General features: G+C 42.0%; 5 protein-coding genes across 9 annotated transcripts; 3 read left to right on the top strand and 2 right to left on the bottom strand.

Annotated features, from left to right (window-relative positions):
* Positions 1 to 5,667: 5,667 nt before the first annotated feature.
* On the top strand, positions 5,668 to 29,815 carry LOC117674590 (tropomodulin-2). Of its 3 annotated transcripts, none has more exons than XM_087878239.1 (10): positions 5,668 to 5,820; positions 11,823 to 12,011; positions 13,406 to 13,562; positions 20,925 to 21,047; positions 22,721 to 22,804; positions 23,656 to 23,786; positions 24,530 to 24,637; positions 24,789 to 24,932; positions 25,592 to 25,736; positions 26,602 to 29,815. In XM_087878239.1, exons 2-10 carry the CDS (start codon positions 11,886 to 11,888, stop codon positions 26,631 to 26,633), a joined length of 1,050 nt encoding a protein of 349 aa, XP_087734365.1. In that variant the 5' UTR covers positions 5,668 to 5,820; positions 11,823 to 11,885; the 3' UTR covers positions 26,634 to 29,815. The 3 variants fall into 3 exon arrangements, with proteins under 3 accessions (XP_087734365.1, XP_034288564.2, XP_087734366.1); XM_034432673.3 differs by lacking the exon at positions 5,668 to 5,820 and adding an exon at positions 6,618 to 6,635; XM_087878240.1 differs by lacking the exon at positions 5,668 to 5,820 and adding an exon at positions 10,008 to 10,150.
* Positions 29,816 to 32,482: 2,667 nt separating this feature from the next.
* LYSMD2 (LysM domain containing 2) lies at positions 32,483 to 38,224 on the top strand. The gene is made up of 3 exons (XM_034432676.3): positions 32,483 to 32,874; positions 37,046 to 37,380; positions 38,040 to 38,224. Exons 1-3 carry the CDS (start codon positions 32,647 to 32,649, stop codon positions 38,086 to 38,088), a joined length of 612 nt encoding a protein of 203 aa, XP_034288567.1. The 5' UTR covers positions 32,483 to 32,646; the 3' UTR covers positions 38,089 to 38,224.
* Positions 38,225 to 39,929: 1,705 nt separating this feature from the next.
* On the bottom strand, positions 39,930 to 67,170 carry SCG3 (secretogranin III). Of its 2 annotated transcripts, XM_034432674.3 has the most exons (12): positions 66,926 to 67,170; positions 66,106 to 66,158; positions 63,715 to 63,760; positions 63,205 to 63,429; positions 59,516 to 59,658; positions 57,983 to 58,144; positions 56,474 to 56,627; positions 54,040 to 54,156; positions 45,654 to 45,728; positions 45,275 to 45,400; positions 44,730 to 44,810; positions 39,930 to 43,435 (listed from the first exon to the last, which is right to left on the bottom strand). In XM_034432674.3, exons 1-12 carry the CDS (start codon positions 67,017 to 67,019, stop codon positions 43,317 to 43,319), a joined length of 1,395 nt encoding a protein of 464 aa, XP_034288565.2. In that variant the 5' UTR covers positions 67,020 to 67,170; the 3' UTR covers positions 39,930 to 43,316. The 2 variants fall into 2 exon arrangements, with proteins under 2 accessions (XP_034288565.2, XP_034288566.2); XM_034432675.3 differs by lacking the exon at positions 63,205 to 63,429.
* Positions 67,171 to 75,347: 8,177 nt separating this feature from the next.
* On the top strand, positions 75,348 to 100,486 carry AP4E1 (adaptor related protein complex 4 subunit epsilon 1). The gene is made up of 21 exons (XM_087878238.1): positions 75,348 to 75,824; positions 77,476 to 77,547; positions 78,801 to 78,924; positions 79,177 to 79,250; positions 81,276 to 81,397; positions 82,046 to 82,205; positions 83,490 to 83,656; positions 84,635 to 84,708; positions 85,319 to 85,441; positions 85,551 to 85,660; positions 86,203 to 86,346; positions 87,208 to 87,316; positions 87,427 to 87,545; positions 88,882 to 89,181; positions 90,470 to 90,584; positions 91,401 to 91,527; positions 92,839 to 93,100; positions 94,798 to 95,370; positions 95,478 to 95,662; positions 96,504 to 96,661; positions 98,176 to 100,486. Exons 1-21 carry the CDS (start codon positions 75,483 to 75,485, stop codon positions 98,334 to 98,336), a joined length of 3,621 nt encoding a protein of 1,206 aa, XP_087734364.1. The 5' UTR covers positions 75,348 to 75,482; the 3' UTR covers positions 98,337 to 100,486.
* A 1,385-nt stretch (positions 100,487 to 101,871) lies between these two features.
* On the bottom strand, positions 101,872 to 130,032 carry TIPE3 (TNF alpha induced protein 8 like 3). 2 transcript variants are annotated; one of them, XM_034432680.3, is made up of 2 exons: positions 129,721 to 130,032; positions 101,872 to 105,258 (listed from the first exon to the last, which is right to left on the bottom strand). In XM_034432680.3, the coding sequence occupies exons 1-2, from the start codon at positions 129,770 to 129,772 to the stop codon at positions 104,696 to 104,698; spliced, it is 615 nt and encodes a 204-aa protein (XP_034288571.1). In that variant the 5' UTR covers positions 129,773 to 130,032; the 3' UTR covers positions 101,872 to 104,695. The 2 variants fall into 2 exon arrangements, with proteins under 2 accessions (XP_034288571.1, XP_034288572.1); XM_034432681.3 differs by having other exon boundaries at positions 129,930 to 129,991.
* Between the last annotated feature and the right edge of the window lie 13,493 nt (positions 130,033 to 143,525).

Here is a 143,525-nt window from a genome sequence, read left to right as displayed (position 1 = left end):
CCATGGCCACGCCCACCCAGCAACCCGGCAGAGAACCCCTTGCTAAAATTTTTGAAGCCCACCCCTGCTATAGCACATGGGATCTGCAACAAAGTGATGCAGGTTGTGAATGCTGCAGGATGTGAAATGCTCAGGATTAGACCAATGCGTGGAGCATATCCTAACTATAGATCTACAGTAAAGTAGACAGTAAATATTTGGTTATTGATCACAAATGGGGGGGGGGGTCGGTCCTGGAAAGCATATGACTCACTACAGAAAATAAAGACGTGTCTTCCTCTGGCTTGATTCACGCAGCTGTCTGCAGGTAAAATTGATTTTAGAAAGGAGTTTCTTTTACTGTTAGCTATAAAATTCCATCTTAAAATGATTTCCATCCAGGAAGGAGACAGGAATAAATCAATTGCTGGAACAGGCACACAGACTCATTTATCAGGCATAATGTTTGAGAAATGAGCCCCTCCTCTTTCGACGAGCAATCACAGAAACACGGTGGGAATTCAAACGTTGCACTAAAGTACGGATTCCTTAAAACATGATGGTAGCTTCTTTATTTAGACAGACAGGGAGCTGTGCATAGGTGCTATTTAGTCAGCAGGAACCCAGAGCTCTGAACTGAATGTATTTCAAGGTTCAAAGTGGACCAGTGGAGCTCAATTAAACCTAGCCTTTGATGACTGTGCGGTTTTGCAGAGGGGACAGAAATAAGAGGAGCATCTTAGCATTTATCTTAGATGACGTATTGCAGAATGCATCTTATAATTAGCTTATTTATAATGTTCTAAAAAGGCGCCCTCTGTTTAATTAAATAAACGCATGGCTCATTATACTTCAATGATAGTGGAAGATCTTGCTTGATGTTTACTGGACTGGTTTTATGTATGATTATAGTTCCGGAAACAGAAAGCAGTTAAGAGCTGGGCTTATCTTTGATCTGTCCAAAATGCCTTTGAATGTTGCTGTCCTGCTAGACTGGGAAAGATTGCCATATGCATTTAAGAGATTGTTTCAAGGAATAGACAGAGGAGGCGACAGTTGGCTTCCTTCTGTGATTCGGATTGGTAGTAATAGACTTAGCTAAACATACATTCTGACTATCTGGTGTAGTACTCTAAAATCAAAGTAGCCCATGCCAACTGGGGAACAGGAATTTGTCACCATCTGCACGGCTCTTGTGTGCTTTAGATGGTACTGTATTAGTAAAAACAAAGTATAAAATCTCCTTTGAATTGAGCTTAACTCCTGGTGACTGGGGTTATATTCCTGTTGCTTTTAGAAATAGTTTGCCATTGTTTTGAGGGGGGTTGTTTTCAATTTTTTCAGGATGACAGTTATGGGATTTCCCAAGTACTAACCAGTTCCAACTCAAATCAGTTTTTTAGAGAACGGTCAAAGTCAGCTAAATGTTGCTTTTTCATTTCACATGTTAGAAAGCCTACTCCACTGTGTTAACCAATGCTCTTGTATGTTCTGCTCAACCCTTGTCCTGAACATAATCCTGCCATGCTTATGCGTGTGATTGATGAGCCTTGCACAAACTTCAGAATTCTGTTGACTGTGAGACGTATAAAAATGCTTTGGGGGAAAAACTGTTTTTGCGCATCGGTTAATCTTTAATCCAACAGAGGCTAAGACCTGTCATCTTTTTTCTCCTGGAGGTATGAAAGCCTGGTCCAATGAAACTTTTGGTGAGCATTCTATTTTATGGACTAGCTCTGGGGAAGCCCAGGGGCTCATAGCAAAATTTGTTTATTGTAATATAACTGCAGTTTTGCTGTGCAACCTTCAGTCTACATTATTGTTGTAATGATTTAATTTTAATCATGCATCTCCATCTTCCTTTAGGTTCAGACCTAGAATCTATTTTCTGTGCCAAGTGAGGGTTGGGATAGGCATCTGAAGATGTGTGAGATGCCTGTTTACTCTTTTATTGCCTTTAAGGCTTTTGTATTACAGTAAAAGCTTTTATTGATGGGTGTTTCATTTCATCAGATTCATACACTGTTACTCAGTGCAGAGTTTTATGCTGTACTATTGTGAGTTCAGAAAGAAAGAAAGAAAGAAAGAGAGAGAGAGAGAGAGAGAGAGAGAGAGAGAGAGAGAGAAAGAAAGAAAGAAAGAAAGAAAGAAAGAAAGAAAGAAAGAAAGAAAGAAAGAAAGAAAGAAAGAAAGAAAGAAAGAAAGCCATGAGATCAGAGCCAAATAAAAAAAGCTGTAGACCAGGTCCATTCAAAGGACTAAATCGCAGTTTCTTTAACAATAATCTGTGAACCCATTATAGGCAGACGAATTTGTGTAACACCCAAAACAAAAACCATACAAGTCACATTATAAAAGAAGTATGAATACGCAGATTCTCATTGTTGTATTAAAGGTTAAATGTGTAACGGAAACTGACCAGGCATCAATTACTATTAATTGTAGTCAAGTAATTTAAGATTAACAAAGAAGACTTCTAAAGTCAATAGGAATGGATTGGTAAAGTAAGAACATTTTCACTTTAGCTACTTGAAAGCAATAGGATCTTTACAGAATCTAGTTTCATGACACAGGTAAAGCTGGGCAAAAGTATTGCTTGAATGTTCCTTCTAATTAAGGAAACCTGACATGTTTTCACTCTAATTGATAAGGAATAACTGCAAAGGGAAAGGTAATATGTTTCCTGAGTGGCCCCATCTGCCTCCCTTGACCTATTTTCTGCAATCTGTCGTATATAAATCATTGCTTCTGAGTTTGCCCTGGGGATGTTCCCTTGGTGCAAACTCAGCTGTAGTCATTACTTCAGGATTTAGCTGCCTCCCGGGGGCTCTCTAAATTAAATCTCAGTCTGAGGAATGGGGATGATGGATCTCATTTGCATATGACCATAACACCATATAATTCTTGCATGCCAAATTCACTAACCCCTCCATTATCAGGAACGTAGGCGTCAGAGTTCACCCTCCAGATCAAGGGCCAACATGTTCTTGGCATATAATGATGTTCTTGCACCGTTTTATTTTTGTTGCGATTCTGTCTACTTGTAATGTTTATTATAAAACATTAAATAAAAGAAAGATGTTAGTGGGACGGCTAATTAGAAAAACAGAAAGAATAGCAGTTCATTAGACTGGTGTTTCTTAAGCTTTGTACCTTAAGTTCCACCAATCGGTCTATCAAAGAACTTGTATCCCATCACAATAGATAGAGAAAGCCTAGGGGACTTTTTCTGGGGATATTTATTGTATTTGCAAGCACTGTTTATCATTTATACTAAGTTTTAGGGACTTAAATGTTCATGACTCACCACCTAACTGCTTCAGAATGTTATCTGTGATAGGCACATCGCCAATTGAGAAACAATGGTGAATTTCAACTTGACACTCTCGTTTAACTTTCAAAGCCCTGGTAATTTTGTCTAGTAGTTAGGCATCAGGTTGGAAACTGGGAGACCATGTCCTCCTTAGGCATGAAAGTCAATTGGGTAACCTTGGGCCAGTCACTTTCCCTCAGCCCAACTCACTTCACAGGATGGTTGTTGTGGGATAGGAGGAAGAAGATGGGTTGAGTTCACTGCCTTTGAGTTATAAAATAATGGAAGATAAGGCAAATAAAACCAATAGTAATAAAAAAAAGACAAAAGAGGGTAGGGAAATGGTGTGTGCCAGGATGAAATACTTGGATGAAAGGCATTTTAACTCCTGAACTCAATATTTATTTGGGGAGAAAGGGGACAAAGGATTATATTTTAGAAGACCAGGGTTTTGGTTTTTTTCGTAATGCACTTTCAAATCCACTAAACTGAGATTTACTCAGTTAAATTTAACTTTAAAGTTAAAGTTACCTGAGATAACAGACTTCAGAGGATCATTAAAACTGCAGAAAAAACAATTACTACCAACCTGCCTTCCATCGAGGACCTGTATACTGCAGGAGTCAAAAAGAGGGCTGTGAAAATATTTACAGACCCCTCACATCCTGGAAATAAACTGTTTCAACTCCTACCCTCAAAACGACGCTATAGAGCACTGCACACCAAGACAACTAGACACAAGGACAGTTTTTTCCCCAATGCCATTACTCTGCTAAACAAATAATTCCCTCAACACTGTCAAACTATTCATTAAGTCTGCATTACCATTAATCTTCTCATCGTTCCTATCACCCATCTCCTCCCACTTATGACTGTATGACTGTAACCTTATCCTTAAGTGTATGACTGTTTCCCTATGACTATCATTAAGTGTTGTACCTTATGATTCTCGACGAATGTATCTTTTATGTACACAGAGAGCGTATGCACCAAGATAAATGCCTTGTGTGTCCAATTATACTTGGCCAATAAAGAATTCTATTCTATTCTATTCTATTCTATTCTATTCTATTCTATTCTATTCTATTCTATTCTAGTCCAGTCCAGTCCAGTCCAGTCCAGTCCAGTCCAGTCCAGTCCAGTCCAGTCCAGTCTAGTCTATTCTCATGGTTCTACTCTACTCTACTCTATTCCTGTTCTATTCTATTCTATTCTATTCTATTCTATTCTATTCTATTCTATTCTATTCTATTCTATTCTATTCCATTCCATTCCATTCCATTCCATTCCATTCTATTCTATTCCAGTCCAGTCCAGTCCAGTCCAGTCCAGTCCAGTCTAGTCTATTCTCATGGTTCTACTCTACTCTACTCTATTCCTGTTCTATTCTATTCTATTCTATTCTATTCTATTCTATTCTATTCTATTCTATTCTATTATTCTATTCTATTCTATTCTATTCTATTCTATTCTATTCTATTCTATTCTATTCCATTCCATTCCATTCCATTCCATTCCATTCCATTCTATTCTATTCCATTCCATTCTATTCTATTCTATTCCATTCCAGCCCATTCCATATATTCTATTCTATTCTATTCTATTCTATTCTATTCTATTCTATTCTATTCTATTCTATTCTATTCCATTCCATTCCATTCCATTCCATTCTATTCTATTCCATTCCAGCCCATTCCATATATTCTATTCTATTCTATTCTATTCTATTCTATTCTATTCTATTCTATTCTATTCTATTCTATTCTATTCTATTCTATTCTATTATTTCTGTCCTCCCAACTCCAGCTCTCTCTCTCTCTCTCTCTCTCTCTCTCTCTCTCTCTCACACACACACACACACACACACACACACACACACACACACACAGAGGAGCAGGGGATGCTTCTCACAAGAAACCCCAACAGGTGCCAGCGCCCTGCATCCCGCGGGAGAGGGACGGCTGCATCCCGGGAACTACCCAGCAAGGCCCGGCCCACCCTCTGGTCTGTGCAGGACAGAAGGTGGGCGCGAACGGCTCCCCACCCCGCCTCAACACTCCAGAAGCGTCACCATGGCAGCCGCCTCGAACTACGCGCCCCATAGTGCCCGGCGGCGCGACTGAGGCTGCGCGGCGGCGGCGGCTGGTTTGGGCAAAGCGCCCTGCGCCTCTTTTGACAGCGCTTTGGGTTGGTTCGGCTGGAAGGCGCGGAGAAAGGAGCGGGGCGAGGTGCGGGGGCTGCCAGTCGGGCGAGAGGGCCCCGGCCAGGGGGAGGAGGAGGAGGAGGAGGAGGAGGAGGAGGAGGAGGAGGAGGAGGTAAGCCCCCCGCGATCGCCCCTTTTCCTTCCCCGGTTTCCCAGGGTCGCTTGGCTCTTTGCCTGCCGCCGCCCTCCGCCTCTCCTACAGCAAGGATGCTGCTGCTGCTGCTGCTGCTTCTGCTGGGAAGAAGGCGAGGCGAGGGCATCCCGTGCCAGCCGGCCCGGAGAGCTCTTGCAAGACTCCGGCTGCTGCCCAACAACTGCCTTGAGGGTTTATTTATTTATTTATTTATTTATTGCTGGATGCTCCGGTGCCCGAGCCGTTGTGTGCTGTTGCCCGGAGATGGGAGGACGAGTGATGGGTGGGTGGGGAAACGTATCGGAGGATCCGCCCCGATTCTTGGCAAGAATCGCCAAATGTTGTGAAAAGGAGCTTTTTTTAAAAAAAAAAAATAAAAAATCGCCGGGGGTATCTTAGTTACAAGTTCCTGAATGGTATATTGAAGGGAAGGGATGGGAAGAGAAGAAGGATGGTCTCCTTTCAGTGCAGACTTCTTCTTTTTTTTAAAAAATTTGATTTATATGCCGCCCTTCTCCAGAGACTCAGGGTGGCTTACAATGGGTTAAGCAATAGCCTTCATTCTTTTGTATATTTATACAAAGTCAGCTTATTGCCCCCACAGTCTGGGTCCTCATTTCACCTACCTTAGAAAGGATGGAAGGCTGAGTCAACCTTGAGCCTTGGCGAGATTCGAACCCTGCAGTAATTGCAGGCAGCCCCCTCCTATGCGGCTTCCTGGGTGGCTATTTTGGGGTGGGGGAAAGAAAGGAGCCTCTGGTTTTAGTTGCAGGGACCTAGGTTTGGCCAATGGCTTCGATCCACCTTGATGGCCATTCTCCGGGAAACGAGTGTGGAAGGCAGGAAAGAAATCCTTCCCATCATCCCCAATCCCTTGGGTGGGAGGGGGGAGGAAGGGGGGGGAGAGAAATCAAGTTTATTTTACCCCCAATTGATCATTTGGTGATGGATCTATCTCTCCTTGCAGCAGATGCTCCCATTGCAGGAAACGTCTCCCTTTCTGCAGGGTATGTAAAAAAAAAAAAAAATTGTGAAAACCCTGTGGTTTTCAAAGGTTTTTTTTGCTTCCTAGAAATCAGGGCTAAGATGGCAGCCTTGTCTTCTGGGTTGGTTTCAGCAGATGGACAGAGCCCAAGTTAGCCTGTCTCTCAACCACGAGACTCAACCCTTAGAAATCAGGAACTGGAGTGAGTGAAGTGACTTCATGTGCCAATCAGTAGCATCTGGTTACCAGAGGAGGTCATGGAGCTAAGTCGGAGTGAATTTAATATTCCATTGCCCCATTCAGACTATGAGAATGCGTTTTTCTCCACCACCACCCCAGGATTGCTCCCAAGTTGCGTCTTGGCTTGTGATTTAACCCAGATGCTTTCCTCGGAATCTCCTCTCTTTTACGTTCGGAGTTCACACCACTTGCTGACCCCAACGTGACTTGTTTGCTTTCGGTTCGACCGTGGGCGTGCTTGTAAAATAAGGACTATTTATTGTGGTTAATTAAGTCACTTTGAAACAATCTGTGGCCGAGGACAGTGGAGGATCCTAGTTTCTGTATAGAGAATGGAGGCGAAAAGGGCTCGTTGATATATGTAATTCTCTATAAATCGGGGTGTCCTTAAAAAAAAAAATCAATTTTCTTTTTTTAAATACTTCGTATTTAAAATATGAAGTATTTAGTTAAATACTAAATACTTCGTGTTTCGTATTTAACAAACCAGAGAATTCAGTTAAAATGCTTGTTTTAAAACACAAAAGGTTCAAAGGGACTCACTTGTTGGAAAATTGGGTTGTCTTTCTTGTGCCGTCTCCTTTCTAAATCCACAGATGACACCACCTCCTTGTGATCCAGCTGCAGTTGTGTAATCAGTACATTTTAAGAGCAAGGCAAGTGGCCATGCCAGATGTGTCTGCCAAAATAAACGTGTCCGAAGAAAACTTTAAAAGCTTAAATTAAACGAGATTAAAAAGAAAAACTAAATCTTGGGAATCTGGACCGGGAAACATACACTGCCTGCATTGCTGGTTATTAAGCTCATTTTGGTTGAATAAGGCCCAATAGGAGCTTGTATTGATTAATCTATCAATCATACCTCTGAGTTTCATGGAATTGATTGGAAGGTGGATTGATGTGGCCGTTTTGTGAGCAATGGATATGCTTCCAAACACATCATCTTCCCTATTAATTGCTCTGCTTGCTGTCCTTATTTCCTAACTTAGTTAGGAAATAAGTTACAATGGCACAGAAAAAAGTGACTTACGATCATTTTTCACACTTATGACTGTCACAGCATCCCCATGGTCATGTGATTTACATTCGGATCAGAGGTGGGTTTCAGCAGGTTCTGACCAGTTCTGGAGAACCGGTAGCTGAAATTTTGAGTAGTTCAGCGAACCAGTAGTAAAAATTCTGACTGGCCCCGCCCCCATCTATTCTCTGCCTCCCAAGTCTCAGCTGATTGGGAGGAAATGGGGATTTTGCAGTAACCTTCCCCTGGAGTGGGGTGGGAATGGAGATTTTACAGTATCCTTCCCCTGCCACGCCCACCAAGCCACACCCACAGAACCCATAGTAAAAAATTTTGAAACCCACCACTGATTCGGATGCTTGACAACTGACTCACATTTATGATGATTGCAGGATCCCGGGATCATGGGATCTCCTTTTGCGACCTCCTGACAAGCAAAGTCCATGGGGAAGCCAGATTCACGACACAACGGTGTTACTAACTTAACAATTGCAGTGATTGGAAACAAAAGTCGTAAAATGGGGCAAAACTCACTTAACATATTTCTCACTTAGCAACATAAAAGTTGGGCTCCGTTGTGGTCGTTAGTTGTAGACTACCTGTACTTATTTTATTTATGTGTATCACGCATGAGAAATAGGCAAAGCTTCAACTGCATCATTGCAGCCATCATCCTGACTTTTCTCACCACAACCTGCAAATAATACCAAATGTCCATCAGTTATGGCGAAAGAACTAATGCTGTGTTTTCAGCATTTTTTTATGAGCATGCCCGTGGTTGAATTTTTCTGAATTTTGTGGGATGAAAGCTGTATTTGGATATGTTAAGCTCACATTTTGTCTGCTCATCTAGGATACAGATAATTTCTGGCACGCTGCTTTCTTCTTGGCGGATGGGTAGTTAATTTTATCATTGTGAAAAAATTTAAATGTTGCTCCAGGGGAAAGGACTAGAGACTAGAGACAATGGCTTGGAATTGGAAAAATGACTACTTTACCTAAATAGTAGAAAAATGTGGTCAAAATCCAAATTTTTTTACTACTGGTTATGTGGGCGTGGCTTGGTGGGCATGGTGTGGCTTGGTGGGTGTGGCTTGGTGAGCATGGCAGGGGAAGGATACTGCAAAATCCCCATTCCCTCCCCACTCCTGGGGGAAGGATATTGCAAAATCTCTATTCCCACCCCACTCTGGGGCCAGCCAGAGGTAGTATTTGCCAGTTCTCCAAACTACTCAAAATTCCCGCTACCGGTTCTCCAGAACCTGTCAGAACCTGCTGGATTTCATCCCTGGGTCAAAGAGTAAAAATAGTTCAGTGCAGAAATGGGGAACACTCTACCCAAATAGTTGGGAGGTAATTAAGCAGAATTTATCTTTCAATACAAAAAGCCACTGCAGTAAGATTTCTGCGTAGCAGTGAATAAGATTAGACAACCTTTAAAATCTCTTCCCATTCTAGAATTGGGTTGTGTGAGTGTGTGTGTGTGTGTGTGTGTGTGTGTGTGTGTGTGTGTAGCGAATCACAACTATTAGTGCCCTATATTCTGCAAGATGTGTCTTTTCATTTTTATAGAGCCACTCTTGGTTCCCATGAAATGTTATCTCTGAAAGAAAGAAAGAAATGTATCCAAAACAGCAAGATGGAGAGTTTCTCCTGGAAGGATTCAAAGAAGTGATTATCGGTTTATGACCTTAGTCAAAGTGTAGAGTTTGCTGCTTACTGAAACAGTAATTCTTTCCGAAGAGAAACATTTTATGGAAGGAGCATCTAGGAGAGAAAAACCTGAAAAGACCAATTTATGTGGGGCAGAATAATTTGCTTTGCGTGAAATATTAAGTATGCTCTCCCAAATAGTTTCTCTTGGTTTCTTTCTTTACAACAACTCTGTAAGGCAAGCGATCAAAAATAAGTGATTGATCCAAAGTTATTCAGTGAGTGAGGATTTGAATCTATGCAAGCAGCCCAGTTGTGATCCAGCTTTAACCCAGCTTCCCAACTCTGGCTTGAGAGAGAGTTTGGAACCCCCAGTTTTCTGAATTAGCCTGCAGACATATGTGGAAGAGGAATCATCAAGACAGAGAAAGCTAGTTTGATTATCAGTCCGCTCTTACTTTCTTCATATTCTTTGCTCTAAAGTTTTCAGAGGATGCTAAACAGAACTCCCTGCACCTGCTGGCCAGGTCACCTGTGATTTGCAGTTGGGGTTTATCTAGAAGGCCACATTATCCACCTGTAATCTGGTTGGATGACTTCTGATGTTGGGATACCAATTCTGGGAGGTTCGTAGAGAAAACCTTGCTTTCTTTTGGTTATATTTCCAGATTTCCATAAAGAGACTAGTCCTCATTGCAACTGGGCTAAAGCAATGAGTAAATGAAGGTTGTTTCTGTTGACAGACCACACCCATTAAATGTTATTCTTGTCTAGTTCTGTTGTTCCTCTTTTTTTGGCACAGCAAAGTGAGATATTTTCCTTCTTTCCTCCACTATGAAACTCTTTAATCTTCTCTAGATCAAAGCAAGAGTGAGCTTGATGTACATAAACAGCTGCACAATTACATCAAAGGACCAGAAAAGCATCTATTGAACATGACAACAAGGATCGAGGCCCAGTTCGATTGGTTTCTTTTAATGGAATAGAGAGTCTTCATGTTTAAACAATTTTTAGTGAGAAGAAAAAAAATTAAGCCCAATAAAATTGTTTTTCAAAAAAGAGAATTGATGCATCCCATCAGGAACTTTTCAAATTGAGCAGCAAGAGTAGTTCTTTCAGCCAATTTTTAACTCCCACCAAGGAGGGTTGATATATTAATTGTTCTCAGGATGACACTATGACAGAAGCATTGTGGGAATTCTAAAGTCTGTCTTTATTTTGAGTCATCTACGTTTCTTGGGAGTGTTGAGATGTTGAAAACAAAATATTGGTAAGAAAGAAGTCACATGGGTGAGCTCTGACATATTGTTGAGGTTCAAGAAGTAGTCCAAGAATGACATATAGTACAACGGGATCTCCATGTAATTTAAGAATCATGTGCTCTAACCAGTACAATCACATTACTAGATGAGATCATGAAGCGAAGTCAGAGTGAAGGTAATATTTCATACTTTTATTTAGAATATAAGAATGTTTTTTTTCCTTCTGGGTGGAAAACATGTTTGAGAAGCAAGGATAAGTAAGCAACCAAAAATTTTGAAGCAATTGATCCCAATTATAAACACGACTTTCTGTCTCACATGAATTGATAATACTTCTTGTCTCACTGTAAGGATTTAGAAATTAATCAATAACCTTGTGTGTCATTCTGTGTGCAGATCTTAATAAATGAATCCAATGGGTAAACAGTGCTGTAAACTTGAACGCACAAACTGAAAATAGTTTCCAAGTCAGCAAATATTTCCTATCTTTTGCTGGAATAGAGAAACTAACCTTGAGAAAAGTGTGGGAAGAAATTCTCCTGGGTAAATCTCATTCTTTCCAGTTCCACACAGGCAGGCATTGCATAGGAGATGGAAGATCCTTCGTCTCCGTGAATGGTTGTGATTGAGCCATGGGACAACCCAGCACCAAGTCATGCCAAGTCAAAGCACAAGCAAAGAGGCAGTGCCAGAAAAAAAAAATCAAAGATAAAGAATATATCTGAACACAGACAGGCCATATTGATAAAATAAATGCTCCTTTGCTTTGACAATGCAAATGACAATGCTCAAGTGGGTAGAGTTAGCTTATGACTTGTGAGAACTTCATGAGATGCAGCTAATAATTCTTAGAGGCGTGTTAGAAGAATTACAACGAATTGATATATGTGATGTAGATTTAGTAGTTGAAAGAACCAAGCAGATATTAAGATTAGGTTTTGTATTATAAATCATATCATGTAAAACGCTGCCAATAAACCATTTCTGCAATGTTTGTAAATTATCAGAGAGAACTGACCATCTTCCTTCCTTCCAGGGATCCGGAAGACTGTCTTGTGAATGATTGACAGGTAAACGTCAACGGACGCGATTGAGAGACATGTCAGTGCCATTCCGGAAAGAGTTGGAGAAATACAAAAACATCAACGAAGATGAAATTCTGAACAAACTCTCTGAGGATGAACTAAAACAGCTAGAGAATGTCCTTGATGACCTAGATCCAGAGGTACGTTCTAAGCAATGAAACCATATTTCCAATGTTCAAAATTAGCCCCTTAAATGTTTATAATGCCTGAAGGTATAAAGATACAAGCTAGATTCATGGTTAGTTTGGTTTAACTGTATCCACAATGTCTATCACAGTGAACCATAATCCCTTGTACATACTGTAATGCCCAAGTTCACAAGACTAGGATAAACAATCCAAATGGGATGTCTTCAGTTCCATCAATGTGACCTGTGACAATAGATTATGGAATTTGCAATCATTCAGAAGGAACAAAGAGGTCTATTGCTAATGTTTGAAGGGACTCATGAAGCAGGAGAAGAGGATAGCCAAATAGACATACTGAGAGGATGATGGTGGGTTGGGGATGCAGTTTAATGTCTACTAGATCTGCGTGTGCTTTGAAAATGATTCAGAAGTGCTTTGTAAGGTATGAGCCATGGTGGCGCAGTGGTTAAGAGTGCAGTACTGCAGGCTACTTCTGCTGACTGCCGGCTGACTGCAATTTAGCACTTCAAATCTCACCAGGTTCAAGGTTGACTCAGCCTTCTGTCCTTCCGAGATGGGTAAAACGAGGATCCAAAATTCTTGGGGGCAATTATGCTGACTCTGTAAACTGTTTAGAGAGGGCTGTAAAACACTGTAAAGTGGTATATACAGTAAGTCCAAGTGCTATTGCTATAGAGAGAAGCACCTTTCTGCTAGTCATTCAACAAACCTAATTTTTTTCAGACTTCTGCTCAAGTCTGAAAAAATGGTGGTGTTTTAAGGAATAGCTCCCTTCAGCTCTGAAGCACTTTTCCCAAATCAGCTTTGTAGCGTGTACAACATTTTTCAAATGCAATGCAATTTCTGAGAAAAAAAAAAAAGATCCCTCTGGCAGCTCTATGTGTTGAGTTAGGTAGGGGATGCTGCAATGGTTGTAAATGCGAGGACAGGTTGTAAATCACTTTTTTGAGTGCCATGGTAAGTTTGAAGGGTCGCTAAACAAATGTTTTATGTCGAGGACGATCTGCATCCTTTTTGGGTGGTGCGGTGGCCTAGAGGTGGAGTTCTTACTTCGCAATCAGGAGGCTGTGAGTTCGATCCTAGGTAGAGGCAGATATTTCTCTCTCTGGGCACAATGAGAATACATCTGCTGAATAAAACTCCCCATTGGCGACAGGAAGGGCATCCGGCCAGTAAACGCTCAGCTCCATTCAGTTGCCCAGACTCCACCCCACAAGGGATTACGGGGTCGTTAAAAAAGGATGACTATCTGTATCCTTTTTCAATTCTGCTTGCTCTGAAACAGACGTGCGCATGAGCTAGATGTCACATTAAAAGAAGTTGTGGAAATGTTCAACTCCTCCTGACCGAATAATTCCTTCTGTTTCTCACACTCCCTGTGGCAGAATGCCCTTCTACCAGCTGGCTTTCGACAGAAAGATCAGACCAGTAAACCTGCCACGGGACCTTTCGATAGAGAACGACTATTGTCCTACTTGGAGAAAGAAGCATTGGAGCACCAAGACAGACCAGATATTGTACCCTTTACTGGAGAAAAGAAAGGTACGTCCCAGACTGCAACGAATAAAGAAAGGGAGATTTTGTGGCAAGACACCCCCCCTCCCCACAACACAGCGAACAAACATCTATGCAAATTGCAAGGGTTTAAATTGCAATTTGTGTAAACACCTTCTCTTATCCTAAATTATTATCATTATATAATCGAGTTCAATATGAAAAATTATGTAACAATTAAGTTTATATGTCACCTGTCTTCCAACAACTCCGGGCAGTTTATGATTGTTAAAAGCATTTAAAAACAAAAATCAATACAAAGAAAAAAAAAATCACAAGAGGAACAAGTTGCTGGTTTTACAACTTGCTGATTTTCCTCGTGGACTATCTTGGACCTCAAAATCTTTTTTTTTGTCCTTGTTTCCTGAATTCTACTTTAATATTCAATAGCAGGCTTGGATACCGTGACTCACAAGGCATATATGACTGTGACTCTGTCCATATTGGCTTGCTAGGATTTAATAAATTTGCCAGTTGGCTTCTCAAGGTATTTCTGTAATTTTTAATCTTAAGAGTCATGTTGCTCTGATCCATATTTTTCAACTTTCATGGTTCTCATTCAGGAAAAGGATGTAATTCCTAGCCAAAAGCTAGGAATTTTGGGACCTGTAGTATCAGTCCAGTTGCAAAACATCTGGTTGAAGAAGGGTGACAATACAGGATTTGTCTCACTCAAGAGTTAAATGGGAACTTTCTTTGTCTCTTTCCACTGAAAAGAGAACAGCAACAGGAAACTCCACCCAGAATTAACTCACCCCAACAGCATGTAGTAATTAGTTGCTAAATGATTTAATGGCACTGATCAGAAAATGGTAGGCACGGACTTGAGAAATATCACTTCTACAAAAGGAAATGGTGTTGGGTGTTTTAAAATTCCAAATATGTTTTGTTGTGGTTTTAATATATGTATATTTTGCATTGACCTTAATGAGTATTAAGCATAGACATTTATTTGCATTTCAGCTGAAGTTGGTAGAAAGCTTTGACTATGTTGGGAGACAAGATATACTCCATTGAATTTAGCGGAAAGGCGCATATGTTTGCATTTTACAATAGTAGTAATGTATTAGCAGCAGCGTAACGAGGTTGAGAAATGCTAATTGCCTGTAAGTGAATGGCCAAATACTACTTAGCTTAAATATTCTGGCTCCTATCTGCCTAGGAAAGTTGTTTCCATCAGCTTTTTTCCCCAGGATTACAGTATTCATTTTATTAACATGGAAGGTCTCTAGCAAAAAGGAGGGTATCAACTACTCTTCAACTAATTCTGAAGCTGGGCAACCTTGAAAGGGTTCAAGAAATAAAAGTTAAACTTTCCTCCTGCTTTGTGGTTCATTCTACAGCCCCCCTCTCCCCCCCAATAAGGGACACTCCAAATTAGACGAAATCAGGCAGCTGCCTAAATCTTGGCTAAAAGGAAGCCTCCTTGGTAGAAACAGAACAAATGTTCCTAGATTCATCTGAAGTGTCCTTCAAATTAGAGGGATCCCAGATAAAACAAGGGCATCTTCACACACGTATTTACTTCCCCAAGTCTCTGAAGCAGTTTGAAAGCTATCTGTAATTGTCTTTATTTCCACTATTCTGCATCTTTGTATTCTCATAATGTCAGCATTGCTGGGGAGCTGATTTATTTTCAGCTCAGCAGAGGTGTATTTGCAACAGCTAGGTTGTGGGTTTTTTTTAAGACACTAGGGTTTTATTTCCACATTAGAGGGAACTCTAACCTTCCACCACAATTAACAGCTTCTAAGCTTCGTGTCTTTGAAAGGGGGAACATTGGCTTGATGGCCTTGCAGCTCCTCAGACAACCAAGCGGAGTAACTGAAAGTCAAATGGATGAAATGCTGCCAAGATTAATTTTGTCTGCAACGTCTTAAAACTGTCCTGTAAAGTGCCAAATTGGGGTCCACCCCCCCTTTTCATCTTCTCCCTTTTGTGTACCGTAGCTTTGAAAGGATTTTTGCTCTGCGTGACAGAGCAATGATGCAGTCCGTGTCCCCAGTATTTCATGTTGACAAAACTCTGGGGGAGTGAAAAGAATTAGCAGTGAGAGCAAGAAGCAAGATATGATAGCCAGACTTGCAGTAGGTCCTGCGGCAATAAATCTCCTTACGTTCTCTCCATTTCACATGAAAAGAATGAATAGGAAAACAACAACCCCACCAATAACTTGACACGATGCCATGGAGTTGTCCCTGTGGAAGAAAGTACAGTACAGTGGAGGGAAACTGACAAAATGTTAGCCAATTTCACCCGTTCCTCCTTTTGCCTTTGGACTACAGGGGGGAAGCTGTCAGTTATCCAGCCAATACATTCTTTGCAGAAACTGAAGCCAGAGGGAGAGGCAAAGCAAGAGTTCCTTTTAATGGGGAGAGTAAGCCATGGCATCTGAAAACAAGTCAGCTCTAGCTCTGTAATGCTTTCAATAACCCAGTAGCTGAGCTACATCAACTTGAGTTCTCCAGTCTTGCTGATCTCATGGAGACAGAGAAAACCAGATCTGGTTACCAACTAGCACAGAATCCTTTTGTTGAAGTAAGGTAAAGGTTCTCCTCGCATATATGTGCTAGTCGTTCCCGACTCTAGGGGGCAGTGCTCATCTCCGTTTCAAAGCTGAAGAGCCAGCGCTGTCCGAAGACGTCTCCGTGGTCATGTGGCCGGCATGACTCAACGCCAAAGGCGCACGGAACGCTGTTACCGTCCCACCAAAGGTGGTCCCTATTTTTCTACTTGCATTTTTTACGTGCTTTCGAACTGCTAGGTTGGCAGAAGCTGGGAAAAGTAACGGAAGCTCACCCTGTTATGCGCCACTAGGGATTAAAACTGCCGACCTTTCAATCGACAAGCTCAGCGTCTTAGCCACTGAGGCACCGCATCCCTTACATTTGTCGAAGTACCCCGAAGGAAATAATATCTAGCTTATTTATCCCTGGTGATCAGAGTTTTCCCCCTGCAATATTTGTCTTCCTAATCCAACCTGGAGAAGCCTGTTTTCAAGTTTTTGAGAGTCCAAGGATAGTGTTCCAATATTTGAGGGGCTGCCACAAAGAAGGGGGGGGTTTTCAACCTGTTCTCCAGAGTACCTGAAGGCAGGACAAAAAGCGAGGGATGGAAACTAATCAAGGAAAGAACCAACCTAGGACTAAGGAAAATTTCCTGACTGTTAGAACAATAATTCAGTGGAATGACATGCCTCCAGGAGTTGTGGGTGCTCCAAACACTGGAGATGGGGACAGCAACTTGTCTGAAATGGCATAGTGTTTCTTGTTCGAGCATGGGGTTGGACTAGAAGACCTCCAAGGTTCCTCCCAGTTCTGTTATTCTCACAGGCATTGTAAAACTGGGATCCTGCAAAACTCGGATAACCCTTTGCAGCCCCCAGTGAGCCTGGATGCAAAACTGCCAAGCCGTTATGTAAGATGAGCTTGCTTGATTTAAAGCTGGCAAAACTCATTGAGATACTTGCATAAGAATAAGTCATGATCCTTCTTGGCAGGACATCCAAGACATGTGGTGTTTCTGACCACTGCCTTTATTTAATTTTTTTATTTTTAATTTTGGCAGGCCTTGCAGTAAAAAAATGGCTGGGGAGTGATCATTTGTAAAGCTTAACAGGCTTGATTCTCCTTGGAACTGAGCTGCTTGGGAAGTACTGGCTGAAATAAAGCAGAAACAGTCTTTCTAAGCAAAGAGACACAAAACCTAACAATGCCCAACCCAGTGGAAAAATCAGGTGGTAAATAGTAATCGGGAACAGGCAACCGAGGTGAACATAAGCATCTGATAAAAGGGATGCTGCCCAGGAACATGTATGTCATCATACACGTGAGTCTTAAGAATATCACTCATCATGGAGCCCACAGACTGATCTTAAATCATGGATTGAATAAACCATGGTTGAAGTTTCCTATCAAGCTAAGCTGTAAACAGAGTGACTGGATTTACATGTCATGCCCAGCCACAAATAAGCAAATGACATTATGCCTCAGTGGGATATGTAAAACGAGTAGCTAATGTTGCTATCTTTACGGAAAAGGAGCATTTACCTATCTGCAACCCATATTTCCACATCAAGAATCTCTGAAAATTTTAGCTCGGCTCTGGGTTTTCTGCTTCTTAATATAGTGAGCTAAATGACTTCATGACATGGGCACTTCCTTCTAGCACTGGCAGATAGTAGAATTTGTTTTTTCTCATTCAATCATTAAAATATTTTCACTTTTCACTATTGCAGATTTAACTGGCAGCTTCGGCACCACTCTTGGGCTGTATGTATGGGGATCAGCAAGAGAGAATGTGGCATGAGCATCCTATTGGTTTATGTGTAACGCAAAGGTGTGATAATATATATTTGTTGGCCTTTAAAAAAAGTGCCATCTCGTATATGAACGTGTATAACAGAATACCAGAATTGGAAGGGATCTTTTAGTCCAACCTTTTGCTCAAGCAGGAAACCCTATACCATTTCAGACAAGTGGTTGTCCAATCTCTTCTTAAAAACTTCCAGTGTTGGAGCACTCACAATTTCTGGAGGCAAGGAGTTCCCCTGATTAATTGTTGCAAGTTGGAATCTAGTGTTAAAAGCCAATTCTAGTGTATCTGAGTCCCCCCCCCCAACCTCCTTTTCCAGCCCACCTTTATTCTTTGTTTGGAATAGACCAGTCCACTAGGGAAGTCTTGGACAAAATAAATTATCCCACACTCCGTTGCTTGTGGAGTTCCAGTAGATATATTAAAGCTTTCCATCTGGTTTCATTTACTCTGTGGAAGGACAGTAGGGTGGGGGGAAATGGTGGGAGGTGGGAGAGCAGAGGCAATTTGATCACTTTTCTAGCAAATATTCATATCTGCCTAGGGAGACCCATTTCACACATCTGGAGCGCTGTGGCTTTATAGATCAAAAGTATCTTGAACAGGCTGAGTTTGCACAGTATTCTAAGCTGTGGTTTCTTTAACTACAGTTGGCTGAACAATCGTTGGGGCCTACTTCTCATATAACATTAAACAACAGAAATGGGATGGATCTATGCAACGCATTAAGTCAAAATCAAACACATTATGGCTTGGCACAAAAGAACGAACATGATCTGGAGAACCCCCTCCTCATACAGCATTGATCCTGCGTCACAAAAATCACATAAATTATTCTTCTTGGACCATAGAGCCATTTTTTTTTTCTTTTTCAGCTGCAGCACAGCTCAAATGACAAAATTTTATTTTTAAGTTTTGACACTGGAATGCAAGAGCAACTTATAGGCAGGGCGAACTTGGCCCCCTCTAACAGATTTCACAGGCAGTCCTATCAGCAATCCCAATATAATCTTTCCAGTCAGTTTTATAGCTCCTGTAAAAAATTGCTAGCTTGATTTTCCTGCTTGTATAAACAGTGCGCAGCGAACCCCTGCTTCACCTTGACTCACCTCCCAATCTTTGGCCTCAAGTGAGTCATTCTTCTCTTCCCCTCAAACATGTGAATGTTCTATAATGCGACTCAGATTGTAGTTCTTGGGAAAGATGTCTGGCCCCAAACGGATCACATTGTGCCATCATCAAAACTTTCCATTCGGGAGGAATGACATATTGTCAGCAATGAGCTTTCCTCATATTTTAACCACTCAGATGTTTTCACAAAGTGGCCAAACGCATGCAGGGTGTGTTGACAAATGGGGATGGGAGTTAGCTGCTCAATTTTTTTAAAACCCCTTTTGTAATTCTAGAAGTTTCTGTAGCTCATGTAGAGGGCAATATCTGTATGGTAATTTTTGCATTCGCCTATTGTTGGTGGGACGCGGTGGCTCAGTGGCTAAGATGCTGAGCTTGTCGATCAGAAGATCGGCAGCTCAGCGGTTCGAATCCCTAGCACCGCGTAATGGGGTGAGCTCCCGTAACTTGTCCCAGCTTCTGCCAACCTAGCAGTTCAAAAGCAGGTAAAAAATGCAAGTAGAAAAATAGGGACCACCTTTGGTGGGAAGGTAATAGCATTCCGTGTACCTTTGGCATTTAGTCATGCCGCCATATGACCACGGAGACATCTTCGGACAGCCGCTGGCTCTTTGGCTTTGAAACAGAGATGAGCACTGCCCTCTAGAGTCGGGAACGACTAGCACATATGTGCGAGGGGAATCTTTACCTTTTTACCTTTTGTTGTTGGTGGAGGTGCTTGTTCTCAGTGATCTGAGTTGAGCAGGAATGGAGATTGATTACGTTCCTAGCTTCAAAATGGTTTTGGAAGACTGGGGAAGTAGAAATAGCATTATGGGAAAATGCCTTAAAACTGGTTTTATTATAATCAAGAAAAACAAGCTTCCTACTGCAGATATTCCAGCAGGACAGGTTACAAGGCTGGAGATAGGGATTGGACCATCGGCTGGAGATAAAGAGTGGACTGTTACGTGATGTTGAGCCTGTGCATGAAAGAGAAGAGTGAGGAGAAACAAGGGCTTTGGAGAACAGTTGTGGTATGGCTTGGATGGCCTCTATTCAAACCTCACCTCTGCCATAAATTCATACAGTGGATGTAAGCAGTCACAGCCTTATTCTTGTTCTCACTCCCATGATCAACAGAGAAATTCCATTGATGGTTTTTCTTACCAAGCCATTGCTTCGTAAGTAGGTGGAGTGCTTTTGGCTCTCAAAAAATACAACACATGATTATTATATATATATTTTTTCTTTTGTGAATCATTCCCCCCCCCCTTTATAAGTGGAGAACCAACATAGAACTATAAAGCTTGTCTTGGGATAGCCAGTCTCTTAACCCGGTCTATCGGACATGCACTTGACCTAAATTCTTCAGAAGAATGTGAGGATAACAACATCATGTATAAAATAATGAAAACAGGACAACCCTATGGCTGAGCAATGAAGATATGTCATTTTATCCATCAGTCTGCATGATGGGATTGAGTCAGGAAAGGTTAAATGCATGAGACCTTCAAGAGCTGATGCATTCCTTTGAAAATTATTACCTTATTGCCAGTTTTTAAATTTGGAAATTATGAATCATTTTCCTAAAAATAATACCAGCAGTTAAATGTTTGCTTTTGTTGGCTTTTACTGTGTGAACAGGCTCGACGGCTGTCCAGTAGGAGGCCTGTAGTTGCATTTTAAATTACACAGGCTTTGCTGAGTAGGACTTGACCCCAATAATCCCATTTAGGACTGGATCCTAGGATATAGTCAGTATTCATTCATCCGCTGAATTTTGGTCATTTCCCTGGGTTGCCTATAATCCATAAATGTTCTTTCTCTGAACTCATTCTCAGTAGAGTAGACGCTTAGGATGAACTTCCCTAAGCTCGCAACCATCATGCTCTTCAATTGATTCAGTTCATTTCTGTCTTGAAGGAAAAGCGTTTGTGCCTAAGGAGAGACCAATAGAGACCCACACAGAAAAGAAGGTGACTCTGGATCCAGAATTAGAAGAAGCCCTGGCCAGCGCCTCTGATACTGAGCTGTATGATCTAGCAGGTGTGTGGCAAGATTGTTTATTTGTTTGCTTCATAGCAGGGTCAGTCTTTCAGTCACTACTGTTGTTGTCAACAGTACATAAATATGGCTAGGTTTGGTGAGACGGATGTGTATATGAATATTCCCTTACCGCAAATGGAAGCCTTACTCTTAAGTGAATCCCACAAATGCACTAACAGCACTCCTTTGATTGAGAAACCAAAGAACAGGAACTCTAGAACTGGGTTTAATGGCAGTGTTGATTAGTCAAAGATTTCAACATTCAGATATGCTGAATATTCAACGTTCTAAAATGGTATACAGGGAGGTTTGAACAGAACTCAAAGCATATGCGTAAGTATTTTCCAACACAGAGAACTGTTAACCACATGCAAATGTTTGCTCAGGGCTATTATAGAAGAGTATAGGTATTATATAAGAGTGTAGGTATGCAGCCAGCCAGTACAGATTTCTGACATTCACACTTATTGAAATATATGCGCATGATGGGTAAGTCTTCACATCTTTTCCAAAATGGAAGGGTTATTCCATTTAAGAAATGTATTATGGATGAAATAGCTAATAGAATGCTGTTAGTATATCATGAAGGAGCTTAATGGGTCAGCAGTTAAAAAGCACTGGAGAGCTGTCAGCCCGGATTCGAGACCTGAACTCTGTGCAATGGGGTGAGGTCCCGTTCCTCACCCCAGCTCCTGCCCAGATAGCAGTTCAAAAGCATGAAAATACAAGTAGATCAGTGGTGGGATTCAAATTTTTTTACTACCGGTTCTGGGGGGCATAGATTGGTGGCGTAGCAGGGGAAGGATCCCCATTCCCACCCCACTCCAGGGGAAGGATACTGTAAAATTTCCATTCCCAGGGGAAGATTACAGCAAAATCCCCATTTCCTCCCGATCAGCTGGGACTCGGGAGGCAGAGAATAGATGGGGGCGGGGCCAGTCAGAGCTGGTATTTACCAGTTCTCCGAACTACTCAAAATTTCCGCTACCGGTTCTCCAGAACTGGTCAGAACCTGCTGAATACCACCTCTGAAGTAGATAAAGAGATACCACTTGAGTTGGAAGGTACCAGCTTTTCATGCACCTATGGCATATAGTCATGCTGGACACATGACCATGGAAATCGTCTTCGGACAATGGTGGCTTCCTCAACCAAGAAACGGAGATAAGCCCTAGATTCGGATATGACTGACAGAGAAACCTTTACCTTTAGTATATCATATGGCTCAGTTGAATAGGTACTGAACTCATCGCTGCCCTTTTTCTAGATAGTTTTATCTGCTCTACTTTTTATCTCAATTAAACTGCTATATATTAAACTCATTATTCCCATCTGCTTTCATATAAATGATAAGCCCATTTCCATTTTTAAAACCGGATTTTTAATTTTTGTGGTTACATTCCAGGTTTTATTGGGTTACACTTTGCATTTTCAATTATGTAAAATGTTACCTGGTAAGCTTCTTTGAAGAGGCAATTTTTCCTAAACAGCAGTATAAAATAATTTAAATAAATCATCCTGAATGAAAAAAACAATCCACCCGATTAGACGCCTCTTGATATATTAGCTACTGATGGGTAACATGGAAGAATTCTAGGAGAAAAGCAGGAGATTCTAGATGAAGGCCATGTCTTTTCAAGCCATTTTATTGCTGGTATTTCTGGTACTTCTAGCTGTCCTCGGAGTTCATAACTTGGTCAACAACCCTAAGTTTGATGAAGGAACCACCGGTCAAGATGGCAAAGGAATTGTGAAAAGTAAGTAGAGATGTTCCCCTGCATCCCATCTCGCAAAGGAAGAGGACAATGTTCTGCAACCATCAAACTACTTATGCTGCTATCTTTTTCCCACTGTGATGGTTATAATTGTTGCAAAGATCCAATTAGCAATTGGTCAACGTGGCAGGTCTCCTAAACTGCATTCCCATCGTGAATGAGGTAATTAGGAATTTGCTCTGTCAGGCACTTTTGTTCCAAAAATAATATTTTCCCCCTTAGGCAGTAGTATTTGTTAAAATATATAATTAAAATAGCTAGTGAAGAATCTATTTTAGGAGTTTCTACGAACTGAGTTATATAACTGAAAATGTAGCTGGCTATGAGAAGTTAAACATGAGCTTAACCTATGCCCTGGTTTAAACATGGTTTATTGAACAAATCAAAATTGGCTTTGTTTACATAATCAGCGAAGCCAAAACCATATTTAATTATCATGATATATGAAAATTTATGAATGCTTATGCCTAGTTATCTGCAAGAAAAAGGAAGAGAACTTGACAGCCTTGTCTGAAAGCCTTCTGTTGAGTAAACAAAGTCTTGAATAAGGGATAAAGTGTTTGCAAAATCAAAATTTATAGCCATGCCTGCTAGGCAGCCTGACATCGCAGTCAATTGTTAGAAGTGGACAAAAGTTTAAAACAAGAGAAAGGACAAAGATGACTTTGTAGAAACGAGAAAGCCAAAACTGTTATAAAATAATCCATCAGATTATAATTGGTGGCTTAGAATGCCTATGTCACTTTACTGAAAACAGTATTTCTAAAGAAAATTTCGCATTAATGGTATATGGACGGAAGGGTGGCATTAGTGCTTTTTTCTCTCCCCCCCAGATGTTGTTAAAGGTGAAAAGGTCAAGCCTGTTTTTGAAGAACCGCCTAACCCAACAAATGTTGAAGCCTGTTTGCAAAGAATTAAGGCAAATGATCCCACTCTCCAAGAAGTCAATCTCAACAACATAAAGGTACTTCTATCAAAGTCAAATTCAGTTGTTTTATTGTTCCAGTCTTAACTTGTAAAATACAGTATGTTGAGATGGGCTTTATTTTTTCTTGTCTAGATTATAGCTTCATCCATCAAAGATGTTATGAAGCAGATATTAAAGTTCATGTCAGTATTCAAATTGAAATTTTAAAAAAGACTATATATTTGCATTCTTTACAAACATGAAAGTCACCAGGGTAAATGATACTTCAGAGGATGATGAATTGCAATTTCATTCCCTTCAGAAAGATATGCTGAAACATTTAAAAGACCAATGATCAGTCTTATAAACACAACATTTTTGAGTGAGATAGAAACGACTATGTGTGTGCTCTCTGTTGCGGAACTGTTGCTTGTGCCTCTTCCTTTTTTAAAGCTTCTTTACATTATCTAGTTAGATAAAATGTCTTTGTCTTTTATTAGCTTTAGATTGATCCTAATTTATTTGCCTGACCTTGTTTTATTTGAAATATTTTGTTAGTTGTCTTGATGCTATTTTATAGAAAGGTGGGATACAAGTTTTATTATTAAATGTGTGTAATCCAAATTAAAATTAGGGACCTGCTCAGAAAGTTGGTTCATTTACAATTTGGGATACTGTGCTGTCCAACACAGTTTTGACTTAGTACCACTTTGACAGAACCAGGTCACTCACTATATGACTATCCTGGAATCTATTAAATTCAAGTAATTACAATAAAGCTTTTTTTAAATCTTATACAGAACATCCCAATTCCAACTCTTAAAGAGTTTGCAAAGGCTCTGGAAACCAATAACCACGTGAAAAAATTCAGCCTGGCAGCTACTCGAAGCAACGACCCTGTTGCAATGGTGAGGTTTTCTTGGGGAAAATTGCATATTCTATTTTAATACTGGGTTGATAAAAAGTATTAGAAAATAATGCAGAATAAATAAATACGCATAATAAATATGTAATATTTCTTAAGGCAAACAGAAACAAAACTGCTGTGTTTCTTTTCAGGCTTTTGCAGATACGCTAAAAGTAAACAAGACACTGAAAAGTCTAAATATAGAATCCAATTTTATCACTGGGACAGGCATCCTTGCTTTGGTTGATGCTCTGAAAGGAAATGAAGTACTGACAGAAATCAAAATTGACAATCAGGTAAGGAAAGGGTGGAACTTCGGATTGGCTGGACTCTAAAAATTGCTGTTTCGCGATAAGGCTTGTTTGGGATCTTGTAATAAGACAGAGCTCAAAGTGGCAGGATAAGCCTGATTTAATGTATATATTTGATTTTTCTTAGTATGTTAAAATTCAATCATGCAGGAACCTTCAGTCTGAAAATATTAATGTTTCTTTTACACTCAGAAATAGGTTACTGTAAGAGATTAGAATTTCCCTAGTCTAGCATTTTCCCTCTTACAGTGATAAAGCTAGGAAATTATTTCAGGGGGGAGGGATTAGTATCTGGTTTGTTCAAAATGCAAGTCCCTGCTTGACTTTCTATAGGAAGTCCTCAACTGAGCCCAAAATTTATGTTGCTAAGTGAGAAATCTGTTAAGTGAGTTTTCTTGCCACAGTTGTTATCACTGCAGCTGTTAAATTAATAACACAGTTAATTTTTTGACTATGATAAGCTCTACCACCCCACACCAAATATTAAATCTAGTTTAGCCCTTAGAGACTTGAGTTTTGTGCACGAAGTCGCATTGATGATGATGATATGATATCAATTTAGGTTGAAAGTTGTCTAAAGAGAGACGCTGCTGTGAATCAGCAACGATATTTTCCATTTGATTCGATCTTGGTTGCTTTCTCAGAGACAACAGCTTGGTACAGCAGTGGAGATGGAGATTGCTCAGATGTTGGAGGAGAATTCGCAGATTCTCAAATTTGGGTACCAGTTTACAAAGCAAGGCCCAAGAACCAGGGTAGCAGCTGCCATCACTAAAAATAATGATCTAGGTAAGATACCAACCCTTCAAATTGATGAAAGCTCAGGAGCATCCTTACCGGAGAAAATACTGAATTCAATTCAGACTAGGAAAAATAGAAAATGCCCAGTCTTGTTTGGGCCATTACAAAATGACACATCTGATACACAAGGATCACCAAGGCTCTCTTAACACAAAACGAAATTGATGAAGCAAGAGTGGATTAAAAGGGGTGACCATCATTGTAAAAATAAACAGATCTTCTTTCTCAATGGTCAGAAAGGTTTGTCTCTTGAGAAACAAGGCTAATTAGGAGTTTGTCTACTGATAAAGAGAGAAAGTTTTTCTTTACATTTTGAGGGTATGGTGAGAGGGTTACAAACATAACTGTACCAGAAGCTTTCTTACCAGGTTAGCTAGTCACTTGGAAACTTCTGTTTTTACCCTATAGTGAAATAATATAATAAAACAATGATGGCTGAACCCCATATATAAAAGAAAAATACTGATGAAAAGGAATTAATATCCCACCTTGTTGTTATTTAAGTAACACTTTATTCTTTATGTTGGATTTCCAAACAATACAAGTTGTACTGTGTAAAACAAAGCTTGTAAATAAACAACACAGGAACCCAAAATATGCATATTTAGGTTTAGGTTAAATAATAAACAGAAATGATTTGCTGCCCGAATTTACTGTAGATTTACTACGGTGCAAAATTAAAGGATAACAAATGATACTCGTCCCGTGGTGGAAGGGGTGAACACAAGTGTAGACATAAATAAACTTGTTTATTAATCACCTTTACAAAAAAAGTTACAAAATTAGAAAAAATATTTTGTGACACTTACAAAGCAATGTTTGTCCCTCTTCCTTTCTCTTTTTCTTTCTCTAGTTCGCAAGAAACGAGTGGAAGAACGCCATTAGCCTTGTCTCTGAGGATGTGAAGGAAGAGAAGGATTTCATCAAAATCTCATAAAATTTACTGATTTAAAGGGAAGATACTGGAAAGGCTTTAGAACGAGACTGCTCATGTTCCATTACCTCAATTCATCCTTTCTTGTTATTTCAACACCATAATCCAGCCTAATTTTCTTTTTCCCAGCAATCAACAATCATGCTCTGAATTCAAGATGTTCTGAATGGAAGACCAGCCGAAACTTGGTGTCAAAACGGGGAGAGCTGCAAGTTAGTCTTTTCTCTCCCTTCCATGAGTGATTAGGAAATATTCCTGCAGGTCCACTGAAACAAGTGGGAATTGTTTAGTGGATTGTCCTTTCTATTTTGTACAAATCACCACCTTGTCTTGACTCATAGTAAGCCTAGGTTTGCTCTCTGTTTCCTGTTATCTTTGTACGGCTATGTGCAAATTGTAAAGAAAGGGACCAAGGTCATTTTAAAACAACTTGTCATGCCAAGGTGGAACTGTTCTCATACCAGCACACTCTGCCAAACAAATCAATCTTCAAATTCCACAAGACTACAATGTGCCATAAGCTAGACAGTAGATATATTGCAAAATATTGCTTCTGGAGCAGATAACTCGAGACAAATCTCACAATAGGCTTTGTTAATACCAAATTATAATTTTCAATAACCTTATCTTAGAGCACACTGTAGGATCTAACGGTCAGGACGGATTCACATAAAATGAACACCATAATGTAATTTTCTTAGTACTCATTTCGTACATGTGTAAACATGCCCAGTATAACATAGTGTTATGTGTGAACGAAGCCAGTAAGGACTCATTTGACAAACCACGGATTAAAAATTCTGAATTAACACTATGCCTAAATGCAATGCCAGACAAAATTGGAACTGCAATACGTTAGCATTCTTTTTTCTTTATATTTAGCAACTCATGCTTTAGCTGTACTTAACTTTCAACATTGACTGGATCCTTCTAAACGTAGAACAAATCCTCTAAGGAAAATATGCTAATTTATCCATGGCACAGAATAATAATTAGCACAACCCACAGCTTGAAAATCTTTCTCAGTCATGGCTTCTGATTTTAGCTTTCTGGCTGAGTGTAAATCATTACTTAGTTAAATTAGTCCTAGCCATGCTTTGCCTTGATATGAACTGAGATATTAAACTACATACTGTATAGGGTGAACAAACTCATTCTCCAAAATAAGGAGTCATCAAGGGAATCATTATGTTTCCTGTACATAAATATGAAGACACTGGCTATAAGTTAAATCCCTTCTCAGTGGAGGGATATTAAACTGAAAGCAATTCCATGTCACCATTCCAGGCATGAGAAAGCCTCATGAATCCATCTTGCATGATTGCAAGGACTGTTGACTATGTGCTCACATATGTTACTATTAGGTGAGCCAGTTTCCTAATATAATTTGCCAACTTAAAATAGCTTCAGATGACCTTTTAAGTTATTTGTTGATGTGTGTATATGTATTAATAGGAGGCCAAAATAATTACCGACAACCCATTTGATGTATATAAATGTTCTAATAATAATGTTGTGTTTGTCAAATTGCTTTTAAGGTGGTTTTAATTTCTGAAACTAGACATTTGTTATTACTATTGGCCACTGGATTCAGTGATTCTTAGATAGTGAAGATTAAACTCATCAGTCACTACGGGAGATTGGTGAGAGAGACATTTCATATCCATGTCACCTAGGAAACAAAGTCTTTGAAATGGATTTATTCTCAGGTCAGAAAACCCCACATTCCAACTTTAGTTATCAGGTTACAAAAGAAAACCATTAGTGAACAATGGATAGCACAAAAGGAAAAGGGAATTCCTCACTACAGTTTCCTGAATAAGACAACAGAATGCCATTAATGGGACTCCCTTCTATAGATTTTGAGATCTGCTCTTTTGGTTAAAAATGGTTAAAAATATTTAATGCCATACATGTATTAGACTGGGGAAAAATAGATGGGAAAAAAGTGACTCTCACTGTGCAGAAATTTAACAATAGTTATTATTAAATAATAATAGTAATGATTGATGTGAAAATCCCACAGAACGTGAAAAAAGCCTTGAGAACCTCTGCATAAATGCAGTGTTAGCATTTAGTTCCACAAGATCTTCCTTGTGCTTTTAAAATTCACTGCAACTGAAATGCATCACAGTATTAAAGAGCAACTGGGAGAATAACCAGTAAGTGACTCACTATTGTGTCTGTAATAGTTGGAAAGAAGTACTTAACTAAGATTACCACTAATTTAAATAATTTTTTGTTTTTATTTTCCTCAGTATAATGCCATTTGGATGTCTTTTCCAAACCCCAGTAAACGCTTGACTATCTCTATAGCCGGGCATAAAAATACATTTTAAAATAAAATGCATTGTTATTTATAGCTATGTAAATTAGCTTTAAAAAAAGAAACTACAGATTTTCTGCCTGCAAATTTCCACCCAATGTATGGCAAAAATAATTGGAAAATAGCTGTTTGCACAAGTTGAATCATTAGTAAAAGGGTATGTGTATACTACTACATTAAAAACATACCTATTCAGAAAGCACAACTTCTAAAAAATGTTCCCAAATCCCATTTTCATATAGTCCAACCCAAAGATTTCCAAGAATGTCATCTGAAATCATTTTTAGAATCATTTTAAAAATACTGCATGGAAAATTAGGTCTCAAATCATTTGATAATGACATACTTAAAGATGGATGTTCCCAAGACCATAACACATTCTTTTCTTTCTTTCCCAGCTTTGACAGATTTTTCCACATCATAATTTAAATGTCTGTTCATTGATGTTTCTTCATTTCAGAAAAAAAACCAACATCAAAATCATTTTATTAATTCAACTTGCAGCCTTATTAATCCTTCTACCCTAGAGTTGTCTGTCTTTAAATGTCTAAATAATATAGATATGACTGCCATAAAAAAGAGGCATTCACTGGGTTGCATGAGAAGATAAGAATGTCCTTGTCTTGAATAATATCTGCTTCAACATACATGTGCATCCTTTGAAAACAAAGTTGGGTTTTTTTTCTTGGGAAGTATTTATCATATGTAACTTCCATCATACCATCATCACTCATGCAAATATTACTGATCAGTCACAGCTTTAGAACAGAGTACTGTAACTACTAATAAATTAGAAAGTTATTTTAATGTGTTTGTGCAGTTACTTGAAAAGTCAGATTTGATACACAGTGTAGCACCTGCTAATAGAATAAATTTTATCATAGTCTATCACATTCAACTAGTTAAGAAACAGAAGCTTTATACATTTAGTTTTGAAAAGTTATCTTGATAAGAAGCTGCCTATCTTTATTCTATGTCATTTATTCAGGAGGATAGATTTCAATTGCTACAAAAGACTGGTATTTAAAATGCTCTTTTTGTTTGATCATATTCTATTACAACTGAATAATAGGTCAATCTTTAGAAGTAAAACAGGTGAAAAAAAGGATTGATAAGAAATAGGTTCCAACGATTGAAAAAAAACTGGATGTAAAATATGACTAATATAAATTCCTATATTGGGTGAAAAAACATAATAGGAATCAAATTAGGCATTTTAAGGTCTTATGTTATGCTTCAATCACGTGCAACCTCTTACCTGTAAAGCTTCAGTCATTAGCCTAGTAGAAATATTTTAATTATACATAAGCTAATACGTCAGTGTAAAGGCTTCATACAATATTAAAGTTACATGATGGTCAGCATGGATTATATCTAAATTTAACTACTAATTAACCAATTGTGAGAAATTTCAGACAATTGCTTTATACATAGATTGTAACCATCCGATGTTACGACCAGGTTTGTGACGGTGGCTCAGAATTAAAACTTTCTTTGACTCTTATTTTTTAACACCCAAATTTGGCATGCTTTATTCAAATTAAAAAAAGGAGTGGGGAATCAAACTTAGGTTTTCCCAAGAACCCTAAAAGTTTTCAGGTAATATATCACAGATCAGAAGAAGTCTGGTAAAACCTTTTAAGACAAACATATTTTATATAAAGTGCTTTTATTTAAAAAAAAGGGAAAAAAAGAACTAAGTAAAACATGTTTATACTGTATAAAGTGTTTTTTTAAAAAAAGAAACTGTAAAACATTTTATATAAAGTGTTTTTATTAAAAAATAGTAAAGAAAGAACTAAGTAAAACATGTTTATACTATATAAGCTTTTTTTAAAAAAGAAAAAAGAACTAAAACATATTTTATATAAAGTGTTTTTATTAAAAAATAGAAAAGAAAAAAAGTATAGTACAGCAACCGTGCCGTTGTTTTCCACTAGAGGGAAGAAGAGCACATCAAATGCATTTAACAAAAGTTTCCAATTTGGAAATTATTGTCTTTGATCTTCTAATAACAGGAGAGGAAGTTTGTATAGAACCAAAAATAAATATTTCCCTACTTCTCAAAAAAAACAAAACACAACAACTGGTCTACATTAACAATGAAGGCGACAAAAAAAGCTACCCTCCGCAACTCCCTGGGAAGAACACGTGTAGACCAACTAACTGCCCCTGTTCCCACAACTCCCTTAACCCGGGTACAGACTCCTTTTGACCAAGAGAGGAGAATATTTGTAGACTCTCCCCCCCCAAAGTCCTTTTTTCTGGGTTTATAGAATTAAGGAACAATTTCTACTAAGAAATGCAGAAGTATTATAATAAGAGGCAACTGGAGTTCCTTGGTTTTTCTTTTTCTTTGAAGACATTTCACTTCTCATCCAAGAAGCTTCTTCAGTTCTGACGGGATGGTGGGGGGAATGGAAGAGTTTCTACCCCTTGCAGACAGATGGTCATTTGCATCCTTCTAGAAAGTCACCGAGGCCGCTTGGAGGTTTGTTTATTTGTTTATTTATTTATTATTTATTTTCTATCTATCTATCTATCTATCTATCTATCTATCTATCTATCTATCTATCTATCTATCTATCTATCTATCTATCTATCTATCTATCTATCTATCTATCAAATTTCTATACCGCCCTACTCCCGAAGGACTCAGGGCGGTGAACAGCCAAGATAAAATACAGATAATACAAATATTAAAAGTCCCTTAAAATTATTAAATATTTTGGCCGAAACACAGATTAAAACACCCAATTTATAAGATCAAACAAATTAAAAATTTAAAAGAGGAGAGTTAGGCCAGGCCAGCCTGCTGAAATAAAAAAGTTTTGAGAGCACGACGGAACGCTTAATACTGCGTCCTCAAGGAATATAAATCCTTCCATTCCCCACCATTCAGTCAGAACTGAAGAAGCTTCTTGGATGAGAAGCGAAACGTCTTCAAAGAAAAAAAAAAAACCAAGGAAGTCCAGTGGCCTCTTGTGGGGGGGGGGGGGAAAGCACCTTTGGGACAACCATGACCCGGATGACTGAGAATCCCCACAGATATAATTATTATAATACTTTTTCCCCCAAAAAAACTCTGGTTCGCAGTTCTTTTACAGCACCTTCAACCCTTTAAATAAGGCAGCTGGCTAAGCTGTACCCCCAAATCCACACATTACTACCGTTAAACGGGAACTCCCATTTTTTTGAGGGGGAAGGTGGCGTCCGGATCTCCCGAGGCCCTTCACTCACTGACCTTAGACAAAAAAAAAAGGCGTCGTGTGAACGCGGTTGCGGGTCACGGATGGGGGTTGGTGGGGGATGGGACGCAGGTCGCCCGAGGACAAAACTTTCTCCCCTCAGCAGGGCGCTCGGCGCATGCTCCGAGCCTGGGCGCAGGCGCAGAAAGGGGCGGTCTGGCCGGAGGCGCGAGTCTTTCCCCTCCCCTCCCCTCCCCTCGCGTGCCGCCGGCGTCTCTAGCGCGCAGGCGCACGAGGACGCCGCTCGCTTCCCGCCTTTCGCGCCTCAGGGCTCTCGCTTTTTTTTTTCTCTCTCTCTCTCTCTTCGCTTCGCGGTCTCCTGAGGGAACGGAAGGCTCCCTTTGCCCGCCGCTATGGCCTCGACCTGCCGCTGAGCGCTTACACCCCGCCATGGCGGAGTCTTTACCCCTGCCCGGGTTGTCGCTTCGGGAGGAACCGCTGCCCGGTCCCGGCGCCGCTGAAGGGGAGGCCGAGCTGTCGCTGAGCTTGGCTCGCACCAAAACGCGGTCCTACGGCAGCACGGCCACGGTGGTCGCCCCCTTGGCGGAGCGGTACGTGGAGCACCGCCTCAGCCCCGGAGACACCTTGCCGGGCCTGGCGCTCAAGTACGGCGTGACGGTAAGCGGGGGCGGGGTGGGGGGGCTGGCGCAGGGGCCCCTGGAGGCCACGGCCTGGGCTCCGAGGATGTGGCCCCGTGGGGAGTCGCGCCGTTCGGCCAGGTGGGGACGACGACACGCATGTCTGTGTTAGGAGGACAGCCCACCCCCACTCCACGAGCAAAGGCACAGGACCCCCCCTCTCTCCATCCGCATTATTTACCAAAAAATTTATTTACCAAAAATATCTGCATGGGCAAAGGGCATTGCCCCTAATACGAGGAAGGGCAGAGGGACCCATACACACATACACGTATATGGGCAAAGGGCATTGCCCCCCTCCCTGAGAGAGGGCACAGGGTCCCCCTTTTCTCTACAACCAAGGGATCAGGGAAACCCCCTCCACGAGCAAGGGCACAGGACCCCCCCCTCTCCATCCGCATGGGCAAAGGGCATTGCCCCCAATACGAGGAAGGCAGAGGGACCCCCCCCCCCACACACACATGTGTACGGGCAAAGGGCATTGGTCCTAATACAAGGAAGGGTACAGGGAACACCCCCCCCCCACACACACACAGGTATTTGGGCAAAGGGCATTGCCCCCCTCCCTGAGAGAGGGCACAGGGTCCCCCTTTTCTCTACAACCAAGGGATCAGGGAAACCCCCTCCACGAGCAAGGGCACAGGACCCCCCCCTCTCCATCCGCATGGGCAAAGGGCATTGCCCCCAATACGAGGAAGGCAGAGGGACCCCCACACACACACACACATGTGTACGGGCAAAGGGCATTGGTCCTAATACAAGGAAGGGTACAGGGAACACCCCCCCACACACACACACAGGTATTTGGGCAAAGGGCATTGCCCCCCTCCCTGAGAGAGGGCAGAGGGTCTCCCTACCATGAGGGCACAGGGTCCCCCTTTTCTCTATAACCAAGGGATCAGGGAAGCCCTCTTCATGAAAGAGAGCACAGGGTCCCCCCTCCACCAGTAAGGGCACAGGATCCCCCCCTCCATCAGCATGGGCAAAGGGCATTGCCCCCAATATGAGGAAGAGCAGAGGGAGCCCCCCACACACACACATGTATGGGCAAAGAGCATTGCCCCCCTCCCTGAGAGGGCAGAGGGTCTCCCTACCACGAGGGTACATGGCCCCCTTTCTCTACAACCAAGAGATCAGGGAAACAGTCTCCATGAGAGAGGACACAGGGTCCCCCTTCCACGAGCAAGGGCACAGGACTCCCTCCTCTCCATCAGCATGGGCAAAGGGCATTGCCCCCAATACGAGGAAGAGCAGAGGGAGCCCCCCCCACACATGTGTATAGGCAAAGGGCATTGCCCCCCTCCCTGAGAGAGGGCAGAGGGTCTCCCTTCCACGAGGGTATACGGCCCCCTTTATCTACAACCAAGGGATCGGACCCCTCTCTGAGACCGAGTGGAGCAAGTGGCTAGTTTTAAGTTTCTGGGTGTTATCCTAAAAGAGGACCTGGCCTGGGGCCGCTCACACTGCAGCCCTGGTCAAAAGGGCCCAGCAGAGATTATACTACCTGAGACGTCTCACGTCTGAGACTGAACAACTGAATGAGAAACTGCTAGTGGCCTTCTACCGCTGCACCCTAGAGAGTATTTTCACTAACTGCACCTGTGTATGGTTTGCCAATTGCACAGTGGCGGATAGGACAGCGCTCCAGAGGGTCAACGTCATTGCCCAGAGGATCGTTGGTTGCCCTCTCCCCTCTTTGGAAGAGCTTTATAGCTCCCGCTGCCTTAAGAAAGTTCAAAACATTCATAAAGATCCATCTCATCCTGGGCACCCTTTTTTTTTTAACTATTACCATCTGGCAGGAGGTACAGGTCAATAAAAATAAGGACAAATAGGCTGAAAAACAGCTTCTATCCCAGGGCAATAACCATATTGAATTCTACGGTATAGTGCAATATTGGGTTTTCAATTTCAATTATATAGAATGTAAAGGATGTATGTTTGTGTTTTTTTTTTATAGTTATAATGTACACTGAAGATGGCATTTAATTTCCTTGTACCATGTGCAATGACAATAAAGTAAACTAAATTAAACTCCCTCCACCAGTATGGGCAGAGCTCACCACCCCCAACAGGAGGAAGGGCACAGGGTCCCCCTTCCATAGGCAAGGGCATGGGACCCCCCTCCCTCCACCAGCACGGACAGAGGGCACCTCCAACACAAGGGCACCTACCCTCTGAGCATAGCCAAAGGGCAGCCCCTCTCCAGGAGAGAAGGCAGAGGATCTTCCTTCCATGAGCAAGGGTACAAGGCACTCTTCTTTCCCTCCACCAGTACAGGCAAAGATCATTCCACCGCCAACACAAAGAAGGACACAAAGAGCCCCCCCCTGCCAGTATGGGCAAAAGGACCCCCCTCCATGAGAGAGGGCACAGAGTCCCCCCTTCATAAACAAGGGCAGAGGGGAGCCTCCCTCAGCATGTGCAGAGGGCAACCCCAACAGGAGCAAGGACATAGGGAGCCCCTCGTCCATGAAAATGGGAAAAGGGACCCCTCCATGAGCATGGGCAGGGGGTTCCCTTCCACAGGAATGTGTACTGTTTGGTGGCACCGTTATTCACCCTCCTTTGGGACTGGGACTCAGCAGCTGAAACAAGAGAATAAGAACTTTTCTGGAGGCTCCAGTCCAGTAATTCCGACTAGACTCGGTCAGTCTCAGATTGGAAAGTTTCTGGGTGAAAAACTGCATGTTTCTTTTTTTTCCCGCTTCTCAAAAATATGGAAGAGTTTGCTGGAGGAGGAGGAGAGCGCTTCTGTCCTCGTGCAGAGTGCTTTCCAACTGGAATAGTTGCAACCGACCTGGCGTGTCTCTTTGAGTCAAGGCACTTTACATACTTTTGCTTTTCTCCTCATTGTAAACCACATCTGAGGCCAATATGGCTATTATTAAGGGGATGCATCTTAGCCTGTGTGCAGGGAACGGGTAGCAAGTTTCAGACAAACAGCCCTTTCATAGGAAAGGGGATTTGGAGGGCATCAGATGTTGACTGCAACTGTAGAGTTACTGCAGTGAGTGCATCACACATTCTGGATGTGGTGGAGTTTCTAACAGAGACTTAAATCTGGAATGTTCCTTTAAGGGTGACTGAGCCTCTGATAGGAAAGTTTGAAGGGTGAAAATGAAAGTCAGTCTTTGAACAAAAAGTGTGCATTATAGAGTTGCTATTCTTTCCTGTCCTCTTTAAGCTGTGGTGTTTTGAATATAAATCATTTAATAGATTGCCAAACTGAAATGATGGTTGGATTTGTTGAATAGCAATGTTGGCACAATCAAGATTTGTAATAAATCACCATTAATGAGAAAAGGTTGAAGTGTGTTTGTATTGCTGGAACATGAATTCAAAGTCAACTTAGGTATACATGCTCATTCTGAGACACATTCCTTTAACTACATTGAAAACACAATCCCTCAAAATTGAAACAGTTTTCAGTAGAGACTGTAGATCAATATTTAAGACTAAAACAGTTTGTAATCCTGGTAGGTAAATACTTTTATTATAGTTGGTTTCAAATGTTGGCCTGTGAGAGTATTGTAATAGGTCTATAATGCCAAATCTAAATTAAAAAGTTTCTGGGGAAAAAGTGTGAGAGTTTATAAGATTCTTCTAAAGTCTAAACCTTATGCTGTTCAATCATTAAATTGCTGAATGAACATAGAAAAGTAGTCTTTAACATGAGGTTATGGGGAGAAAGTGTAAACGTTTTAGTTACATAATAGCTTTAGGTACATTATTTATTAAACTGCAAAGAATAGCAACTAGAACATCAGGTTGCTAGTTCTTTGTCAAAACAAATGCCTGAGGAAACATTTGTTATTATATTTATAGTTAATGTATGAAAATGACATCAAGAACAGAAGCATTAATCCTTGCTATAAAAGTTCAAAGGAAGAAATTTAGTTTCCATTATTAATTTGTTCAGTTAGAGGTGTAAATTACTTTCCAAAGGGTTTTTCCTCCCAACTTTTGCCTCATATGTCTGAACAAAAGATCTGGTATTGCAATTGTGACAATACCAGTCCCCAATTGGAAGGATAGCCAAAATTAATTGCATTAAAATACATCTTCAGAAATAAATTTATGTAATAGGTAGCTGCAGGCTATTTTAATACTTGCTTCACTTGGATTGTAAATATAACTTTCTGTTTCAGATGGAGCAAATAAAAAGAGCAAATAAACTTTTTACAAATGACTGCATATTTCTTAGAAAAACATTAAATATCCCAGTTATACTGGAAAAGGCTTTGCTGTTTAATGGATGTAACTCACTGGAGTCTCCAGAGGATGATACTGACAATCCCACTTCTTGTGAAGAAAGTCCCATGACAGTTCAGGAAGACAACTCTTCCCCCAGTCCTCAAGAATCTGACAATCAACTTCCTCCCCCACCTGAAGAACTCTCTGCCAAAGATTTTCTGCATAGAATGGATGTGCGGATTAAATTATCCAAACAAGCAGCTAAGAAATTAAAATCTGAAGATAACGGGTAAAATATTATTATTATCCACATCTTTATCTAAAATATGTTTTTATTTTAAACTGCTGAGAAATTTTAATAGATGGTAATATAACAAATAGTAGTAGTAATAGAAAATACTATATAAAACTGTTTTTAAGACAGCTACTTAATTTCCAATAGCATAATTGCAAATGATGCTAAAGCAAAAGTTTGGACTGTGTCTAGAATTACCTTGTCTTTCCATATTGAATTGATTAGGGAAATTTTAGGTGTATGTGTGTGTACACAGAGACACACATATATGACACACCCCAAATCAATCTGGTAGAAATAAATAGAAGGGAATTTATTAGATACACAGGAGACTGCAGACCTAGAGCTGGACCAAGAATATTTCTAATTAAATTACTGAAGGCTTAATCCAGAAGAGATGAGGGCAGAGTGGAGAGAAGGGAGATGGTGCAACAGAATGTCAAGGACAGCTATCTAATAACAACACATTACAAGTTTTCTCACTTGCTTTAAAGTTTTTGCATGATACATTTGCTGCTCAGAAGAATAACATTTCTGCAGCAGTCTTCAAATGGCTTAATTTGAAATAATCCTATTAAAATTGGATAAACTTCTGAGGAGTAAATTATAAATAACTCAGCATATTTTCATAAGTTTCCTTTTTTCCTCAACAGGGAATATGGTGAGGAAAATTCCTATGCAATTTCTTCCTATCAGCAGTAGAAAATGAATAAAGAGCTGGAATGAAAGCAGTTCTTAAAGAACTAAATATTTGAAGATTCAGAAGACCTTTTGGATTGATATATTGTACTTGTTACAAATCATATATAAAAATTCCACTGACTGTTGCTCTAAAAGTACGGTATTTGACTGTTTACCCTCTATAGGTCAATATTCTTTTACTATTCATTAATAAAGGAAGTGCTTCTCCAAATATTGCCTTTATATTTCTGCTAAAAATGGCACACTAGCAACAATATATTCCTAAGAGAACTTCAATGCAGATTTTTTTGTTTTTGTATACATATATATATATATATATAAGATAATATTAAAGGAACAATCATTTATTTTAAAAAAAAGTCCTGTGAAGTCTTGACTCAGATATGTTTGTAATGCAAATTTTGTGAACTTGATGCTGATGGATGCACCATGATTAAGTTGTATGTTTATGCACATCTGTATGTGTCTCTGTGTTAACATATATAAAGACAATGCTCTTAAAGTGAATCAGTTTTAGCCAACTTTAGGGAAAAAGTTGGGCTTTTAAAATATGTATGGTAAATTATTTTGTTTGGAAAATAAGGGACCAAGCAGAGTAAATAGTATTTTTTTCTTTGTGAAAAGGTGGAACATATTTTCTTGTTAGTACATATACATAGTTTCATGTATTGAATATAAAATGCACTTTAAAGAGTTACTGCCTTTGTTGTTTGGCGTATCTGATGCTTTGCAACTATTGTACATTTCAGATATGATTTGTTTCATATGCTATATTAAAATTTCTTAAGTTATAGTGTCTTTGCTCCTTTTTCCAACTATATTATCTTTATTTGAAATCAGAATAGTTTGAATACAATTTGTCAGTATGTGTCTTGTAATTCTCAGAAGGGGAATATTAATATTCCATCTGAGGAAGACAAGATCACAGGATGTATAACTTCATCCTGTTTTGGTAATGAGAACAATTTATTGCATACTTGAGTGGAACTGTTCAGTCTAAAACCAGTTTTATATAACTTGTTTAAAGAAAAAACTGTTGTGTGCAAATAAAACTGGAGCTTTTTATTTTAGACTTGAAGAAACCCTCAAAAGAAATAAATAAAATGGATACTGAAAGAAATCTATCTCCAGAAATTTTGATGTCCATTGTTAGAAAAACTGATGAATAGTTGATTGAAGCTATATAAAGCAATGTAGTTTTTGTAGACTGGCAATCTAAAAATACTCTAGCAAATACTGTATTCTCTGGCTTTACTTTAAACATCAAATGAAACTTGGCCTATGACACATTTCCTGTTTAATTATTTCTCCTTTTATTCAAACAGTGAAGTGTGTTTTCCAATGGGCTGAAACTTTCAAGTTCATCCTGTAGATTTACTGTCAGCTTTCTATCTTTAGCTATTTTGAAAGAAGAGCCATTGATACACTTTAAAGTATCATTTAAGCATTTTGATGTTTGAAGGAAACTATTTTGAATCTCAATGTAAGAATGATCATAACTTGTCCGATCTCTGGTTTAAAGACATCTATATGTAGAATTGTATTGGGAATACAGTGAATTTATAAGTGACAAATCTGTCAATTGGGGAAATGTCATTTTCAACTATTATTTTACAGAAACAGACTCTTAAAACACATTTTTCTAATTCTATGTGTTCTATTTCTGTTCTTAGCAGTATTTAATCATAACTCACCTTGAAAATGTTCAGTACATTTTGCATTGCAACAACATTTCTTGCTAGGTGCGTTTCTGTAAACTTCAGTAGTAAGATCCCCAGTTTATTATTTTTAAAGTAATAATTTAAAGTGGTACCACATGAAGACAAAACCAAGAATCTGCATTACTTTGTCTTGTAGCAAAGCATTTAATAAAGTACAGTATCAGAAACAGGATTCTATTAGAAAAGTGTATTTTGAATGCAATATATGTGATAATTTGTTACATTTTTCCCAACAATGTTTTTTTTTAAAGGTAAAAAGGTGTAAAGAGCATCTAAAAGATGTTAAGGTTATTTAAAAAGGATTGGTGAGATTAGAACTAGGGAAGTGCAGGATACTTTTATTTCCCACTGCTGGGATAGAGATAATAACAAATGTGTCTAGCAATCGGTTTTATATGCTAAAATGGCAAAAATATCAAGTCTGCATTATACCTTTAAATACTATGTTACTGCATTGCTTGCACTGCTTTTAAAAACTGATCGCTCCATTCTGTACACGCCATGGCCAGGAGGGTGATGCACAAGGTTGTTGTTTTCTGGTTGCTTTTATCATATGATGTTACCAAATGCTGTAACCGGTAGTATGTCCCATAGTATGCTAGCAGTCAGTCCTCAATTCCCAGCAGGGGAAAATCGACATAAATAATACACTGGTATGAAAAACATGGCATTGAATCTGAATTATAACACAGTTTAAAAAACCCTTAAAAATTCACTAGCCTTAGGACTGATCATCTGTCAATTGTCCTTAGGTCTATTTAATTACAGGTAATCCTCAACTTATAACTATTCAGCGCTGAATTATACTATAAAGTGACTTGTGATCATTTTTCACGCTTAACCGTTGCAGCATCCCCCGTGGTCATGTGATCAAAATTCGGCAACTTGACAACTGGCATGTGTTTATGACAATTGCATTCTGGGATCACCATTTGTAACCCGCGGATTATGTATGTAGGCTGTCACTTGAACAACAGATTTATAAATCATCGACACCCATGTTTTTATCCTGTTTCAAAGTTTAAGCGAGTGCATGTCCATTCAGAAGAAGTAATATTCCCTGTTGAGTAAATACGCTTTGGGCTGCATTCTTAATTTCTCTGCTGTACTCTTTCCCATCTCATATAAATGCAAATTCTTTTAATGACTGTTTAAAATGTACTGAGGAATACGAGACTAGTATGTCTGCAGAGTACATTAAGATTCTCTTTTAGAGCTTTTATTATCCAGATGGTGCTAAAAGGATGTTTTCTGAGTTAGAAGCTGCACAAAAAATTAACCAAATACTTCTATCTAAAACATCCATTTATGAAGGAGGCTGGCAATTGTAACTGAATTTCAGCACCGGTCTTGCCTCCTTATTCAACTTTTCTGCCATGATATTGCAACAGAAGACATGGGGCTGTTCCACTAGTCTCAGCCAATGAAAGTCAGTCTTCATGGCTTATATACCCCCTCATATTTGGGGGGATTCTCCCCCATAATACATAGCTTTGTCAGTGTCAACTTCCAGCGGGACAGTGAAGATTTATTTATTCAAAATTTATTTTGCATTTGCTAGTTGTAGTCCGAATTGCTTCTAAACCATTTTATCGCTGCAACTTATCAGGGCAGTTTATGGGGAAAAAGAAAATAAGTAAACATATAGGTGGTCCTCATTGAATGGCCACTCACTCAGTGACCATTTCAACTTGTAACAATGTTGAGCTTATAACCAGTCCTCGAAGTTCTGCCCAATGCATGCGCCAATAATCGTGATTGTGGCAGTATCCCGTGTGACATTATCACAATTTGCGATCTCCTGTCGGCTTCCCACAAACAAAATCAGTGGGGAAGCCAGCAGGATCTCAGACATCGTAGTCATGAGAAGACCTTGCTAGGTGACCATGGTCTTCACTTAATGACGGTAACTGAGAACTACCATAACTGTTGTCACTAAGCAGTGCAGTCACCTGACGTCATGCTTTACAACTGCACTGCTTAGCACCAGAAAATCTATTTCCAATTATTGTTAATGGAGAAATTAAGCAGAATCAGCCCATCTTCTGACTGGAATGCTCACTGCATGTTACTGTTCATAAATTTGTAATCTCAAAAGAAAAATAAATTGATTATTACAAGACAAACAGAAGTCTCCTCATGTCACATTCAGAATGAGAACTTAAATGCAGGATATACTTTTCTCAAGAATTATTCAATGTGCAAGCAACATTTACTATGGAGGGGATGCAATATTCTGTGAACGTAGCCATTCTAATTTTTGAACTGTGATTTATGCCTCGCTGCACTGTATGAAGCCCATCCAATTACGGCTTAATCCACAAACCGTGGTTGATCAAACTAAACCAGCATTGTGGATTGTGACTTATGGCTTAGCATGTTGCTTTAACCCAATAGTGCCTTAGTTAAAATAAAATAAAATGTGTAAACGCATACCTCTTTAAATAGAAAAGGAGCATGGATCTTCAGTGTAAATTCAGGCTAAACCGAAAGTTTACAAAAACTAGACATTTATGAAACCTGGGGTTGCTAAACGATACTGCATTCCCTCAATCCTAGCATATCACTCGTCCTATATAGATAAATGTCTGATCCTAAGCACACCTCTAAAGCTCAAGGACCTTGCTTCACCTCCTTTTTTACCCTTAGAAATGGTTATTCACATATTAAGCTACTCACATCAAGAACTGTTCTTTATACATGCAGAGAAATAACACTTAACCAAGAACGATGGAGGATGTGAAGGACAACCGTTGCTACTGTACCTGACCGTAGCAATACGGTGACAATACAGTTTTTTTCTCCCTGTTAAAGATTTATTTTGAAGGCCGAGGCAGGGTTAAACACACAGCCATGACTCGATGGCACACGGATTGGGAGGGGGGCGTGGGGAGAACAGAGCGGAATGCGCAAACAGCAAGAAAATGAATATATTACAGCATTCCAACAATACTTTCTGGGACACAAAACAGAAGAGGTGCCACAAAAGAGAATTGCAAAGGTGAGATTTCTTCGCAAGAAATGCAAAATTGAGCTAAACTGAGTTAATTCATTTGGGTTGCCCCTAGTAATGCCCTTTATCATATATATATATTTTTTCCCCAGAACAGTATCTTTTAAAAGCCATTTCACGATGAAACAAACTGGCTCTTTTTTCCAAAGCATATTATCTGAATAAATTATTCAGCTGGATAAATTAACGGGGACAATGATGTAAGCAGCTGTTTTACCCTGTTAGCTATAAAGTGGGCAGCTCGTTTACTTTAAAGTGGGGGGGGGCAATCAAAGTTGAGAAGAAACAAATATGCAATTATAGGGTGTGGTGGTTGGTTTTTTGTTTTTTTTAAACCTGGATAAAATTCAGTACAATGGAGACAGAATACTTTCTAATCACCTCTTTTTCCTGGGATGATGTGGGGAGAAACAAACTTGTAGGTCGTAGAACTAGATGTGGGTGGAGAAGCTAGACTAGAATTCCATACAGTCTTCAGGAGGTTTCCTTTTTCTCTACAGGCTGCCGTAGATACGCTTAATTACCTCTGCCTCTTCTTTATCCAGGATGCCCTTGTCCACGTAAACATCGGCTTGTTGGTCTATGAAATCACGCAGTTTAGAAAGATCGTAATCTGAAATAGAAAGGATTACGGGGGAGTGTGAAGCTTCCTTCTCCGAGCTTGTGGGTTGAGTTTCCGAACGTTTCGTTACCAAGCTAGGTAACATCTTCAGTGGAGTTTAGGGGAAAGGATTTATATAGGCAGGTTCTCCTTGAAAGACTATCTATCTATCTATCTATCTATCTATCTATCTATCTATCTATCTATCTATCTATCTATCTATCTATCTATCTATTCTAATTAATCTAATCCTATCTATCTATCTATCTATCTATCTATCTATCTATCTATCTATCTATCTATCTATCTATCTATCTATCCTAATTAATCCTATTATCTATCTATCTATCTATCTATCTATAAATCAGTTTCCCTCTAGAAGGAACTTCCAATATTTTTGGACTCGAAAGCTGCCATTCTCTTTTGAATGGAATATTCTCATCTACGTTCCAAAGGAGAAAGCAAGCTCTGGACAATTACCTGTTATTTAACAATTTACACGTACTCCCCACTTGAACAATCGCAACCAGAATTTCCATCATAAGACATAGTTGTTGGGGGGGGGGGAACGACTGTTTTTATGACAGTCATAAAGTGAGTCATTGCAATAGTTCAGGGAATCACATAGTTGTTAAGGGAACCATGCAGTTGTTAAGTTAATCCATTCTTCCAAATGGACATTTTTTGCCATTCTGCATATTATGAATTGGGTGGATACATTTAATGGTCCTGTGCTCGTTAATAATAAGCAAAGCCCAATACCAATTGCTGATAAATTCTGTAGAAAATGTTAGAGAACCAATATCACTTCCCATCTATGCCCATCTATATTTATTTATTTTATTTTTATTATTCAAACTTCCATACCGCCCTTCTCCTTTCGGACTCAGGGCGGTGAACAGCCAAAATAAAAACATTTATACATAACATTACAATTAAAAATAGATTTAAAATAATTAATAAATTTGGCCCGTAATTTAAAACTTGTCAATTTAAAATCAGTATATCTTCCATACCTATATATATATATCCATCTGTATGCAGTGGTGGGATTCAGCCAATTCGCACCACTTCGGGAGAACCAGTTGTTAACTTTCTGAGCAATTTGGCAAACTGGTTGTTGGAAGAAATCATTAGGGCAGAGAACCGGTTATTAAATTACTTGAATCCCACCACTGTCTGTATGTCTTTCCATATATTCCATCTTCTCAAAGACTACATGATCAAGCTTTTTATTTAGCAGAATTCAAAAATATATTCTCAGGATTAGTCCTGTCCATACCACAGTCCACTTTTCCAATCTTACCATCTTTCTTTCCCTGTGTGTTATGTTTCTTCAGCCACTCTATATTCTTTCGGATGGCTTCCAAATAGGCCTCGGCTTTTCCTTCAAAGGTAACATGAAAAAAAGCTGAATTAAATACCAGGAGTTAAAATATTCTTCAGGGGATAAATCTGGTCTATTGTAGAGAGAATAAAACAACGAAAGGCTCTTATATCTCTGGAGATTCTCAGTCATCCAGGTCATGGCTATCCCAAAACTTCTCATCCAAGAAGCTTTTAGAGTCAAAGGCTACAATTATACTTTGGATGGAATATTGTCATCTACTTTCCAAAGGGTACGCAAGGTCTGAAAAAAATATTGTTATTTAACATTTAATTTACACGTACTCCTCATTTACCAGCCACAGCTGGGCCTGAGAATTTCCAGAGTCAGAACCTCTGGGACCAGGATTGTTGGGGGGCAACGTGCTAACTCTATAAACCACTTAGAAAGGGCTGTAAAGCACTATAAAGCGGCATATAAGTCTAAATGCTATTGCTATCTTACATACACATTCAACTACTTACCTTTGGGTTCTTCGTTGTTTCCTGCATTTTCTTCCTCGGCTTTTGTGGAATCTTTCAAGGCTTCGTATTCTTTTTCCATTTCAGCTGTGCCTGTTTTTGTGCTGTCGGCTTCCTCGGTGCTCTTGTCTGCAGGGATCGCAAGAGGAACAATTTTTACATCGTCTGAACCCATAGCACATTCCCACAGACACTTGGGCCTATAAAGAACTTTGGATGCTGTAAGGGTTATGGCAAAACTAGAGTCAAACCTAAATAGGTTTGCTGTTTTGATTGCTATTTAAATCAATTCAAACAACTGCCAAATTATAATTCAGGGTAAATCCACAGGAAAAACTAACTGGAAAAATGATGCAATGACACGTTAATCACAAAATTATACCTGATAGCTTGTTCTGGGAACTGGATTTTTCAAGTTTCTTTCTTGTCTGCAGGGCGATCATGGCATCTAGATTTTCTGGAAGGCAGAAAAAACATAAAAATACTCATTCTTGAGCTCCTGTGTAGAATCAAGCACTGTTAGATTATTACAGATTACAGATTAACAGAGTTGGAAGGGACCTTGTAGGTCATCTAGTCCAACCCCCACCCAAGAAGGAGACCTTAAACCATTTCTGAAAATAAGAAATATCAATAAGAAAGCTCCAATCCCCCCCCAAAAAATCCCTCTGGCGAAAAAACAAAACTGGCTATGTAGCTAACTTTAAAAGCCGCTACAAAACTACATGCCACCAAATAAAAGACTGAAAGCACCAATTACCACACCAAACAAGAAGAGGACCTCCTGCGCACAAAATCCAACTGCGCCTTCTATAATTTTGTAAACAACAAAGGACCTTGAAGTACTCATATCTAATGATCTAAGCGCCAAAGCCCACTGTAACAACATCGCCAAAAAGGCATTAAGAGCAGTAAACCTAATCTTGCGTAGCTTCTTCTCCGGTAATATCACACTATTAACCAGAGCATACAAAACATTTGCTAGACCAATTCTTGAATACAGCTCATCTGTCTGGAACCCGCACTGCATATTGGACATTAATATAATTGAACGTGTCCAGAAATATTTCACAAGAAGAGTTCTCCATTCCTCTGCTCGCAACAAAATCCCTTATGCCACCAGACTTGAAATTCTGGGCTTAGAAAACTTAGAACTACGCTGCCTTTGGTATGACCTAAGCGTAGCTCATAAAATTATCTGCTACAACGTCTTATCTGTCAATGACTACTTCAGCTTCAACCACAACAACACAAGAACACACAATAGATGCAAACTTAAAGTGAACCGCTCCAAACTAGATTGCAGAAAATACGACTTCAGCAACAGAGTGGTCAATGCCTGGAATGCACTACCTGACTCTTGCCGGCCACCTGGTCTTCGAGTCTCTTCCCTCATCTAAGTCGTTTCAGGAACCAGGAAGGGACAATTAACTCTCCAATAACTGGCCCCCTAACATTGATGGGGACCGACAAGAGTTAAACCTTCTCTACTCTGGATTAATTCTAGGAGTTAATTAACTGACTCAATAACGCCTAACCCTGTTAAATATACTGTGCAGATAGAAATAAAAAATCTATATATAGACTGCAAATAGCTCTGCTGTGGCCATCAAGGATAATTAGTTTAGGAAGGAAGTCTATATTCATTGTCCCATTGTCCCAGGCATGCCGGTGTAGACTTCTTCATTTGATTGCCATGGTACAGGTACTCCTTAACTTACAACAGTTCATTTAGTGACCATTCAAAGTTACGACGACACTGGAAAAAAATGACTTTACGGCCATTTTTCACACTTATGACCTTTGTAGCATCCCTATGATCACGTGGGAATGTGGGGAAGCCAGATTCACTTAATAACCTTGTTACTGACTTATCGACTGCAGTGATTCACTTAACAGCTGATGCAAGAAAGGTCATACAATGGGGCAAAACTCACTTAACAAATGTCTCACTTAACGACAGGTATTTTGGGCTCAGTTGTGGTCGTAAGTCGAGGACGACCTGCACAGCATTGTTAAGTTCTTCATCCATCAAAACTAGGATGTGTTTAAAACGTACAAGCACCAAGCATCAGCTGGGACTCGGGAGGCAGAGAATAGATAGGGGTGGGGGCCAGTCAGAATTTTTACTACGGGTTCTCCGAACTACTCAAAATTTCCGCTACCGGTTCTCCAGAACTGGTCAGAACCTGCTGAAACCCACCTCTGGTAGGTATCCCGTAGCTGCAGTTTGGATATGTTGCATGCCCAGAATTGGCTTTCAATTACTCTAATTACTCTAAGTCATTAAATGTCACTCCCCAGGGCAGTAGCTAAGCAACCGGTTGTCCTAGTGGGGTTTTTATAAGATCAGATGTCACCGCTAGGCTGGTTGCTTTGGTAATTTCAAAAAAAAAAAAAAAAAAAACTGAATAAGAAACTGAACTCATGGACCTTTCACCCACCAAGCCTATTTTTTTTTTAATACCGTTAATTAAAATGCTGCCACCGCTGGTAATATCTTCCCCAAGTCATCTTATTGTTTGTTTGTTTGTTTGTTTATTATTTAAATAATAATTTATTTATTATGTTTTTAATTTGTCCCGGGCCAAATTATTTAATGTGGTTTTATACTGTTTTTTAAATTTTATAATCTATGTGTTTTTATTCTTTGGCTGTTCACCGCCCTGAGTCCTTCGGGAGTAGGGCGGTATATAAATCTAATAATTTATAAATTTATTTATTTATTATAAATAATCTCAAAATTTCCTCTACCAGTTCTCCAGAACTGGTCAGAACCTGCTGAAACCCACCTCTGCTGTAATTTAGAAACAAAACTGGAGTTTCTGTGGAATTCAGTCATCCGCACAGGGGAAAAAAAACACCTAATATCCCCACCCCACCCTACCCTAAAGAGCTACCTATCCAAGGATGAATTATTGTAATTATGATGAAGGTAAGAAGTCTTACCTTCATCATAATTAGTCAATGCTTAACGCATTGTAAGCCGCTCTGAGTCTCCGGAGAAGGGCGGCATATAAATAAATTTTTTTTTAAAAAAGTCTATTCTCTTGACTCATCCCTCATCTACCTAATTTGGCAACTCAGGAATATTTACAGAATTATTTGTTACTAGTGTTTGTATGGCCACGTGGCTTCTTACAGCACACAGCAACATACACAACTCCCCAAGGGGATTATAAACAACTGAACCATCACAAGCGATAAACATTATACGACACTGAAAGGATAGATAACAACATCTAATACCCTCCCCACAAAACCTCTTTCCCAGAGCCAATTTTTTTTTAATTTCTTTACAGAAACTAATTAGAGGGGAGGCAATTCTTATGCATGAGAACAAGTTGTTCCAGAAGAAGGGGCGAATTAAAGTATGGTAGAGTCCAGACATCAAAGCATGCATCGATGAATTATTAAAATAATAGATCATCATTTTCTAAAACACCACTGGGAACAGCAAACAAGCACATTTTGATTCCGTTCACTCAAACCAACAGCTGATCCCAGAATGTTTTAGTACAACTACATTTATTTCTTATAAAAATAAAATGTAAATCCTGCCGTCCATAACTCATCTCTTGCTGAAGTCTATGTCGCTGCCTACTCCTAGAGTAGTAGACCAGAAACAATGATGCCATAAACTCTAATCTAGTTCTATTCTTCTCTGGATCACTTTGAGATAAGGCTATTCCTTAACTTGACAAATAGGATGTCAGACCTGGAAGTCATCTTTTACGTTTGTCTTCTTCTATGGGAAAATGGGAGGGGGGATTGTATAGAGTGTAGATGATATGTAGTCAAAATAACATTCCTTTCTCAGAAAGTCAAGGACGCAGTGCCCTGGCACCTGGAGTTGGATGACTGGGAGGTGTCTTCAGTTCGGACGGTGGATGATTGGACCATGTGATGGACATGAAAGTGCTGGCCAGGAACTTGAACTTTCACTTGGGTGGGGAAAACCTGGAAGCTTTCAGATTCGGGTTTTCCCAGATGTGCCAATATGACATTTCTAATAAAAAATAACTTTGAGGAAATCCAAGCCTCAGAGCTTTCTTTCTTTGCAAATGATTCATTCAGAATTAATCCTCACACAATGGGGTGAGCTACCGTTCCTTGCCCCAACTCCTGGCCACCTACCAGTTCAAAAGCATGCAAATGAAAGTAGACAAATAGGTACCACTTCGGTGGGAGGGTAACAGCATTCCATGTGCTTTTAGCGTACAACCATACTGGCCATGAAAATTGTCTTTGGACAATCCTGGCTCCCTCGGCCAAGAAACGGAGATGAGCAATGTGCCCTAGAGTTGGACTCAACGGGCAGGGAAACCTTTATCTTTAATTCAGAACTCTGTAATACTGGCAACCAACTCCATGGACCAAACGAGAGAGATTGGGTGTCAGAAGGGAATGGAGGGACAGGGACGGCAAAAATAGAATGGGGGACTGACTCCCTTCTTTTGGCGTTGCCTCCTCCTTGCCTTTATTTCAACCTTGCCCGCCGGCAACTGGCATATGGCTCTCCACATTACCCTCAAGGGTACGTAGGAGGCGAGATTTGCTCACCTTGGTAAAGAAGAGCAAAACATGGGGGAAGATGAGATGCCGAGTAGCATCTGTTCGTGTCCCTCCTCATCAAAACGTGTCCAAACTCACTGGCAGGAAGGCCCAAGAATGTGATGGCTGAGTCACAAGTGATGGAGGAAGGTGTGAATGTGGAGATTAAGGCTGACAGTGCGACGGCGAATGGCATTCCACCCATGGACTCACAGTGGAAGATAGTTAACTCCAAGCATTCTTACTGTTTTAATTGCTTACTAATAAGCAGCAATTATTACAGCCAGAAATAATATACCCACTGTGCAAAGCTGGAAGGAAGCAACTCTGCAAGAAAGAAGTTTTGGACCCAGATGAGGGAATTTCATAATTTCCAGGAACAATTTTCCTACCCTGTAATGTGAGGATCAGAAAGAATCATCGGGAATATGAATGGAAATATTCCTATCCTTTTTTTACCAGACGTTTCCACCTTTCTCTGCATGCTGGTATCTGCCCCACATACACATCCTGCACGCACGCACGCAATTCACAAACATGGTTGCAGAAATCTTTGAAACAATTCAGGCCCTTTCTTTTTCCCTCCTGCAGCTAAAATAATTGAAGCATATGTCACGGGCTGAAATCTCAAGAGGAGATTTGCCCTCGCAACATATTTCTGAGAAAGTAGTACAAAGTGTACGGAATTCTTTTGTTTCTCCACGTCTTTCTTTGCATTCGGCTGCTGAGAAAATCAAAAATGAGTACACTTGCGGAACAGTGGGTTTTTTATGATATATTTTCTTCATCTGCAGCAAAATACATGAATGCCTTTATTTGGATCTACATCCAGCGAGCATTAAAAAAAAAAGATTACATCTGGATGGAGGGCAGCTGCCTTAAAATATCCTTGCTTGCTTTGAGTCTAGGGCTTCCAGCTTAAATCATGGACAAAAACACAATAATTCTTTTAGTAATCAGGTTATTTTTTTTTCTTTCTCCGTTCCTTGCATGACTACCTGATAGATTGAGGAGGATGTATATCCCTCACTCTGCCCCACCAAATGCATCAAGCGAGAGAGCTCTTCCAAAGACAAAAAGAATGAGGAAAGAATTGTAGCCTATGCATATGAATGCTTTCAGTGGAAAAAGCACGGTATAAAAAATAAACCATGATTCCAAATGAAAAACGAAACAAAAACAAAGTGAAATTGAGAATCAGCTGATTCTGACAAATGCCATTTTATCTATGACCTCCTGTGCCCAGGGAGAGGGGGGGGGGCTTGAATGCAAAGTCCTTCACTGCTCATCCAGAGACTGAATAACATCAATTACCGAGTGACAGGCCAGTCTTCCCTCTCTCCCTTTCCCACTTCACCAATCTAGCACAAGATGCAAAAAAAAAAAAAAAGTGACATCATGCCAGGAGGTTTGCAAATCCTTCTCCAGCTTTGCATAGACACCGTTTTTAAATTTCCTGCCTTTGCAACCATCATGCAAGAAACTAAAACAGAAACAACCCCCCCCCCCCCCACGACTTAGCTAGTAAAAGATTTATTGTTTCGCATCCATAATTTAAGCTGGAAACTCCAGCATTCAAAGCAAACAGGGATATTTTAAGGCAGCTGCTTCTAAATCTAGTCCTGATTTCAAAACTGCTTACTGGATGCGGTTGCAAACGAAGACATCCATGAGTTTGGTTCAGTGGTGAAATCCAATTTTTTTTACTACCGGTTCTGTGGGCGTGGTTTGGTGGGCATGGTGTGGCTTGGTGGCCATGGCAGGGGAAGGATACTGTATAATCTCCATTCCCACCCCACTCTTGGGGGAAAGATACTGCAACATCCCCATTCCCTCCCCACACTTGGGGGAAGGATACTGCAAAATCCCCATTCCCTCCCCACTCCTGGGGGAAGGATACTGCAAAATCCCCATTCCTGCCCCACTCTGGGGGCCAGCCAGAGGTGGTATTTGCCGGTTCTCCGAACTGCTCAAAATTTCCATTACCGGTTCTCCAGAACCTGTCAGAACCTGCTGGATTTCACCCCTGGTTTGGTTGCGGATGGGAGAGGTTTGGGCTGGTTGTGGTTGAATGGTTGGTTCCCCCTCCGCCCCCCAAACATTACAGAATCCTGAAGCTGATTGGTAACTTGCATGCCGATAGTTTGGCCTCCAAGACAGGTGGACAATGCTCTCAACCAGCATCGCCTTTTCCCCATTTAATGGCTATATTAAGCTCATCATTTCATCGTTTCTTAAGGCTCCAGAAGACCAGGGTTTTGAAGGTCAAAAAAACACAGAGCTTGTTTCTCAGCGGAGATGCTAAATATAGTGCAACAGAGAAACACTATGAGAAGAGTGCTTTCTGCTCCAGTTGGCGGCTTTTATGACAAAAGATAATGTTGCCTGTGGAGCAATTTCCGACTAGTAGGGTGGAAGTGGACCGCAAACAGTAATTGTCATTTCCTGGGGCTTCTTCACACTCTGGTGGCCCAGCATGGGGTTGAGTTCCCTTTTGCTGGCTGTGTCTCATTTCTCGGGGATGTTAAATGTCAAAAAAAAAATGTAGAAGGTTTTTTCATTTAGAGGAGGAATCTCGGTGATTGACATCTGGAGAGGTTCTCAGTTATCCAGGTCATGGTTGTCCCGAAGGTGCTTTTTTCAGGAGGCAACTGGACTTTTTTGTTTTTTTTTCTTTTGAAGTCATTTCGCTTCTCATCCAAGAAGCTTCTTCCGCTCTGACAGCTGTCAGTCAATGGTATTTGTGATGCCTTTTTGAATGTTCAGTTGACTGAGTTTCATGTTTAATGAATAAAGTAAATAATCTATTTTAAGAAGATACTTGGTTGATACCTAGGATGCTGGCAGCAACCCGTATCAACCATTAGCACCAGCAAATGATATTTGTGACACATTTTTAAATGATCACTTGACTGAGTTTCATGTTTAATGAATAAAAGAGACAATAAAAATAATAATAGCAACCCGTATCAACCATTAGCACCAGTCAATGGTACTTGTGATGCATTTTTGAATGTTCAGTTGACTTGAGTTTCATGTTTAATGAATAAAGTAAATAATGGGAAGATAAAGTGGAAAAAGTTATAGAAAATGAGAAGGTGAAGATCTTGTGGGACTTTCGAATACAGACGGACCGTCATTTGGAACATAACACGCCAGATATCACAGTTATCAAAAACCGGAATGTACAATTTATTGACATCACGGTACCAGGAGATGCCAGAGTCAAAGAAAAAGAACTGGAAAAAATCATGAAATGTCGCGACCTGGCCATCGAAATTACACGGCTATGGATGAAACATGTATCAGTGATACCCATTGTCATCGGGGCACTTGGTACTATATCCAAGAATTTTATAAGATACATCAACAAACTGCAGCTTCCTGCAATAACACCAGCGGAATTGCAAAAAACTGCGCTACTTGGAACATCGTACATCTTAAGAAGGTGCTTGGTTGATACCTAGGATGCTGGCAGCAACCCGTATCAACCATTAGCACCAGTCAATGGTATTTATGATGCATTTTTGAATGTTCAGTTGACTGAGATTCATGTTTCATGAATAAAGTAAATAAACACATCAACAAATTGCAGCTTCCTGCAATAACACCAGCGGAACTGCAAAAAACTGCAGTACTCGGAACATCATATATTTTAAGAAGATGCTTGGTTGATAGCTAGGACGCTGGCAGCAACCCGTATCAACCAGTAGTGGGATTCAAACATATGCAGAAAATTCTGCGTGTGCGCAGAGACATCCGGGCGGGTGGGTGGAGCTTCCCACCGCTGCCGCTACCAGTTTGCCCGATCTGGGGCGAACCTGTAGCAACCCACCACTGGTATCAACCATTAGCACCAGCCAATCGTATTTGTGACACATTTTCAAATGATCAGTTGATTAAGTTTCATGTTTAAGGAATAAAAGAGATAATAATCAGAGTGTACTGGCTGTAACTGAAAGATTTATCAAAACGCAATGATTTGATCTCTGAAATCTTCAAATGAAAGGAATAGGTTTCATAAGAAAGAAAGTCTTATGAAACCTATTCCTTTCATTTGAAGACTTCAGAGATCAAATGGTTGCGTTTTGATACATCTTTCAGTTACAGCCAGTATACTCTGATAGAAACAAGACCCGAGATTAAAAAAAAATCTCAGCTGGTGCAATTCATGAGAGGAAAAAGGGTTATAAAAATGATTCATATGCTCTTACCTAGATACGAAACACCTTCCTCTGGGGTGATGGTGCCGTATTTAACCATCATCTTGACAAAATCTATTAGCGTTTTCATGATTGTGATCAGAGTTTCCTTTTCTTTCACTTCTTTCTCTGCGTGAAGAGTAAACAGATTCATGGTCTCTTGGAAGTGAGGGTACTGTGATCGTTTAACTTTAAAAAAAAACCCCACTCTTCTCTATTGATCAGAATGTTTTTTTTCTCTCTCTCAGCCAGTTTGATTTTCAGGAGAGGGTCAGTAGTGGGATTCAGCCGGTTCGGGTCAGTTTGGGAGAACTGGTAGTAAAATTGCTGGCTGGCCCCGCCTCTTCCTGCCCCGCCTCTTCCAGGAGTCCCCATGTGCCCCAATTTGACTCCCAGATAAGTTCAGGGAGGCCTCCTAGGCCCAAAATAGGGTGTGGGGGGGTGCGCCGTTCCCCGCGGCCAGTTTTTGCTCCCAGAGGGGTGCAGGCGGCTGAGTGCTGCCTGTCACACCCCCTGGCCACGCCCACCAGGCCACGCCCACAGAACCGGTAATAAAAAAATTAAATCCCCACCACTGGAGAGGGGGCTTATTTACAAGGTAGACTGAATCTGAATTAATGGGTACTGCTGAAAAATGCTGAATGACTTAATCTGCCTAAGTAGATCGTGCATTTTTGCTATTCTGGACCAATGCAGATCGTGACAGCTGAGGATTACTGATCCTATACAGAAATGAGAATGCGATAGCTCAGCTTTTGTTTCATTTCTATTCGTTTGGACCCTGCCTTTCTTCTCCAACAAGCACTCCAAATTAATGGGGGTTTATAGGGCTTTTATTTATTGCTTCTCTCCCAGACTGTTGCCGTTTAACGATCTGAGCAATAAGTGAAAAAAAATCAGGTAGTGGATTCATATTTCACATTAAGCCATCATCATGTTGTTTGCTCCGGCTTGGTTTAATGAGCTGTGTGAACATGATTAGCCGCTGCGTTTTGTAAATCTAGGCCTGTGCTTTGTGATCCTAAATTATGGCAGCTGGCCATAAATCACAGTTAAGCAAACGGGATGCCTGAACCAGTAGAGGATTCCACTTAGCTTCACTACCGGTTCGGAATTGGGAGCTTGCGCATGCACAGAGCATCCGTGATGACATCCGGGCGGGTGGGCGGAGCCTCTCGCCACCCCCACTACCGGTTTGCCTGAACCAGGGTGTACTAGTAGAAACCCACCACTGGCCTGAACACAGCTCTGCAAGTAACTTGGTCACCCTGGTCATCACTTCTTTACCCTCCTACCATCGGGAAGGAGATATCGAAGTATAGCCAGCTGCACAAATAGGCTGTTTTTATCCGTGGGTTGTAAGACTCCTGAGTGAGAAATAACATCATAACTACATAGTACGATCAGGGGTGGGTTCTAAATTTTTTTACTACCGGTTCTGTGGGCGTGTCTTAATTTGTGGGCGTGGCTTGGGGTGTAATGTGAATGAGTGGGCATGGCCAACTTTTTTTTTTTAAAACTTTTAAAAGCATTATTTCTACAACCTTAAGAAGTTGCAGAAAAAAAATGCTTTTAGAAGCTTCTGACGATCAGGCAAATCTGCTGGGATCGCCAGAAGCTTTTAAAGGGATTTTTTTTTTCCTACAACCTCTTTGGCTGAAGAGGTTGCAGAAAAAAATGTTTTCAGAAGCCTCTGAAGATCCCAGCTGAGCCGTGCGATCATCAGAGGATTTTTAAAAAAATTTTAAAAGCATTTTTTCAGCCGAAGAGGTTGTAAAAAAAATGCTTTTAAAAATAATTTTAAAAAAAGCCTCTGATGAGATGGTCAGGATAAGTGAGCGGCGACTGGGCCGGGGACCGGTTCGGGGGCGTGGCCAGCCAATGTTATTACCGGTTCTCCGAACTACTAAATTTTTTTTACTACCGGTTGTTGTGAACCGGTGTGAACCAGGAGCAACTTACCACTGAGTACAATGGACTTGCAGGGCTGACGCAATGTGTAACATATTCACACTGGTGCAATAGGATTGGGTGTTTTGTTAATATGATTTATTGGGTTAGGGATTTTCTATCTTACTGTGAGTTGTATTGTGTTGGGGGGGGATCACTGAGGGAGCCCCACCAATCTCATTTGTACATATGTTGTGCACTGACAATAAAGATTTGAATTGAATTGTGTCAATTTGTAAGAATTTGAACAACTGAAACACAAATTAGCCTGAAAGGATGCAGATGCATTCCTCAGTATTAGAGTAATTACAGTTTGTTTAAACTTCACAATATAACTTCACAAATGTTTGTTTATTATTCCATTGTATTGTTTTTAAATGTGTAAGCTGCCCAGAGCTGCTATGGTGAGATGGGCAGCTTATAACTCCAAAATAAAAATAAATAAAACATGGGATAACTCTTGATATTTGAAATGATCGATCCATAGGAAACTCACCCGAGTTAAGGCTTTTTAATAGTTCATAGAAATTAGGGAAATATTGGAGATCCTGAAAACGATCCTCTGGGGGCAGATCATTTCTTCTTTCTAAGATGTTGGTGGGTGCCCAGGTATTATCCAAGGTGTCATCTCGATCAGTATTTTTTAACACCTTCATAAAAAAAAAAAAAAAATAGAACGACATATCTTTGGATTTCACAACCAAAATATTTGATACCAACTAAATGCACAGCAGGAAACGCCTGACCAGGGAATTAGTCCACTTCTGTTCGCCAAAGGCATTAAATGAATTAATACAAAATAGGGCTGAAAGAAAGTGACTGGCCTAAGGTCACCCAATTGGCTTTGTGTCTAACGTGGGACTAGAACTCACAACCTCCCGATTTCTAGCCTGGTGCCTTAGCCACACCAAACTGGCTCTCAAGAGCCATGATAGCTAGATGTATAAATCTGTTCTCACCTAGGCTTCCTGAGTCAGTAAAACACACGAGTAGTCCCAAAAACCTGTTTTATTTTAACAGGTGTGAATTCTGTTCATTCACAGATGAGTCCCAAATAGTTATAAAGAGTCCTTCGGGATAAGGCTGATAATCACCCACTATCTCCCTTGACATGCTGCCAAAGACCTAATTGGCAAACCCACATGGAGTCCAGAATCAAACAGAGCTTCAGACTTTAAACTGAACAGAATTAACAATGTTGCTTCCTGCAAAGGCCCACGTGCCTTTGCTCCTCTTTAAGTCTTATGGGAGGGGCCAATCAAGCCCTACTCCCGAGTTGTCCATTTTGTTTTAACTGTTCTTGCCTTTTGGCAGCTCTGCGCATGTGTGCACTGGGAACCGGCTCCTCCTTTTCCTCTGCCTCGCTGAGGTCTGACTCTGGAGGCCGATGCAGAGCCCTCGTCCGAGCCTTCCCCAGACTCCAGGACTGGCCCATGTTCCTCCCCAGCCTCCTCACTGTCTGACTCTGCTACCAGCTCCAAAGGCTGCTGGCGGACCACAACAAAATCTAATTTTTAAGTACCAAATACTGGAAGTGATCTATAGAGATTCCATTATTTTTATCCGCTGCAAATGAATATTCAAAAGCATTTTGCAGCCATCCTATGGAATAGAATTGGCTGGGATCATCCTATACATGAAACTACAGTATAATATCATCGTCGTCTTTTAACGACTCCATAATCCCTTGTGGGATGGAGTCTGGGCAAATGAATGGAGCTAAGTGTTTACTGGCCGGATGCCCTTCCTATTGCCAATGCTGAGTTTTATTCAGCAGATATATCTGCCTCTAGCTAGGATCGAACTATAGTATAATATGGGCTGTTCAATCCATATTGGATCCTACCCAGAGAAAACTATTTTAGGATATTCAATGGTAAGTTTCTCAGTGATGGAAACGTTCTTCAACCTAGATGCTGCAGTGTATTTCCTAAAAGAATGATTGACAAGTGGGCATGGCCATTGAACTGTCCCATAAAAATGGGTTGTAATGAAGAAGTATTACCGGTTTTATTTTCTGCTTCTCTTTGGTCTGACTGTTACTCTTGGTTGCGAGACCCTCAAGACCCTCAGAGGCCTTTTCCCGATCTTTGGCTTCATTAGCAATCAGCTGCTGCAATGCTTCAGCCACTTCATCCTCTAGGGTGTAGGCCTGGCTTTCGGTGATCTGGGGGGAAAAGAAGAAACAATGACTTTTTGATTCTCTCAGTGAGCTCTGCATGCCACAGGTACGTGCTTTTGAGACAGATAGGCAAAAAGAAATCACATTTGAATCCATATGAATTTCATTGAATTCATTGATGCACATTGAATCCATTGAATTCCAAGAACCGAGGTGGCGCAGTGGTTAGAGTGCAGCACTGCAGGCTACTTCTGCTGACTGCTAGCTGCAGTTCGGCAGTTCAAATCTCGCCGGTTCAAGGTTGACTCAGCCTTCCATCCTTTCGAGGTGGGTAAAATGAGTACCCAGATTGCTGGGGGCCAAGATGCTGACTCTGTAAACCGCTTAGAGAGGGCTATAAAAGCACTATGAAGTGGTATATAAGTCTTAAGTGCTATTGCTAAGTGGGAAGGAAGGAAGGAAGGAAGAAGGAAGGGCCATGGTGGTGGAATGGTTACAATGCAGGATTGCAGGCTAACTCTGTCGACTGCCAGCAGTTCGATCCTGAATGGCTCAAGGTCAACTCAGCCTTCTATCCTTCCAAGGTGGGTATAATGAGGACCTGGATTGTTGGGGGCCAAGATGCTGACTCAGTTTAGAGAGGGCTGTAACAAAGCACTATGAAGCGGTATATAAGTCTAAGTGCTACTGCTAAGTGCTATTGCTATTGTAGTCTCTGATTTATTTTTATTCTGCTGCGCTATTTTGCAGAAGTCTAGAAGCTAGACCAGAAATCTGAAAAGAGAAAGGAAGGGATGGAAGAAGAATCCTTTTTAACTGCATGGTTATCTCTGTATAAGTGATCTTCAGCTCAATGAAATTTTTATTAAAAAAACAACAACCACAATGCAGAATTAAACAAAAAGCAAATTAAGATTCACAGATTCATTGTAATTGATTAAAACTCCCCTTCCCTTACACCTTGGCCTTCTTTCTCCATTCTTGGGCAATTCAATGCTTTGGCTACGCGAGAAAGAACTTTATAGAAAGTACTTCTCACATCCTTGTTATTTTTCCCCTACCTTTTGAGCTTCTCTGTCAATCAAAATGCCTTTCAAGTAATTGGCAACTTGCAGTTTAGAGTCTATTGCTCCTAACAATCTGGATCTTCATTTTACCGACCTCGGAAGGATGGAAGGCTGAGTCAACCTTGAGCCGGTCAGAATCAAACTGCTGGCAGTTGCCAGAGTTAGTCTGCAATGCTGCATTCTAACCACTGCTCCACCACGGCTCATAAGTTAAATACCCCATTATTTGTTTAAAAATAAATTCATTCGCTCCAAAATTTTCTTCAATGTCGTCTCTCAACCCCAAACAAGAGGTAGGGAAGAAAAATCAAGTAGGTTGTATAATTAAACAGGTGCCCAAAACACGTACCAGACCCAGATTTAGAAGCTTGGAAACAATTTTGTCAAAGACGCCTCTGTCATTTTCTTCGTAAATTCTCATGGCAATTTTCTGGACGATATCCTCAGCTGTTAATGGGGTCCCATCGAGCTGATGAAGTCCATCGGGGTCATCTGAAAGAATAAAAGGGGGGATAAAATGATGCTTTGGGGACAGATGTAGGTCAGTGGTAGAATAGAAAGCCTCAGGTTCAAGCCTTGGTATCTCCTGGAGAAGGAGACCTGGGGGAAAAAAATTCTCTCTTAAGGACATCTCGTATGTGTCGTTCTGCCTAATTTATGGGATATAATTTTCTCCAATGTTATGGTCCACATTTCATTTTGCCTGAATGGCATTCTGGGGACCACCCTCCTCCCAAATGATGCCATGATAAAACATATATCTTTTCTTTCCTTTTACGTTAAATTGAAATGAAATAAAGTTAAACCATGATTGCACTTAATAATAGACATGGTTACATTTAATTAGGTTTTCGTTCTGTTCCATTAAACTTTATAATTTATGAACTAAGCCAGGAAGACTCTGGGGCCACATTCGAGGCCTGAAAAACTACACTGTGCCCAAACAGTACAAATGGGCCTGTCTCTAGTTGCAATAAAGATTAGATTCAAATTTGTCTAATCATTATTGGAAACAATTATTTGTCTGAAATGGTATAAGGCCGTGATGGTGAACCTATGGGTGGCCCGCCTAGCCATATCGGTGGGCATGCGAGCTCAGCTCCGGCTCGCATCCACGTGCCAGCCAACTAATTTTTGGGCCTTCTGGGCCCACTGGAAGTAGAGAAACAGGCTGTTTCCTGCCTCTGGAGGGCCTTGGGGGGTTGTGGGGAAGGCCCGTTTTTCTCTCTCTCTCCAGGCTCCAGAGCCTTTCAAGGAGCTTGGGGAGGCCAAAAACAGCCTTCCCCACCCCCCCGGAGCCTTTCCGGAGGCTGGAAACGGCCCATTTGCCAACTTCCGGTCCAGAAGAGGGCCTCCAGGGGGGTGGGGAAGGCCGTTTTCGGCTCCTAGAAAGGCTCTGGAGCCTGGGGAGAGAGAAAAACGGGCCTACTGGGCCCACTGTGCCATCGTGTGCCAGGAGCGGCGGGGGAGTGGTGGGGGGCACACGTGCATGCGCAGGGGTGGGGCGCATAGAATTAAGGGTGTGGGCACACATGCACGCAACCCCCCCACCCCCCCGCTCCTGGTACGCAATGGCAAAAAGGTTAGCCATCACTGGTATAGGGTTTCCTCCTGCCTGAGCAGGGGGTTGGACTAGAAGACCTCCAAGGTCCCTTCCAACTCTGTGATTCTGAAAAGACAAATGTTAGGCCAGTTACAGTATATTGAACTTCTGCATCAGATCAAATTTTCTGCTATTCTGCTCCCGCTGGACATACAATGTTAAGTGTGTTGCATGGCTTTGTAGATTATCCCCCCGTTTGTGTATGTATGCAGTTACCCACTTTACTTATTTTGAGTGGGCAGTCTCTATAAGGGAAGCTCGGTTAACGCTGTGCTTCCTAGTTAAGTAATATAAGTAGTTTCGACGGCCCGTTCTGCGTGTACCAGGGGTCACCGCCTCTTCCCGTCCTCCTGTTTTAAAAGTTCAAGACTAGTGCTAATTATGAACATCATGGAAAATTCACATCGTGCATGCAGAAAGAAATTGGTTTACATAATGCTGATAAATTAACAGGTTTCTATTTTTGCATTCCACGGTTTCTCTAATACTGGGATTACACACTGCATTTGGATGGCATCCATGAGAACAGACTGAGATTCGTTAAGAGACAGAAATGTTCTTCCTGTACCGAATTGTGCTTTACAGTAGAATCAGATGTACCAGCAGCACCAGAGATCTTGCCAATCTGATGCTATCCAGAAGCCTTATCATTAGAATTCAAGAAATTGAGAACTTGAAGGCACCTGCTTACTTCAAACGAGTCTTCTCCAATTAGGTAAAAGGCCTTGTTTATTTTGGGTGTTCATCATCTCCGTTCGGAATTCTAAAATTTTGAACTTTTGGTATTTCTGCCAAGTTTGAAACTCAAATATTTTGGCCACCTAATGAGAAGGAAGGACTCCCTGGAGAAGAGCCTAATGCTGGGAAAGATTGAGGGCAAAAGAAGAAGGGGACGACAGAGATCGAGGTGGCTGGATGGAGTCACTGAAGCAGTCGGCGTGAGCTTAAATGGACTCCAGAGGAAGGTAGAGGACAGGAAGGCCTGGAGGAACGTTGTCCATGGGGTTGTGATGGGTTGGACACAACTTTGCAACTAACAACAACAACGCTTCTGTAAGCTTACTTCTCTGCATGCGCCAATAACTATAACAGAGCAACTTCATAACCTGTGGACTTCAACTCCCAGAAGTGGCATTGACTCAGGAATTCTGGGAGTTGGAAATCCACAGGTCATAAATTTGCCATAGTCGTTCACCCCCGATCTACGGTCTCCTTCATAAATGGTGCCACTTTAGCTACCCAAAAACCAGCATTTGAGAAACTCATTTATGAACCTGTGACTTTAGTTGCCTGTCAGACAAGCGTTACGCTATCGGTTAGCTTTGGACTTGAACTGTTTATATTCCTTAGCCACTGAAATATGAAATCATGGTTATGTGTGCCCTAAGGCAGTATTCCCCAATTTTTCCAGCTTTGTGGACCGGCGAGGTGGGGGAGAAGGAATGGTTCCACGCGAGCGGCGGGCGAGCATGTGCATCTCCAGCATAGAATGCACTTAACTGTGGCTTGTTAAACAAATCTGCACAAGTGGTGGGCACGAAACACTCGACACTCACACAAATGGAGATGCACGCATGCCCTCGCCTGCTGCTGGCACATGTACCTACGAGACCGTCTTTTGCCACAAATAGCCTCCCACCGACCAGTTCGTTCTCACAGGGAGGGACTACTCAGGGTACCGTCAGTCAAATTATGTCGATTGGCGACTCCCAGGGGGAGGGCCTTCTCTGTGGGGGCTCCAACCCTTTGGAATGAACTGCCCCCGGAGATACGAAATATCCCTGATCTCCGTGCTTTCCGCCGTGCCCTCAAGACCCTGATGTTCCAACAGGCGGGGCTAAACATACAAACATGCGAATGATTTTTTAAATGTTATCTAATTCCGGGTTTTGTTTAATTGACCAAACTAAGTAATAATTTTGATTGGCAATTTTGTGATGTTTGTGTGTCTATATTTTTCTTGACTGTAAACCGCCTTGAGTCCTACGGGAGAAAGGCGGTATAGAAATATAATAAATGAATAAATGAATAAATAAATAAATAAATAAATAAATAAATAAATAAATAAATAAATAAATAAATAAATGTGTGCGTGTTCGCCACTTCTGCAGCCCAGTTCTGAAGGGCCGCGGCCCCAGGGATTGGGAACTCGTGCCCTAAGGTACTGTGTTTTGTGTTACAAGCCAGGGTTAAGTGCATTCTGCGCTATTGCGTAATGGTTTGAATCTCACTCTCTCCTCTTTTTTCCTAAGTATCGGTTCCTTTACCCACGTCAGCAGTACTTGGCACACGGCCAACTTGGCACTCTTGTTGCTTTTCCGCTAAGATTGATGACTCTACCGTGATGTCGTGCCTTCAGAGAAGCTGTTCGGCTCATCTGCGTACGTAAGACGAATTCAAAGCATAATCGTGGCCGGTGAAGGCTAGTGCAGTACCTTGGTATTTATAATCCACATCACTTTTAGTGGAGTCATACTCCTCCACCAGCCTGCGTCTCTTGGTGGAATCTGCATCGTCAAGAGCAAGCTGTTGGTGATACAGGGGACTCCTGTCCGATTCCATTTCCTTTTCCTTTCTGTCTTTTTCCACAACAGATCTCAGCAGGTTCAAGTCATCCACAAATGAATAATTCCTGAATTCTGGCTTATTGTCTGGAAGATCTGGAATACAGACGGGTGAGAAACTATCTCATCCTCTGAGCAAGCAGCGGTCTGGGTGAATCAGGAATTTTTTTAAAAAGCGTAAGGAATAGTTTAGTTTTAGTTTTTTAGTTTTTATTGAATTTCTATACCGCCCTACTCCCGAAGGACTCAGGGCGGTGCACAGCCATGAAATAAAACACATAGATATACAAAATTTAAAATCGAATAAAATGAATTAACTAAATTTGGCTGAATTAAAACCCATAATAGTGAGTGAGTCAGGAATAAGAAAAGACGGCTTACCTGTCCGGAGTGATTTCTTCATTTTGTTTGTCTCTGCTTCAGCAATCTGTTGGTGGGGCCAGACAAGACTGAGTGAGTCTTGGCTTCTTGGGGTTCCTTGAGCCATTTGCCCAAGATAAACCAAGATAAACTGGGCTAGATGGAAGCGTCTTGGGAATAGTAGCGAAGGGGACCAGCCTCATCAACTGGCCTACTGTTCACTACAGGCAATCCTCAACTTACAACATTCCTTCAGCACTGAAAAATGTGGCTTGTGACCGTTTCTCACACTTACGACCATTGCAGCATCTCCACCGCCACCTAATCAAAATTTATACACGTGGCATGTCCTTATGACGGTTGCCACGTCCCGGGGTCGTCTATTCCCTTTTGCGACCTTCTGACAAGCAAAGTCAATGGGGAAGCCAGATTCACTTAACAACCACGTTACTCACTTAACAACTGCAGTGATTCACTTAACCACTGGGGCACGAAAGGTCGTAAAATGGGGTCAAAACTCACTTAACAGCTGTCTCGCTTAGCAGCAGAAATGTTGGGCTCCATTGTGGTCGTAAGTCGAGGACTACCTGTATATTCTAGTTAATGCATAGCAGTGGTAGGTTTCAAATTTTTTTACTACCGGTTCTGTGGGTGTGGCTTGGTGGGTGTAGCATGGCTTGGTGGGCGTGGCATGGTGGGCATGGCAGGAGAAGGATACTGTAAAATCTCCATTCCCACCCCGCTCCAGGGGAAGGATACTACAAAATCACCATTTCCTCCCAATCAGCTGGGACTCGGGAGGCAGAGAATAGATGGGGGTGGGGCCAGTCAGAATTTTTACTACTGGTTCTCCGAACTACTCAAAATTTCCGCTACCGGTTCTCCAGAACTGGTCAGAACCTGCTGAAACTCCCCTCTGGTGCATAGCATGGCAACTACTTTTGTAGATGCACATGTACTTGGCCCTTTCTGAAAGTGATTGCGTTGTTCTTAAAATTTCAAATGTATGCCCAGCTCAAAACACAGAATATTTGTGATTAATATTTATTAATACCAACTCATTTGGGTTTCTTTTTTTCCAGCTACTCCTACAGAAGCCCTGAATGGATTTTTTGGCGAGGTAGCAAGGAATTCTAGGATATCCCCAACATATCTGAGTGTGAAAATAACAATCTAATCAATTGACTGCGATGTTGATCCAGTATTGGACTTTAGCGCAATGAGAGTATTGTGCAGAGAGAGATTGGATCAATGCTTATACAGTTCCCTTGGATCAAAGGTACACAGCAAAAGTCTGGAGCCACATGCTGTGTCACGAATTCTGAAGGCATTTCTAAGCTGTCGCTAATTAATTTACAATTAACGTGAGGGAAGAGAAAAATAGGAACCTCTTGGAGGTTAATGGGGCCTCCCACATGTGGGGGGAGCAGGGGGGGGGCAGAACCGATTTGGTGACGTCATATCGTCACCGCTACTGGCTCGGGAGAACCAGGCCGAACCGGGAGGAACCCACCACTGATGTGCATGTACCTCCTGCCAGTTTTTGGGTCTCTGCCATGCATGTGCGGGGGAGTGGAGCACATGCAGGAGACTCATGTGTATGCGGGGGGGGGTGTCCACATGCGGGGGTTGCGTACGCATGCCCGGGGGTGGGGGAGCACAGGGGGGGTCATGCACACATGCCCAGGGGGTAGGGGGAGCGCAGGGAGATCATGCATGCATGTGCAGGGGCGGGATACCCACGGGGGGGTTGCATGCACATGCACAGGAGGTGGGGCGTGCGGTGGGGTCGCACGCACATTGCATTATGGGTACACGCATGCATGGTTTTGCCACGTGGCAACAAAAAGGTTAGCCATCACTGACCTATAAGGTCCCTTCCAACTCTGTTAATGTTATTGGTTAAAGGTTAATGTGGTCATTATAGAAAACCCTCATTGGGTTGGAATCCTCAAAACTTTGTACGACTGTGCCTCCAAAATCCCCCCACCCCACTCCGATGTTTTGGCTAATCGTGAAAACATCTGAGGATTCCAGAACATTTTGAAGACTGACAGTTGTTCTCCTGTGCGTGGACATCTACGTCATCAGTTGCATGAATCTGATTTTTTTTGCCAGTGATGAATTAGTCACTTGTCAGCTAAAAGCTCATTCCGTTGCAAGGATGCAGTTGCACATGAGCTCCTGTATAAACTATTGTATACATCGGCTTCGGCAGGATTGAGGTCTAGTAAATATTTAGTTGGAAAGTTTGTGTGGCACAGGATTTTTAGTTTTGTTTGGTTTTTGATTGGTGCTACGAAATCAATTTCTTTAGATCACGGGGATTCTCCTAGCAATTAGAGCAGCAATTAGTTTCTGCTGATTTTTACAGTACTGAAATATATTTGTGTAAAAACTTGCTTTACCTACCTGTTCTTCCAATGGTCTCTCTACAGTTAGTTCTCTGTTGTATACTGTTTTATCTGGAATAGAGACATACATATTTAGACAGCTGTGGTACAATCAGGTTTTCTCTCTTGCACATAAGCTAGGTATATAATAATAAATCATATTATTGAAATTCATCCGAACCTCTTTCCCTAATACTCCACTTGTTTAAAAATGCTGAAACAAGTCCCAGAAGAACCTTATCAGCGGGGAAAAACAAATTGATTTGATTTATTTTTGTTCTTAATTAATGAAATTAGCCCTGGATATTCCTTCACAAGAGGGCATCGCTCTTATTTGTCATCATACATCATCTAATGCACACAATTATATATATATAAAAAAATCTCATAAGGACTGGACTAAAATAGCAGTAACGTAATCAGCTTGGAATAATCAAGAGATTAAAAGATTGTATGACATTAAGAGAAACCTGTACAGGGAGTTTCCTTGCAAATCAAACAGGCCCCGTATGAAAAAGAAATCTAGAACAAAAGGAATTCAAACTTTTTCCTCCAATTTTTCTGAAATTCCTCCTTTTTTTTCCTGGTCTTATTTAACTTGGCACACACTTTAATCTAGGGGCTGTGTTCCAAATCTGTATATGTAGATTTTGGAACCAAATTGAACCGACGTGGTATAATTTCTATTCTTTAAAAATTGTTCAGCGTCTCACCACCTCTCTTTTAAGTCATTTCCTTCACATTGCAAGGCAATGAAGGGTACGAATTACACTACAACTACTGAAAGACGAGGAAGTTTAAAATGAGACCAACCCCAACGTAAGGTTGAATCTGCTTACCTTCTCTTGCACCTTCGGGCTTTGGGAAGCCAAACATTTGGCCTACGATCAAGGACAACATGGTTAACAGGCTGAGGAGCATCTTTCTGCCCATGGTTTAGGAGAAAACCCTGCTGTGGGGCTTTCCAGGGGAAAAGCAGGATCTTGTGCAGATCAAAGGAGTGCCCAGCAAGGATGCTTCGCCTTTTTTTTCTTTGTGTGATGACGTCGGTCTCTGGGCGGATTCAGCCAGCAGCTCGAAGTACCAGTTCAATGAATCTGGAGCTGTCCAGGGCTGCTGGTGCTGAAATACCCAGAGTCCCAGCTGCTCCTGGATCAACCAGCTACTTGGGAGGATGCTGGAGAGATTCCCAGTGACAGATCAGCCTCCTCTTTCCCCTCCTTTCCCTCTCAATAGATGAGCTAGTTCCTTTCTAGCTCCAAGCAGGGGTGGAGGAGAGAAGAGGGGAGGAGATCAGGGATGAGAAAGGGATGTGGGGGGGGGGGCTGCGGATGCTGGAGCATGCGTGCAGTGCTCCCGCTCTCTTTCCAGCCCAGCCTCACTTGCTGGAAAGAACTACGGGAAAGCATTAAAGCCCAGTATGAAAACATTCTTTGTTTCCAAACGTGTTCTGCCCACGGGGGAAAAAAAAAACCTTGCTTCTAGAAAGATGCCCCTGCCTGCCGACCTCATTCTGAAAGAGAAAGGGGTGCACAGCATGGCTGGAGACATCATGACACTGTCTCTCTCTCAAAGTGATGTCCAGGGTAAGCAGACATTTATGATAAATGGCACTTTGAGTGCCCCCAACTCACAGGGCAAGGAGAATGTGTCTTTTTGTGCTTCTTAAAAGAAAGATTCAGGCTGTTTCATGACTTCTCTCCTCCGAGATTATGGGAGGAAGATCAGTTTGCAGCAGCAAAAAGGGAGGAAGGATGCTACAGTGGGTTTCTTTTCAAGAGCCCACTGTAACAACATTGCCAAAAAGGCATTAAGAGTTGTTAACCTAATCTTGCGTAGCTTCTTCTCTGGTAATATTGTACTGCTAACTAGAGCATACAAAACATTTGCTAGACCAATTCTCGAATACAGCTCATCTGCCTGGAACCCGCACTGCATATCGGACATAAATACAATTGAGCGAGTCTAGAGATATTTCACGAGAAGAGTCCTCCACTCCTCTGCTCGGCACAGAATCCCTTATGCCATCAGGCTTGAAATTTTGGGCTGAGACAACTTAGAACTACACTGCCTTCGGTCTGACCTAAGCGTAGTACACAAAATTATCTGCTACAACGTCCTACCTCAGCTTCAGCCGCAATAATACACGAGCATACAATAGATACAAACTCAAGGTAAACTGCTCCAAACTCGATTGCAGAAAATACGAGTTCAGCAACAGAGTGGTCAATGCCTGGAATGCACTACCTGACTCTGTGGTTTCATCCCCAAACACCCAAAACTTTAACCTTAGACTGTCTACTGTCAACCTCACCCCATTCCTAAGTGGGCTGTAAGGGGTGTGCATAAGCGCACCAATGTGCCAACCGTCCCTGTCCTACTCTCCCCATGTATTCGTATCCATTCCCTGTATTCATAATCATGTTTATACTTATATCTGTTATCTTACACATGCTTGACAAATAAATAAAAATAACAAATAAAAATAAAGTACAACTGTACAACAGTTTCTGCATGTGGCAAATTCACCTTTCTGGCCCCTTTTCATCCTTCAAAATATTTGTCAAATGAGTAAGCATCGATTCTTAAGATTCCCAGCAACTATGGCCCCTGAACACTGCAGGAATTGTGGTCCCAATGAAGGAAGAGCACGTAGGAGAACCTGGAAGATAAATTCCTTAGCCTATTTAAGGAGGAACCCCGACTGAAGCAATTTGCAGGGAACAACTTCGTTCACATACCTTCTTGTCTTGTCTTGCTTATTTTATCAGCTTCCTGCAAATTGCTTCTGGGCATTCTACCAACCACAGTAAGCTTTCAGTATTACTCTTTGAATTCTTGGCGGCTGTTAATGCAGTTAATTAACAGTCGTTGTTGTAAAAAACTGGTTTATTTAGTAAACTAAGGTTTGAACGGACTTTGTGTGTGCTGCGTCCTTTGGGGTCCGTAGCTGGGGCAGAACAGTAGAGTTCAATTAAGGAATAAATAGATTGTATTATAAGATGAACATCCAACAACTGAAAGAAGTTGTGTTTGACAGTCTAGCGCGGGGAGCACTTGTATGTAAAGTCGCCAAGAGTGGGACATGACTGATTAGTTAAAGCAACAATTATATGAGAAATTCTCCTCTTTTGTTTGTCGCAATGATTACTTGTAAAAGACTATGGAGAGAGGACAGCCTAACAGGTTCTTAAGAACAACAAATGAATTCCAATCATAAGAGTACTTTTTAATATAGCTACTATATTGAAATAAAATCTTTTATGTACACCGAGAGCGTATGCACCAAGACAAATTCCTTGTGTGTCCAATCACACTTGGCCAACAAAGAATTCTATTCTATTCTATTCTAAAACAAACTGGGGTTGCTCAGGGCCAGGATCAGTGGTCGGGCGAACCGTTAGCAGCGGCATCATCACAGATGTGTGGACGTCATCACAGATGTTCTGTGCAGGCGCAGAAGTGCTGCGCACAAGCGAACACACGTGCTCACAGTTCCAAACCAACAGCGAAGGTAAGTGAAACCCACTACTGGCCTGGATGGTAAAAGATGGAAGAAAGGAACAGGAGAATGATTTCAAGTAAGATGGTGTTGATGATTTTCATTCAGTTTAGAGGTCAGATGACTCCAGATGATTCTGGGTGGCTTACACTAAAAAAATAATAATTACAAGTAGAAACTGATCCTAAGCACGAAGACTCTGAATTACAATACAATAATCCATAGCGGCTCAGCCATGATTTGCCCAAAGACTGGGAGAACAGCCAGATTTTCAATGACTTTCCTGACCATAATATGGGCAGGAGATGTACTTATCTCTGAATACCATGACAGTATCCGCTTATAGCTTTTTTTTTTTTTTTTTTGCAATAGCTGTTATTAGAGATAAATGCTCTGTCTGAGTACCATGGATGGATTAAAATTATTTGTACCTCTGAAAGGCATGTGGCAGGAAACTGAACAGTATATGAACAAGAGAACAGACGTTATATCAGAAATTCAATTCAACAGCATATTATTTCAACAAAAATAGTTGTGAAAGCCAAGCCAAGCTGGATCTGCCAGAGGGCCAATGATTTATAAACTATAAACAATATTAACTATATATGTGCATGCACACAGAAACGCCTCAATCCAAAATTACAAATATGTTTATACAGGAAAGGCAATCTATTCATATTCAGAACCAGTGGTGAAATCTATTTTTTTTTTACTACCGGTTCTGTGGGCGTGGCTTGGTGGGCGTGGTGTGACTTGGTGGGCGTGGCCTGCTGGGTGTGGCAGGGGAAGGATACTGCAAAATCTCCATTCCCTCCCCACTCCTGGGGGAAAGATATTGCAAAAACTCCATTCCCACTGCACTCTTGGGCCAGCCAGAGGTGTTATTTGCCGGTTCTCCGAACTGCTCAAAATTTCTGCTGCTGGTTCTTCAGAACCTGCTGGATTTCACCCCTGCTGAGAACTTGCCTCACTGAATTTCACAGGGGCCTAGAGCTAGCTCAAAAGTCTCATCCTTGGTCTCCAAAGCAACGGCAGGTAGTCCTCGATTTACAACAATTGACCCCAAAATTTCTGCTGCTGAGCGAGACAGTTAAGTTAGTAACATGATTGTTGAGTGAATCTGGCTTCCCTGTTGACTTGTCAGTGTCAGGTCACAAAAGGGGATTACGGGACGCAGCAACCGTCATAAATATGAGCCATTTGCCAAGGCTATGAATTTTGATCATGTGACCACGGGGTCTGCTGCAAATGATTGTACATTTTAAAAAACGGTCATAAGTCCCCTTTTTTCAGTGCCGTTGTAACTTCGGTCCCTAAATGAACTGATGTAAGTCGAAGACTATATTATCAGTTTCCATGTTATTCTGACTTTTCACACATGCCGTCAACTCCAAAATGTAAGGGATCTCCTGCTTGGGCTGGACTGGGCTGGGGGTTGGACTAGATGACCTTCAAGGTCCCTTCCAACTTCATCTGTTAATCTGTTAATAAATGGTATAGGGATCCCCATTCTAGAGGGTGGTAAGTTTGCTCCACTGGGCCAACTTCAAGAGAGGCACATACAAAATAACTGAAGGGGAAAAAAAACCTATTAAGTGGATAGAAGAGAAACTACTTATGGGTAGAAACTCGGTGTTCTTATGGCATCTGTCTGTGAAACACTTGATCTGTCCTGTTTCAGATACTTATTGGTTTTGATCATTTCTTGAAAAGTACTGATGTTTGCTGGGAAACCCAGAATAATCAGGCTTGGGAAATGATATGGAAAAGAACACCAAACCTGTTTCTGTCTCTGTTTCAAAGTAGAGAATGGAGGACCCAGGAGGCGGTTAGGAGAAAATAAAATCGCACGCCTACACACCCCCAAGGATATTCTGGAACACATCAGCTAACGTTTTGTTTATTCTGAGGCACTGGAACGAAAGGATGGCCAGATGGTGAGCTGAAAAAGCAGCAACGCACAAACCCCACACCGTAATGCTGAATCACAGTAATGGAAACTCCTGCACTTAAGCATCTCTATTACAGTGTTGGGCAAACAGATTTCCTGGGCAAAGATAGGCGTAATTTAAAGCCAAAAGTAATGTTGACACATCTTATGCTTTAGGTTCATTACTGTAGAATAGTAAATGAGAGAGGTACATGCACATGGCGTCAGCCCCACCTGGAACACCAGTCTAGGAAATGAGAAAAAAAAGCCAGTTTAGTGTAATGGCTAAGGTGCTGGTCTAGAAACTAGGAGATGGTGAGTTCTAGTTTTGCCTTAGGGATGGAAGCTGACTAGGTGACTCAGGGCCAATCATCAAAAGACAGTGAGTTCTAGTCCCGTCTTAGGGATGAAAACTAAGTGGGTGTCTTTGAACCAATCACCAGGAGACGGTGAGTTCTAGTCCTGCCTTAGGCATGAAAACTAAGTGGGTGTCTTTGAACCAATCACCAGGAGACGGTGAGTTCTAGTCCTGCCTTAGGCATGAAAACTAAGTGGGTGTCTTTGAACCAATCACCAGGAGATGATGAGTTCTAGTCCTGCGTAAGGCATGAAAACTAAGTGGGTGCCTTTGAACCAATCACCAGGAGACGGTGAGTTCTAGTCCTGCGTAAGGCATGAAAACTAAGTAGGTGTCTTTGAACCAATCACCAGGAGACGGTGAGTTCTAGTCCTGCCTTAGGCATGAAAACTAAGTGGGTGTCTTTGAACCAATCACCAGGAGACGGTGAGTTCTAGTCCTGCCTTAGGCATGAAAACTAAGTGGGTGTCTTTGAACCAATCACCAGGAGACGGTGAGTTCTAGTCCTGCCTTAGGCATGAAAACTAAGTGGGTGTCTTTGAACCAATCACCAGGAGACGGTGAGTTCTAGTCCTGCCTTAGGCATGAAAACTAAGTGGGTGTCTTTGAACCAATCACCAGGAGACGGTGAGTTCTAGTCCTGCCTTAGGCATGAAAACTAAGTGGGTGTCTTTGAACCAATCACCAGGAGACGGTGAGTTCTAGTCCTGCCTTAGGCATGAAAACTAAGTGGGTGTCTTTGAACCAATCACCAGGAGACGGTGAGTTCTAGTCCTGCTTTAGGCATGAAAACTAAGTGGATGTTTTAGGTGTGAAAGTCAAGTGGGTGTCTTTGAACCAATCATCAGGAGATGGTAAGTTCTAGTCCTGCCTTAGGCATGAAAGTCAAGTGGGTGTCTTTGAACCAATCACCAGGAGACGATGAGTTCTAGTCCTGATTTGGGAATGAAAGCCAGATGAGTGACTTTCTCTCTCTCTCAATCAAACCCACCTCACAGAATTGTTGTGGTGGGGAAAAAAAGGAGTATTGTGTATGTATGTTTGCCACCCTGAATTATTTATAATGTAATAAAGGTGGGATAAAAAATTAATCATTAAATAATACATCCACAGGAAGCCTAAAGCTACTTTTGAAAGTAAGTGTAGGAACAGGATCTATGTGCACAATTCTGATTGTGCTGTGCTTCCTGCTAACAGTTCAGTGACTTAGGGAGGGGACAGCAATAAACTCCAGCCATGGATAAATTGGTGAAGGAACCATAGCTAAAATCCAGCTGAATAAATTTGACCTTCTAACTAAAGATTAAAGTTCTAAATAAGGGACTTATGTAGAAATTTGGAACTCTGCATTTAGACCGGATGTGTCCAACCTTGGCAACTTTTAAGACTGGTGGATTTCAACTCCCAAACTTCCCCAGCCAGCATGAGGAATTCTGGGAGTTGAAGTCCACAACTGGACATTTATTTAATTTTTATTTATTTATTTATTTAAGATTTAGATTTTTATTTTTAATTTAATTTAATTTAATTTAATTTAATTTAATTATATTTAAGATTTATTTAAAATTTAAATTTATTTATTTAATTTATTTATTGTAAAAGGAAAAGGATTATTTCCCACTTCTGCGATATGACCAATTTGTTGTGCTTACATGATTAAGGATGTTTCAAAAGCTTTGAACTCTTCAAAGTTATTTTGGAAAGCTGTCTTTTGGTGCCATCTTCAGGCTTCTTTTTTACAGTGTATTTTTATTAAGAATTTTTTTCCCCCTTAATGTAAAATATAAAAAGGGAAAGGAAAGGGGATAGAGGGGGATGGGGCAAAATAAAAAAAGAATTAAAAAAGCAATGACTTGCAACTTTTTAAAGTGAAGTAAGATACATAACGGTGTTACAGTATCAACTTATACCAAATAGTAACTACTAACCATTTCTATAAAAATAACTATCATCAGGCTTCTCACCATCTCTTGACCAGAAGATCTAACAAAGTGTCTCTACTTCACATCAATCGTCAAATACTCCATTGTGTACTTTGGATAGGAACCATGTAAATACATTAAATAAATGAATAAAGATGGCGGACAGATACAAACTCTAGTTGTAGCTGGGGCCCTGGGCATTGGTAGAGCCCAGAGCATGTGTTTTAATTTTATATACAGTATATTTTCTTCACTTTTATTGTAAGGTACCTAGAGTCAGGTAAAATTGAGATGGGCACCTGTGGAAGGAAGAAAAGAAAGAAGGGAGGAAAGAAAAGAGGAAAGAAGAGAGAGAATGGAAGAATGGAGAGAAAGGACAAAAGAAGAAGAGAAAGAGAAAGGCAGTGAGGAGAAAAAAGAGAGAAAGGAAGGAAGGAAGGAAAGAAAAGGGATGAAAGGAAGAATGGAAAGAGAAGAGAAAGGAAGAAGGAAGGACGAAAGAATAGAATAGAATAGAATAGAATAGAATAGAATAGAATTTTTTATTGGCCAAGTGTGATTGGACACACAAGGAATTTGTCTTTGGTGCATATGCTCTCAGTGTACATAAGGAGAATAAGATACACTGCTCAAAAAAATAAAGGGGACACAAGCAGAAGACATCCAAGATCTGAATGAATGAAATAGCCCTATTAAATACTTTGTTCGTTACATACAGTAGTTTTGTGTTCCCTTTAGTTGTTTGAGCAGTGTATAAACTACTGTATGTAACGAACAAAGTATTTAATAAGGCTATTTCATTCATTCAGATCTCGGATGTCTTCTGCTTGTGTTCCCTTTATTTTTTTGAGCAGTATACATTCATCAAGAATCATAAGGTCCAACACTTAATGATAGTCATAGGGTACAAATAAGCAATCAAATCATACTAGGAGTAAGGATACAAGCAACAAAGTTACAGTCATACAGCCATTAGTGGAAGGAGGAAGGAAAGAGGAAGGAAGGAAGGAAAAGAAAAAGAGGAAGGAAAGAAAGAGAAAGGAAGGAAGGGGATGAAAGAAGGAATGGAAAAAGAGAGGAAGAAAGAAAGAAGGAAAAGAAAAGAAAAAGAAGGAAGGAAGGAAGGAAACAGAAAGGAAGGAAAAAGGGACAGAGAGAAAGGAAGGAAGGGGGAGCGGAGGGAAGGAAGGAAAGAAAGAGAAAGGAAGGAAGGAAAGAAAAGGGATGAAAGAAGGAATGGAAAAAGAGAGGAAGGAAGAAGGAAGGAGGGAAAAGAAAAAGAAGAAGGAAGGAAGGAAACAGAAAGGAAGGAAAAAGGGACAGAGAGAAAGGAAGGAAGGAAGGGGGAGCGGAGGGGAGGAAGGAAAGAAAGAGAAAGAAAGAAAGAAAAGGGATGAAAGAAGGAATGGAAAAAGAGAGGAAGGAAGAAGGAAGGAAAAGAAAAAGAAGGAAGGAAGGAAACAGAAAGGAAGGAAAAAGGGACAGAGAGAAAGAAAGGAAGGAAGGAAGGAAAGAAGAGGCTCCTAGCAGACAACGGGAGAAGGACGATGGGATTTGTAGTCCCCCCCACACCCCTGCCCCTCTCCTACCTTCCTGCCTGCCTTAAGAGCCTCCTGCCTGGGCCACCCCCCACCCCCAAACCCCCATCCCCGTCCCTTCTGCTGCGGGAGGGACTCCCCCTCCCATGCGCCTCGGCGGGCAGAGAGAAGAGAGAAGAGAGCCGCGGGAGGCGGAACGCGGCAAGGCCCGGCCCGGAAATGAGCGCCGGGGCGGCGGCCGGGGGGCCGAGGCCAGCGTCGGGCCTGCTCTTCCGGGATGCGGCGGCTGCAATCCGGGCATGAGCGACGTGGTGGAGCGGACGCTGCTCAGCGCCTTGCCCGGCTGGCTGGGGCAGCAGCAGCACCAGCACGAGGCGGCGGCGGCGGGGCTGGGCGGCGGAGGAGGCCCCACTCGGCCCGGACGGAGCGCCTCCGCCTCCCGCCTGGGCGGCCTGATCCGCAGCATCACCGCGCTCGCTTCCAAGCATGTAAGGCCGCCGGGCGCCCGCGAGCGCCGGCTTGGGGGAAGGAAGGAAGGAAGGAAGGACGCTGCGAGAGACAGAGAGACAGAGAGAGAGAGAAAAGGGGGGGGCATGCGCGCGCGCCCCCGATCGGGAAGCGAGGCGCGTGCACGCCGGGGGTGGGGGTGGTGGGGGGGGAAAGAAACGCTGTCCTTTCCCCCCCACCCTTTAGTCTCCCCCCTTCCCCGCCTCTCTCCTTTTGCAAGGAGGCGCCCCCCCCCCCCCGGGCTCAGTGGTGTGCCCGAGAGTTCTCTGGGCATGTGCAGAGTTCTTCCTCTCCTTCCTGTCTAGCCAGGGAAGCAAGGCATTAGAATAGAATAGAATAGAATAGAATAGAATAGAATAGAATAGAATAGAATAGAATAGAATAAGGAGAGGAGAAGAAGAAGAGAGGGGAGGAAGGAGAAGGAGAGGAGGAGGAGGAGGAGGAGACGACGAAGAAGAAGAAGACCTATTCCCCCAAAAAATGGGAGGGGGAAAGAGAGAAGAGGAGGACCAGAACAAGAGCAAGGAAAAAAAAAAGGAGGAGGAGGAGGAGGAGGAGGAGGAGGAGGAGAAGGAGGAGGAGGAGGAGGAGGAGGAGGAGGAGGAGGAGGAAAGAAAGAGAAACAGAATAAAAAAAAATACAGGGATGCAGTGGCTCAGTGGCTAAGACGCTGAGCTTGTTGATCAAAAGGTCGGCAGTTCAGCGGTTCGAATCCCTAGTGCTGCGTAACAGGGTGAGCTCCCGTTACTTGTCCCAGCTTCTGCCAACCTAGCAGTTCGAAAGCAGGTAAAAAATGCAAGTAGAAAAATAGGGACCACCTTTGGTGGGAAGGTAACAGCGTTCCGTGCGTTGTCAGCATTGAGTCATGCCGACCACATGACCACGGAGACGTCTTCAGACAGTGCTGAACGACTAGCGCATATATGTGAGGGGAACCTTTAGAATAAAAATAGAATAGAATAGAATAGAATAGAAAGAATAGAAAGAATAGAATTCTTTATTGGCCAAGTGTGATTGGACGCACAAGGAATTTGTCTTGGTGCATACGCTCTCAGTGTACATAAAAGAAAAGATACACTCATCAAGAATCATAAGGTACAACACTTTATCATTAAGAGGAAGAGGAAGAAGAAATAGGACTACTAATAGGATTAATAATACAACTAATAATAGGAATAGGAATAAAAAAATACAGGGACACGGTGACTCAGTGGCTAAGACACTGAGCTTGTCGATCACAAAGGTCGGCAGTTCCCTAGTCATAGGGTAAGCAATCAGCAATAAGCAAAATAAGCAATCAGAAAGCAATATCAATATAAATCGTATATTGATATTGATACAAGCTACAAAGTTACAGTCATGCAGTCGTAAGTGGGAGGAGGTGGGTAATAGGAACGATGATTACTGTAGAGGGAGTACTTGTATCTGTTCCATCTTGTTTTCCCCATTTCCCCATCCTCCCACCCTGAATTAAAGTGGGGTTTGTGTGTGAGTTATGGTCATTCAGTCTTTTTTCCTAATTACTTTTTTAAGGCCACGAAATTTGCCGAGTGAAAATAATGTCAGTCACGAAGTGCTGTTATAGAAATAGTTTTTAGCTTATTTCCATTTTTCGATTTTATACACTGCTAGGAAGAAGAAAAACTTATCCACCAGGAATTAAATAATTTAAAAGCCACTGTTTCCGCACCAACTACAAATCTGGTAGGTCTTAAAGACAAAATAAAATGTAAAATCTATTGTCCTGTCTCCTCTGGCCAGTGCTGATAGTTGTAAAGCTGCTGTAAGTTTTACAAGTACTAGATCATACTCATTTTTTTCCATTTAATGCCATTTCCATTTTAGCCTTTACATTCTTTTTAGACTCTTATACGCACACATACACAAACAATATATATGTATCTATACAATCAATCTCTCTCTCTATAGCTATCTATCTATCTTCTTAAGTTTTCGCGGGTATGTGTATGTAAAAAGTTAAAATCTCGGGTGTTTTCCCGCGTCATTATAAGTTTGTTAGTTAAAATGTTTAAAATCCTGGCTAAGATCCCAGCTCAGAATCCTTTAAATTCCCAAACAAAAACCCTTTGTAAGGTCTTTCAAAAACTCTGGCTGAAATCCTAACCAACACTTTAAAGGTTAGGCAACGTTTCGACAAGCTCCCTACCTTGTCATCTTCGGGCCTTTATTATCAGTTTAGAAGCTGTGGGTCATGCTTCATTATCCTAGCTGCAGCCTGAATGCGTGTTAACGGTCCAGTTTTCTCTGGCTCCCTATTACCAACTGTCTTTTTTGAAAGACCTTACAAAGGGTTTTTGTTTGGGAATTTAGAGGACTCTGAGCTGGGATCTTAGCCAGGATTTAAAACATTTTAACTAACAAACTTATAATGACGCGGGAAAACACCCGAGATTTTAACTTTTTCCAATCTATCTATCTATCTACATACACACACGTATATATGTATCAGAGGTGGGTTTCAGCAGGTTCTGACCAATTCTGGAGAACCGGTAGCGGAAATTTTGAGTAGTTCGGAGAACCGGTAGTAAAAATTCTGACTGGCCCCGCCTCCATCTATTCTCTGCCTCCCAAGTCCCAGCTGATCGGGAGGAAATGGGGATTGTGCAGTAACCTTTCCCTGGAGTGGGGTGGGAATGGACATTTTACAGTATCCTTTCCCTGCCATGCCCACCAAGCCCCACCCACAGAACCGGTAGTAAAAAAAATTGAAACCCACCACTGATACGTATGTATGTATTTCTATGCTTTTTAACCTTGTATAACTTTTGTTTTGATATCATTTAGCTTTTAAACAATTATTGTTTATATCCCACTCTCCTTATGCTGATTTATGACTGTAATAAAGATTTGATTGAGGTGGGACATAAATTAACTAATAAAGGCAGCAATACCCTATTGTTTTTAAAAGACATTTCATAACATTTTCTGCTCTTCAGAAATTGATGAAGGAATGTATGGTGAGGATGATCTATTGCGAGATGCTGGGCTACGAGGCCTCTTTTGGATACATCCATGCCATTAAGCTGGCACAGCAAGGGAATCTTTTTGAGAAAAGAGTTGGTAGGTATTTTCATGAATTAATGTATTTCTTAAATCTTCAAATCCATAAATCACAACACCTTGTATATTCTTTATGTTGGCAAAAAATTGCTTTTGGCCCACTATCTACCAAACCTTTAGAGTATTCAGTCGGTGAGCCTCGTGGAGAGACGTATGACATTCTTGCTATAAGTTGATCTGAACTTGTAGAACAGAGAGAGGTGGAAAGTATTTGGTGTCCTAATGCAGAACATTTCCCCCCCTTTTTCTTAGGTTATTTGGCAATTTCTTTATTTCTGCATGAAAATCATGAGTTGCTGGTTCTGCTGGTGAACACGGTGGTGAAGGTATGGTTTCGCAGAGCATGCTTTATTTAAACCATGATTTTTTTTTTGAGCTGACATGGTCAACTAGGCTTAAGGGAAAGCAGAATGCTTGTTAAATGCTTGCCTATAGAGGAGAAAGAAAGAATATTTTAAGAGCCTTGGTGGCGCAGCAGACTAAAGCGCTGTTAAGTAACACCAGCTGCCTGCAATTACTGCAAGTTCAAATCTCACCAGGCTCAAGTTGGACTCAGCCTTCCATCCTTCCGAGGTAGGTAAAATGAGGACCCGGATTGTGGGGGCAATAAGCTGACTTTGTATAAAAAAGAACACCGCTGGGAGGGGGGCGAAAGCCCTACTTAGCAGGTATATACAAAAGTATGAAGGCTATTGCTTAACGCATTGTAAGCTGCCCTGAGTCTCCGGAGAAGGGCGGCATATAAATTGAACCAATAAAGCAATAAATAAATAAATCTGCCGAGGTTCCTTTCTACCTAACTACGAGTTAATGATTTGTGTGAATCATAGCAACGAGAGCTTGTCAAGAGACACATCTGTGCAGAAAAATTGTGCTTAATACCTTTAAAGTCTGCCCTTTCATTGGTAGCGGGATCTACTGAAAGCTATTTTTTTTTTTTTACTTACAAGAAGGCAACAACAGTATGGCTTGAATATAAACTTTCTTTGATCACTACACTGCTTTCTTGTAAACATAAGTTAGTTTAGATTGTTTCGCCCATATAAACTGGCCGTACCGCTATCATAACAAGATAATGTCTGTTTATCTTTCTGCTTCATGTCTGGTGGTTGACATTTATCCAGCCAGAGAAAGTGTAGAGAGGTTTAGTGGATGACTTGAGTGATGCACGATGTTGTGCATTTGTGGGGGAAAATAAAGCACAAGAGAAATGAGGGAAGGGTGGAGGGAGATGTGTTGTGACTCAGACTCCCGAGTCTGTCCTCATGGAGGAAGAGGACTCAGAAGGTGAGGGGGAGGAACTGACAAGGCCTCCCTCTCCAGGACCTTCCTCTCTGGCAATGCCTCAGGTTCCATCCGAAGGCCAGGAGGAACAGCCTGGGATGTGCCAGGAGGAAGGCATTTTGGAGCACCCATTGATAGAGAGTGATACTGATGAATCCTGGCTTGATCCCAGGCAGCGTCGGAGGGAGAAGCGTGCGCAGCAAAGGAAGAGGCATGGGAGGACCATGGATTGAGCTGAGTCACTTGAGCCACGCCCCACAAGGGATAAAAGGGGGCGTGATTGCTCGGCAGGCTTTGTGACGGACAAACGTTTAAACTCTAAAGAGTCACATCGTGAATCCTGCACTTCGGCTCAGATATATTTTGGACTAAAGTCTTGTGGATAATTTGTCGTTCTGGAAACGGACTGCAGATAAGGCCTCTCCTGCTTTTTGGGAGTGCTAATTGGATTTGACAGGCGTTTTACAAGTAGCTGCCAGAACTCTCGTCTGCCAGGAATTCTGGTCTGTTTATACAATACATTATTGGCAGGTGTGTTGGATATTGCATTTGTCTGAGTGAGGACGGGGATAGAACAGAGATGTGAAAATAGCAATAGCAATAGCACTTAGACTTAGCCCTCTTTAAGCAGTTTACAGAGTCAGCATAATTGCCCCCAACAATCTGGGTCCTCATTTTACCGACCTCGGAAGGATGGAAGGCTGAGTCAACCTTGAGCCTGGTGAGATTCAAACTGCCAAATTGCAGGCAGCCGGCAGGCAGCAGAAGGAGCCTGCAGTACTGCAATCTAACCACTGCACCACCACGGCTCGGTGGAAAATGGAGAAGGAAAGGACAGGAGATATGGACGGGTGGGTTGCTCAGCAAGTTGCCTGGAGGATAGAACTGAAAAGAAGACCCCCCCCAATTACTGGGGGCTCGCAGGCAGCAAGAAAGGTCGTACAATGGGGCAAAACTCACTTAGCGCATGTCTTAGCCACAGAAATTTTCAGACTCGGTGGTGGTGGTAAGTCAAGGACTACCTGTAGTTAACCCATTTAATATATTTCTTTTACTCTTTGTGGCAGGATTTACAGAGTACGAATCTCATGGAGGTCTGCATGGCCCTCACAGCAGCCAGCCAGCTTTTCCCCCAAGAAATGATTCCTGCTGTCCTTCCACTCATAGAAGACAAACTCCAGCATTCAAAGTACGTGCCACAGCTTGGCTCCATTTCTCCCAACGGTGAGAAAGGTCTAGTTCAGAGGTCTTCAAATTTGGCAGCTTTAAGACTTGTGGACTTCAACTCCCAGAATTCTCCAGCTAGCTATGGTATGCTGGCTAGAGAATTCTGGGAGTTGAAGTCCACAAGTCTTAAAGCTGCCAAGTTTGAAGATCTCTGGTTTAGTTGATTAGAAATCGAGCGTATTGCAGTAGTGCAAAGCCAGAACTGACAATCGCGTGCCAAAATCCCCAAGTTCTACTCTTCCCTCCCTTAACTGTCATTGCTCCCTCCATTGTAACCAATCCAATTCAGGCAATATGTTTTCCTAATGGTAAGTTCAAGTGCAATCTAGTCCCTTTTTTCTCCCAGTTGGGTGACCTTGAGGTAGCGTCTTGAGGAGATACAGCATTTACTTTAGTTTCCCCACAATCTCCCCTTCATTTCCCTACCCACCCACGCCCCCAGTTCATGGAAATCTGTCACCGCAGTGAAGCACAAGCCAGCATAGGGTGGCAGCTGACAGTATGTGTGAAGCTTGTGAGATCTTAGGAAGCTTCTGTAAACGCAGAGCTCAGGGTCAACCTGGATGTAAGAGCTCATCTCAACTCAATCTGATTCTTTTTTTTTTTTTAGGGAAATTATTCGGAGAAAAGCCGTCCAGGCACTCTACAAGTTCTACTTAATTGCTCCTAATCAAGTCCAGCACATTCATGACAAATTCCGGAGGGCGCTTTGTGATAGAGATGTGGGTGTGATGGCAGCTTCCTTGCACATCTATCTGCAGATGGTGAAGGTGGGATTCTTAAGCACCTTAGGGTGTTAATGTTAACAGCGCATATTCCATGGCAGAATGTAAACAAGAACGGCTCCCATCCGTACTAGAAACGATTCAACGAGGAAAATATAAATATTTAGAGTATGGTTTTTAAGGGGAAAGGGAACTGACTGAAGATTGAAATCAAAACATATTTTACGCGCCTATAAATACTGAATGTGAGTCAGAGAACAACAAAGGAAAGTTGGAAAATAATATTTATCTGTAACGCTTTTAGTAGCTTTTCCTTTTTCTTTTCATTATTTTTAATAACAGATCGTAGGGATTTGGGCATTTAGCTCGGAGTGTCGAATCCTTTTTCGCACTGCTAATTCAATGTTTTTTATAGTTCCTTCTCATAACTCTACGGTCTCAGTAATTGCTTTGTCCACTTACTGATATTATATCTCGGTGTCAACTAGTATTATAAGGTCCAGTGTTCTCTTTAATGAAAAAGGAGCTTGATGCAATGGAACATGTTCCGCCAAAATAAAATTAAGATACGGTGGGCAAGAGATATCTAATTAATATCTAATTAAATATTGAGTAATATTGCTGAATTCTTGCAAGGTTTGACAGCTCTGTGAAATTTCAATCCTTTTTAAAAATGGCATTCGCTTCTTTTAAAAAATGTCTAGATGACATTTAAGGGCAATGTAGACTCCGTACCACTGATGTAGACCCCCTTAGTTGGAAGGGACCTTGGAGGTCATCTAGTCCTACTCCCTGCTTAGGCAGGAAAACCTACACCACTTTAGACAAATGGTTATCCAACATCTTCTTAAAAACTTCCAGTGTTGGAGCATTTACAACTTCTGGAGGCAAGTTGTTCCACTGATTAATTGTTCTAACTATCAGGAAATTCCTGCTTAGTTCCAAGTTGCTTCTCTCCTTGATTAGTTTCCACCCATTGCTTCTTGTCCTACCCTCAGGTGCTTTGGAGGATAGCTTGACTCCCTCTTCTTTGTGGAAGCCCCTGAGATACTGGAACACTGCTATCATGTCTCCCCTAGTCCTTCTTTTCATTAAACTAGACATAGCCTTAGAGATATGTATCATTTTAAGCAGATTTCGTACTTGCTGATCACAGTGTGGATTGTTCCATGTTCTGTGTTTAACTATCAGTTTCCTTCAGGTCTGAAAAAAATGTTAAAACATTAGCTTTCACACGCTAATGAACTGCAAGGCAAATGGCGATGAAATACCATTAATTCTTGACTTGTCAATTCAGTCTTAATTGTGTGCCTTGTATTTTTTGTCTAGGAAGATTCCTCGGAATATAAGGATTTGACAAGCAGCTTTGTAACAATTCTGAAGCAGGTGGTTGGGGGGAAACTCCCCGTGGATTATAACTATCACAACACTCCAGCGCCTTGGTTGCAAATCCAGCTTTTAAGAATATTGCGGCTACTCGGAAAAGATGACCCAAGGTAAAATTCTCACAACTTAAGATATGGAAAGCGGGAGAGAAAATGTGTTATTTGCAATACGGTTGGCAGATACGAATACTGTGCGCGCTAAATAATTGTTCAGAGTTTTGAATTGTTTATAGTTTATTGTCATTGCACAGGGTACAACGAAATTAAACGCCGTCTTCAGTGTACATTATAACCATAAAAATAAAAACACAAACATACGTCCTTTACATTCTATATAATTGAAATTGAAAACCCGATATTGCACTATACCGTAGAATTCAATATGGTTATTGCCCTGGGATAGAAGCTGTTTTTCAGCCTATTTGTCCTTGTTTTTATTATCCTGTACCGTCTGCCAGATGGTAATAGTTCAAAAAAAAAAAAAAAAGATGCCCAGGATGAGATGGATCTTTAAGAATGTTTTGAACTTTCTTAAGGCAGCGGGAGTTATAAAGCTCTTCCAAGGAGGGGAGAGGGCAACTCATGATCCTCTGGGCAATGACGTTGACCCTCTGGAGCGCTGTCCTATCCGCCACTGTACAAACCATACACAGGTGCAGTAAATGAAAATACTCTCTAGGGTGCAGCGGTAAAAGGTCACCAGCAGTTTCTCATTCAGTTATTGTTTCCTGAGAAGTCTCAGGTAGTATAATCTCTGCTGGGCCCTTTTGACCAGGGCTGCAGTGTGAGCGTCCCAGGTCAGGTCCTTTTTTAGGATAACACCCAGAAACTTAAAACTGGCCACTTGCTCCACTCGGTCTCCATTAATAAGCCAGGGCTGGATGTCTGATCTATTCCTTCTAGAGTCCACTCCTTGGTCTTATTGGTGTTAAGGACCAAGTTATTGTCTCCACACCACGAAAGCAACCGTTTTACTGTTAAATCATTCCGTTTAAGTCTGATAAAGAGCTGTGGAATAACAAAGATTCTTCCTTTCTTTTTTTTTTTTAAAAAAAAGTGATACTGAACATTTTCCTTCTCCTTTGTCAGGACCAGTGAATTAATGTACGACGTTTTAGATGAATCTTTACGGAGAGCAGAAATCAATCACAACATTACTTACGGTAGGTGAATTAAGGTTGTTTAATGCAGTGGTGAAATTCAATTTTTTTTACTACTGGTTCTGTGGGTGTGGCTTGGTGGGCATGGTGTGGCTTGGTGGGCGTGGCTTGGGGATTTTGCAGTATCCTTCCTCCAGGAGTGGGGAGGGAATGGGGATTTTGCAGTATGCTTCCCCCAGGAGTGGGGAGGGAATGGAGTTTTTGCAGTATCCTTCCCCCAGGAGTGGGAAGGGAATGGGGATTTTGCAGTATTCTTCACCCGGAGTGAGAAGGGAATGGGGATTTTGCAGTATCCTTCCCCCGGAGTGGGGAGGGAATGGAGATTTTGCAATATCCTTCCTCCAGGACTGGGGAGAGAATGGAGTTTTTGCAGTATTCTTCCCCCAGGAGTGGGGTGGGAATGAGGATTTTGCAGTATCCTTCCCCCGGAGTGGGAAGGGAATGAAGATTTCGCAGTATCCTTCCCCTGCCACGCCCACCAAGCCATGCCCACCAAGCCACACCATGCCCACCAAGCCACGCCCACCAAGCCACACCCACAGAACCGGTAGTAAAAAAAATTTGAATTTCACCACTGATCAGATCTCCCATGTTCTCTTTGCCTTTTCTGCAGCAATCCTGTTTGAATGCGTCCACACCATTTACGCCATTCACCCCAAACCTGATCTGCTTGAGAAGGCCGCCAAATGTATTGGGAAATTTGTCTTGTCCCCTAAAATTAATTTGAAATATTTGGGTAAGTTCTCTCGTTTTGTTTTTTGTTTTTTTCCTTCAACCGAGCGGAATAAATGCCGAATGCCTACAGTTTCATTTTTTCCAACTTTCTAGTTTTTTTCCCCCTTTAGGATTAAAAGCTTTAACGTATGTCATCCAGCAAGATCCCAACCTTGCTCTGCAACACCAAATGACAATAATTGAGTGTCTGGAACATCCTGATCCCATTATTAAAAGAGAGGTAATAAAAATCAAGTTATGATTATTGTTAGGGAGTTATGCACTGTTAGCAATGTAATCAATAAATAATTGCATTTCTTTGATTATTCCACTAACTCGGGGTTCTGCAACCTTAAACACTCAAAAGAGCCATTTGGACCTGTTTCCTACAGAAAAGAAAACACCGGGAGCCACAAAACCCTACCCGTGCTTGACTATTTCTTGAGCGGCCACAAAACTAGCATATGTAGTTCAATTAAATGTTCTGTTTTCTTCTGAAACTTTTCTTTTCTTGGATTTATCCATGGTTGGCCTATCGGGGGTTGAAAAGCTCAATAAATTGCGTGCCAGCGGGTGTTGCACATTGGTGGTTGTGACGCATATTTTGAGTGACGGAGCCGCAGCAGAGGGGTGAAAGAGCCACATGCGACTCCAGAGCCTCAGGTTGCTGACTCCTGCACTAACTGGTCCTTAAAGTGATCGCAGCTTATTATTATTTTTTTATCCACCTTTCCCTCTGTTTCACTTTGAGTCAAATTCACCCACTCTTGCTTTCTCCTTCAGACCTTGGAACTTCTGTATCGAATAACCAATGAACAAAATGTCACCGTCATTGTACAGAAGATGCTTGACTACATAAATCAGAGCAAAGAGGAATATACCATCATCAACATTGCTGGGAAAATAGCAGAATTAGCTGAAAAATATCCTTTTGCTTGCTGCGTGTGCCTGCTCCTATCAGGTGCTCCTGATAGTCAGACCGTAGGAGCCTGGTGGCGCAGTGGACTAAAGTGCTGTTAAATTAGCACTTAGCTGCCAGCTGCCTGCAATTACTGCAAGTTCAAATCTCACCAGGCTCAAGGTTGACTCAGCCTTCCATCCTTTCGAGGTAGGTAAAATGAGGACCCGGATTGTGGGGGCAATAAGCTGACTTTGTATAAAAAAGAACACCACTTAAAGGGGGCCGAAAGCCCTACTAAGCAGCTACATACAAAAGTATGAAGGCTATTGCTTAACGCATTGTAAGCTGCCCTGAGTCTCTGGAGAAGGGCGGCATATAAATAGAACTAATAAATAAATATATAATTGACACTAGATTTTATTATAGATTTTAGTTGTTATTTATTATTTTATACTAGAAGTTTTAAGTTTATATACCCTGTTTCCCCTAAAATAAGAAAATCCCCTAATAATAAGACCAATCAGGCTGTTGAGCGCATGCGCTAAAATAAGCCCTCCCCGAAAATATTTAATCACATGTGCAGCTGGTCCCCGCCATTTCCTCTGGTTAGGGTTAGGGAGACAGAGCTGGAAATCAGGTAAGATGGCAAGAGGAGCCCTGTCTTGCTCCATGTGCCCCAAAATAATAAGACCTCCCCGAAAATAAGGCCAAGCGCTTATTTCAGGGTTCAAAAAAATATAAGACAGTCTTATTTTTGGGGAAACACGGTTTACTGAGTGCTTTTATTTGTTCTGGTCTAAGACTGTAATAATAAATCGTTGTTGTGAACACTTAATGCTACCTGGATGGATCTATTGTGTCCTTTCCTTAATGTCCCTGGCACATATGCGCCAAACAACGAATGGTTCATTCGGACTATGAATGCCGTGTTTTCGGTAGGAGGAGATAAAATGCATCCTGACATACTGAACGGTTTCTTGCGACTTCTTGCTGAAGGTGAGCAAACCGTAGGGTGAGAATAAATCCAACCCTGTTATTAAAAAGTAATAATTAAAAATTAAAAAAAAAAAAATTTAATTTTTTTTTAAAAAACCCGTTTTTCTTAGGCTTTGAAGACGAGAAGGAAGACATTCAGCTGCGGTTTCACGCCGTCCAATCTTACCTGTCGTTATTAGAGGACAAAAATGCAGTTTATCCGCAGAAATTTATTCAAGTGATGAGTTGGGTAAGAAAAAAAGATTAGCTATGTTTATTTTTTTAAAGAAAAATATTCTTGGCCGAATATTTCTATTTCACGTAATAGAAAATGAATTTTGTCAGCAGTTTCTTAAACTAGAGAAGTTCCAAATTACAATTTACAATCTTATTCGAACGCTGTGCTAGGAGTGGTGCGGTGGCCTAGAGGTTGGGCTCTCGCCTCATAATCAGGAGGCTGTGAGTTTGATCCTAGGTAGAGGCAGATATTTCTCTCTCTGGGCATGTTGAGAATATACAGGGTGGGTTCCTCCCGGTTTTACTACTGGTTCGCTGATCATGTGCTTCGTGCGCATGCGCGCAGTTTGCCATAACTTTCCACTTCTGCGTTTCTACTGGGGAGAGCACAGCTGATTCGCACGGCAATCCACTCTGCCGCGCTAATCAGCTGAGAAGATAAAGGTAAAAAAGGAGCCCGGGTGGGTGGGCCAATCTGAACGTCGGGTGCAACCAGTTCACTACCAGATGATCGTCGGCGTTACCTGTTCGCCCAAACTGCTGTGTACCGGTTGCAACCCACCACTGAGAATATATCTGCTGAATATAGTTCCGCATTGGTGACAGGAAGGGCATCCGGCCAGTAAACACTCAGCTCCATTCAGTTGCCCAGACTCCACCCCGCAAGGGATTATGGGGTCATTAAAAAGATGATGATTAGAACGCTGTGCTGTAAAAATGACTTTCCACTATTGTTCTGTCCCCGTCCCACACACACACACACACAAACAGACAGCCGGGGGTTAAATAAACTGGCAGACAACCAATTCTTCCGATAAGACGCTTGGCAGCAACCCAGTAGCTGCTTGCCAAGAACTTTTACTCAATAAACAAAATACCCACAGTCAAGACTTGTCCAGTTCGTAAAATAAATCCAAGGCCGATAATGTTGTTTCCAAAGACGCAATGTGACTCGATAGTAGTTAGTTTTGTCCGTCACAGAGTCTGATTGGCCACCTCACCCCCTTTTATACCCTGTGGGGTGTGGTCCAGTGACTCAGCCTAATCTCTGGCATGCCTTTTCTTCTGTTGCGCGCGCTTATCTCTGCGACGCTGCCAAGGATCCAGCCAAGACTCATTACCCTCATCACTGTCCACCTGTGGCTGCGTGGACGTGCTTGGCCCCGGCCCTATCTCTTCCCCTTCGGCGGACACCGAAGGCATTGCCAGAGAGGAGGGTCCTGGAGAGGGAGGCCTTGCCAACTCCTCTCCTTCACTCTCGGAGTCCTCTTCTGCCGATGACACAGGCTGAGGTAACGGAGCCACAACAACTATTGACTAACCCTGATGTTCTAATTTTCTCCTGGCAGGTATTGGGGGAGTACAGTTACCTCCTGCAAAACGTGGACCCTGAAGTTGTTTTAGCAAGCTTGTATCGGATCCTTAAAAGCAACGCCACTTGTGAAACCAAGGTTTGGCTCATGGCTGCAATTTCTAAAACAGCTTCACGTACAACCGGTTCCAAGACGGTGGAGAAATTTCTCTTGGAATTCAGCGCATCTTTGGATACCAGCATGAGGCAGCAGGCGTTTGAATTAAAATGCCTTTATGAAAATAAGGAGTTGATGAAGAGATTGTTTCCACTTGATGCGAGCTGTAAGAACATTGTGGTGAGTCCTTGTTACAATGGCACGTGAGAATCAGAGGTGGGTTTCAGCAGGTTCTGACCAGTTCTAGAGAACCGGTAGCAGAAATTTTGAGTAGTTCGGAGAACCGGTAAATACCACCTCTGACTGGTCCCGCCCCCATCTATTCTCTGCCTCCCGAGTCCCAGCTGATCGGGAGGGAATGGGGATTTTGCAGTAACCTTCCCCTGGAGTGGGATGGGAATGGAGATTTTTACAGTATCCTTCCCCTGCCACGCCCACCAAGCCACGTCCACAGAACCGGTAGTAAAAAATCTTTGAATCCCACTACTGGTGAGAATGACCTTGGGGGCAGGAGGAAAAACCGAAGACCAGGCAGCGGTTGGATAAAAGGAAACAGAGTCTACGACAGGAATTGGGCTGTGGCAGAGTCTCAGAAGGGACCCCACCTAGTTTCTTTGACTTAAATACAAGAAGGGGGGAGAGATGTCCTTTCAAACTTGCAGAGGTCTGTTATTGTAACCTTACAATAAAGACAGAGCTAATAGTCCTGGCAGTATTGTCTGACTGTGTTGAAAGGTTAATAATACAGTTAGTCCTCGACATACAACAGTTTGTCTAGTGACCATTCAAAGTTACAACGGCAGTGAAACAAGTGTCTTTTGACCTGTTTTTCATCGTTACAAGTTTTCCAGCCATCCCCATGTGATCAAAATTCAGAAGCTTGGCAACGGGTTCATGTTTACGACCGTTGCTATGCCCCAAGGTCACGTGATCCCCTTTTGCGACCTGACAAGCAAAGTCAATGAGGAAGCCCGATTCACTTAACAACCAAGGCAAGAAAAGTTGTAAACACGGGGCATGTAAAATTCCCTTAACAAATGTCTCACTTAACAACATCAATTTTGGGCTTCATTGTGGTCGTAAAGACTTCTTAATTGTGGTCATAAGGGAGGGGCTGGGTTTTTAAAATTTGCTCAGTAAGTAAAAGATCCCGGCGAGCCATTTTACTTGGAACAATACAGACTGTCCTGGACATTATTGTTATTATTGTTTTCCATCATAATAAAACCTAATGTCCAGGCTGATGCACTTAGTCCAGTTCTTGTTGAGGACATCTGATTCCAATTAGCTTCTTGCAAGGACCTCGTTGTACCTTGATGCTGCCCAAGCTGCATGTTGTGAATGAGCAGTGGGATCTGGCATGTCTGCCAGTCTGCTGGAGAAGAAAGAAAAAAAAATCTAGAATTAGGCTTCCTTTCAAAACATCTAACCGAATAATAATCTTCGACTCACGTCTGATTCTGTATAGGTCGACGCTTCCTTGTCTTTCTTAGACGGCTTTGTGGCCGAAGGACTGAACCGGGGTGCATTGCCATACAAACCTCATCACCAACGACAGGAAGAGAAATTGTCCCAGGAAAAAGGTGATTGCTTTCTAAGAAATGAAGATCGTGTATTACTTCCTCACTAATTCCTAATTGCTTTCTAACAGTGAGAACAATTAACAGCAATAGCACTTAGACTTATATACCGCTTCACAATGTCAGGTTACGATATCATCTCAAATAAATTGCATTTCCAAACAAATAATCTTTGATGAGATCTTTCATTTATTGAGTACAACGATCTGTCCCTGACTTCATCGTAGCCGACACTGACCCTCTGACCCCAAACCCTTCCCTTTCCGTTCCCCAATTCTCAGCGTCTCATTGGCCATCTTCCAAGTCACTCTCCCCATCTCTACTACTTCAACTCACAGGAATGTCCCCCCTCCCAACCCATCTCCTAGGGGATATTATCTGCAGGGAAAATAAGTAGGTGAAAAGTCAAGCATCATCTTCTTCTCCTTATGTCAGCACTGGAGTGCTGACACACAATGCTTTTACAGCCCTCTCTAAATGGTTTACAGAGTCAGCCTCTTGCCCCCAATAATCTGGGTCCTCGTTTTACCCACCTTGGAAGGATGGAAGGCTGAGTCAACCTTGAGCCTGGTGAGATTCGAACTGCCAAATTGCAGGCAGCAGATTCAGCCTTCCATCCTTCCAAGGTGGGTAAAATGAGGACTCCGATTGTTGGGGGCAAGAGGCTGACTCAGTAAAACTGCTTAGAGAGGGCTGCACTGTGAAGCAGTATATAAATCTAAGTGCTATTGCTATTAACTGAATATTTTTTCCAAGGTTTTGCAGTAGATATTATGTTCTGGCTTGACAGACATGGATGATTGTCATTTCTCTTGGCAGCTTTGAATTTTGAACCGTACGGAGAATCCCTTTCTCAGAGCTTCCCTGTATCAAGAATGGCCGGCAGACAGTCTCCAACCGGAATTTCTCTGGGCTCGGATAATAGTGTTGAGACAGGACAGAAAGAGTAAGTATGCGTGTCTCTTCAGCAAGAACTTCTAAAACACAGCCATCCATATCTTGCCACACAACTGTTTGGCCATCAAAACAGTAACTTCTGTCAAAGTCAGGGCAAAGGAAAATGCAATGTTATCAGTAATGTTAAAATTCTGAAGCGAGTGGGAGATCCGACAGGTTCTTGATGTGCCTTGCGGACAACTTTGCCATACAAAAGGTGGAAGAGACCACTAGAAGGACATCTATACTAGACTCAGTTCTTGCTTATAGGGTTGAAATGGTGGAGGGAATGGAAGCAGGGGTGAAATGCTACTGGTTCGCTTAGGTTCTGGCGAACTGGTAGCGGCGGTGGTGCGTGGTTTGGTGAACCGGTAGCGGCGGTGGCGTGAGGCTCCGCCTGGACGTCGTTACTTCCTGGTTTTAATCAGGAAGTAACCTGTTTTTGACCCTCTGCGCATGCACAGAGGGTCTAAAATTGGACGTGATGATGACGCGCGCGTGCACTTCCGAAGCGGTAGGGAAGGTAAATAGATTTCACCCCTGAATGGAAGCTATAGGAACTTTGGGGGAACAGTGAGAGTGATTAATCAGTAGGACAGCTTGCTTCCTGGACTTGGGAGTTCTCCATCACTGGAGGTTTTCAAGATAAGATTGGACAGCCTTTGTCTGGAATATGGTATAAGATCTCCTGCCTTGGGCAGGGAGTTGAACAGAAGAGAACAGAATAACAGAGCTGGAAGGGACCTCAGAAGTCTTCTAGTCCAACCTCTGCTCAAGCAGGACATACTTTGAATGCTGCATCCAATTTTGGTCACCACAATATAAAAATATTGGAGGTTTTCTTGTTGGACCAAAAGATCTCCAAGCCCCCTTCCACAGCCCTAGGATTCTATGATTCTTTTTTTTTTCTTTTAATAAAAGTTATTTTTATTTTTTTAAACAAACAAACATAATACATCAATCCTTCTGTGTGTCTTCTCGGTGTTTCTTCCGTGACTATTTCTTCTTTTTATTACTCCTCCTATCTTCATTTCTCCTTGATAGTTTCCATTTCTCTGTTGCGATATTTCCCCCAAATTACAATACATTTAATATAACATTCTCCTTATTTAATTATCACAATCTTTATATCTCTTTTTTAACCAATCATAAAATTTCCCCCATATCTTATAATAGTCCATATCCTCTCTCTCTTTAATCATCAAAAGTTAATCTGTTCATTTCTGCACAATCTAAGATTTTTTAAATTACTTCCCCTTCCAAAGGGATTTTCTCTGCTTTCCATCTTTGTGCATGATTCTAACCATTATCCCCTCTTTAGGAACAACAGTCTGAAGCTTGAAGGCGTGAAGAAATTGTGGAGCAAAGAAGGTTACCTTCCCCAGAAGAAAAACCAAGAAGAAAAAGAAGAGAAAACCACAGAGGCTGCTCTTCAGGGCGGCCCATCAGTAGAGACGGTGGCTAGCACTTTCCCATTGCAGCCTAAGGAAGAAATGATGGATCACGCAGAAGGGACGAAAGAAAAGCAGCAGCTGGCTTCCGCACTCTTTGTCGGGCTAGGATCACAAAATAGCACTAATCTGGTAAGATAGCTAAATTGCGTTTTCCTTCCTTCCTTCCTTCCTTCCTTCCTTCCTTCCTTCCTTCCTTCCTTCCTTCCTTCCTTCCTTCCTTCCTTCCTTCCTTCTTTCTTTCCTCCCTCCCTCCCTCCCTCCCTCCCTCCCTCCCTCCCTCCTTTCTCTTCTCTTCTCTTCTCTTCTCTTCTCTTCTCTTCTCTTCTCTTCTCTTCCTCTATTGCTTTTATAAATAACTCAAGGCGATGAACATGCCTAACACTCCTTCCTACTTCTATTTTCCCCACAACAACAATCCTGGACTGAGAGAGAAGGACTGGCTCAAAGTCACCCAGCTGGCTTCCATGGCTAAAGTGGGACTAGAACTCTCAAGTCTCCTGGTGATTGGCCCAAAAATCATCCAGCCGGTTTCATGCCTAAGTAGAACTCACAGTCTCCTGGTGATTACTTCAAAGTCACCCAGCTGGCTTTCATGGCTAAGGCAGGACTTGAACTCACAGTCTCTCGCTTTCTAGCCCAGCGCCTTAACCCCTAGACCAAACTGGCTCTAAATTGAAGCTCAATATGCATGGTACCAGGAACGTGATGGCTCAGTGGCTAAGACGCTGAGCTTGTCGATCGAAAGGTCGGCAGTTCAGCGGTTCGAATCCCTACTCCCAGCTTCTGCCAACCTAGCAGTTCGAAAGCACGTAAAAAAAAGGAGTAGGGTAGGGTGAGGTAGGGTAGGGTAGGGCAGGGTAGGGTAGAGTAGAATAGAGTAGAATAGAATAGAATAGAAATAGAATAATAGAATAGAATAGAATAGAATAGAATAGAATAGAATAGAATAGAATAGAATAGAATAGAATAGAATAGAATTCTTTATTGGTCAAGTGTGATTGGACACACAAGGAATTTGTCTTAGGTTTATATGCTCTCAGTGTACATAAAAGAAAAGATACATTCGTCAGGAATCATAAGGTACAACACTTAATGATAGTCATAGGGTACAAATAAGCAATCAAATCATATTAGGAAACTGTCAATATAGATCGTAACGATACCAGCAACAAGGTTATAGTCATAAGTGGGAGGAGATGGGTGGTGGGAACAATGAGAAGATTAATAGTAATGCAGACTTAGTAACTAGCTTGACAGTGTTGAGGGAATTATTTGTTTAGCAGAGTGATGGCGTTCGGGGGAAAAACTGTCCTTGTGTCTAGTTGTTCTGGTGTGCAGTGTTGTATAGCGTCGTTTTGAGGGTAGGAGTTGAAACAGTTTATGTCCAGGATGCGAGGGGTCTGTAGGTATTTTCACAGCCTTCTTTTTGACTCATGCAGTATACAAGACCTCAGTGGAAGGCAGGTTGGTAGTAATGCAAGTAGAAAAATAGGGACCACCTTTGGTGGGAAGGTAACAGCGTTCCGTGCACCTTTGGCATTTAGTCATGCTGGCCACATGACCACGGAGACGTCTTTGGACAGCGCTGGCTTTTCGGCTTTGAAACAGAGATGAGCACCGCCCCCTAGAGTCAGGAATGACTAGCACATATGTGCGAGGAGAACCTTTACCTTTACCTTCTATGCATGGTACATTTTTTAAGGATTCCCTCCCTTCCCTCCCCTCCCTTTCCCAACCTTTATTGCTTTGGCTGAGATGGCCCATTCAGACTTCTGCTTTCATTTCAATCCTGTTTTCCTGTCCCGCTTCTTTCCCGTCTTTCTAAGATGGGGAAAGCAGATCCCGCAGCTCAGAAGTTTACACGGAAATCGAAAATGAACGAAGTCCTCCCTAATGAGAGTTCCCCGCCTATGGAAAGCACCCCTACTACCACTTCCCTATTTCAGGAAGGGTTAACCGGAGAGAAGGACCTTTTTGTAAACAACGGACACCTCAAGTTCAGGAAAGCTTCCCTACATTCTCCTGAAATGCCTGAATCCAAGACGATGCTCGATCGTTCCCATTCGTTGCCGGAAGGTGGGTTGAATGAAAAGTCCTTGGATCATCAATTTTCACCATCTTCTTTATTCACCCATGATCACGTGGATATTTTTCATCCTTCCCCAAGTTCTCCCACTCTAGTTCAGAAGCAACGTTCGCCCACGCCTTGTCTCCCAGAAGAAGCAGCCCAACATCTTCATTCGGACATTTCAGAACTCTGCGGCAACGAATCCCTGCTTGTATACTTTTCTAAGGTCTGGGAAGAGGACAATCTTCTGATTTTTTTATTTCTCGCCAATAAAAGCCCTTCCGTTCTGAAAGATGTGAGCCTGGAATTCCAACACTCTGAACATTTTAAGGTAAACATTTTAGCACCCTTCTGGCTTGTTCTGCTATCGTACTGGCTTGATTCAACAAAGCATCTTTAACCCGTGTTTTTCCCCTCCCCCCTTCTTTTATATTGGAGATGGTAGAAAATCTTGGCTGCCAACTTGCTGTGATAGAAAGTAAAAATATAGAAAGCTTCCAGATGTATGTAGAGATGGAGAAGCCCTGCTCTTCAGGAAAAATATTCGGTTGCATCAGTTATCCGCTAGAATTGGACGTCTGTCTCAGATTTTCTATCTCTTTAGAGCTGTTGGATTTTATTAGGTAACTATATAAAATAATTTTCTTAGTACATATGAAATGTAAACTAATTATTTGGTAAGCTTCTCTCCCACAGTTGGGTTTCCTTCTCTGCTTCTCCTCCTCCTCCTCCTCTCCCTCCTTCTCCTAGGTTTTTTAGTATTGGAAAACGCTGAATGCTTCCAAAATTGTTAGATAAACAGGGACGTACCAAGATCAGACATGCAACTTGTAAGCAACAAGCTTATATATTTTTGCTACTTCAACAGCAAAGTATATTTGTAGTGTAGTGGGGGGGGGGGTGGGATTTCAATCTGAGCTCATTTGAACGATTACTCCAACGTCTGCTTTTCATGAAATCTTTCTTAGCTTGACTGTCTTGGCTGCATCTCCATCCATGACCAATGGATGGGAAGGTGATCTTTCAGGAAAAGTTTTAAAAATGCATAGTAGATGAATTAAATCAAGTAAAATGGTTGGTGCTGCCCATTCCTTTAGACTTATTTTTTCTTTTCTTCATTTTTAAAAAAAAATTGTTTTATCATAGAAAATAAAACATAAAGCAGTAAAACAAACAAAATGAAACAAATTAAAAACATACATTCAACCCTAACAACAACAAAAAACCGATATATATCTATATATATATATATAAAAGCCAAATATCACTCACTCATCATGAAATCTCCAGAACGGTAAAGCCTACAAACTTGAAATTTGGCATGTTTTGGCTTCTAGGTGCTCACTAAGAAAGGATTTTTTGAAATGACCATCCATGTTAAATATTAAATTTAATTGAGCAATTTTTCCTTTTTGTACACTTTTTTTTCCTTTTCTTCATTTCTATCGACAATCCTGTTTGTAGACCAATGAAGATGAGCACGGATGAATACGGAAAACTGTGGCTCTCCATTTCAAACGAAGTCAGACAAAATCTGAAGGTGGCATCATCTCAAGGAACTCTGTCCTTGATGCTAGACATCTTTCAGCAAAAGCTGAAGCTACATATTGTTGATATCATAGGTATGTAACTTAAAATTGTTTCAGATTCATGACATATATGATCCTGAAGTTCTGGGTTAGTGCCAGTAGGTTAAACCACATTTTTCCAAAATTGGAATGATTTGCCTCTTGGCTGAGGTGAAGCTACGCCTCTGAAGTAATTAGAAACCATTCGGGTTTTTCTCAAAAATTTGGACCCCCTTTCAGAGTTTCAAGAACATGGAGATACAGACAAGAAGTCAGTAGTTATTTTCCACTTCCCCCAAATTCTCAGTGTTGGGAAAATGCTCAATAATTGTGTGTCTCTTTCTGCATCCAAATTGAAACCTCAGGGAGTGACAGTTGAAGAGGAATCAGATCCAGCTGTTTCCCCTCAGTCATTGGAGAAAAGAAAAGGGTGTTTTGGGAAATGAGTATTTTAATCCAGCCTCAGATAGCAGTATTCATAAAGCGTCATACTGTAGCTTAGGATCCAAAAAACAAAACAACAAAAATCACACAATTTCCACCCACCCACACCTTTGAGGCAGAAAGTTATTGGAAATTCCCGTAGGCAGTGGTGAGATTCAGCCAGTTCCGGCGAATCAGTAGTTAAATTGCTGGCTGGCCCCGTCTCTTCCGTCCCCGTCCCTTCAGGAGTCCCCACGTGCCCCATTTTGGCTTCCAGGTAAGTGCAGGGAGGCTTCCTAGGCCCGTTTTCGCTTCCCAGGAGGCTTCAGGGAGGCTTCCCAGGCCCGTTTTCACCTCAGGAGGGTGTAGGGAGGCCTACTAGGCCCAAAACGGGGCACGGGGGGAGGGGAGCTCCCATGGGAGTGCAGGAGGCCAAATGCTGCCTGTCACCCCTGGCCACGCCCACCATAGCCATGCCCACCCAGCCGGTCATTAGGGCAGAGAACGTGTTGTTAAATTATTTGAATCCCACCACTGTGGATCGTAGGCAATCTGGGACATGCGTTGCAGTGATTGTGCCATAAAAGGACCTGGTGTAGGAGAAGAGCAAGCATAGCTGGGGCGGGCGGAGTTAAGCACATCATCAGCTTAGAGTTGTTATGTGGTCACAAATGGTTTTAAGTCTAACCCTTCTTGAATTCTGTTAACCCTTATCTAGCGCCAGTGCAGTATTGAACTTTTAGTGGATTAGATTCTTGTATATTATTATTACTATTATTACTATTATTACTATTATTACTATTATTACTATTACTATTATTACTACTATTATTATTATTATTATTATTATTATTATTATTATTATTATTATTATTATTATTATTATTATTTTAATTTGTATACCGCCCTTCTCCCAGAAGGGACTCAGGACGGTGAACAGCCAAAAATTAAAAAGCATACAAATGCAAAAGTTAAGACAATTAAAAAGAATTAAATCACTGGCTACCCAATTTAAAACCCCAAATCCATAAAATGTATAGGCCCAAGCGATAAATCTCAAGCGATGAACTGTAATTTCATGTATGGTCCTGATCCTTTGCGCCTGAAACCCGGATATTAAGAACTTTCCAAACTGCCTTCTTTAGGAAATGAAGGAATAGCCGCTTGTCGACTGCTTCCGTCAATCCCGTGTCTTCTCCACTGCCGGCTCCATGCTGGGACATTGGCCTTGTGGTTCAGATCGCCTTGCTCTGCTCTACCAGACTGTTTACTTTATCAATGTCAGAAGGTGATGGAAGAATCCTGAAAAACCACACAGACTCCTTTTTTGGACTGGTATGAACAAAGGGTGTGGTTGCGAGTAGGAGTTTACCAAACCCAACTTCTGTTCTCCATGGAGCAAAGATGTATCTTGGCATCAGTGTGGCTCTCCTTCCAGTGGGAGGGGGAAAAACCCATCAAGGATGCTTGCCTGACATTGACAAGGCAGTAAGGTACGGGTAGCTGAATTGAGGCATGTTATGCAAGGCTCATATTTTCTATTAATGTATTTGTATAACTCATGGGATTTATTCGTAGGATCAGTTACTTGAATTACTCGGTCATTACGCTCCCTAGTGCAGAGAACTGCCTTCTGCTTATGTTGCTGAAGTTCTTGAGGTGGTTTCTCAAGCACTTATACAAACAACCTGCGGATCACGAAGATGCAAGGATAATCTTCAGTTTGTAAGTTTATCCATGATGGCCCCATCAATGCATCATGTCTGGGTCATGGCACCGTGGAAAAGTTTTTGACTTGGCACCGGTCACCGTTGATTGTACCTCAACAATCAGAGTCATCAGAATTGGGGAGTCAGTATTCAATATTTTTATGGTATGAATATATAGTAGGATGACGCGTTTTTGTGGGTGTGATCAAGGAAGTACCTTTTTGTCAACACAGCTCAAGATGGACCGTGTGATTCTAGGTATCGCAATACAGTTTCTACAGTTTTCACGTCAACTTCCAGATCTTCTGGCTTGGTGAGCTGTCCTTCCTCATCTTCCCGCTATCTATGGCCATGTGAAAACATAAATATACTTACTTTTTTTAAAAAAAAAATGACCTTGGAAGGACCCCATGATTTTTTTTTTAAATAAATAACTCAAGGTGGCAAACATATTTAATACTCCTTCCTCCTTCTGTTTTCTCCTCATGAACAACCTTGTGAGGTGGGTTCGGCTGAGAGAGAGAGAGAGAGAGAGAGAGAGAGAGCGACTGATCGGTAATATAAAATTATGATTAATTTATATGCCATCATTTTGTGGCCTTTTAATTACACTTTGCTAGCGGGGGAATTCTGGGAGTTGAAGTCCATACATCTTCCAAGATGCAAAAGTTGAGGAACACTAGGTATATAATTTATTTTTTTTCTTAGCTGATGCCATTAACTTCTTTTGCTTACCATTTCTTAGTCCCGGTAAGGTAGCTTGTTCTGAAAAACATACAATGATGGATATGGGTATGTAGGTGTAGTTAATGGATAGAAGAAGACTGTGTTGCTAAGTAGTTTGCAAGGCGCCGGGAGAGAAAATAGAGAATATCCTTTGTGAACTGCACGCAATTCTGAACATCCACTCTTTCAATCTTCTCACTTTAAGAAAGTAGAATGCGATTAACTAACAAAGGGATTGAATTTTGGTAGGTTTTTTTTTTCTCCTGATTTTTCAGTGTTGTCGTAAAGGAATTCTTTAAAATGCACTAAAGAAATGTATTAAATCGGAGGTCTCCAACCTTGGTGAATTTAAGAATTCTCCAGCCAGCATGGGTGGGGAATTCCGGATGTTGAAGTCCACAAATCTTAAAATGGCCGAAGTTGGAGACCTCTGTGTTAAAATTATCTACAGAGACTGTTGTATGATCATGTTTACTATATATGCCTTATGGATTAAAAACAGGAATTTAGGGGTTGGAAGAATGAGTACATTGGAAATATTGTTTCTCTATGACTGTTAATGGTATATTATAGGATTTATCCTATAACAGTTTAGGAAAGCTATAATTTCAAGTCTATGCAGTTTTTAACCATTGTCATCAAATGAGGTTTTAAGCTTCTGGCCTTCCACGTCTTGTTCAACTACACATCCCAGAATTCTCCACTATAACTTGTGGAGTTATAGTTGAGGCATATTTGAAGGCTGAGAACCTTCCTACCCATTTCCCGATACAAAGATTTATCCATCTGTACACTGCAGAGCCTGTTGTCTGTTTTCCCCCCAAATGTTTACTGTCCTTCTCTGCCAAATATGTGGATCTTAACTGAACAAATCTTGGTGAGATTGACTGGGTTTTTCTTAATTGTACTCTCTCTACTTCCTTTTTATTTTCAAACTGTCTGCAGAAGTGGTTTCTTACTGTTCTTTTTGCCACCTAACTTAAAATAATTGCAATGTAATAAATTATTCTGCTGCACCAAATTGTTGTGCGTTGGTCACTGGACCCTTTTATAAGGACTATTGTGTAATGCAAAATCTAGGCATGTTGCAATGATCATTTTAACCCCAGGTATTCAAATACAGGTATGCTACTCAACTGGCTTAAACTTGCAGTACCTGTATCTACTGAAGAGGGCCATAAGGAATAATCAAAATATCCCAGTTTGGAAAACAAAAGTGTCACCGTCTTATTAATTATATCATTCACAGTGACTAGGTGTGGCAGAGCGAGGATTTTTGTCCTTGGATAAAATACCATGCTCTATCCTATATCATTCTAACCATAAACCGAATAATTTCTCCAGATGTCCCAAAACCACATGGAGGCGTGGTGGCTCAGAGGCTTCAAAGGCATCGGAGAAGGTCTGTGCTCCAGCAGTTTGAGGCCTAACAGCGTGTGATGGAGTGAATTCCTGTCATTTACCTCAGCTCCTGCCAACCTAGCAATTCAAAAGCATGTTATTAAGTACAAGTAGATAAATAGGTACACTTCGGTAGGAAGATAACAGTGGTCTGTGTTTCACCACACATTGCGCTGCGGTGTGACGTGACCACGGAAACGTCTTCAGACAGTGTTGGCTCAAAGGCCTGGAAACTGAGATGAACCCGCCCTAAAGTTGGCTATACCTAGCGGAGTAAAACCCGCAAGAACTCCTTACCAGAAGTCACATAGCCAAAGGTTCTTGTAGTCACGGTCCCCATTGTTTCTGGAAGGCACCAAGACAGACATGAGCGAGAGGGATTAAAGTTACAATAGCAATAAATGTTCTGACCTAGGCTTCCCAAGAGCATGAAGCAGACTCCTTGTCCTGACAAAAAAAACCCTTTTATTAAGTTACTGTGAATCCCTCTCATTCACCTTCAGCAAAGTCTTTCAAAGGAGAATTTCCAGTCACGGACCTTATCTGGCTTGGAGAGCTGCCAGGCCGATATCTTCAAAACTTGGCAAGGAGTCTCTGAGACTCACAAACCAATTAGGTGAACTAATTTGTCTCCTGCAAACTCGACTCCCCTTTCGCTCTTTTATTTCTTCTGGCAAGGGCCATTCATCGTCCACCTGTGGCCTTACTCCCAAGTCGACCCTTGTTCTTTAGCTGTTCCCTTCGTCTGGCAACTGTGCATGAGCACACCGGGAACAGGCTCCAGCTGTTCGTCTGCCTCACTGATGTCTGACTCCGAAGCCAGCTGATAACTGGCATCCGTCCCTGGCCCCCACTCTGCCTCCGACGCAGAGCTCTCATCCGAGCCTTCCCCAGACTCCAGGACTGGCCCATGTTCCTCCCCAACCTCCTCACTGTCCGAATCTGTTGCCAGCTCCACTGGCTGTTGGCGGGCCACAACAATAAATAGAATCCCAGAGGAGAGGAAACCTTTTCATCACAAATCATTTAATGTATAATTTATGGTAAGGAAACACTTATGTCTGACTCAAACACCATAGATAGTGTGGAACCAATGGTTTTACATGGTAACCCCACCCCAATATAAAAGTAAACACATTGAACATACAGTGTAGAACCAGTCTGGGAAATACATAAATACTCCGTATGTTTAAGGCTACTCAAGTCTCATATAAATATAAATGGCAAGACATTTGACTCCTTAAAAAAATAGTCCCAAGTCTGAACACCAATATGTGCAAGAGGTAACACGCCTGCCTGCCTGAAAGTAATTGGATGAGTCTGGCCACAAGTGAGTAACTTAAAAAGAGTTTTGCTCAACATTTAGTAGATATGAATAACCGGGCAGTTTCCAGAGAAGATGCTTGTACATTCAAAAAAGATTTGGTGCTAATTTTCTATTTGATAAAGACAAACTCTGAAAGGAGGCAGAATTAGACACAGTTTTCAATCTGGTTTCTTAAATTGTGTTTAAGCCATCTTTTGTCCTGGGGGGGCGGTGTCGGGTCTAATGGCTACATTGGCACAGATGATTAAGCAAGCATTATGCAAAAACATGGTTTGCCAAGAACAGGGACGCAACCTGATTTAACTCCCGTTAAGTCACTTTCTGTAAAATGAAGCAGTTAAAATAGATTGCTTTTCATGCAATTACAGTATTCGCTGTCATGAACAATGTAATTGTACGAACTTGCACTTCATGCAATTAAAATATTCACACCTGCTTTCATGCAATTACAAGTATTTACCAGAAAACAAGCAAATACTGTATATTCTCTTGCCTGTGGCATGGCCTTCTCGGCTTAACTCGCCATGGCTACTCTGCAAATTCTCTGTTGCATTTTCTTTTGCTAGCAACATATTTGCAGGCAAGACCCACTCACTGAGCTTAAATAGATTGACTTTGGGAGTCATCAACAAGATTAAAAAAATCCTTAGGTATGTTGTCCTATCGAACAAGGGACCGCCGTTCTTTTGATGCTGTGAAATAATTTGCTATCGGCTCTTGACTAAACATTTTGCTATACAGTTGTGTCAGCTTCCTGAATGGAAATTGTGAATCACATAAGCCATCCGACCAGAATGATAATACTTTTGGGGAGGGGAAGGTTATAAAAAATAGGCAAACTTAAGCAACTACCGTATTTTTCGGACTATGAGATGCACTTTTTTTGTCTCCCAAAAGAAGGCAAAAATGTCTGTGCGTCTTATAGACTGAATATTGCCGAAGACCGGCCCGCCTGCCAGTCATTTTTTGGCCTCTGCACGTCCTTTTTTCGGGCCTTTTTCAGGCCTTTTTGTGGCCCATTTTGGGCCACTGTTTTCAAGGCTTTTTGGCCTGTTTTTGAGGCTTTTTTTGGCCCATTTTGGTGGCTTTATTGGCCCGTTTTGGGGCTTTTTTCAGCCCATTTTTGAGGCTTTTTTGGCCCATTTACGGGGCTTTTTTAGCCCGTGTTCGGGGCTTTTTTCAGCCCATTTTTGAGGCTTTTTTTGGCCCGGTTTTTTTTTTTGAAAAAATGGACCGAAAGAAGCATAAAAAATGGGCCGAAAAAGCCTCGAAAATGGGCCGAAAAAGCTCCCAAAATGGGCCATAAAAAACCTCAAAAACAGGCCAAAAAGCCTTGAAAACAGGCCGAAAAAAGCCCCGGAAACCGGCTGAAAAAAGATTGGAAAAGGGCCAAAAAATGATAGGCCAAAACCTTTTTTTGTTGTTTTCCTTTTCTAAATTCAGGTGTGTCTTATAGTCCAAAAAATACGGTATATCTCCAAGGAGATGCTAAAAAAAAAAATCCTTGTGTTGGTTCCTTGGGTCAATATGGGCATTACCAAGTATATTTTTGGTACAGCGTGGATGTAGTTTGGCTTGGCCCATTTCTTTCACAGATGGCCATCTGCTGTTCTCTCTGGCCTCCCTTTCATTCTGTATACCACCCAAGGTGTCTATCACTCATCAATTGTCCGTTCTTCTCCAGTGACTCTCCAAGCGAACAGTCCTTCTGATGGAACACTGATGGGATGATGGAAGGCTGCAAGGAGATCCACCATACCTGGAATGTCTGCTCCATTTCAGAACATCCCTTGTTGCAGCTGAGCATGAAAAGATCTCCGAAAGGGCCTGCGCGGCCCAGTGTCTGTTTCAAACTTTCTCTGCTCTAGAACCGAATTTCGTTCGCTTTGGTACTAACTGCAGCAACGTGTGAGGACTTTACGGAATGAACTTTCTTTAATAGCTCCTCTGTTTTAGAGTCTTGAGGTTATCCTTCATTAAGAGACTCGTACCAACTTTTCCATGGTTTTCAGTGGAAACACTATGCCCTTTTAAAAGCAACCTTGTTTGTGCTTTGAATTTTCTTGCATCTAGAGTTCTTCCTCATTTTTTCAATTTGGATCATGTGGTTTTTCTTTTGAAAGAAAGCTTGGTGTTCGCTCTTCCATTAAAATTTTTTTTTTCCTGCAATGAAAATGTGGGCCGTTTTATTTGCTCTCCAAAATGGATCTTCAGGTTTATTTTGCAGCGCTGCATTCCAATTTGCACAATTTCTTTTGCATTGTAAACCATTCTCTGTGCAAAAAAGTTTCTTTTCATTTGTGGGGTGAAGTACATCTCCCTTCCTTACAAAGGGAATGTGACATGTTCCAGAATAAACGTATTTTGTTACTAAGATATTTTGTCGGGCGGGGGGGGGGGTGTTTTATTAAAAAAAAAGCAGCAGGCTTTTGTATTCCTTTCCCAACTCTGTTTGCATCTCTTAATTTGATCTGTTCTTTAAAAGTCTTGGAAAGCCGGGTTTCAGAGGACCTTCTCGTCAAGTAGTTTGTTGATCCCATCGCATATTTTTTTGAGGTGTGGACGGCATTCTCCATCCAGGCTGTAGAGAGCAGTGAGGAATTCAACAGCGGCGAAGTGATCGAAAACGTGGTTGATCCGCGCATGAGACCTGGCTGTCAGGTGCCGCTCTACAAGTTCATGGACGAGATCTTTGCACTCGTTCAACAGTCCCGAAAGAACGTTCTTGTCAAAGGTGAACTCCACTTCGTAAAAACTGACCAACGTCATGGCCGCCTGATTCAGCTTCTTGCGTAATTTCTCAACGATCTCCATCTCGTCCGCGTTGAACTGGTTGTTTCGGTAGAGAATCCCGATCTTGATGGCGACTTTGATCAAGTCTTTCATAACCTTGTGGGCTTCTTTCTTGTTTTTCATGTGCTCTATGGTCACTTTGAACAACTCGTCGAAGATTTCGCTGCTGGTGTCGTCAATCAGCATGTTGGCCATCGTCTTGCTCGCCATCTTGCTCAAAATCTTCTTCTGGGCTTGTAAAGCAAGACTCTTGGAACTAAAGTGATCAGGACCTAAAGAACACAACACGGCAACAAGAGAAAGAGAGAATTAATTGCAAGTCATTTGTAATATATCTCATAATTTAACGTAAGCGCTGTCACCTTTATTTCACTCTTGTTAATAACCTAGGAGAAGAAAGCTATGAGCAGCAGTGGCGCAATGGTTAGAGTGCAGTATTGCAGGCTATTTTTGCTGACTGCCGGCTGCCTGCAATTTGGCAGTTCAAATTAGAATTAATCAGTGGAACAACTTGCCTCTAGAAGTTCCATGCTCCAACACTGGAAGTTTTTAAGAAGAAATTAGATAACCATTTCTCTGAAGTGGTGAAGGGTTCTTGCCTAAGCAGGGGGTTGGACTAGAAGACCTCCAAGGTCCCTTCCAACTCTGTTACTCTATTCTAAAACATTTATTCTATTCATCAGGCTCAAGGTTGACTCAGCCTTCCATCCTTCCAAGGTGGGTAAAATGAGGACCCAGATTGTTGGGGGCAACAGGCTGACTCTGTAAACTGCTTAGATAGGGCTGTAAAGCATTGTAAAGCGGTACATAAGTTGCTATTCAGCTACCAAATAATACCAAATATTCATTTCAACATTTTTCATATTCAATCAGATAAAAAGATAATCTCATAATATAGATTTAATGTTCAAGCCTGCACACAAGAATTTAGTCAACTGAATTTCACAGCTAAATTGGCACCAGATAAGGGTCAATGGAATTCAAAAGAGGTTGGACTTCGACTGTTCGTGGGCAATACAAGAACTCTAAACTGATGACGCACTTAACTCCACCCCCCCCAGCTCTGCCTCCTCTTCTACAAATGTGGATGGACAGAAAGCAAGTGCGAAAGTGGCATGCCTTTCGGCCATTTCTCATATGCATATTAGAAGGCACACATACAGTACCTTATCATTTGAGAATAGCCAATGACAGCAAAAAAGCGACCGATTGCAACCGAGCTATTTTTTTTTAAACCTTCACTGCTTAGTCTCTCTCTCTCTCTCTCTCTCTCTCTCTCTCTCTCTCTCTTTTCCATGGCAATCAGAAGCCACCAATAATCCGTATATGGGCAGAATTGCAAACCCGACTGGTGGTACTTGACTAACTTTGTGTAGAATTGAGGGGGAAGCGTATAGAGGCTTTTGAAGCCATATGGTGTGTCCCCGCCCCTTTATTTTTTTTTAGAAAAGCAGGACAAATAGTAGGCGGTGAGAATTGGCTAAGCAAAGCCAGTGAAAGCTGTCAGATTCTTTGCTCTACCCAAGTTGCTTCGAAGATGTGCCCGTTTTGGTCACTGGGAGACACTGTTGCTTTGTGTTCAGTGGCAGGGAGTCCCATTTTCCTGTTGGGGAAAAATACCAAAAGCCACAAAGTGGGGGGGGGGCTTAAAATTCAAAGCATATATACTTAACAGCATCCTCTAACGCTCTTCATTTGAGGTGCCTTAGAATCGTTTGCGTCTTTCAGTGTTGTTGGCACCTGATGATCTGGTGCTCCAAACGCATTTGCGATGAGCTGTGTTTGTCGTGCATCTGCAAAACTACCGTATTTTTCGGAGTATAAGACGCACCTTCCCCCCTCCCCTAAAACGGAGGAGGTGAAATTATAAGGCAGGTCCTGGTTGGTGGTACCAAGTAAAGAGATGTCTTATGTTCCAGTTCTAGGTGAATTTTCAGATTTCAGTAGAAGAGAATATGTGTAGCTCAGGGTTGAACTGTGGGCTCCTTGATGCTCTCTTCAGCTTGGTTGTTGGCTTGCAAACATATCACTGCCTGACTAGGTAACATCACTACCTCTGGTGATGTTACCTGCCTTATAATTTCAGCTGTTTTAATTACCTAAAGACTGGATTTGCTCACCTATAGCTAGATTGTTCTGACCTAGGCCTTGTTCTGTCCCCATCTCACACATGCACACAAACAGATAGCCAGGGGTTAAATAAAACTGGCAGACAACAAATTCTTTCGATAAGAGGCTTGGCAGCAACCCAGTAGCTGCTTGCCAAGAACTTTACTCAGAGGGAGAGGGTGTTCCTCTGACAGATAAACCCAAACAAGATACACACAGTTCAAGAATTGTCAAGTCCAGTCCGTATTAAATCCAAGGCAGATAACGTTGTTTCAAAGATACAATGTGACTCGCTAGTAGTTTGTTTTGTCCGTCACAGAGTCTGAATGGCCACCTCACCCCCTTTTATCCCCTGTGGGGTGTGGTCCAGTGACTCAGCCTAATCTCTGGCACGCCTCCTCTTCTGCTGCGCGCGCCTGTCTCTCCGACGCTGGTGTGGATCCAGCCAAGACTTATCTCCGTCACTGTCCGACTGCGAGGAGATACCTGGCTCCTGACCAATCTCTTCTCCTTCAGGAGACACCTGAGGCATTGCCAGAGAGGAGGGTCCTGGAGAGGGAGGCCTGGCCAACTCCTCTCCTTCATGTTCGGAGCCTTCTCCCTCCGATAACACAGGCTCAGGTAACAGAGCCACAACAGGCCTCCTGAGTCAGTAAAACACACGAGTAGTCTCAAAAACCTGTTTTATTTTAACAGCTGTGGAGTCTGTTCATTCACAGAGGAGTCCCAAATAGTTCTAAACAGTCCTTCGGGATAAGGCTGATAATCACCCACCTTTATTTCCCTTGACACGCTGCCACCTACTTAGCAAAGTCACATGGAGTCCAGAATCAAACAGAGCTTCAGACTTTAAAACGCACAGAATTAACAAGGTTGCTTCCTGCAAAGGCCCACGTGCCTTTGCGCCTCTTTTAAGTCTTATGGGAGGGGCCAATCATCTCCAAGCCCTACTCCCGAGTCGTCCCTTTTGTTTGAACTGTTCTTGCCTTCTGGCAGCTCTGCACATGCGCGCACTGGGAACCGGCTCCTCCTTTTCCCCTGCCTCGCTGAGGTCCGACTCTGGAGGCTCCGGAGGCAGCACGTACCTCCCAGATGGCCCTTTCTCTGCCTCCGACGCAGAGCCCTTGGGCCTTCCCCAGACTCCAGGACTGGCCCATGTTCCTCCCCAGCCTCCTCACTGTCCGACTCTGCTGCCAGCTCCTCAGGCTGCTGGCGGACCACAACATAGATCAGATGCCACCTACCACCTGGGTTTATACAATATATTAAGCATGCTTCGTTTTAACATTCATCAGAACTTTTTCCTAGGGTTGAATTATCCCGGTGGGTACACCCGGCTTATTTGATAATATTTAATATTTTAATGTATTGTGCAAAGCCAGAACATTATTGAGTAACCAAGTTAAAGCTTTTTTTTTTTTTAACATGACCACTTGTGTGTGGGGGGGAGCAATATATTTCAACTCTGCATCTGTGTGAACTTCAGATCCATGGATCAGAAAGAGCAGAAGAGATTCAGGGCTATTATCGATACAAGCACTGAGACTATAATTATAGAAAGGACACGAAATGTTCTTTAAATGGAACCTTCCTAAAATATTTCCTTCGCCCTTCCCATATCATAAATGCAGACTATGTGAGCATCTGTGAGATTCCTAAAATATTTTATCTCCAGATGGCCGAATAAAATGTACACAGTGTTACAGGGTTTCCCCCCCCACCATACGTGGGTAGCTCAGCTATGTTATTTGCATGTAAATATGGTTCCTGTACAACACAGGCACTACAGGCATGCAAATACACAATGCACAAAACCAATCTGTTCCAAGAGGCAAGGAAAGTAAAGCTTGAACCTTCTCTATTCAAGGCGGTGGCTGAATTAATAAAGATCGTTAAACCTACAACCGTTGCAGCATCCCGATGGGCATATGATTAAAAAATTGGGGGACCTGGCATCTGGCATGTAGTTAACAACGATTGCCGTGTCCCAGGGTCATGTGATGGCCATTTGCAACCTTCTCCGCTGGCCTCTGACAAGTCAAGGCAATGGGGGGAAGCCAGATTCGCTTAACAACCAGATGACTCACTTAAGAACTGCAGTAGAATAGAATAGAATAACAGAGTTGGAAGGGACCTTGGAGGTCTTCTAGTCCAACCTCCTGCTTAGGCAGGAAACCCTACACCACTTCAGACAAGTGATTATCCAACATCTTAAAAACTTCCAGTGTTGGAGCATTTATAACTTCTGGAGGCAAGTTGTTCCACTGATTCATTGTTCTAACTGTCAGGAAATTTCTCCTTAGTTCTAAGTTGCTTCTCTCCTTGATTAGTTTTCCCCCTTTGCTTCTTGTCCTGCCCTCAGGTGCTTTGGAGAATAGCTTGACTCCCTCTTCTTTGGGGCAGCCCCTGAGATATTGGAACACTGCTATCCTGTCTCCCCTAGTCGTTCTTTTCATTAAACTAAATATACCCAGTTCCTGCAACCGTTCTTCATATGTTTTAGCCTCTAGTTCCCCTAATCATCTTGGTTGCTCTTCTCTGCACTCTTTCTAGTGTCTCCACATCTTTTTTACATCATGGCAACCAACCCCTATGCTGGCCGGAGAATTCTGGGAGTTGAAGTCCACAAGTCTTAAAGCTGCCAAGTTTGAAGACCCCTGGATTAAACACCACATAAAAGCTCTCGGGGGTACAGCAAGTATGAAATACAGTCTACAACTCTGGGTCCAAGGTTGTCCCAAAGGTGCTTTTTTTTCCAAGAGGCAACTGGACTTTCTGGTTTTTCTTTGAAGACGTTTCGCTTCTCATCCAAGAAGCTTCTTCAGGTCTGGTAGCTTCTAGGATGAGAAGTGAAACGTCTTCAAAGAAAAACCAGAAAGTCCAGTCGCCTCTTGAAAAAGCAGCTTTGGAACATGACCTGGATGACTGAGAATCTCCATAGACATTTAGCTATGCCCTTTGGACCAGAGTTGAAGAAGCTTCTTGGATGAGAAGCGAAAGGTCTTCAAAGAAAAACCAGAAAGTCCAGTTGCCTCTTGAAAAAGCACCTTTGGGACAACCATGACCTGGATGACTGAGAATCTCCATAGACATCTGGGTTCAAAAGGTTTGCTAAGTTTTAGAAAACTGGATCCAGAATCATGGTTTGTTCGCTTAGAAAACTAGGTTCAGAATCATGCTAAGAGAGATTTTTAAAATCATGGTTTAACAAACCAAAATGTTTGTATTCACTCAGAACACTGGAAGGCCAAATCCAACCCCAGCGGCTTAAGCCTGTTGCTGGAAACTCATCAGAGCAATAATTGTAAACTCATGTTTAATTGGAACGAAAGCTGATTAATGTTGTTGGGACTAATTTTGAATAAGAAAGCAGTCATCAGCCATGCCCCCCCTAATTCTCTCATCGACATTCAAGGCATGGTATGGATTGTTAGTCAGCCTGAGTTTAATGCTTTATATTTCTCTTTTGACTATTGTTTAAAAATAGCCCCGTGTTTGTTACTTAGGGATGGAAATAGATCTGAATAGAAATGGGGATGCGCCATGAGCATTGTTCACTCATAATGCTAAAATCTAAAGTCTGATCTGCTGTGTAATTCTTTGTCTCCAGCAATTCTAATTGCAACGCCTAAACTTGTCAAACATCTACCAAGCTAAGCCAATTAAGGCTGGAAGCTGTGGATATTTACACACAAGACTGAAGACTAGGAAGTTTCAGAAGAAACCATTGGCAAACCACTTCCGTATGAATAGCCAAGAATAACAGAGTTGGAAGGGACCTTGGAGGTTTTCTAGTCCAATTCCCTACTCAAGGAGAAATCTTACACCATTTTTTAAAAAAAAATTTTTTGATTTATATGCCGCCCTTCTCCGGAGACTCAGGGTGGCTTACAGTGCGTTAAGCAATAGCCTTCATCCTTTTGTATATTTATACAAAGTCAGCTTATTGCCCCCACAAACTGGGTCCTCATTTAACCTACCTTAGAAAGGATGGAAGGCTGAGTCAACCTTGAGCCTGGTAAGATTCGAACCTGCAGAAATTGCAGGCAGCTGTGTTAATAACAGGGTGCATTAAACCACTGTACTACCAAGGCTCCTTTCTGACAAAGGGTTGTCCAATCTCTTCTAAAAAACCTCCAGTGTTGGAGCACCCACAATTTCTGGAGGGAAAATGTTCCACTGATTAAATCTTCTAACTGTCAGTAAATTTCTCCTTAGTTCTAGGTTGCTTCTCTCCTTGATTAGTTTCCACCTATCGCTTCTTGTCCTGCCCTCAGGTGCTTTGGAGAATAGCTTGACTCCCTCTTCTTTGGGGCAGCCCCTGAGATATTGGAACACTGCTATCGTGTCACCTCTAGTTCTCCTTTTCAATGGGTGCATTACTCAGAACGTTGACACTAGACATACTCAGTTCCTGCAACTGCTCTTTGTTATGTTTTAGACTTCAGTCCCCTAATTATCTTTGTTGCTCTTCTCTACACTCTTTCTAGAGTCTATAAAATCTTTTTTTATATTGTGGCAACCAAAACTGCAATATTCCAAGTGTGTTCTTACCAAGGCATTGTAAAGTGGTATTAACACTTCATGTGATCTTGATTCTATCCCTCTATTAATGCAGCCTAGGATTGCATCTAGACAGCATACTAAAAAGCAGAGAAATCCCCCTTGCAACAAGTGTGTTTAGTCAAGGAAATGGTTTTCCCAGTTGCAATGTATGGCTCTGAAAGTTGGACCATAAGGAAGACTGAGCGCCAAAGAATGGAGGCCTTTGAACTCTGGTGCTGGAGAAGACTCCTGTGAGTCCCTTGGACTGCAAGGCAATCCAACCGGTCAGTCCTAGAGGAGATCAACCCTGACTGCTCTTTAGAAGGCCAAATCCTGAAGATGAAACTCAAATACTTTGGCCACCTAATGAGAAGGAAGGACTCACTGGGGAAGAGCCTAATGCTGGGAAAGATTGAGGGCAAAAGAAGAAGGGGATGGCAGAGAACGAGGGGGCTGGATGGAGTCATTGAAGCAGTAGGCATGAGCTTAAATGGATTCCAGAGGATGGTAGAGGACAGGAAGGCCTGGAGGAATGTTGTCCATGGGGTCACGATGGGTTGGAAATGACTTCGCAACTAACAACAACAACAAGGATTGCATTGGCTTTTTGGCAGCCGCAACACATTGCTGGCTCATATTCAAGTGATTGTCCACTAGGACTCCAAGATCCGTCTCACAGTTGCTACTAGTTCATAGTGAAGTCCTATTAAATGAATTGGGAAATATAGGAGGCAATAAGAGAAGGGGATAGCAGAGCATAAGATGGTTAGATATTGCCATCAACACAATGAACATGAGTTTGGGAGACAGTGTCCCATACCCTGGGAGACAGTGGAGGACAGAGGGGCCTGACGTGCTATAGTCCATGGGGTTGCGGAGAACCAAACACAATTTAGTGACTGAACAACAACAACAAAAATCAAATGAATACAAAAGTCGATAGCATCGGTCTGCAGATTCCTTTCTAACACTGCCCTACATGAGGTTTGACTTGTGGGATTCACCCATCACACAAATCCAACATATTTTAACCTAGTTTTTTCAAGACACTGTTGTTCTGGTTTATGGACATTAAGCCACGATAAGATGGATTCACACATTTTTGCTAAATCCAAGACACAAAAGCTTCAGGACTTTGTGTTCTCTCCATCCTTCATCCAAATGGATGAAGTGTCCTGAAGAACCCAAATATCTCCTCGCCGATCTTCCTAAAAATATAGTCTGACTCCAAATATTGTTTCTGTTCATTGCAGTCTTCTCTTCGATAAAGCCTGTTGCTCGCAAGGCCAATTCTGACCCACCTGTTCCTCGCGAATCTCAACCATCTCAAGTGGTCTCAATTGAGAATTCATGGCATTTCTTCCCCTAAGAGCTTTTGCTTTTTAAGGCATGGAAACTATATTTGTGACCCTTTCGTTTTAAAGGGGAACAACAAGGGGCCATTCATCACAACGGATCCAACCCTAGGGATGAAACTTTGGGCATGCTTGATATGTTGTTGGATAAACTATTTCAAAAAAAATATTTGGGAAAGTGATGTGGATCTCAAAAAATGCTTACATTCCCCTCTAGACACCACTTCAGAAACTCGTTTAGGCCAAGTTCCGCCAATTAATAAATCAGAGGGTTGAATTTTCAGACTTCCAGATGGTAAAATTGCCGCTTTTTATGGGCACAGATTAACTTTTAGCAGAGAAGCCAACAAATAGAATCCACAAGTCATGTTTCCATCCCAATTTGAGTTGTTCCTCTTCTTCTTCTTCTTCTTCTTCTTGTGCCATATCCGTCATCGGACGTTGGCAATCATGTTGGCAATCCTACTTTTGTCAACAGCTGCAGTTGTTCCTCTAGAGCACCTAAATTTAATGGGAACCCTGGCAATGTTCTAATGACAATGACAGCATTAGATCAATGCTAGTGAGACCCAGCTTCAAATCCACTTCAGTTGTGGAAGCTTACTCAATAGTTTTGAGCCAATATCTAACTTTGACGAAGCTATTTCAGGAACGTTTGGGGAATAATGAGAGGAAGAAGCAGCATATACGTAACCCTCAATTTATGACTGATTGCTTAGAGAGAGTCTGAAGTTATGCCGGACCCCTCCCCAAAAGCTATTTACAAACAGTTTCAGAAGTTCCAGTGGTTGCCCCCGCCGATACACATTCATACACATTCACACTTTCACACACACACAATATAGCATCCCAGATACAAAGACAAGATGAAAAACATGAGACGAGACTGGTATCTAGATCTCCTGCCATGGGCAGGGGGTTGGACTAGACTATGATTCTATGTTCTCTGAGCCAGTTTGCTATAAGGGCTAAGGTGCTGGACTAGAAACCAGGAGACTATGAGTTCTAATCCTGCTTTAGTCATGAAAGCTGGCTATGTCTCTTTCGGCCACCTCCCTTCTCTCCATTCAACCTACCTCACAGGGCTATTGTTGTGAGAACAGTACATCTGCTGCAGAGGTGGGTTTCAGCAGGTTCTGACCAGTTCTGGAGAACCGGTAGCGAAAATTTTGAGTTGTTCGGAGAACCCGTAGTAAAAATTCTGACTGGCCCCACCCCCATCTATTCTCTGCCTCCTGAGTCCCAGATGATTGGGAGGAAATGGGGATTTTGCAGTATCCTTCCCCTGGATTGGAATCCAGCAGGTTCTGGAGAACCAGTAGCGGAAATTTTGAGTAGTTCGGAGAACTGGCAAATACCATCTCTGGCTGGTCCCAGAGTGGGGTGGGAATGGAGATTTTGCAATATCCTTCCCCCAGGAGTAGGGAGGGAATGGGGATTTCACAGTATCCTTCCCCTGGAGTGGGGTATTTTGCAGTATCCTTCCCCTGGGGTAGGGTGGGAATGGAGATTTTACAATATCTTTCCCCTGCCACGCCCACCAAGCCATGCCACACCCACCAACCCACACCCACCAGAACCGGGAGTAAAACTTCTGACTGGCCCTGCCCCCATCTATTCTCTGCCTCCCGAGTCCCAGCTGATCGGGAGGAAATGGGGATTTTGCAGTAACCTTCCCCTGCCACACCCACCAAGCCACACCCACAGAACCAGTAGTAAAACCCACCACTGATCTGCTGTCTGAAGTTGCACAGAATAAACCTGGATAACAACCTATTTATTTTATCAATGCTATTTATATCATATCCTGATCCTATACAGACTCTATCATGGACAGGAGACCCAAAAGGAAGCAGGACCAGTTAACACAACTCAATATTTGTTTAGTTCCAGGAGTTATTCTTACGCTGCTGTTTTGGAAGTTGAGTTTTACCCATTTTCCAGCGGGGCCCATTCTCTTTCGATGAAAGCAAGCTATTGAGATTTAGTGCTTCACCATTCTCCAATACGGGTATTTATTTGCCAATGGTCCTTCTTCCATAAATGGTTTCTGATTAGATTTGCCGATGAAGGTTTCCTACCTTTCAGCCAAGGTTTCCAGATTGGCAGTTTGTAGGGGAGGCCAACAAGTAGGGGGGAAAGGGGGGGGGTTGCTGTGAAAGTGTTGCACAGAAAATTGGCAACTGAAGACAGAATCAGCTCTTCCAGGGTTCATTCATGCCCGTCCTTCCATTCATAAAATCTGGCAAGCGGACAATGTCAGTTGCAATCAGGGTAGCGTCTACTCCATGCTTGCTGTGTAAATGATAGCCGTGACCCAGTATTTTTCTTGAATTATTAAACCCATCTTATATCTGGGTATTTTTTTTTAAACTATCGTCTTCCCCTACTGCTCCCCAGTAACATCAGAAGCAATCCAAGATTACCCTGGAAAGAATACAAACAAGCTCTAAACTTTTTCCTGGACTGCTAATAAGGACCGTTAAAAAGAAAAAGAAAAAAAAAAGATGATCTCCTTGTTACAATAAAGTTTGGTTGTTCTTGGCAACAGCTTGCCAGCTTGCCACATAGCTACTTCATAGCTGGCACTGCCTTGTAAGAGCTGCTCGGCAGGCAGAAATCCAACAGGCCCAGCTTTCCAGCACAGTGATGGAGTGAATCCAGACACATTTTGGGAGTTGAAGTCCACACTTATTAAAAGTCGCCGAGGTTGTGAAACATTGTTCCATAACATTGCAAGCTAGATGTCCAAAACGTTGCATTATGGATCAGTGCTAATGCGTTTTCAAGTTCTATGCTGGTGAATGTCATATCTTAGGTTTTTGATTCACACAATACACGAAGCCAAAGAACTGTGATTCTGTGACCTTTGCTCTGTTTTCTTTCCTTTCCTTTCCTACTCTGGTTTCTCTTCAGATCGTGTAAATCTTTCGCCTTTTCCTTCCTCCATTTAACAATTGTACTATAAAGGCTTACGAATCGGATCAGGGGTGTGTAAATCAACCTGTATCTCATTTTTATCTCCACTTGTAACCCCAAAGAGCTTTTAAATATTGTGTGGCTGAGTCAAGAGAGAAGTTAGAAATGTAGAGTTTGCCCAATGCCATAAAACATCACTTTTCCTGCATATCTATTGTTCATATCAGCCAGGCTCAACTTGATAAACAGCAAATCAAATACTTACATTTACTATGCAGACAAATCATGACTACATTGTTTAACATCTGCTCTTGTTTTCATTATGGAATTTACACTCACATTATGATAAATATAGTGGCTTCTTGCCACCTTCTTTTCCAAAAAGTTGAGATTTTGAAAGATGGCTTCTCTTCCCATCCAAAGCCTAAAAAGGCTGCCAAAAAAAAACCAAAAACAAAAAAAACCCCAACAACCCTAAAACAGTCTGAATCAGAGGCAAATCAACGGATGGAAACCCGTTACTCATTCAGCTTCATTGTTCAAAAGGGAAACCGGAATTCCTTAATACGACTTTTTAACATTCCCCTTGCTATGTGACCATATTGCAAGTCATGAAAACAGCTATGTAATTATCTTGGTGACAATTGGCAGTAGAAGACAACAACTGAGATTAAAACAATTTAGCAGACACACACACTCACTCTCTGCACTCATTTTCAGTGTACATAAAGAACTCGTCCATAAGACGTATAGTTGGCTAAGGTAAAGATTCCCCTTGCACATATGTGCTAGTCATTCCCGGCTCTAAGGGGCGGTGCTCATCTCCGTTTCAAAGCTGAAGAGCCAGCGCTGTCTGAAGACGTCTCCGTGGTCATGTGGCCGGCATGACTCAACGCCAAAGGCGCATGGAATGCTGTTCCCTCCCCACCAAAGGTGGTCCCTATTTTTCTACTTGCATTTTTTACGTGCTTTCCAACTGCTAAATTGGCAGAAGCTGGGACAAGTCACGGGAGCTCAACCTGTTACGCGGCACTAGGGATTCGAACTGCTGAACTGCCGACTGTTCGATCGACAAGCTCAGAGTCTTAGACACTGAGCCACCGCATTCCTAGTTATAGTTGGCTATATAGTTGGCCAAATCTGAATGTTATTTTACCCAACCCCCCCCCCCAAGAACATCTGATTCAAATTTAGCTGTAGTCATCTAACATCTGGAGAGTCAAGGCTTTGGTGCCAACATTCATTAAATGCACGGTGATGCAGCTGGATCCCGTTACAGAGGTTTTTTTTTAAAAAAAATCGATTTATATGCCGCCCTTCTCCGGAGACTCAGGGCGGCTTACAATGCGTTAAGCAATAGTCTTCATACTTTTGTATATTTATACAAAGTCAGCTTATTGCCCCCACAAACTGGGTCCTCATTTCACCTACCTTAGAAAGGATGGAAGGCTGAGTCAACCTTGAGCCTTGGAGAGATTCGAACTTACTAATTGCAGACAGCTGGAGTTAAATTACAATGCATTAGTCTGCTGAGCTATCCAGGCTCCTGGATAGTATTTTAATTTAATACTAACCCTGGCCTACCGAGAGGGCAAGTCCTTGAGATGCTTGTGAGTCTTTCAACTGCAGATCACAACCTTTCAGCAAACTCTTAATCCTTTCGGGCAGGAGTGGGCTGCTGGGGGTTCGCAGGGTTTTGGGAGAACCTCTAGCTAAGTTTCTGTGCTGTTCGGAGAACCCACAAATCCCACTCCTGGCTGGCATCTCCCACCCCACCCCGCCCCTCCCAGGAGTCCCCACGCGGCCCGTTTTGGATGCAGTAAGTGCAGGGCGTGCACGGAGGCTTGGGAAAGGCAAAAAATGGGACTACCGGAAGTTCGGGAAGGGCAGAAACTGGCCCAGAGGGCCTCTGGAGCCTGGGGAGGCTGTTTTTGCCTTCCCAGAGGCTCAAGGAAAGCCTCTGGAGCCAGGGGAGGGCAAAAACCATGGTGGCTGACTAGGCCACGCCCACCATGGCCACGCCCACTCAGCAACCAGGCAAAGAACCCCTTGCTAAGATTTTTGAAACCCACCCCTACTTTCGGGTCCGAAAAGACCCACGAGTGAGTCTCTGCAGAGGGTTATGTACAGCTCTTATGCTGCCCACATCGTTTACCAAATTGTTTGATCCACTGTAACATGCAAAATCTTTTTCTTAAAGGCCTCCATTTTCGGCTCTCTCTTTACCACTTGGCTGACTCATAGGTCTCCTCCGGCACACAAAAGAAGCAGAAGAAAAAGGAAAGGAAAGGGGGGAAAAAACCCCAGAGAACAAAACTGCTTTCCACAGCAACCGAGGTTTCTTTCTGGTCTCTATTATGAAGCATGCAGCAATCATCCAGAACCGCTTTAAATTACACCTCCTTCCAGCTAACATGAAAACGCCATCTCGCCAGCCACCGTGATGGCAAGCTGGCTTGGTGGAAACAGATACCGGCATTTAAAAAAAAAAAAAAAAGGTTTTAGGATATCTGGCGACAGAAGGAGAAAATGCAGATATTCTGCCTGCAATGCTGGGTGGAAATAATGTTTCTTTGTCACTGTTGGAAGAAATATCCATCAGCTCCAAGTAGGGAAAAAGACACTGGAAACATGGAGACCGCGTGGAAAGATGGTTTAACGGTGGACAGGATCACATGGTTTGAGTTCCTGAACAGAAAAAAAGGTTTGAGATGCTGAGCATGCATTGGTTTTAGGCCCTCTCTAAGCTTTGAACTCCCTGGGGCACAGGAGGAGTATCCTGATTGGTTGTCAGACTCCCAGGGGGTGGGGGTCTTAGCTAGCCTTGCTGGCTGATGTAATCTCCCCAGGTGCCATGTGGTGAGTTTCTGTTGCTAGTTGGATCCTATTGTGTTGCAGATGATGGTCCATTGACAAAAGTGGGGGGAGGCAGAAAGCTGCTTTGTCTTTAAAACATGTTTCTCCAACTCTCATCCAGGGAAACATAATATTCTGCCCCTTTCAATATTTCCTAAAATATTTCATTCTTCTAGGAGAGGAGTGGGTGCTAACTTCCTACATCACAATTAGTCACAAGTAGTAGTAGCAAGCATCAAGAATTAGGTTTCAGCTCTGCATTAGCTGAAGCTGTTGCTTCATCTTGTACTCATGAGTTCCACAGCTCACCACTTTTCTTATTATCACTGCTCTCTAGGTGCAATTCTGGTCCCTGTAGGCCTCTTACACAAGTGTGTGCGTCAAATAACACATGCATCCAGGGGTGCATGCTTTCGAACTACTAGGTTGGCAGGAGCTGAGGCAGGAATGGGAACTCACTCCATTGCGCGGAGCTCGGGTCTCGAACCCAGGTTGTCAGCTGACAAGCTCAGGGTCTTTATAACTGCTGAGCCACTGTGCATGGTCTCTCTTAAATAAGGCACGCAAGTCAATCCATTTGAACACAGAGGAGTCATATCCATGATAACTAATTTCATTTAATTTTACCAGAATTTAAACCAAAGAGAATAAAATGAAAATGTTTCCATCCCCCACCCCAGGTTTGAGATCCTGCTTGGTTTGAGTTGTAGCTCCCGTCTCTCTCTCCCTCCCGCATTTTAAATGCAACCCCCCCCCCCCAAAAAAAAACCCTTTATGCAGCATTTTTTTTCTACTCAGTTTTGCAAATTGCAACCTGAATCACAGAACGAGGCAATTTCAGTTCAAACCCATTAAAAACCTGTTCCAATTGCTAGAGGAAATACTGCTGTTTTGGACGTTTGAAGCTTTCACGGAAGGCAGATCATAAAGTATGACCAAAAGTGTTTATGGAAAAATGATGGCTCGATGTTGCAAATTAGATCATAAAAGATATAAGACACCAGGCAAATAAATTATACTCTGACTTCTCCAGTCATAGCCCCCCCGCCTCATAAATAATGTTGAAATGCAGGACGGGCGCTTCCTGGCAATATTTATCTTCCTTCCACTAATCTGGAGAAGATGTCCATGGGTATAATTTAACGATCATCCACTTTTTCATGTCAAGAGTTAAAAGAAAACACGGAAACGGTTTCGGAGGCTTCAGCTGGCAGCAAAAGGAATTTCATGGACGCCGCAAACTGATTTAGACAACTCCACAGCTGGGTGCAAACTCCGTTTGGACGGCCAGCTGCCAAGCAGTCACATGTTTAACCTCCACTGGGCTGAAGTTGTACACCCCTCCAAAAAAGAGGGGGGGACAGCATTCCATCAAAGGAAAAGCCGTTGCCAGCCACCCCCCCCTCCCAAATCCCTGGTTGCAATAGAACCGAGAGTTAATTAAATGCAATTTCTCTCCTGCGCCAACTCTTAACATTCAGAGTAACCGATTTTGTGGAAACTCTGAGAATGCTTCTGGATCTCTTGCCACCCTTTTTCCCCTGGCAGGCCTCACACATGCAGCCAAAGGAAGAGCTCATTTCAGATTTCAGGCCTGTATTTTGTAAGCTGAGGGATGCGGTGGCTCAGTGGCTAAGACCTGAGCCTGTCGATCGAAAAGTCGGCAGTTCAGTGGTTCGAATCCCTAGTGCCGCGTAATGGGGTGAGCTCCCGTGACTTGTCCCAGCTTCTGCCAGCCTAGCAGTTCGAAAACAGGTAAAAAATGCAAGTAGAAAAATAGGGACCACCTTTGGTGGGAAGGTAACTGCGTTCCATGCGCCTTTGGCATTTAGTCATGCCGGCCACATGACCACGGAGACGTCTTCGGACAGCGCTGGCTCTTAGGCTTTGAAACGGAGATGAGCACTGCCCCCTAGAGTCAGGAACGACTAGCACATATGTGCAAGGGGAACCTTTACCTTTACTTACTGCATTCTAACCATTGTGCCACCACGGCTCCCATCTGTCCATCATCAGCCCTTCCATGGAGCAAAGGAAGGAGCTCAAACCACACAGAAAACAAACCCAAGTTGAAATTAACCAAGCTCAGCATATTTTGAAAATCCTTACGAAGTCTAATAAATGCATTGCTTGAGCGCAGACTGAGCACAGCTTTTGCTGCTTCTGCGTTCTCGGAATGGAAGGGTGTTCCTATTATTTTTTGTCTTGGAAAATGGATGGGTAGAACTCAACTCTGATAAGACCCAATATTTACAGCTGAAACACTTAAGTGTCATTTACCCCATTCCCTTCAATTTCACAACACCTCATTCAGGAAAAAGTTGCAGAGAACTCGAAAACTAGGTATCCTTTTCTGACATTTAGTTTGGTCCTTATAATGATTTTTTATTTATTAATTTATTAGTTTGTGCGCCAACTCATTCTCTAGAGCAGGGGTCACCAACCTTTCGGCCCTCAGGGACGACTAAATGCATAATTTTAAAACCCTGGGACCACTAATATGATCTGCCTAATGACCAGCTGGGTGGGCGTGGCTAGGTGGTCATGTGACTGAGTGGGTGTGCCCAAATCGATGTCAGCCATGTCGAGGGGCGCCTCGCCGGCCTCTACTCGCCCCTCCACTCCACTCCGAGCCCCTCCTCACCTGCCCATCCAGGCTCCTTGGGGCCCCAAAAGGAAGCAGTTGTTGGAGCTAAGCAGCCACCGCAAGAAAGAGCTGGCAAAACAGCTCAGTTCAAATTGGATCTGACCGAAAAGGAGGCTCAGTAGAAGCACCTCACTGAGGACTAGGAGCATAGGCTTTCCAAGCAGAGGGAAGACCTGCAGGAGTGCAAGGCCGGATACCGGCACCTGGAGGCTCAGCAGGCTGAGATGGTCAGCCAGTTCCAGGCCATGATGCAGTCCCACTGGAATGAGTCCCTCCGGCTCTTCACCACCAGCAGCTCTTCCCTCCAGCCTTCGCCCAAAGACCCACCACCAGGAGGCCCCAAGCAGACCCCAAGTTGGAATTTCTGCCCCCCTCCAACCCACACAAAAAGACTTCGAAGGGGGAGACTCTGCAGCAACACAAACGTTCATTGCACGTATCCGTCCCAGGGGCCGTAGTTTGAGGACCCCTGATTTAGTGCAACATAAAAAATGCAAATAATTTTTCTGCAGACCACCAAAATTTTCTCGCGGACCATCAGTGGTTCATGGACCACCAGTTGATGACCGCTGGACTAGAAGTCCTCCAAGTCCCCTTCCAACTCTGTAATTCTGTTATTTCAGTACTCCTAGATCTTCTCCATCATCTTTGAACAGACATGTTCTTCTCAGCTTAAGTTTTCCACCCACTGTTCTTTCCTATCCTCGGTTCTCCCCCCCCCCCATTCACATTTTAAACCTCTTGAAAGGAAGTGTCTCTTTGGGTACTAATTAACAGTCACAGAGCAATTTCATCCCCCAGTTCCTATCTCAGAACATCTGCTACTTGGCTTTTTCCTTCATTACCACTACCCCATTTTTATGCCTTTGAACTTTGATGCTGGAGAAGACTTCCGAGAATATCATCGACAGCCAAGAACACAAACCAGTAGATCACCGAACAAGTCAACCCAACATCCTCATTCAAGGCTCAAAGAATTAGGCTCAAATTAGACACTACTTCGGGAACACTTAGCTTCTCTCTAGAGAAAGGCCTAATGCTGGCAAAGATGGAAGGAAGAAGAATAAGAAGGAGGAGAAGGAGAAGGTGAAGGGGAAGAAGGAGAAGGAGGAGGAGAAAGAGAAGGAGGAGGAGGAGGAAGAAGAAGAAGAGGAAGAAGAAGAAGAGGAAGAGGAAGAGGAAGAAGAAGAAGAAGAAGAAGAAGGGGATGACCAGCAACAAGATAGATGGGACCATGCGGATGAGTTACATCATTGGAAAAGTTGAAGGACCAAGTCAGTTCATCATGGAGAAAATGTATCTATGTGGTCACTAAAAATCAACTGTGGCCAAGCAATCCATCAGCACTATTCCAGTTTGAAGGAAACTGGAAAAATCAGGAAAGACACTTTCATCTACTGTAAGTGTCCTATACAGATAGCCCACAAGTTAACAACCACAATACAGGTAGTCCTTGACGTATGACCACAATTGAGCCCAAAATTTCTGTTGTTAAGCGAGACATTTCTTAAGTGAATTTTGCCCCCTTTTACGATTTTTCTTGCCTCAGTTGTTAAGTGAATCACCACAGTTGATAAGTGAGTAACCCGGTTGTTAAATGAATCTGGCTTCCCTGTTGACTTTGCTTGTCAGAAGCTCGCAAAAGGGGATCACGTGATTTTGGGACATAGCAACGGTCATAAGTATGAATCAGTTGCCAAACCTCTGAATTTTGATCACATGATCATAGGGATACTGAAAAGGTCATAACTGAAAAACAGTCATAAGCCTCCCCTCTTCTTGATCTCTTTCTTCTTTCTCTGTCCGCTGTTCCTCTTGCCTCTTAAGTTCCTCTTCTTCTCTGCTCTCCTGCTCCTCCTCCAGTACGAAGTGTTGGTCAAAAAAGTCCTGTGCTTTTTCTAAGTTATCAATTCTATATTTTTTGTCTTCCCAGGAGATTAGTAGACCCTCCGGTATTAGCCAGCGGAATTTTATTTTAAATTTATTCAACTGTGCCGTTAAAAAATTGTAGTTCCTTCTTTGGTCCCTTGTCCTTTTTGGTATCTGTTTGAGGGTTAAAATTTCTTTTCCCCTATACATAGTTGTATCCTCTCTCATCTTCCTGTAGATCTCTTCTTTTATAGATTCTTTTGTAAATCTAATGTGTATTTCTTTTGGTAACTTATTTCTCTGGACGTAGTTCGTGTGAACTCTATAGATTTCATCTATTCCGCTTCGTATCTCTTCCTTGTCCCTCTGGGTCACTTCTGAGAGTATCTCAGTCATGATTTCTCCTAAGTCCTCCTCCTTTTGCTCTTCTACGTTCTGAAACCTTAAATAGAAGGATGCCTTCTCCATCTCGAGGTATGATAACTTTCTCCTCCTGGGTTTCCTCTGGATCTGACACTTTTTCCTCAGGATTCCTAGCAACGTCCATACTGCCCAGGAAATTCTGGGTATTGAAAGCATATATCAAGAAGTTTTCAAGTCTGTATTTATAGCCTGAAAAGCCCATACACTACTATCAAAAAAGTAGATGAACACGGTTATAGTCCTTTCTACTATGTATCTACTACATCAGAGGTGGGTTTCAGCAGGTTCTGACCAGTTCTGGAGAACCGGTAGTGGAAATTTTGAGTAGTTTGGAGAACCGGTAAATACCACCTCTGACTGGCCCCGCCCCCATCTATTCTCTGCCTCCTGAGCTCCAGCTGATTGGGAGGAAATGGGGATTTTGCAGTATCCTTCCCCTGGAGTGGGGAGGAAATGGGGATTTTGCAATATCCTTCTCCTGGAGTGGGGAGAGAATGGAGATTTTACAGTATCCTTCCCCTGCCACACCCACCAAGCCACGCCCACCAAGCCATGCCATGCCCACCAAGCCATAGCCACAGAACCAGTAGTAAAAAAAAAATGATATTTTAACGTTCCTCAGTTCCTTGCTAATAAGTTTTTTTAACAAATATCCTTTTCACTGCATACTAATGTGATTAGAAAAATTATGGAGTGTGCGGAAATGGATAAGCTCACGAAGGAGATACAAGAAAAAGATGAAACAGAATATTATTTAGTCTGGGAGAAATGGTATAAATGGTTGGAGGAAAGGGGAAAAAATAATAATGGTTAAATTAGGTGGAGAAATATAGAAAGAAATGGGAAGAAATAAAAATTGTGGAAAGGAAATTAGGTACATGTATATGTCAAATGTAAATAGAATAATTAGAATAATAGAATATATTATAATGGTATTTATATGATATATTAGAAATTTGTGTATAAAAGATACATTAAGAAAGAGAAATGTATAAATATGGATTAGTGATGCAAAGTTGTTGAAAAGAAGAAGATGTAAATATCTGTTTTTGTTTGCTTAAAAAAACTGTTTAATGAAAAAAAAGAAAGTTAACATTTTATTGTCAGCTGCCATTTTTCATTACCATTTGTGTCTTTAAACTTTTCTTTTTTAAAAAAAATAACTTGCCTTCATAGCAAAAACCATCTAGAGAAGACCAGTATCAAATCCTAGTGATTACATTGGTAAAAAGTGTGTAACATTGAGAATATAAATGTGTTTATATAAATATATTTATATAAATATAAATGTGTTGTATCGAGGCCAGACCTCTTACAACAGCTTTTTCCAGAATTCACATGTAATGTGAATGTAAACCCTGTAACCAAAATAGAAACAGATTTTTTAAACAATTTACTCAGGACTCATCCCTTATTATAAATATTAGTCTTTAATTTGCTCCTCTGAGCCCTGCTGATACGAACGAGAGATATGCAAGAAAAAGTTTTGGCTTTATGACACAGGGCGAACTAACTCTATCTTTCTAACTTGAAACAGATTCAGTTCAATTCTGAGTGTTTTAAGTCCACATATTTTAAAGTTGCCAAGTTTGAGAGATACTGTTCCTGCGATAGTGGCAGGAGAGAGAGAGACAGACAATGATCTATTTTATATTTATGTTCCTTTCCCAGAGGAAGGCAAACAGTAAAACCACAGTTCATAAAAACTCTTAGATTAATATCAGGATTTGATGAAAACTTGCAAACCTCAAGCAATTGGACAGGACACCAAGCAATGGATGGAAACTAATCAAGGAGAGAAGCAACCTGGAAGAAGAAGAAGAAGACATTTTCTGACTGTGAAAACAATCTGTGGAATGGACTTGCTTCCAGAAGTTATGGGTGCTCCAACCCTGGAGGTTTATAAGAAGAGATTGGACAGCCATTTGTTTGAAATAGAATAGAATAGAATAACAGAGTTGGAAGGGACCTTGGAGGTCTTCTAGTCCAACCCTCTGCTTAGGCAGGAAACCCTACACCACTTCAGACAAATGGTTATCCAACATCTTCTTAAAAACTTCCAGTGTTGGAGCATTCACAACTTCTGGAGGCAAGTTGTTCCACTGGTTAATTGTTCTAACTGTCAGGAAATTTCTCCTTAGTTCTAAATTGCTTCTCTCCTTGATTAGTTTCCACCCATTGCTTCTTGTCCTGCCCTCAGGTGCTTTGGAGCATAGCTTGACTCCCTCTTCTTTGTGGCAGCCCTTGAGATATTGGAAGACTGCTATCATGTCTCCCCTAGTCCTTCTTTTCATTAAACTAGACATACCCAGTTCCTGCAACCGTTCTTCATATGTTTTAGCCTCCAGTCCCTTAATCCTCTTTGTTGCTCTTCTCTGCACTCTTTCTAGAGTCTCCACATCTTTTTTACATCGTGGCAACCAAAACTGAATGAAATGGTATAGGGTTTTCTCTTTGAGCAGGAGATTGGACTAGAAGACCTCCAAGGTTCCTTTTAACTCTGTTATTCTGTTGTTCTGTTAACACTCAGTTTCCAATTCAGTCGAGATCAGCTGAAAGTTAAGATAATCTCCAAGCACAGATATATTTATTTATTTATTTATTGGTTCGATTTATATGCCGCGCTTCTCCGGAGACTCAGGGCGGCTTACAATGTGTTAAGCAATAGCCTTCATACTTTTGTATATACCTGCTTATTAGGGCTTTCCCCCCCCCCAGCCCCAAGCGGTGTTCTTTTTTTTATACAAAGCCAGCTTATTGCCCCCACAAACCCGGTTCTCATTTTACCTACCTCGAAAGGATGGAAGGCTGAGTCAACCTTGAGCCTGGTGAGATTTGAACTTGCAGTAATTGCAGGCAGCTGGTGCTACTTAACAGTGCTTTAGTCTGCTGCACCACCAAGGCTGTAGTTGTAGTTCTACAAGGATGCATTCTTAAACCCTACACATTGGTCCATACACACCCAACTTTTGTTACTGGATGGGCTAAGTGTGACTCACTTAATCCTTTTACAGGAATCGCCTCTTGCCCATCCGGTCTCATTTGGAAACCTTATCTGGTTTCCATCCAGGGAAAACAGCTGGTTTATGTAGCTTTGACCCAACGCTCAAGTGCCCAAATCTGAGAATTCATGCTTTTCAGAGGCTTCAAAAACCAGCCCCAGGTGCAGTTCAACCTCAAATACCATCTTCCTGGAGAAATTTGCTTCAGGGAAAGTTTTCTTCCACCAGATCAGAGAATAAAAACAAAGGAATTGTATTTTTTTTTCCAGCACAGGACTGGGAGAAGAGAGAGGCTCATGTAAAGCTTGTGGAGTAGACACTTCACAAGGCAAATCTATTTAAAAAGTGAAGAGACTGGGGATCTTGGTGTAGCCCTGGTGAGAAGCCAAGTTTAGGTTTGCCATGTGGCACCTTGCCTTAAAAGGTGGAGGTCACAGATTCCCAAAATGGCTTCATAGGATGTGTCGATAAACCATGGCTAAAACAAGCCACACTTAAAAGGGGTTTGGTTCTGGATTGGGACCAACTGAAGACCTTCTTCAACTTGTCCAAGATCCAGACAGCCTGGAAAGAAACATGACATGATGCAATCCATGTTGGCTGGGGAATTCTGGCAGCTAAAGTCCAACACATCTTAAAGTTGCCAACCTCAACAAACACTACTCCGATTTGTAGGATGTGCACAGATCTTGTGATGAGCATGCAAACATCCTTTCAATCATGAGTTTTCAATCTCACTGGTCTTTGGCTTCCCTCATTTTCTCTCAATCGGAGGTCAATCCTCATCAAGGAGGCAGTTAAACCCTTTTCAAACTATATAGATCCAGTTGACATCTGATCATAACAGCCTGGCTAGGTGGCTCAGTGGCTAAGACGCTGAGCTTCTAGGTCAGAAAGCTTGGTAGTTCGGCAGTTCGAATCCCTAGGTCTCCTGCGTGAGCAGGGGGTTGGGCTAGATGACCTCCAAGGTTCCTTCGAACTCTGTTACAATTATTATTATTATTATACAAGATCCACTCTTTTACATAGGAAGGACTGAAATCGCACAACATGCCAAGAACCAAATCCTATCATGGTTTCCACATGTTGTGTGAAGTTAGCCCCGATGAATTCCTCAACATGGCTATGAACCTAATTGCGGTGCTTTGATAAACCATGATTAAACAAGGCCTGGCTTAGTGCAAGATGTGAACCCACTCCAGACTGCCCTTCCATTTTTTTAAAAAAGAAGCCACAATAGCACAGCTAGTGTACAGAAGTCTAAATACCTAAATTAGTCGTGTTGACCTGGAAACGGCAACAAAACATCACTTTAAAAAAAAATTAATAACTTGCAACCTTCTTCCATAGAGTTCATGGCACAATATATGTACTTTTAACTAGGATCACAACAGTTGTGAGTTGCACACAACTGCAGGATCCATCCATCAGTTTTATAGCAGGTGGAAATTTGAATTCTGGTCCCTGGACTCCAATGACTGCACATTACAAATATTACGTTCTACCAAGGTACCCATTTATCATTGCTGAAACCCAACAAGTGACAATCTAATTCATTTTAAAAGTTAGAATTCGTTTTATGCATAATGAACTTCCTGATCGAAAGGTGACCATTCTGGAAACCTCTTGGTCACCAATTCCAGCCAAGGCCCTCCACCCCAAGCACTTTTTAAACCCGATCAAGCAGTAGTCTTTAGAATAGAATAGAATAGAATAGAATAGAATAGAATAGAATAGAATAGAATAGAATAGAATAGAATAGAATAGAATAGAATAGAATAGAATAGAATAGGGTAGGGTAGGGTAGGGTAGGGTAGGGTAGGGTAGGGTAAGAAAAGAATAGGGTAGAATAGGGTAGGGTAGGGTAGGGTAGAGTAGAGTAGAGTAGAGTAAGAAAAGAATAGGGTAGGGTAGGGTAGGGTAGGGTAGGGTAGGGTAGAGTAAGAAAAGAATAGGGTAGAATAGGGTAGGGTAGGGTAGAGTAGAGTAGAGTAGAGTAAGAAAAGAATAGGGTAGGGTAGGGTAGGGAAGGGTAGGGTAGGGTAGAATAGAATAGAATAGAATAGAATAGAATAGAATAGAATAGAATAGAATAGAATAGAATAGAATAGAATAGAATAGAATAGAATAGAATAGAACAGAGTAGAGTAGAGTAGAGTAGAACAGGGTAGGGTAGGGTAGGGTAGGGTAGGGTAGGGTAGAGTAGAGTAGAGTAGAGTAGAGTAGAGTAGAGTAGAGTAGAGTAGAATAGAATAGAATAGAATAGAATAGAATAGAATAGAATAGTACAGAGTAGAGTAGAGTAGAGTAGAGTAGAGTAGAGTAGAGTAGAGTAGAGTAGAATAGAACAGGGTAGAGTAGAGTAGAGTAGAATAGAGTAGCGTAGCATAGCATAGCATAGCAGGAAGGGATCTTGGAGGTCTTCTAGTCCAACCCCCTGCTTAGCATGCTTCTGAGCATAGACAGAGTGCACCTCCTCTCTCGGAGAGCAAGTGATTACAGCACTCGCAAACTACATTCCTCCGCGTAAAAACACGTACATTGAGGTCGCCCAATGTGCGCATACCCACACTGTAGTTTTGCCCTGGCAGAGCCGGGAACGCAGCCAACTCTGGCCGATCCGAGAAGCCATGGTTTAGGAAAGCGTGAGAACTCGCCGACCCTGCCAACGTCTTTTTCTTCCGAGGAAGCAGCGCTTACAGGCGGCGGGGAAAGAGATCGACTCTCACTAACCCCCTCCCCCCAACTCACCCACCCCAAGCCTGTTACCTGCAGGACCCAATCTCCCTAGGAGCGCTCAGGCAGACCCGTCCAACAATAAGTCTCTGAGCATGTGCAAAGTATTTTCCGTCTGGATTACAGCCCATTCGCGCAGCTGGATCGGAACCAAAGCGGCGTGAAGCCAGAAGAAGAGGGGGGTTTTTCTCCCGAGCCAGCCCGATTCCCACCCGCGTCTTTTCCATCGTGGCCCCCTTCTCGCCCCCATCGGAAAGCCCACGGCTGCCTTACCCACGGCGGAGACCAGGTCCCCGTCGCTCAGCTCCCCGGAATCCGAGTCCATGGCGTGTAGGGGGGGGGGGAAGCCTCCGGTGCAGGGCACCGAGTGGGAGCTGGCAGCGCAGCCCCTTGGCAGGAGCTCCAAGCCCTCCGCGCCGCCCTGCCGCTTGCAGGACCGCGGAGTCCCGAGAGAGCGAGGAGAACAAGATCCAGCCACGCACCGGGTCGCTTCCAGCGCAGGCAGCAGCAGCAGCAGCAGCCACGACGACCGGTCCAGCTGCTCCTCTTCTCCCAAAAAGCGCCTGTCGCCGGCTCGGGCGGAGCCAAAAGGCAGGTGGGCGGTGCTGGCTGCCGTGGGGGGGGGCACACTCACAAAGTGGGAGGGGCACCTGAGAAGGAACGGCGTGTTTTTGGAACTACCCTTCCTCCTCTTCTAGAATAGAATTGAATAGAATTCTTTATTGGCCAAGTGTGATTGGACACACAAGGAATTTGTCTTTGGTGCATGTGCTCTCGGTGTACATAAAACGTCAAGAATCATAAGGTACAACACTTAATGACAGTCCTAGGGTACAAATAAGCAATCGAATCATCCTAGGAAACAATCAAGATCAATATGAATCGTAAGGATTCAAGCAATAAAGTTACAGTCATAAGTGGGAGGAGATGGGTGATAGGAACGATGAGAAGATTAATAGTAATGCAAACTTAATAACTAGTTTGACAGTGTTGAGGGAATTATTTCTTTAACAGAGTGATGGAGTTTGGAAAAAAACTGTTCTTGTGTCCAGTTGTTCTGGTGTGCAGTGCTCTATAGCGTCGTTTTGAGGGTAGGAGCTGAAACAGTTTATGTCCAGGATGCGAAGGGTCTGTAAATATTTTCACAGCCCTCTTTTTGACTCCTGCAGTATACAGGTTGTATTCCCACACACAGGTTGAGCCAAATTGCAATCTTGGTTTATTTAGCGTATCGTTTGATCGCAGCCTACTAGCGAGGCAAGTTGGAGTGTGTCTTTTTCAAAATAAACCCCGCTGGCTGCCTTTGCATCTAATGCTGTGAGAGGGATGGATCGTTTTTTGGTCCCCACCTACAGAGAAATCTAATTTTTTTGCTTTCCAGATGGGGCTGTAGTGGCATCAGTGGGGCAGGCTGACCTCCACCCATAGATTCCAAGGCTGGTCGTGAAGGGTGTACTTCAGTGGTGGGATTCAAATTTGTGTAGAGTTTCCTGCCTGAGCAGGGATTTGGACTAGAAAATCTCCAAGGTCCCTTCCAACTCGGTTATTCTATTCTATTCTATTCTATTCTATTCTATTCTATTCTATTCTATTCTATTCTATTCTATTCTATTCTATTCTATTCTATTCTATTCTATTCTATTCTATTCTAAGATGGTGGCCCCAGCCATACAATCAAAGCTCCATTCCTTTTTTTTTTTTAAGGTATGCTGCAATCCAGTACTAGAACTAGTACAGCTGCACAGTCAGTTCAGGAAATCGTGATGTGCAGGAAACCAAGAAGGAACAAAATATTCCATAGTTACAATGGAGAAAAACTAACTGCAGTAGGAAATGATCCGGAGCTCAGGTTCAGAAAACAATGACAAGGATGAAAGAAAGAGCTGCAACAAACAAAGAAACATTTGCTATTGTTTTTAGAAGTTTGCAAGAATAACCAGCCTGTCCAAGAATAAACCAATCAATAAAATGTCTTCCTTCTGTCTTTGGAAATCGAGAGGCAAGTCAAGTACATTTGACCAGCGTTTCCCATCTTGAGGCAATTCACATTTTGGTAGATTGCAACTTGTCTATAACCTTGTCTATAACCAAGCTCCATGGGGGCTCCTAAAACTGAGAAAGGCAGTAAACATTGCTTTAAAATGCTGTATTGTTGGGATCGGGCAGAAAGCTAGACATGTATGCCTACCTATCCCCTTTTTCCTTATTGTAACATACAAATAGAAATAAAAAAGATATAGATAGATAGATACCGATAGATAGATAGATAGATAGATAGATAGATAGATAGATAGATAGATAGATGATAGATAGATAGATAGATACATGATACTGTAGATTAGATAGATACATAGATGATAGATTAGATAGATAGATAGACACACATATATGATAGATAGATATAGATAGATAGAAAAATAGATAGAAGATAGAGATAGATTAGGTAGGTAGATGATAGAGAAAGAAGATACTGTAGATAGATGATAGATAGATGATAGATAGATAGATAGATAAATAGATAGATAGATAGATAGATAGATAGATGATACCGTAGGTTAGATAGATGATACATAGATGATAGTTTAGATAGATAGACACACATATATGATAGATAGATATAGATAGATAGAAAGATAGATAGAAGATAGAGATAGATTAGGTAGGTAGATCATAGAGAAAGAAGATACTGTAGCTAGATGATAGATAGATAGATAGATAGATAGATAGATAGATAGATAGATGATAGATAGATAGATAGATAGATAGATAGATAGATAGATAGATAGATGAGAGAGAGAGAAAGAGAGAGAGAGGGGTAGAGGCAGACAGAGACCACACAATCAAAACAACTCCAGAGTCCAAAATAGTTTTGATTTAAAAAACAAGCTTTTTTTGTATGCTTTTAGCTAAAGATCAGCAGATCAGATTTTCAAGGATGGTTTTATATCAAGATCATGAAGTAAAAGTAAGCAGAGTATTTACTTGTGCTTAAATAAACAAATGGTTTCTATAGACAAGTCATTATCTGCAGAGTAGGCACAAGAATAAGACTGAACTAATTTTTTTTTTTTGACCAGCTGGATTTCTGTTTAAGGTCAAGACAGTTTCACAGCTTTATTACACCGAATGCTGCCTCATTCCTGAAAACCAAGGTCTTCATATCGAAGCCTCCCAAAATCTTCATTTTTCTATTTGGGTTTCCAAAATTTATCCAGTGTCTCCAGATTCACCATGCTTCCCAAATTGAAATGGCAGCTCGTACCGTGCACTACTTTTTGCTGTTTATTTTTCCTCCATCTCCTCCTCATCAAAACGTTTGATGTTCTCAGAAACCCTCGGTGGGTGTCCGTGGGATGCGATTTGTGGGTGAAAACGTCAATCATGAAAACAGGCCTCTGGCTCGGTTGCAAGACAAATCATCCAAACTATAAGACTTTTGAGTTCTCCCTTAAAATATCTTTAAGAGCGAAGACTGCGCTTGGAGGTGGAATTTGATCCTTGTGGCTTACAGTTTGGATCGAGAAGACGCTGAACATCTGCTATTAATACAGAAAGCCCAAGGAGCTGCAGAATTTCTCCATGATTGACATCCCAAACTGGGCAAAATGCCATTTAGGCCATCAACAATTGCGTGAAGGATTTTGAAAGAAGCCAACTAACAGCCTCTACGAGATGCTGGCCTGGCCTGGATGGAGATTTTTCTTCCAACAGTTTCATTTCCGGACCACAGACATCAGCTTTGAAGATGGGTGGGCAGCTCCTCTTTCAATTGGCTTTCAAGGTTATTTCCAGCACTCTTTATGGATAGCTATTTTGGACTTGCTTTGTTCCATGGGGATTTATTCTCAGGCAACGAAGGATGAGATGACAGACAGGAGTCTCTGGACATGTTTGAGCCTATATCCTCATTAGCTAACGTTCAGTAGATGTTTGCAGTGTGTAGAGATGATTTAGATTTTGAAGCCATGATGATGATGAAGAAGCCATTAAGTTCTTCTTCTTCAGAAGAAGCCATGATGTTCAGAAGAAGAACATCATGGCTTCAAAATGTAAGGGACTGGTTTGGACAAAACTCAGCAGCACTTTTTCATGCGGCTGCTGATAAAAATAGGATCATCAACATCATCGCTAGTGTCCGATGATAGATGTGGAAGAAGAAGAAGAAGAAGAAGGAGAAGGAGAAGGAGAAGGAGAAGAAGAAGAAGGAGGAGGAGGAGGAGGAGGAGAAGGAGAAGGAGAAGAAGAAGGAGGAGGAGGAGGAGGAGGAGGAGGAGGAGAAGGAGAAGGAGAAGAAGAAGAAGAAGAAAAGAAGAAGAAGAAGAAGAAGAAGAAGAAGAAGAAGAAGAAGAAGAAGAAGAAGAAGAAGAAGAGATGATTCCCACAACACCATGAAACAATATTGAGATTATGCCCTTTGTAAAATAGTTTTTTTTGGGTGGAGGGATTCTAGAATAATTTTATGCAACTTTGTGCTTTCCAAGTGATTTAGGATTATAGGACTGATTTGCCAAGCAGGTTGATTGGGAATGGGTGATGAGTCCCATGCCCAGGTCTTCCCTTGATCAAATGTCTCCTTGGATGACTTCACTCATTCTCCCTCAGTCCTACCTAATTCCTAAGGGATGCAGTGAGAAAAGGTCCTTAAGGTCACCAAGGAAATGTAGGTTATGATCAATATGAATTTAAATATCAATCTTAGGACATCTCCTAGGGATGTCCCTTTGTCCAGTTACTTTTTTAGCTGGTAGATCTTTGAGTGATGAGGGTCACCTCATACTTATTAAACTCTTTCTTGGCTAATTCAATTGATCAGGATGCTACCTCTTCCAAGATTATAGAGTTTATCAATATCATCTTGTAGTTGGGCATACAAAGATCATAGACAGCTAGCTGGGTCTAGCGATTAAGGTAATGGCCTAGAAACCAGGAGACTGGGAGTTCTAGTCTCAGGCATGAAAACTGGCCTAGGTATCCTTGGACCAGTCACTCTGTTTCAACCCAACTCACCTCACAGGGTTGTTTTGATGGGAAAAATAGAAGGAGGAATGAGCACAGTATTTAAGTATGTTCACCATCGATATTTATAAGAATAATAAGGGCAGAATATCAATAAATAGAACGATTTATAAAATACGATATATTGAAAGAATTGCACTGACTGAAAGCTTGCCAGGACAGAAAATTACCATATGAAATAAATTGGATACGTACAGGTAGACATAAAATACTATTATTTAAAAATATCTGGAGGACGCCAAGTTGGAGAATGCTGATTTGTAATGTATACAGAGGGAATCCCTCACTTTAACAGAGGCAATTTTGCTTTTCCAGCAAAAATAAAGCCAGCTATTTCCTACAATTTGTCACTCCGTTTAATTTTATAAAGCTATCTGCGCTCCTTGGTGTATATTTTCTTTGAAAGAAGTAGCGGAGAATTGCCCAACAGATGGTCTTTGAGTTTGCCATGTGTTTTATGTTCTTGGAGCCATTTCTCACGTACAACCCAAGAATCGGTCAAGTCATCCTTGTTCAAAACCTTCTGAGAGAAGGATTTGTGGGATAGATACCAAATTTTGTGTGATCCTTGGAAGACTCAGCAATGTTAGTTGCTAGGAAACAGAGTATTCTATCACACTTTTTTTTAAAAAAGGCAGTTTCTTGGCTTCAGTTTCATCCATCATAACTTGTACCAGCTTTGGTTAATTAATAAATAGCAATAACACTTATATACTGCTTCCTGATGCCTTACAATCTTCTCTAAGCGGTTTATAGAATCAGCCCATTGCCCCCAACAATCTGGCTCCTCGTTTTACTGACCTCGGAAGGATGGAAGACTGAGTCAATCTTGAAGCAGTGTGGATCGAACTCATGGCAGTGGGCGGAGTCTGCCTGCAATACTGCATTCTAACCACAGCGCCCCCCCGGCACCTCCTAAAGTAGCCCAATATCTACAGTAGATGTCAAGAACTCAATACCCATCTTTCAAGAAGAGTCTCCATATTAGTATCCTGAAATACCTCCACGACAGTATTACTCCAAGGTCATGTGACTCGGACAAGCTCCAGTCATGTGACTGGGACTGCCTAGCCTGGCTAGGTGGCTCAGCGGCTAAGACACTGAGCTTGTTGATCAGAAAGGTCGGCAGTTCGGTGGTTCAAATCCCCAGTATAGGTCTCCTGCGTGAGCAGGGGGTTGGACTAGATGACCTCCAAGATCCCTTCCAACTCTGAAAGGATACTGCAAGATCTTCATTCCCACCCCATTCTGGGGCCAGCCAGAGATGGTATTTGCCAGTTCTCTGAACTACTTAAAATTTCCGCTACCGGTTCTCCAGAACATTTCAGAACCTGCTGAATAGCACCCCTGCTTAGTTGCTTAGAGATGAGCCACAGCTGGATGGGTACTGTCATTCAAGAGCCTAAGTGAGCTAAAACCCAGCTAGGCAACATGGGGACACAGATAAGAAATGAATATAATTTTGCTTTTAATCAGAGCGTTTCCCAGCCTCGTTAAAATTATTATTCGCCAGAATGGCCGACATTTAGGATGATAGACTCTCTAAAAATGCAACCAGGCAGTTACTTTCTCATAAATAAAGTGCCATCATCCTTGACATAAAGCTGCTGGATGTGCAGTCTGAAAAAAACATGTGATATCAAGAAATCAAATTATGTCTACTTTTATAGTCTTCCAACTATAGGAAATACAATTAAACTGAAACTCACCTTCCAGGATTTTATGCAATAGATTCTGACTATGACACATCGCCATCTCAAAAAGGATTTATGCTTATTACGGAGAAGGGATATGTTTCTTAAATGTACTAGCTAATTATTATACCCCTGAATGTGCATTGATACCGGTGGTCTTGGGTGGGTGGGTGTGTCCCATCTCTTAAAAAGGCAGGGATCAATTGATCTCGACTCTATCGTCTCATTAAAACGACTACTTCGTTCTACCGAGAAATGTCTTTGCTTGCTGTCATTTGGCCAAATCAATAGGGCTGTGAAGGGGCACAAGGATATACTTAAATTGAAAAAAAAAATAGCAATTACTTTAAAAATAAAAGCAATCCACATGGGGTGGACAGGGGCAGCTAAAGGGCAGGGTGCGGCCATAAAATGCCCAGGTTTGTCCTGGATGGTATAGAAAATCGAAGTTTGGATTGTTCAGATCCTCCCAGAAACAAAGAACACAACAAAAATAGCATTGTAGACTGTGGAGCAGATATTAAATCTGAACATCCAACTCTGGAGGATATCATCTCCAATCATCCATCCCTCCTTCCCTCCCTCCCTCCCTCCCTCCCTCCCTCCATCCATCCAGGGGTGGGCTGCTGGGGATTCGCAGGGGTTCGGGAGAACCTCTAGGTAAGATTCTGTGCAGTTTGGAGAACCCCCAAATCCCACTCCTAGCTGGCCCCGCCCACCCCGCCCCTCCCAGGAGTCCCCACATGGCCCGTTTTGGATGCAGGTAAGTGCAGGGTGTGCGTGAAGGCTCAGGGAGGGAAAAAAACGGGCCTACTGGAAGTTCGGGAAGGCTGGAAACAGGCCTGTTTCCGGCCTCCAGAGGTCCTCCGGAGTCTGGGTATGTTGTTTTCACCCTCCTGGAGACTCAAGGAAAGCCTCCGGAGCCCGGGGAGGGCAAAAACACCTCACCGCCATGATGCAGGAGGTCCACGCCCACCATGGCCACGCCCACCATGGCCACGCCCACCCAGCAACCGGGCAGAGAACCGGGTTCACCACCTCAGGTGCCATCGGCCAGACAATGTCGGCTGGCGACCCCCAGGGGGAAAGTCTTCTCTGTGGCGGCACCTGCCCCCTGGAACGACCTACCCCCAGAGATACGCACGATACCAGACCTCCGGACTTTTCTTCGGGCCCTGAAAACTCATCTATTCCATCTAGCAAGGCTGGCTTGATCCCATCCTTTCAGTTTTAATTTGAAATTGGTTTTAACTGGGTTGTTTTAAATTGAGGGCTGAAATTATTTAATGTCTTTTAAACTGTTTTTTAAATTTTATATGTTATGTTTTATCTCGGCTGTTCACCACCCTGAGTCCTGTTGGAGAAGGGCGGTATAGAAATCAAATCAAATCAATCAATAAATAAAACCCCTTGCTAAAATTTTGAAGCCCATCCCTAGTTCACCTACCTACCTACCTACCTACCTACCTACCTACCTACCTACCTACCTACCTACCTACTGGTATCTGCCTGCCTGCCTGCCTACCTATCATCTATCTATCTATCTATCTATCTATCTATCTATCTATCTATCTATCTATCTATCTATCTATCTATCTATCTATCTATCTATCTATCTCTAGCTGTCCATCTATCCATCCGTCCATCCGTTCATCTATTCCTCTGTCCTGGAATTAATTTATGCTATAGAGCTGACAGCACAGATGACGACAGTGATGATATCACAATGATGATGATAACAATGATATTAATAAGATAACAGCAATTCCGATTCATTAGTACATGAACAGCTGTCCGAAGCAAAGTTCAAAATCAAGTGAAGACATGCGGCAGAACGGGGATGCTTGGCAGGAGCCCATGCGTACAAATGGATCCAGTATTAACATAGGGAGGAGAAGCTAACACAATAAAAACAGAAGCTGATGTAACAGCGTCTTCCCTCCACTTGTCAATTTTAAGCTCAGTTAGAAGATTGATTGGCGGCTGATGCTTAACTTCTTTTACCAATGGAGCAAAGCTCACACCTTGAAATATAACAGTGAAGTGTCTTTCCGAAGCCCAGGCTGCACCATGGCGGTCAGATTGTAGGCAGTCATCCAGGTATGTGCAGCTACGCTAACTGAGATCACCTGGAAAAGACGGAGCAAGGAACGGATGTCTTTGAGGTCAAAAGGGTGCATGAGGCAAGACACTTCCATCATTGCTTTCACTATCCCTTGCTTAGTCCTGCTCCTTGTTTTCCTCCACATATCATTGACCTGATCTGAGGGGCATAATTTAGAAGTGGCTGGAAGTGAAGCTGAGGAAGTCCTTCCTTCTTTCCTTCTTCTTTCCTTCCTCCTTGTTTCCCCATCTCTGATTCTTTCCCTGTCTCTTTCTGACACCCTCTTTCTCGTGTCATTCTCCTTCCTTCCTTCTGTCCCTCCCTCCTCTTTTCTTCCTTCCTTCCTCCCTCCCTCTTTTCTTCCTCCCTCCCTCCCATTTTTCTTCCTTCCTTCCTCCCGTTTTTCTTCCTTCCTCCCTCCCTCCTGTTTTTCTTCCTCCCTCCCTCCTTTTTCTTCCTTCCTTCCTTCCTCCCTCCCTCCCTCCTTTTTTCTTCCTCCCTCCCTCCCTCCCTTTTTTCTTCTTCCTTCCTTCCTCCCTCCCTCCCATTTTTCTTCCTTCCTTCCTCCCGTTTTTCTTCCTTCCTTCCTTCCTCCCTCCTTTTTCTTCCTTCCTCCCATTTTTCTTCCTTCCTTCCTCCTGTTTTTCTTCCTTCCTCCCTCCCTCCCTCCCATTTTCCTTCCTTCCTTCCTTCCTTCCTTCCTTCCTTCCTTCCTTCCTTCCTTCCTTCCTTCCTTCCTTCCTTCCTTCCTTCCTTCCTTCCTTTCTTGTAGGACCAAGTGATTGCCCCCTTGGCATTCGCTTCTTCCTGCTGGCAGTCACCGTGTCCTTTGACTGCAACTGCCATGCCCTTCCAAATTTTCTTTCTCAGTTCTGCTGCTATTTTCCCTTTCTATTTCCTAAGCTGCAAAAGTGTATAGCAGGGATGTCTGCAGGAGATGGTTAAAACATTGGTTAAATGGTTAAAACATTCTGCTCCAGAGAAGTTCCCTGAGGATGGGCTCCAGCACGAGTCCAAAAGCTCGGAAGACAAAACCTCTGGTCCCAATGACTGACCCAGATTGAATCAACATTATCCCGTATATTCACCTTGATTCGTAATGGTTAAAAAACTCAAGATAATGACCGCGGCAATGCAATCACAGTTCTACCTGTTTCTTAGGTGCACTGCAGATATACAATGAGGATGTTTGGATTAGTACAACCTGTGGGCACCTCTGGGAAACAGCTAGATCAACTTGGTCAGACTCTCACGGAATAGTTGTGAACATACATTGAAGTGTACAAAATCTGTGGGTCCATTGCATAGCCAAGCTGCTTTTTAGACCCATTTTTCCAACTCCACCTGATAAGAATGGAAATTGGCAGCCTCTTTATTTGCAGCCACAAAAACCCTGCAGATTTGAAAGCGACGGACAGTGATTTAATTTGCAAATGCCAACCATTCGTGAGTGATGTTTAATTCTTTGCCCAGAATATACAGAATAAAACAGCACCTTCCATTAGCACCCCGGTATTTTCCCCAGCATAACTCATAAAATAAAATTACCCCAAAAGCACAAACTATTTTTATAACAATAGCACGTGGCATCCATTAAACTCCTTCCTCTTAGATGTAATCATCTGGGGAATTCAGCATTTCGGTGCGCCACTCCATGTTTCATTTTGATGCTAGTTTTCTTTTCAAGTTTGGATGAATTGGAAAGTTCCTTTCCTAACTGGAAAGATAGGTTCATTTCTGTCAAAAATAAAAAAAAATTATGAGCAACTTGGGAGGCTAAATGTCCCTTGAGATTGTGAAATCTGATCTAAATCTCTTCTCTTGCTGCTTTCATGTTCAGTTTTCCTTTTTAAAACTCTTCTCGGTTCTTTCTGATTTTTTTCTAGTTGAATTTCTGGTCTGAATTTTCCTTGCCAGAGTGACCCGTGTGCTTGGAGAATTGCCTATGACTTATGACCGTTTTTCACACTTATGACCACTGTGGCATCCTCATAGTCATGTGATCAAAATTCACAAAATTCAATTGACTCATATTGATTGATTGATTGATTGATTGATTTAAAGTTTTTTATTTTTTAGACAAACAAACATTTAATACATCAATTTTCTCTTCCCTGCGACGTCTCGGTGTTATCTTCCATAATTCTTTCTTCTTCTGTATAGTTATTATTTCTTCAATCTTGATCTTTATCCAATCCATAATATCAATTCGTCACTAATATAATATTCTACTCATCACATATTTATACATACTTATATACTTAATCATTTATATCTCTTCTCCAACTGATAATAAAAATAATTCCAAATTTTAAAATATTCTGAGTCTTCTCTATCCTTAATCATCAAAGTTAATCTATTCATTTCAGCACAGTCTAAGGTTTTTTTCATTACTTCTTCTTCCAAAGGTATTTTCTCACCTGTGATCAAAATTCACATGCTTGGCAACTGATTCATATTTATGACGGTTGCAGTGTCCCGGGGTCATGTGATCCCCTTTTGCGGCCTTCTGATGAGCAAAGTTGACGGGAAAGTCAGATTCACTCAGCAAGTGTGTGATTATCTAAACAACCTCAGTGATTCACTTAACAGTCGTGGCAAAAAAGGTTGTACAATGGAGCAAAACTCACTTAGCAAATGTCTCCCTTAGAAACAGAACATTTGGGCTCAGTTGTGGTCATAAATCAAGGACTACCTGTATGTGGAAAACATTCTGTTTTGGGCTCAGTTGTGGTCATAAATCAAGGACTACCTGTATGTGGAAAACATTTTGTTTTGGGCTCAATTGTGGTCATAAGTCAAGGACTACCTGTATGTGGAAAACATTCTGTTTTGGGCTCAGTTGTAGTCATAAGTCAAGGACTACCTGTATGTGGAAAACATTCTGTTTTGGGCTCAGTTGTAGTCATAAGTCAAGGACTACCTGTACGTGGAAAACATTCTGTTGGAAAAAAAAGTTTTGTTCTGTGTGAGTTCACAATAAGGTCTATCGGCTCTATCATATATCTGATTGGTATGGCCGGATGGGCGCGCAGGAGATCAGGATGAAATAACGTTTCAGGAACAGACGTACAGTACTATATAGTTTTGACAAGGGTCATAAAACAAAAACACACACCTTGTAGATCTTCCTTGTCTCTTCCTGGCTGGAAGCTCCACACCTGGGATTGGATTTTATGGGCACTAGAGCTACCGTAGAAATGATGGATGTGACAGCGTAATAACCAGTGATGGAGATGTTCCTTTATAACTACTGCGTGAGCATCTTTTTTTGGTAGACAGTGCTTGCATCTAATATCCCTCAGCTGCCAATTCACACACTGGGTGTAACAAGCCTCCTGTTGTGGCCTGTTGGCTGCTGGCCCCTCCAGTAGCTGAATCAGATGAGGAGGAGGCATGAGAATCAGGGTCAGAATCAAGGCAACCTGAGAGCTCCAAGGGGGAAGAGGGAATGGAGCTGGCAGACAGAGGCGGAACCTGGGCCATCCTTCAGCCCTCAGATGGAGGGTCAACAGCTCCCAGCTCTGGAGGTGGCTGATGAGGAAGAGGAGGAACAGCTGCGTCCAGTGCCTGATGCACAGATGCACAGAAGGCAGAGGAGAGGAGAGCAGTGGAAATCTATGGGCCGGTCCTTGGGACGGAAGAGCCACCGCTGCTAGCGACGCCCCACCCTAGCTCTGGGGATAAAAGGCAGGGGGTGGAGATGAATAGATATGGCAGACAACTATTCATCTCCCTGCTGGACGGACTTGTTAGCCTGCGGTGAGAGAGAAACTTTTTGCCGGGGCTGCCGGTTCTCCTAAGAAAGGAATCTTTGAGTTCACTTCAGAGGGTTTGTCGTGTTTGAGGAGCTGGGTCAGAACACCTCTACAACTAACACCTTCGCTCCAGTGGTGAAATCTAAAATTTGTTACTACCGGTTCTGTGGGCGTGGCTTGGTGGTGGTGGGAGTAATGCGACTGGGTGGGCATAGCCAATTTTTTTTAAAACTTTTAAAACCATTTTTTCTACAAGCTCTTCGGCGAAGAGGTTGTAGAAAAATGCTTTCAGAAGGCTCTGAGGATCCCAGCTGAGTTGCCTGATCGTCAGAGGCTTTTTTTTCTTTTAAATGCCTCTGACGATCAGGCAACTCAGCTTGGATCATCAGGCGTCGTCTTGGATCGTCAGCGTGGATCGTCAGCTTGGATTGTCAAACTCAGCTTGACGATCAGGCAACTCAGCTTGGATCGTCAGAGGCATTTAAAAGAAAAAAAGCCTCTGATGATCATGTGACTCAGCTGGGCATGGGGAGGGGCAGGGATTTTTGCTACCGGTTCTCCGAACCACCCGCCTCCATCGCTACCGGATTGGGCGATCCGGACTGAACCGGAAGCATTTCACCCCTGCTTCACTCACACAGCAAGGTGTAAATAAAGTCTCCTTTGAGTTGAGCTAGCATCTCAGACACACCCAGACAGTCTTCTTGGTAATGAGATGAAAGGACCTGAACATTATTCCAGAATATCTTTTCCACTTCCAAGCCTAGCTTACAACTTTGAAGTTTGTGGGTGGTTCTAAGTCCTCACCAGATGTGACCCTGTAGTACTTAGCTTTTTTTTTTTAAATGATCAACACAGATCATAGATGTTACCGAGCTGGACTCTCACATAGAAGACTGCTTACATAAGGAAGATTCCAGCTGGACTGCTAGCCAAGGAATAAACAGAGAAGGATTCTTGTAGGATTAAATATGTTTGGGTGTTCATGCAGTTAGCCACTCCATGTTGGAGGGTGGGATGTATGTTTTAAAGAAGCAGCTGAAATGTCCTTGGTAAAGACAGGTCTTTGTAGCTTTGAACACCTCTACAGCTCATTGCTCTTGACAATGGATAGAGTAGAGTAGAGTAGAGTAGAGAAGGGTAGGGTAGGGTAGGATAGGATAGGATAGGATAGAGGAATAAAGGATAGGATAGGATAGGATAGAATTAATAGAATAGAATAGAATAGAATAGAGTTAGAATAAGAATAGAATAGAATTGATTTAATAGAATTAGAATTAGAATTAGAATTAGAATGGGATGGGATTGAATGGGATGGGATAGAATAGGATAGAGTTAGAATTATAATGGAATTGAATAGAATTAATAGAATTAGAATTAGAATTAGAATTAGAATTAGAATTAGAAGGGATGGGATGGGATGGGATAGAATAGAGTTAGAATGGAATAAAATAGAATTAATAGAATTAGAATTAGAATTAGAATTAGAATTAGAATTAGAATTAG

This window comes from Pantherophis guttatus, chromosome 13, assembly GCF_059756535.1.
Source record: "Pantherophis guttatus breed Tessera chromosome 13, ASM5975653v1, whole genome shotgun sequence".
Taxonomy (NCBI): Eukaryota; Metazoa; Chordata; class Lepidosauria; order Squamata; family Colubridae; genus Pantherophis; species Pantherophis guttatus.
The sequence above is the reverse complement of the archived record's forward strand: the minus strand, read 5'-3'. Positions and strand labels throughout refer to the sequence as shown.

Coding starts and splice junctions, on each gene's coding strand:
- LOC117674590 (XM_087878239.1), top strand. CDS start 11,886: ATGTCAGTGCCATTCCGGAAAGAGTTGGAGAAATACAAAAACATCAAC. Junction 12,012..13,405: donor TTGATGACCTAGATCCAGAG/GTACGTTCTAAG, acceptor TCCCTGTGGCAG/AATGCCCTTCTACCAGCTGG. Junction 24,638..24,788: donor GCAACGACCCTGTTGCAATG/GTGAGGTTTTCT, acceptor GTTTCTTTTCAG/GCTTTTGCAGATACGCTAAA.
- LYSMD2 (XM_034432676.3), top strand. CDS start 32,647: ATGGCGGAGTCTTTACCCCTGCCCGGGTTGTCGCTTCGGGAGGAACCG. Junction 32,875..37,045: donor CGCTCAAGTACGGCGTGACG/GTAAGCGGGGGC, acceptor TTTCTGTTTCAG/ATGGAGCAAATAAAAAGAGC. Junction 37,381..38,039: donor TTAAAATCTGAAGATAACGG/GTAAAATATTAT, acceptor TTTCCTCAACAG/GGAATATGGTGAGGAAAATT.
- SCG3 (XM_034432674.3), bottom strand. CDS start 67,019: ATGGGCAGAAAGATGCTCCTCAGCCTGTTAACCATGTTGTCCTTGATC. Junction 54,157..56,473: donor ATTAAAAAGCCTTAACTCGG/GTGAGTTTCCTA, acceptor CTCTTCACGCAG/AGAAAGAAGTGAAAGAAAAG. Junction 45,401..45,653: donor TTCCCAGAACAAGCTATCAG/GTATAATTTTGT, acceptor CGATCCCTGCAG/ACAAGAGCACCGAGGAAGCC.
- AP4E1 (XM_087878238.1), top strand. CDS start 75,483: ATGCGCCTCGGCGGGCAGAGAGAAGAGAGAAGAGAGCCGCGGGAGGCG. Junction 79,251..81,275: donor TGGTGAACACGGTGGTGAAG/GTATGGTTTCGC, acceptor TCTTTGTGGCAG/GATTTACAGAGTACGAATCT. Junction 83,657..84,634: donor CTCGGAAAAGATGACCCAAG/GTAAAATTCTCA, acceptor CTCCTTTGTCAG/GACCAGTGAATTAATGTACG.
- TIPE3 (XM_034432680.3), bottom strand. CDS start 129,772: ATGGACTCGGATTCCGGGGAGCTGAGCGACGGGGACCTGGTCTCCGCC. Junction 105,259..129,720: donor GGACCTGGTCTCCGCCGTGG/GTAAGGCAGCCG, acceptor TGTGTTCTTTAG/GTCCTGATCACTTTAGTTCC.